This window comes from Sminthopsis crassicaudata, chromosome 6 (assembly GCF_048593235.1).
Source record: "Sminthopsis crassicaudata isolate SCR6 chromosome 6, ASM4859323v1, whole genome shotgun sequence".
Lineage (NCBI taxonomy): Eukaryota > Metazoa > Chordata > Mammalia > Dasyuromorphia > Dasyuridae > Sminthopsis > Sminthopsis crassicaudata.
Window position 1 is genome coordinate 197,142,598 of NC_133622.1, and position 144,179 is coordinate 197,286,776.

The following is a 144,179-nucleotide window of genomic DNA, read 5'->3' on the forward strand; positions in this document are numbered from 1 at the left end:
TTAATTTGGTTATTGATATAGTTGATTATACAAATAGTGTTCCTAATATTGAACCAGCCCTGCATTCCTGGTATAAATCCCACTTGGCCATAGTTTATCATCCTGGGGAGGGTTTTCTGTAGTCTTTTGGATAATATTTTATTTAAGATTTTAGCATCATTAGGGAGATTGGTCTATAATTTTGTTTCTCTGTTTTCAGCCTACCTGGTTTAGGTATCAGTACCATGTCTGTGTCATAAAAGGAATTTGGTAGGACTCCTTCAATCCCTATTTTTTCAAATAGTTTCTATAACATTGGAGTTGTTTTTTAAATTTTTGGTAGAATTCACATGTAAATCCATCTGGTGCTGGGGATTATTTTTTCTTAGGGAGTTGGTTAATAGCTTCTTGTATTGCTTTTTCTGAAATGGGACTATTCAGACTATTTACTTCTTCCTCTGTTAGTCTGGGCAAGCTTATTTTTGAAGGTATTCTTCCACTTCATTTAAGTTATCGAATTTATTGCCGTAAAGTTGGGCAAAGTAGCTCCTAACTATTGTTCTAATTTCCTCTTCATTAGGGGTGAGTTCTCCCTTTTCATTTTTAAGACTAACAATTTTTGTTTCAAATACAGACAACTACAGGCACACAGTAGTAGACAGAGTCTAAAGTCGAGTCCTGACTTCTTTTAATCATCTTTTCTTTCTTAACTTTTTTGGATCATGGACTTTTTTGACTTACTGCTGAATGCCTCTTCTAGGAATAGACGTTTTTAAATGCTTAAAACAAAGGAACAGGATAACGAGGGAATCACTATTACTGAAATACTGTTTTAAAATGTTTTTTTCTCAATAGTATTTTATTTTTTCCAAATACAGGTAAAGACAGTTTTCGACATTCATTATTAAAATTAGTTTTGAAAATAAACGTGATATATCCCAGGTTGAGAACCTGTGCACTAGGAACTTGGAATTTTCCCCCTCTCTCCACTCCTGGAAATGTCTCCATTCTTTATGAGGACACTCTGTTCCAAGCTGAAGTTGCTCTGAATTCCTTGGGAAACTGAAGGAGGAATAGACCTGGCTGAGTCTCCCCAGGCCTACTCCTTGGTTACTTGAACTGTGGTTCTGTGAGGAACCCATACAGAACTATCAGCCTCCACCTTGGAGCTGGTGAAGAACCAGTTCTATTTCTGTGGGCAATGCCAGAGGCACTTGTTGCTTCTCTGTTGCCAATTACTTCTTTAAAAGCCTGGGTGTATTTATTAATACAGACAGAATAATTTCTCATAGATCCACCGAATGCACTCCCTGGGATGTAAGGCACACACAGACAAACAAAGGGAGGCCTTGCATCCCACAGCACCAAGCTCTAATCCCTCTTAGTCTGCAAACTCAAAAATTCCATTACTCAGGACAATCATGAAGCATAGAAGAATGGTCAATAATTGTAGGGAGTCACTCTGGCACCCTTTAAGGAGGGTATCTGCAAACAGCTTAGAGCCCCTTCCTCAACCTGGAAGGCTCTAAATCTTACCCATGCTCACTGATCAGAGAAGGAGCTCCCCGGCTGCCGGGATACTAGCATGGGAAGGCGCTGAGTGCTTTTCCTTCATTGTGCATTGCTTACCAGGAGATGTAGCCGCTCCAGTGTTCATGGCACACTCTTGGGCTTCACGGGGCAGAGACAGGTTACTGAGGGGAGGGGTAAGTTGGAGGTCTGAGCCAGTGAGGCAATGGTAATGTTCTTGGGTTTTAGTCACCAAGCATTCATCAAATGCCCAGTGCAGCAGACAGATCCCAGGCCTGAAGCCAGATGTGGCCTCAGGCTCACTGGCCTTGTCACCAAGGGAGAGGGGGCCCAGCTAGCTCATTTTTGAAAGGGGGAAAAAAAGAATACCTCCACTTCCAGGTTTGAGAGGAGGATCCAATTGGGATACATGCAAAGTTTAGCAGACATCCTGGCCTGTTCCTAGCCTTGGATTTAAATTGGTTGGATTTATTCAGGGAACTCGGCTGCTTGACGATTGGAACACATCGTTTTATTTCATTGAAAAGGGTCTTTACCCTACAATTTCTCAAAGCAAATGCTTCTGTTTAATGTGAGCTTCAATCTCTTCCCCCAGTTGTTGCAACATTAGATTTATTGGTGTATTAAGCAGATGTTGTTCTCAGGGCATGTTGCTCGTGACCTCTTCCAGACTTACTATCCTATGGATCTAACATGATAACCTTGGCCTAAGATTGGATGTGTCTTGTACAGACAACCCTGGCCTAATTAACAAAAGGATCCAAGATCTGCAGTGTTCAAATTGTCCAAGATGAAAGGTACCTGATGAAGAGGTCCGGGGACATAAACTTGGCCCTAGGCTCCATCCCAAGAGCAATATGTGGGCTTAGCTCCCTTTCCCGCTGGCTGCTTCTACTCATGTCCCCAGATTCTGGTCCCTGTGTCTTTTGTGACTGTATCATTCCTTTGGTAGTCCACCTCATCCATCAGGCCTTAGACTACTCAATAAGCAAAGCACAATTAAACAAGGAGCAAACATATATTACATATACTTACTAGGGGTCAGAGATTACACTAGACCCTGGAGACATAAAGATAAAATCAAAATGGTCTTGCCCTCAAAGTTTATATATTATTGCGGAAAATGATGTCAACAAAAAAAAAGTAGGAAGAAAATCTCTGCATAAGCAAGATAATTGCATAAATATTTTTATATACATTGGATTTATCCTATATTTTCACATATATAACATGTAATGACTGGTCATCTAGGGAAGGAGGTGGAAGGAAGGAGGGGGAATGTTGGAACATGAGGTTTCGCAAGGCTCAGTGTTGTAAACTTGCCCCTTCATATGTTTTCTACATAAAGAGGTTTCCTAAAAAATATTGTTAAAAGAAAACTTCCGCATAAAGCCTGAGCACAATCCTCATCAGATGAGCAGTTGACTTGCTTACCTTGGCCATGGAGACCTCATTGTGTCATGCCCATTGTGACACGCCTGAGAACACCCAAGGTTTTCTGACTTAAAGGTGATGTTCTCTCCCCAACCACCCAGTTGGATCCTGACAGCAAAGGGAGTAGTACGTGAATAGAAGAATGGATGAGTGGACTAATAGACTGATAGACTAGATACATAGATTCCTGGTGATGGATGGATGGGATAGAGAAGATAAACAAATAGATTGAATAGATACACTTAATGCATAGTTAAAAAAATAATGATGGATAGATAAGTGAAAAGATAGATTTATAGTAGAAAAGTTTATAGGTAGAAAAGTGATTTATAGGTAGAAAAGAAATTTTTAGATTAAAAAAAGGGATTTAGAAGTAGAAAAGAGATTTATAGGCAGAAGAGAATGAATAGCTGGATTAAAATATACATACACCCCCCCAAAATATTGCAGTTTGTGGATGGTTTTTCCAGTATATCAAATGGACACATATCTTTCACTTATGCTGTAACATTTTACCTTTTCAGGCAACCTATAAGCCAATACTGAAGCGAAGGATATACTGAAGTCAGAGTGACCAGATTCTGGCGATATTGCTACGATCTACTTAAAATGGGATTTAGATTGTTGTTGGGTGGGATTTAGATTGTTGTTGGGGAGTTTTGATCTACACTTTGGAGTTTATTGCACTGGTGGGGGGAAGGGAAGAGATGATGTTTCTGAGTTTGATTGTTGGGGAGTTTTGATATCTATACTTTGGAGTTTATTGTACTGGTGGGCAGAAGGGGAGAGATGATGTTTCTGAGTTTGATGTGGTTTTAAAAATAAAAAATGTTTTTTTTTTATTTCTGTTTCCAAAAGTGTCAAGTTGTCATTCTTTCAGCTCCCACATGATTAGTGATATTTCCCAGTTTCTTCTGTACTATCTGGTGATTACATTTGCCAGCTCGTTAATCCTAAAGAAATACTTGTTGGCAAACTTATTGGGTAAACTACCTTTTTCCCTTATTTCCAGCTAGCCCATACTGCTGATGGGTAAAGCTATGGGCTAAGCTGGCTATCCTATCTGGGTTTGGGAATAAGAGAGGCAGGCAGATTTGTTCTTCTTTGAGATTGTGAAAAAACTGTAAGTAGGACCTTTGCCATCAGAGGCTGGGGACCATCTGAAAGTCTGGGAACAAAGAGGTAGTGGGGGTTAACAAGCAGCAGGGCTGTTGTGTTCTAGCCAGAGAAGTTCCAGAGAAGCTCGGAACTGGCCCTGCTGAAGTCTTTTGGATCTTCCTGGAGGAGCAGAGCAGCCATTCTCCACCAGGAGGGCAATTCAGAATGACAAGGGACTGGCTTAGAGATTTGCATCCAGGTGCTTCCCCTCAGCTCTAGGGGAAGGCTGAGCCAGAAAATAATTGGTGTCCCCACAGGCTTGTGCTAGAGCCCCCCATTCCCCCTTTGAAGTTTCTTCTGCCTGACTTGTGCTCATTATAATCTATATGACTGAAATGTCAAACTTCTGTTTCTGAAAATAACCTTTCTACAGAAGCTGGGAACCTAAATCCCCTGGATGAACAAGAGGGATAGTAAGAGTGCTAGAAAAGCAAATGGGTGCTCTGGAGACAGCAAGATTGGAGATGGGAAAACCCCATCTGATTTGATTCCATAGATAGTGGCAAACGTCAGGTTAGCCACAAAAAATGTTTGCACTGATTGATAAAGCTGGAACAATACCTCTTGGGAATTGATGTACAGGCCCTGGCAAGAAAATGAAACCAAACTAACTCCCAAGCAGGATGCAGCCTTAATTGGCTGAAGGACCCCAGAAGACCCTGGACAAGCCAGTCAAGTCGGCTTCCAGAGCTAGTCCTTAGCTTGGCCTTGGGAATCCTCCCAGGGGGTGGAAGAGGAGGAGGTCTGGATTGCTCTCTGACAGCACCTTCTCATCCTCCATCTTGGGCTTTCCACTTCTGGGCTTGGGCTTGGAGGGTCTCATCTACAGAAAACCACCTTCTTGAGGGCAAGAACTGTTGGAGTTTTTCCTTGGTAGCTCTGCCATTTTTCCACTTCGAATCACTTCCGATTTACCAATATTTATTAAGGAAACAAGCATTTATTAAACTCTTTTGTACTAAGCACTGTGCTAAGCACTTTACACATATTCTCTCCTGAACATCACTGGGAGGTAGGTGCTAACTGAGGTAACAGGTCAGCAAAATAGAGGCGAGATTGAAACAGATCTTGTCTTGTACAGACAACCCTGGCCTAATTAACAAGGGGATTCTAGATCTGCAGCGTTCCATGGGGTGTTTTCCAAATTCTACATGATGAAAGGTACCTGATGAAGCGGTCTGGGGCCTTAACCGTGGCCCTAGCTCCTTCTGCTTTGCAGCCAAACCCTAGGCTCCATCCCAAGAGCAATATGTGGGCTTGGCTCCCTTTCCCGCTGGTGCTTCTACTCATGTCCCCAGTTTCTGGTCCCTGTGTCTTTTGTGACCATATCATTCATCTGGTAGCTCACCTCATCCATCTTCCTTAGACTACTCAATCAGCAAAGCTCAATTAAACAAGGAGCAAACATACATTACATACTTACTAGGGGTCATGTATTTCACTAGACCCTGGAGACATAAAGGTAAAAACAAAATGGTCTTGCCCGCAAAGTTTATATTCTATTGGGGAAAATGATGTCAACAAAAAGAACTAGGAAGAAAATCTATGCATAAGCAAGATAATTGTACAAATATTTTTACATACATTGGATTAAGCATATATTTTCACATATTTAACATGTAATTACCTGTCATCTAGGGGAAGAGGTGGAAGGAAAGAGGGGAAAAGTTGGAAGAGAAGGTTTTGCAAGGGTCAGTGTTAAAAACTTACCCCTTCATATGTTTTGTAAATAAAAAGCTTTCCTCAAATAATTTTTTAAAAGAAAAAACTCCATAATACCATGTAGCGTGTTGTCGTCTCCAGAAGCTGCTGGATCACTCTCTGGGAAGAGATCTGCTGTGTCTACTCACATCTCTCAGACAGATTCTTCTTCCTGTAGTGAACTGTTGTCTCCAGGTAGTTGCTGTTAACTCTTGTCCAGAGAAGTGACTCCCCTTCCTGCAGAGAGCTGCATCAAGCCAGACTTAGTGCAGAGTCTTCTCCTTGAATCCTGGCTCTGAATCTCTTCCAGCTCTTATCCTTCTCCAGGCATACTGACTTTCCAGGCCCACTGTTGCCTCTTTTATCCTCCCAGAGAAAGGGCGTGGCATAATGCAAGGGCTTCTGGGAAGAACCACTTTAGCCAATGAGTTTGCTCCTTCTATCAAAGCATCCTGAGTTCTCACCTTGTAATTGTCTAGACAACCTGAATTCTCACCTTGTCACTGTCCAGACAACGTGAGTTCTCACCTAGTAATCCTAACATCTCCCCCTTTCTTTTGATTTAGAACATAGGACAGTCATGACCTTGAAACCTAAAGCCATCAATATAGGAAGTATTACAGATAATTACATAAATTACATAAGCACATAGTAACATAGTAACATAACACATGCTAGAAGTATATAACATAATCAAATAATCATAAATTGAAAATTTATAAATGTCCATAAATCCATTGTCCATTAGTCTCATCTTGTGTGAGGAAGTCCAATGATTCCTGCTGGTTTTAAACTTCTTTAACAGTCTTTTTATTAGCCATGCTCTTTCGGTGTAAGATGTTTCTTAGATCTTCTCCTTTATTTTGAGGTCTTTCTCTTTTTCTGTCTCTCTCTGATGGACAAGGCGAATATGACTCGTTGGCACCCATCTGATTCCTTCTCCTGCTGAAGAAATACAAGCAAACCCTCTCCCCCAGGCAGTTAACCTACCTGGTCCCTTCCATTCACCACTTTCTGGATCTCTCCACATCACCTGGCGATTATCTAAGGACAGTGGAGCTGCTCGCACTGGACACTGCCCTTCTGGTGGGTTATAAAACCTGTCTGCCGGAGCCAGTGCATCTTTGTCAAAAATTAGAAAATTAATGGTATAGAGAACTAAATTTAGAAGTTCTCTAGGGTTACCTGTGGCTCCCCCTTTCTTTTGTTTTTGGAGGAGTGTCTTAATATCTCTGTTTCTTCTCTCTACTATTGCCTGCCCTTGAGGATTAAAGGGTATGCCCGTGGTATGTAAAATCTTATACTGTGCACAAAAGTGTGTAAAATGTTTGGACGTATATGCAGGTCCATTGTCTGTTTTTATTGCTTGTGGCACACCCATAATTGCAAATGCTTGTATAAGGAATTCAGTGACCACTCGGGCTGTCTCTTTTGCTGCTGGCACTGCAAATGTGAATCCTGAAAAGGTGTCTACCACGACATGGATAAAAGATAGACGACCAAAAGATTTATAATGGGTCACATCCATTTGCCAGATTTCATTGGGTCTCAAACCACGAGGATTCTTCACTGGAGGGAGTGTAGGAGCATGGCAAGGAAGACAAGCTGTACAGCTTTTTACTATGCTCCTAGCTTCCTCTCTTGTGATTCCAAATTGTAAACGTAAAGCTCGAGCAGCCTGATGATATTTAGAATGAGATTCTTGTGCTTCCTGAAATAAAGGACTACTGGCTAACATCGTTAGAAGGCTATCTGCCTTTGAATTTCCAACAAAAATGGGACCTGGAAGTCCACTATGTGAGTGGACATGCAAGATATAAATCTTGCCTGGATGTTTTCTCACTTGCTCTTGAAGTTCCTTAAAGAGCTGATAAATATTAGAGGCTGCAAATTTTATTTGGGCTGTGGCAATTCTTTGTACTACACCTACAGAATAAGCTGAATCAGTAATTATATTTACGTCTCCTGGGTAATAAGTAAGAGCTAGCATGATAGCAAATAATTCATTCTGTTGAGTGGATTGAAAAGGAGTCCTGATTACTCTCTTTATGGTTAAATCATGAGAGTATACAGCACAAATATTTTCTTTGGAGGCGTCTGTAAAGATTGTTGGTCCTTTAAGAGGAACCTTGGAAACCTTTTCTTCAAAGATCCATAGCCAATTATGTAGTAGCCGGGTTATCTTTAATGGAGATCCATGTGCAAAATTTGGAGCGGTGGCCAATAAAATTTGCCATTCTGGGATGGTCTCACAGCATACATTAATTTGTGCGTTAGTATAGAATGTGTATATTTTTTCAGGACTTATTCCAGATAATTGTGTTACTCTCTTAATAGCCTTTAATAAAATCCTAGCCACAAGCACTGGGTAAGGTGTAAGGCTTTGTTCTGGTTGTGCTGGGAGGTTCATCCACTCAATCACTCTGTCTCCTTGATGAAGGACTGCTGTGGGTGCCTCTTTTGTAGCAAAAACTGATATTTCCAAGGGTTTTTGAGTGACTCTTTCAACCACATTTTGTGCTTCTTTTGTAAGCTGGCGTGGTGAATTTAAAGCACTGTCTCCCCTTAAAATGTCACATAGAGGTTGTAGTTGATTGGTAGTTAAGCCTAACACTGGACGCATCCATTGGATATCTCCTATTGATTTTTGAAAGTCATTTAAGGTGTTCAACTTCTCTGTTCTTAAAGAAAGCTTTTGTACTGTGAGTGTCTTAGGATATACTTGATATCCTAAATATTGAAAAGGAGCCTGTCTTTGAATTTTTTCTGTAGCTATATGCAGTTTGTAGTACTTTAATGTTTCCATGGTCCTTTGTAGACATGCTTCTAACATTTGTTCCTCAGGTGCACATCCCAAAATATCATCCATATAATGTAACAATATTACTTTTGGAAAGGCTTTTCTTACTGGAGCAAGAGCAGCAGCAACATACATTTGGCACATAGTAGGGCTGTTTTTCATTCCCTGTGGCAAAACTGTCCATTCATATCTTTTATAAGGCTCGGCCAAATTAACACTAGGCACTGAAAAAGCACATCTTTTCATACCCTCCTTATCTAGAGGGATAGAATAGAAACAATCCTTAATGTCTATAACCCATAGAGGCCATTCTCTTGGCAACTGAGTAGGAGATGGAAGTCCAGGCTGAAGAGTTCCCATAGTTTCCATCTGTTCATTTACTCTTCTTAGATCAGTTAACATCCTCCATTTTCCAGATTTCTTTTTCACCACAAATACTGGGGAATTCCAAGGACTTAGAGAAGGCCGCAAGTGTCCTTGGTCAAGTTGTTCTTGCACTATGTCTAATAAGGCCTGAATTTTATCACTTCTTAAGGGCCACTGTTCTACCCACACTGGTGAATCAGTCTTCCACTGAATAGGAACTGGTGAAAGTGCAGGTAGGCCTTCAACAGCAGCCCTGCCTAAAAAGCTGAAGTGCTTATTTGTAATCCTATCTGCTGTAAAATGTCTCTTCCCCACAGATTGATGGGGATTTTTTCAACCACAAAAGGAGTAAAAGCTCCTGTTTCTCCTTCAAATACCTATCTCAAAGGCCTAGCACTAACTTCTGGGGCTATTGATCCTCCCACCCCAGACATATAGCAGACATGTCTGCTTTAATCTTTGGCCAGTGACCGGGCCAATTGGCACCTCTAATAACTGTACGATCTGCACCCGTGTCTACCGATCCTTCAAATGGTATTCCGTTTATATAAATAGTAAGCATAGGTCGGTCAGCTGTCACAGCTGCTGTCCAATATATTCCTGGATTTTGTTCATTGGAGTCAAAATCTAGGCGACTATCACGAGGTTGCTTATTAGGGGTACGTAACAATATGCCTGATGCTACTACTTCTCCTGGTTGATAAATCACACGTTGTCTGCCTGTGTTAGTGACTGGGATATTAGATACACGTTCTCCAGTCTCCCACATCAGTGTATGGATGGACACTGTTTTGTAGGCACTCTCAGAAGGTGAAATGGTCAAGCCTACTGTGCCTGGAGGCAAAGGATCCATAGGCTCAACAGGAACAGATTTCACTTCTCCAGGGAGTATCTCGGTAGTCTCTACTGCACACAAGTCTATTTTTCCTAATTTCAATCCCTTTCTTCCATCTGATTGCCTTTTGGCTGATTGATCATGTCTTAAAATTCTCTGGATGTAACCTCGGCTGCCATCATGCCCCACTTCGGGGGCTGAAGCTGGGCCCCACCTGTCATTTCCCTGTGTCAATCTACATTCGGAGGCCCAGTGGAGGCCCTTGTGACATTTTGGACATGGAGTTTTAGGTCTTCTCTCACCCTGTCTTCTCACTGTATCTCCATATCTACCCTGAGCTCTTAGATGCCCAATTTTTCCACATTGAAAACATCGCCGAGTTTCTCTAGAAGGCCCTTGCCAGGAGGGACCCTGTCTTTCCACGTTCATCATTGTCCGGGTGTAAAAAGCATTTGTTCCCACTGTAGCACAGCGTCTTATGATCTCCTCTAAAGGAGCATCTTTGTCTAATCCCCATATAATTCTTTTGCAAATCTCATTGGCATTTTCCTTAGCCAGATGTCTGGTCATTATTTCTGTAGCTGAATTTTCTCCAATAGTTCTTTTGACAGCAGTTTGCAAATGTCCCACAAAATCTGCAAAAGGTTCATTGGGACCTTGCTGTATTTTAGTGAAAGCCTCTCCACGATCTTTCTGTCCAGGAAGGACACCCCAAGCTTTTATTGCAGCCTTAGCAATTTGCTCATATATTGTCATGGTATAATTAATCTGTTCTGAATTCTCTCCATACCAACCTTCACCAGCCAAGTGCTCAAAAGTGAATTGTGTGTTAACTCCTATTTCCAAATTGCATCTGTCTTGAATTTTACATAATTCATGAAATTCCACAAGCCATAATAAATTTTCTCCAGGTTCCAGGCATGTCCTTGCTATGGATTTCCAATCATTTGGGGTTAGGACTTCATAAGACAAACCATCTAGTAACATTTTAACATAAGCTGATGTAGCCCCATAAAGGGTACAACCTTTTTTCAAATCCTTAATTTTATTCAAATCTAAAGGTGCATATCTTCTCCTTTTTTTACCTACAGAGTCAATCTCTTCAATCACAGGATATGCATGTATAAAATCACTTATATCCTGTCCTTCTCTCTTAGCTTTAACCAATGCTTTTTCTAATGTTGTCATAGGCTTAGGCTGCTTCACAGGCAATTCTGTTTGTGTTTCTGCCTCTTCCCCTCCTTCTTCCTCCACCTCTGAAGGTGGGGTGGATGTGGGCCTGCCAATAATCTGTTCTCTAGGCAGGGTTGAAGCTTCTTCAAGAGAATCATACCATAATTCCTCATTTAAATCCTCTTGCTCTAGGGCAAGATCTTGATCTTTCCTTTTTTCCTCACACTTCCTCCTCTGTTCCTTTTTAAAACTTTTCCTTCTCCAACAACTTGCTTGATAGTTTAAGGTTAATTGAACTATGTTGTAGATATAAAATACTTCTGCAGAAATTGAACGAGGCCCATTTTTTGCATAAAATTCTTTCATTTCAAATCCCACTAGCTTCCATTTATCTACATCTATCTTTTCTTCCTCTAAGAACCAAGGGGATGTGCATCTTAATGCAGCCAAGAGTTTAGCAATCTGTACCCATGTTACAAGTAAACTCTGCTCCTCAATTATCTTGATTATACTCTCTATAGTACCACTCCTGAATGGGGGTGGAGCTGAGGTTGCTTCTGGGGCTGGGGATGAGTCGGCTGAGGTCCAGGAATTGAATATAGCTAACATCTGCCCCATTTCAGCTATAAGAGATTCCTGGTTTAGCCCTTAACAAGTTAAGTTCCTTATTTATCTATTAGCACGCTCACTTAATCTTTAACAAAGTTTCCTCATTACTCACAGTTCTGGGTCAGAGAGACTGAGATCTGGATGGGAGGCTTTTCCACTGGAATCAGGACCGTGTCTGTCCCTGTTCGGGTGCCAAATTGCGAAGGTCTGGTCTAGCTCCTCTTGTCAGGATAAGCAAAAGTCCTTGCCCCACGTGTGGACGCCAAATGTAGCGTGCTGTCGTCTCCAGAAGCTGCTGGATCGCTCTCTGGGAAGAGATCTGCTGTGTCTACTCAAATCTCTCAGACAGATTCTTCTTCCTGTAGTGAACTGTTGTCTCCAGGGAGTTGCTGTTAACTCTTGTCCAGAGAAGTGACTTCCCTTCCTGCAGAGAGCTGCATCAAGCCAGATGTAGTGCAGAGTCTTCTCCTTGAATCCTGGCTCTGAATCTCCTGCAGCTCTTATCCTTCTCCAGGCAGACTGACTTTCCAGGCCCACTATTGCCTCCTTTATCCTCCCAGATAATGGGCGTGGGATAATGCAAGGGCTTCTGGGAAGAACCACTTCAGCCAATGAGCTTGCTCCTTCTATCAAGTAAACCTGAGTTCTCACCTTGTAATTGTCCAGACAACCTGAATTCTCACCTTGTCACTGTCCAGACAATGTGAGTTCTCACCTAGTAATCCTAACAATACCAGGTGAGCACTATCCTCATCTGATGAGCATTTGCTTTGCTTACCTTCTCCATGGAGACCTCATTGTGTCATGCCCATTGTGACACGCCTGAGAACACCCAAGGTTTTCTGACTTAAAGGTGAGGTTCTCTCCCCAACAACCCAGTTGGATCCTGACAGCCAAGGGAGTAGTATGTGAATAGAAGAATAGATGAGTGGACAAATAGACTAATAGACTAGATACATAGATAAGTGCTGATAGATAGATGGGATAGATAGGGTAAACAAATAGATCCAATAGATACACTCGATGCATAGTTAAATAGATAATGATGGGTAGATAAGTGAAAAGATAGATTTATAGTAGAAAAGTTTATAGGTAGAAAAGATATTTATAGGAAAAAAAATGATTTATAGTTAGAAAAGAGATTTATATGAAAAAAGCGATACATAGGTAGAAAAGAGATATATAGCTAAAAAAGTGATTTAGAAGAAGAAACGAGATTTATGGGTAGAAAAGAGATTTATAGGCAGAAGAGAATGAATAGCTGCCTTAAATTATACATAGATAATGAAGGAGTCAATGGAGGGTTAGGTAAATCAGTAAATAAATTACTGGAGAGAGAGATCCATTTGGGCCCTCATCAGCATGATACCAAGGGCTGCTGTCATAGATTGAGACTGCCTTCACGTCAGTATTTTATTCTTCAATATTATAGAAGCTAAAATGGTTGCTTTCTATCTGGCTTGGGAAATTGTTGACTTCTCTTTCTTCCCCTCTTCCCCCACGCCCCCCCAAAAATTGCATTTTGTGGATGGTTATTCTAGTAGATCAATTGGACACATATCTTTCACTTATGCTGTAACATTTTACCTTTTCAGGCATCCTATAAGCCACTGCTGAAGCAGAGGAGATACTGAACCAGTTGTGACCAGATGCTGGCGATATTGAACGCATCTTAAGCCTCGGGATCGACTTAAAACGGGATTTAACCTGTTCATGAAGGTAAAGCATCTACATAGAGATAATGTACCTGCAGCTTCCCTCCTGCAGTCAGTGTTAATAGGAGATCAAGGTAGGGCCTGGTTGCTGACTAGCCCTATATATAAACTAGAAGTACAAATAATCTGGGAAATAGAGAGCCTACACTTAAAAGCAAACAAACAAACAAAAGCAAATTCTTTTAGTTCGGAAACTATTTTCTTTTTCCTCATCCTATGGCTGGTTCCCAGAAAAAAGATGACTTGCTCATATTAGAGGTTTCATAAATGCTTGTTAAATTCAATTACATATAGATGAAGACTTTTTCTAAAATTATAGGCAGCTGGCTGGTTCAGTGGATAACACTGTTGGACCTCCCTTGAATCAGCAACTGATTTCAAACACCAGCTGTAGGACTCTGGGCAAGTCACTTAATCTGTGTTTGCCTCAATTTCCTCCTCTGTAAATTGGGAATGATACAATCATGTTTGCTCCACAGAGGATAAGCCTCTGAGAACTATTTGTTTTCAAGTAGAGTCACAGCATCGTGGATTTTGAGCTGGCAGCAATATTTCAGGGTTTCTACTTCCATATTTTACAAAGAAAGTCACTGAGACACAAGGAGGTTTAGTATAGTTAATATATTGTTCAAGCGCATACAAGTTGTAAGTGGCAGAGACAAGATTCAAACAGATCCTGTTAATACTATCGTGTTACCTCTAAGTGTTCATTATATATGGGTGTATGGGTGTCCATATATGTGTGTGTATATTTCCATACTCCAATCTTCTAACCTATAACTAAACATATTTACTCTTAAAAAAAAAAAGTGGTGGGATGGGGTAGGGGAAAGACACTGTAATAAAGTAACATTAAACAAGTGGTATTTTGCTCTGCTGTTTATTTCTTACTTTCATGACTTTATATTATCACTTTAAACTCCCTGAGCCTCAGTTTCCTCACATGTTAAATGAGATAGTTGAGCTCCATGACCACTAGGAAACTACATTTCCAGTTCTAAAATTGTGATTCCACAGTGAAAATCTAGCAACATTGTGTCCTAATGTAAGATCTGTATTTGATCATTAATGAGTCATATATTTTCTCTTGGATTTTATATAGTTCATTTGTAGCAACATTAACCTGGCATTCCCTTCTGAGGGCTGACCCCATCCTTGTTGTGGTGACTGTTAGAGGTGGGCCGCCCTCATCCCGGTGACCATCCACTCCAGAGCCTCTTTGTGGTTGGTGGGGTGACAATATCAGAAGCCAAAATGTTGAAAGATCTCGTTTCTTCCCTGAAGCCTGGAACACAGGTACCGAACCCGAAATAACAGGACATGCATCTCCCTGGCCCAAGGATGGGAGAGTCTGGCTGTTCCCACAAGACTTGGTCTGAGCCTTAGGGGTAGCATTTGAGGAGATGATCTATAGAATTCGGGAGATGGTGAAGCACTGTGTAAAGGTCAGATAATTCTCTTACTACTACTATTATTACTTGTACTCTTACCCCTATTATTATTACTACTATTTCTACTATTACTCCTCTTCCTACTCCTATTAGTATTACTCCTACGATTACTACTATTACTCTTCCACCAACTACTACAATTACTGCCACTCTTATTATTGTTATTATTCCTTCTAGATCTCTTCCTCCTGCTACTAGTACTATCATTGCTCCTATTCCTATTAATACTCCTTTTACTACCACTACTACTATTATTTCTACTACCACTTTTACTATTACTATTACTCCTACTGCTACTGCTACTCCTACTCCTACTAGTGTCACTCCTATTCCTATCATTATTACTGTTGCTATTACTACTTCTTCTACTACTATTATTCCTACTCCTATTATTATTAGTACTACTACCAATACTATTACTTTTATCATTACTACTCTTTTTACTACTTCTATCACTACTTTTATTCCTCTTCCTATTACTGTTACTACTCATACTACTCCTACTTCTTCTACGCCTCCACCTCCTACTACTGCCACTACTCCTTTGTCCGGAAGTCCATATGTTTTCTAAATAAAGACGTTTCCTAAAAAATATTGTTAAAAGAAGACTTGCGCATAAAGCCTGAGCACAATCCTCATCAGATGAGCAGTTGACTTGCTTACCTTGGCCATGGAGACCTCATTGTGTGATGCTCATTGTGACATGCCGGAGAACACCCAAAGTTTTCTGACTTCAAGGTGATGTTCTCTTCCCAACAACCCAGTTGGATCCTGACAGGAAAAGGGAGTAGTATGTGAATAGAAGAATGCATGAGTGGACTAATAGACTGATAGACTAGATACATAGATTCCTGGTGATGGATGAATGGGATAGAGAAGATAAACAAATAGATTGAATAGATACACTTAATGCATAGTTAAAAAGATAATGATGGATAGATAAGTGAAAAGATAGATTTATAGTAGAAAAGTTTATAGGTAGAAAAGTGATTTATAGGAAGAAAAGTGATTTATAGGTAGCAAACAGCTCTATAGGAAGAAAAGCCATTTATAGGTAGAAAAGAGATATTTAGATTAAAAAAAGGGATTTAGAAGTAGAAAAGAGATTTATAGGCAGAAGAGAATGAATAGCTGGATTAAAATATACATACAACCCCCACCCAAAATATTGCAGTTTGTGGATGGTTTTTCCAGTATATCAAATAGACACATATCTTTCACTTATGCTTTAACATTTTATCTTTTCAGGCAACCTATAAGCCAGTACTGAAGCAAAGGAGATACTGAAGCCAGAGTGACCAGATTCTGGCGATATTGAAAACATGTCTTTGGAAATCTACTTGAAACGGGATTTAGATTGTTGTTGGGGAGTTTTGATCTATACTTTGGAGTTTATTGCACTGGTGGGGGGAAGGGGAGAGAGGATGTTTCTGAGTTTGATTGTTGGGGAGTTTTGATATCTATACTTTGGAGTTTATTGTACTGGTGGGGGGAAGGGGAGAGATGATGTTTCTGAGTTTGATGTGTTTTTAAAAATAAAAAATGTTTTTTTTCTGTTTCCAAAAGTTTCAAGTTGTCATTTTTTCAGCTCCCACATGATTAGTGATATTTCCCAGTTTCTTCTTTACTATCTGATGATTATATTTGCCAGCTGGTTAATCCTAAAGAAATACTTGTTGGCAAACTTATTGGGTAAACAACATTTTTCCCTTATTTGCAGCTAGCCCATACTGCTGATGGGTAAAGCTGGCTATCCTATCTGGGTTTGGGAATAAGAGAGGGAGGCAGATTTGTTCTTCTTTGAGATTGTGAAAAAACTGTAAGCAGGCCCTTTGCCATCAGAGGCTGGGGACCGTCTGAAAATCTGGGAGCAAAGAGGTAGTGGGGGTTAACAAGCAGCAGGGCTGTTGTGTTCTAGCCAGAGAAGTTCCAGAGAAGCTCGGAACTGGCCCTGCTGAAGTCTTTTGGATCTTCCTGGAGGAGCAGAGCAGCCATTCTACACCAGAAGGGCAATTCAGAATGACAAGGGACTGGCTTAGAGATTTGCATCCAGGTGCTTCCCCTCAGCTCTAGGGGAAGGCTGAGCCAGAAAATAATTGGTGTCCCCACAGGCTTGTGCTAGAGCCCCCCATTCCCCCTTTGAAGTTTCTTCTGCCTGACTTGTGCTCATTATAATCTATATGACTGAAATGTCAAACTTCTGTTTCTGAAAATCTAACCTTTTTTCAGAAGCTGGGAACCTAAATCCCCTGGATGAAGAAGGGGGATAGTAAGAGTGCTAGAAAAGCAAATGGGTGCTCTGGAGACGGCAAGATTGGAGATGGGAAAACCCCGTCTGATTTGATTCCATAGATAGTGGCAAACGTCAGGTTAGCCACAAAAGATGTTTGCACTGATTGATAAAGCTGGAACAATACCTCTTGGGAATTGATGTACAGGCTCTGGCAAGAAAATGAAACCAAACTAACTCCCAAGCAGGATGCAGCCTTAATTGGCTGAAGGGCCCCAGAAGACCCTGGACAAGCCAGTCAAGCCGGCTTCCAGAGCTAGTCCTTAGCTTGGCCTTGGGAATCCTCCCAGGGGGTGGAAGAGGAGGAGGTCTGGATTGCTCTCTGACAGCACCTTCTCATCCTCCATCTTGGGCTTTCCACTTCTGGGCTTGGGCTTGGAGGGTCTCATCTACAGAAAACCACCTTCTTGAGGGCAAGAACTGTTGGAGTTTTTCCTTGGTAGCTCTGCCATTTTTCCACTTCGAATCACTTCCGATTTACCAATATTTATTAAGGAAACAAGCATTTATTAAACTCCTATGTACCAAGCACTGTGCTAAGCACTTTACACATATTCTCTCCTGAACATCACTGGGAGGTAGGTGCTAATATCCACTCTCTCAGTTAAAGAAACTGAGGCAACAGGTCAGCAAAATAGAGGCGAGATTGAAACAGATCTTGTCTTGTACAGACAACCCTGGCCTAATTAACAAGGGGATTCTAGATCTGCAGCGTTCAATGGGGTGTTTTCCAAATTCTACATGATGAAAGGTACCGGATGAAGCGGTCTGGGGTCTTAACCGTGGCCCTAGCTCCTTCTGCTTTGCAGCCAAACCCTAGGCTCCATCCCAAGAGCAATATGTGGGCTTGGCTCCCTTTCCCGCTGGTGCTTCTACTCATGTCCCCAGTTTCTGGTCCCTGTGTCCTTTGTGACCATATCATTCATCTGGTAGCCCACCTCATCCATCTTCCTTAGACTACTCAATCAGCAAAGCTCAATTAAACAAGGAGCAAACATATATTACATACTTACTAGGGGTCGTATATTTCACTAGACCCTGGAGACATAAAGGTAAAAACAAAATGGTCTTGCCCGCAAAGTTTATATTCTATTGGGGAAAATGATGTCAACAAAAAGAACTAGGAAGACAATCTATGCATAAGCAAGATAATTGTATAAATATTTTTACATACATTGGATTAAGCATATATTTTCATATATTTAACATGTGAATCCCCTGTCATCTTCCCTGTCATCTAGGGGAAGAGGTGGAAGGAAGGAGGGGAAAAGTTGGAAGAGAAGGTTTTGCAAGGGTCAGTGTTAAAAACTTACCCCTTCATATGTTTTGTAAATAAAAAGCTTTCCTCAAACAATTTTTAAAAAGAAAAAAAACCCACATACCAGGTGAGCACTACCCTCATCTGATGAGCATTTGCTTTGCTTACCTTCTCCATGGAGACCTCATTGTGTCATGCCCATTGTGACACGCCTGAGAACACCCAAGGTTTTCTGACTTAAAGGGGATGTTCTCTCCCCAACAACCCAGTTGGATCCTGACAGCCAAGGGAGTAGTATGTGAATAGAAGAATAGATGAGTGGACAAATAGACTAATAGACTAGATACATAGATAAGTGCTGATAGATAGATGGGATAGATAGGGTAAACAAATAGATTCAATAGATACACTTGATGCATAGTTAAATAGATAATGATCGGTAGATAAGTGAAAAGATAGATTTATAGTAGAAAAGTTTATAGGTAGAAAAGATATTTATAGGAAAAAAAAAGTGATTTATAGTTAGAAAAGAGATTTATATGAAAAAAGCGATACATAGGTAGAAAAGAGATATATATAGTTAAAAAAGTGATTTAGGAGAAGAAACGAGATTTATAGGTAGAAAAGAGATTTATAGGCAGAAGAGAATGAATAGCTGCCTTAAATTATACATAGATAATGAAGGAGTCAATATAGGGTTAGGTAAATCAGTAAATAAATTACTGGAGAGAGAGATCCATTTGGGCCCTCATCAGCATGATACCAAGGGCTGCTGTCATAGATTGAGACTGCCTTCACGTCAGTATTAAACTATTATATTTTATTCTTCAATATTATAGAAGCTAAAATGGTTGCTTTCTATCTAGCTTGGGAAATTGTTGACTTCTCTTTCTTCCCCTCTTCCCCCACGCCCCCCCCAAAATTGCATTTTGTGGATGGTTATTCTAGTAGATCAATTGGACACATATCTTTCACTTATGCTGTAACATTTTACCTTTTCAGGCATCCTATAAGGCACTGCTGAAGCAGAGGAGATACTGAACCAGTTGTGACCAGATGCTGGCGATATTGAACGCATCTTAAGCCTCGGGATCGACTTAAAACGGGATTTAACCTGTTCATGAAGGTAAAGCATCTACATAGAGATAATGTACCTGCAGCTTCCCTCCTGCAGTCAGTGTTAATAGGAGATCAAGGTAGGGCCTGGTTGCTGACTAGCCCTATATATAAACTAGAAGTACAAATAATCTGGGAAATAGAGAGCCTACACTTAAAAGCAAACAAACAAACAAAAGCAAATTCTTTTAGTTCGGAAACTATTTTCTTTTTCCTCATCCTATGGCTGGTTCCCAGAAAAAAGATGACTTGCTCATATTAGAGGTTTCATAAATGCTTGTTAAATTCAATTACATATAGATGAAGACTTTTTCTAAAATTATAGGCAGCTGGCTGGTTCAGTGGATAACACTGTTGGACCTCCCTTGAATCAGCAACTGATTTCAAACACCAGCTGTAGGACTCTGGGCAAGTCACTTAATCTGTGTTTGCCTCAATTTCCTCCTCTGTAAATTGGGAATGATACAATCATGTTTGCTCCACAGAGGATAAGCCTCTGAGAACTATTTGTTTTCAAGTAGAGTCACAGCATCGTGGATTTTGAGCTGGCAGCAATATTTCAGGGTTTCTACTTCCATATTTTACAGAGAAAGTCACTGAGACACAAGGAGGTTTAGTATAGTTAATATATTGTTCAAGCGCATACAAGTTGTAAGTGGCAGAGACAAGATTCAAACAGATCCTGTTAATACTATCGTGTTACCTCTAAGTGTTCATTATATATGGGTGTATGGGTGTCCATATATGTGTGTGTATATTTCCATACTCCAATCTTCTAACCTATAACTAAACATATTTACTCTTAAAAAAAAAAAGTGGTGGGATGGGGTAGGGGAAAGACACTGTAATAAAGTAACATTAAACAAGTGGTATTTTGCTCTGCTGTTTATTTCTTACTTTCATGACTTTATATTATCACTTTAAACTCCCTGAGCCTCAGTTTCCTCACATGTTAAATGAGATAGTTGAGCTCCATGACCACTAGGAAACTACATTTCCAGTTCTAAAATTGTGATTCCACAGTGAAAATCTAGCAACATTGTGTCCTAATGTAAGATCTGTATTTGATCATTAATGAGTCATATATTTTCTCTTGGATTTTATATAGTTCATTTGTAGCAACATTAACCTGGCATTCCCTTCTGAGGGCTGACCCCATCCTTGTTGTGGTGACTGTTAGAGGTGGGCCGCCCTCATCCCGGTGACCATCCACTCCAGATCCTCTTTGTGGTTGGTGGGGTGACAATATCAGAAGCCAAAATGTTGAAAGATCTCGTTTCTTCCCTGAAGCCTGGAACACAGGTACCGAACCCGAAATAACAGGACATGCATCTCCCTGGCCCAAGGATGGGAGAGTCTGGCTGTTCCCACAAGACTTGGTCTGAGCCTTAGGGGTAGCATTTGAGGAGATGATCTATAGAATTCGGGAGATGGTGAAGCACTGTGTAAAGGTCAGATAATTCTCTTACTACTACTATTATTACTTGTACTCTTACGCCTATTATTATTACTACTATTTCTACTATTACTCCTCTTCCTACTCCTATTAGTATTACTCCTACGATTACTACTATTACTCTTCCACCAACTACTACAATTACTGCCACTCTTATTATTGTTATTATTACTTCTAGATCTCTTCCTCCTGCTACTAGTACTATCATTGCTCCTATTCCTATTAATACTCCTTTTACTACCACTACTACTATTATTTCTACTACCACTTTTACTATTTCTATTACTCCTACTAGTACTGCTACTCCTACTCCTACTCCTACTAGTGTCACTCCTATTCCTATCATTATTACTGTTGCTATTACTACTTCTTCTACTACTATTATTCCTACTCCTATTATTATTAATACTACTTCCATTACTATTACTTTTATCATTACTACTCTTTTTACTACTTCTATCACTACTTTTATTCCTCTTCCTATTACTGTTACTACTCATACTACTCCTACTTCTTCTACGCCTCCACCTCCTACTACTGCCACTACTCCTTTGTCCGGAAGTCCATATGTTTTCTAAATAAAGAGGTTTCCTAAAAAATATTGTTAAAAGAAGACTTGTGCATAAAGCCTGAGCACAATCCTCATCAGATGAGCAGCTGACTTGCTTACCTTGGCCATGGAGACCTCATTGTGTGATGCTCATTGTGACATGCCGGAGAACACCCAAAGTTTTCTGACTTCAAGGTGATGTTCTCTTCCCAACAACCCAGTTGGATCCTGACAGCAAAGGGAGTAGTATGTGAATAGAAGAATGGATGAGTGGACTAATAGACTGATAGACTAGATACATAGATTCCTGGTGATGGATGAATGGGATAGAGAAGATAAACAAATAGATTGAATAGATACACTTAATGCATAGTTAAAAAGATAATGATGGATAGATAAGTGAAAAGATAGATTTATAGTAGAAAAGTTTATAGGTAGAAAAGTGATTTATAGGAAGAAAAGTGATTTATAGGTAGCAAACAGCTCTATAGGAAGAAAAGCCATTTATAGGTAGAAAAGAGATTTTTAGATTAAAAAAAGGGATTTAGAAGTAGAAAAGAGATTTATAGGCAGAAGAGAATGAATAGCTGGATTAAAATATACATACAACCCCCACCCAAAATATTGCAGTTTGTGGATGGTTTTTCCAGTATATCAAATGGACACATATCTTTCACTTATGCTTTAACATTTTATCTTTTCAGGCAACCTATAAGCCAGTACTGAAGCAAAGGAGATACTGAAGCCAGAGTGACCAGATTCTGGCGATATTGAAAACATGTCTTTGGAAATCTACTTGAAACGGGATTTAGATTGTTGTTGGGGAGTTTTGATCTATACTTTGGAGTTTATTGCACTGGTGGGGGGAAGGGGAGAGAGGATGTTTCTGAGTTTGATTGTTGGGGAGTTTTGATATCTATACTTTGGAGTTTATTGTACTGGTGGGGGGAAGGGGAGAGATGATGTTTCTGAGTTTGATGTGTTTTTAAAAATAAAAAATGTTTTTTTTTCTGTTTCCAAAAGTTTCAAGTTGTCATTCTTTCAGCTCCCACATGATTAGTGATATTTCCCAGTTTCTTCTTTACTATCTGATGATTATATTTGCCAGCTGGTTAATCCTAAAGAAATACTTGTTGGCAAACTTATTGGGTAAACAACATTTTTCCCTTATTTGCAGCTAGCCCATACTGCTGATGGGTAAAGCTGGCTATCCTATCTGGGTTTGGGAATAAGAGAGGGAGGCAGATTTGTTCTTCTTTGAGATTGTGAAAAAACTGTAAGCAGGCCCTTTGCCATCAGAGGCTGGGGACCGTCTGAAAATCTGGGAGCAAAGAGGTAGTGGGGGTTAACAAGCAGCAGGGCTGTTGTGTTCTAGCCAGAAAAGTTCCAGAGAAGCTCGGAACTGGCCCTGCTGAAGTCTTTTGGATCTTCCTGGAGGAGCAGAGCAGCCATTCTACACCAGAAGGGCAATTCAGAATGACAAGGGACTGGCTTAGAGATTTGCATCCAGGTGCTTCCCCTCAGCTCTAGGGGAAGGCTGAGCCAGAAAATAATTGGTGTCCCCACAGGCTTGTGCTAGAGCCCCCCATTCCCCCTTTGAAGTTTCTTCTGCCTGACTTGTGCTCATTATAATCTATATGACTGAAATGTCAAACTTCTGTTTCTGAAAATCTAACCTTTCTTCAGAAGCTGGGAACCTAAATCCCCTGGATGAAGAAGGGGGATAGTAAGAGTGCTAGAAAAGCAAATGGGTGCTCTGGAGACGGCAAGATTGGAGATGGGAAAACCCCGTCTGATTTGATTCCATAGATAGTGGCAAACGTCAGGTTAGCCACAAAAGATGTTTGCACTGATTGATAAAGCTGGAACAATACCTCTTGGGAATTGATGTACAGGCTCTGGCAAGAAAATGAAACCAAACTAACTCCCAAGCAGGATGCAGCCTTAATTGGCTGAAGGGCCCCAGAAGACCCTGGACAAGCCAGTCAAGCCGGCTTCCAGAGCTAGTCCTTAGCTTGGCCTTGGGAATCCTCCCAGGGGGTGGAAGAGGAGGAGGTCTGGATTGCTCTCTGACAGCACCTTCTCATCCTCCATCTTGGGCTTTCCACTTCTGGGCTTGGGCTTGGAGGGTCTCATCTACAGAAAACCACCTTCTTGAGGGCAAGAACTGTTGGAGTTTTTCCTTGGTAGCTCTGCCATTTTTCCACTTCGAATCACTTCCGATTTACCAATATGTATTAAGGAAACAAGCATTTATTAAACTCCTATGTACCAAGCACTGTGCTAAGCACTTTACACATATTCTCTCCTGAACATCACTGGGAGGTAGGTGCTAATATCCACTCTCTCAGTTAAAGAAACTGAGGCAACAGGTCAGCAAAATAGAGGCGAGATTGAAACAGATCTTGTCTTGTACAGACAACCCTGGCCTAATTAACAAGGGGATTCTAGATCTGCAGCGTTCAATGGGGTGTTTTCCAAATTCTACATGATGAAAGGTACCGGATGAAGCGGTCTGGGGTCTTAACCGTGGCCCTAGCTCCTTCTGCTTTGCAGCCAAACCCTAGGCTCCATCCCAAGAGCAATATGTGGGCTTGGCTCCCTTTCCCGCTGGTGCTTCTACTCATGTCCCCAGTTTCTGGTCCCTGTGTCCTTTGTGACCATATCATTCATCTGGTAGCCCACCTCATCCATCTTCCTTAGACTACTCAATCAGCAAAGCTCAATTAAACAAGGAGCAAACATATATTACATACTTACTAGGGGTCGTATATTTCACTAGACCCTGGAGACATAAAGGTAAAAACAAAATGGTCTTGCCCGCAAAGTTTATATTCTATTGGGGAAAATGATGTCAACAAAAAGAACTAGGAAGACAATCTATGCATAAGCAAGATAATTGTATAAATATTTTTACATACATTGGATTAAGCATATATTTTCATATATTTAACATGTGAATCCCCTGTCATCTTCCCTGTCATCTAGGGGAAGAGGTGGAAGGAAGGAGGGGAAAAGTTGGAAGAGAAGGTTTTGCAAGGGTCAGTGTTAAAAACTTACCCCTTCATATGTTTTGTAAATAAAAAGCTTTCCTCAAACAATTTTTAAAAAGAAAAAAAACCCACATACCAGGTGAGCACTACCCTCATCTGATGAGCATTTGCTTTGCTTACCTTCTCCATGGAGACCTCATTGTGTCATGCCCATTGTGACACGCCTGAGAACACCCAAGGTTTTCTGACTTAAAGGGGATGTTCTCTCCCCAACAACCCAGTTGGATCCTGACAGCCAAGGGAGTAGTATGTGAATAGAAGAATAGATGAGTGGACAAATAGACTAATAGACTAGATACATAGATAAGTGCTGATAGATAGATGGGATAGATAGGGTAAACAAATAGATTCAATAGATACACTTGATGCATAGTTAAATAGATAATGATCGGTAGATAAGTGAAAAGATAGATTTATAGTAGAAAAGTTTATAGGTAGAAAAGATATTTATAGGAAAAAAAAGTGATTTATAGTTAGAAAAGAGATTTATATGAAAAAAGCGATACATAGGTAGAAAAGAGATATATATAGTTAAAAAAGTGATTTAGGAGAAGAAACGAGATTTATAGGTAGAAAAGAGATTTATAGGCAGAAGAGAATGAATAGCTGCCTTAAATTATACATAGATAATGAAGGAGTCAATGGAGGGTTAGGTAAATCAGTAAATAAATTACTGGAGAGAGAGATCCATTTGGGCCCTCATCAGCATGATACCAAGGGCTACTGTCATAGATTGAGACTGCCTTCACGTCAGTATTAAACTATTATATTTTATTCTTCAATATTATAGAAGCTAAAATGGTTGCTTTCTATCTGGCTTGGGAAATTGTTGACTTCTCTTTCTTCCCCTCTTCCCCCACGCCCCCCCAAAATTGCATTTTGTGGATGGTTATTCTAGTAGATCAATTGGACACATATCTTTCACTTATGCTGTAACATTTTACCTTTTCAGGCATCCTATAAGCCACTGCTGAAGCAGAGGAGATACTGAACCAGTTGTGACCAGATGCTGGCGATATTGAACGCATCTTAAGCCTCGGGATCGACTTAAAACGGGATTTAACCTGTTCATGAAGGTAAAGCATCTACATAGAGATAATGTACCTGCAGCTTCCCTCCTGCAGTCAGTGTTAATAGGAGATCAAGGTAGGGCCTGGTTGCTGACTAGCCCTATATATAAACTAGAAGTACAAATAATCTGGGAAATAGAGAGCCTACACTTAAAAGCAAACAAACAAACAAAAGCAAATTCTTTTAGTTCGGAAACTATTTTCTTTTTCCTCATCCTATGGCTGGTTCCCAGAAAAAAGATGACTTGCTCATATTAGAGGTTTCATAAATGCTTGTTAAATTCAATTACATATAGATGAAGACTTTTTCTAAAATTATAGGCAGCTGGCTGGTTCAGTGGATAACACTGTTGGACCTCCCTTGAATCAGCAAGTGATTTCAAACACCAGCTGTAGGACTCTGGGCAAGTCACTTAATCTGTGTTTGCCTCAATTTCCTCCTCTGTAAATTGGGAATGATACAATCATGTTTGCTCCACAGAGGATAAGCCTCTGAGAACTATTTGTTTTCAAGTAGAGTCACAGCATCGTGGATTTTGAGCTGGCAGCAATATTTCAGGGTTTCTACTTCCATATTTTACAAAGAAAGTCACTGAGACACAAGGAGGTTTAGTATAGTTAATATATTGTTCAAGCGCATACAAGTTGTAAGTGGCAGAGACAAGATTCAAACAGATCCTGTTAATACTATCGTGTTACCTCTAAGTGTTCATTATATATGGGTGTATGGGTGTCCATATATGTGTGTGTATATTTCCATACTCCAATCTTCTAACCTATAACTAAACATATTTACTCTTAAAAAAAAAAAGTGGTGGGATGGGGTAGGGGAAAGACACTGTAATAAAGTAACATTAAACAAGTGGTATTTTGCTCTGCTGTTTATTTCTTACTTTCATGACTTTATATTATCACTTTAAACTCCCTGAGCCTCAGTTTCCTCACATGTTAAATGAGATAGTTGAGCTCCATGACCACTAGGAAACTACATTTCCAGTTCTAAAATTGTGATTCCACAGTGAAAATCTAGCAACATTGTGTCCTAATGTAAGATCTGTATTTGATCATTAATGAGTCACATATTTTCTCTTGGATTTTATATAGTTCATTTGTAGCAACATTAACCTGGCATTCCCTTCTGAGGGCTGACCCCATCCTTGTTGTGGTGACTGTTAGAGGTGGGCCGCCCTCATCCCGGTGACCATCCACTCCAGATCCTCTTTGTGGTTGGTGGGGTGACAATATCAGAAGCCAAAATGTTGAAAGATCTCGTTTCTTCCCTGAAGCCTGGAACACAGGTACCGAACCCGAAATAACAGGACATGCATCTCCCTGGCCCAAGGATGGGAGAGTCTGGCTGTTCCCACAAGACTTGGTCTGAGCCTTAGGGGTAGCATTTGAGGAGATGATCTATAGAATTCGGGAGATGGTGAAGCACTGTGTAAAGGTCAGATAATTCTCTTACTACTACTATTATTACTTGTACTCTTACGCCTATTATTATTACTACTATTTCTACTATTACTCCTCTTCCTACTCCTATTAGTATTACTCCTACGATTACTACTATTACTCTTCCACCACCTACTACAATTACTGCCACTCTTATTATTGTTATTATTCCTTCTAGATCTCTTCCTCCTGCTACTAGTACTATCATTGCTCCTATTCCTATTAATACTCCTTTTACTACCACTACTACTATTATTTCTACTACCACTTTTACTATTACTATTACTCCTACTGCTACTGCTACTCCTACTCCTACTAGTGTCACTCCTATTCCTATCATTATTACTGTTGCTATTACTACTTCTTCTACTACTATTATTCCTACTCCTATTATTATTAGTACTACTACCATTACTATTACTTTTATCATTACTACTCTTTTTACTACTTCTATCACTACTTTTATTCCTCTTCCTATTACTGTTACTACTCATACTACTCCTACTTCTTCTACGCCTCCACCTCCTTCTACTGCCACTACTCCTTTGTCCGGAAGTCCATATGTTTTCTAAATAAAGAGGTTTCCTAAAAAATATTGTTAAAAGAAGACTTGCGCATAAAGCCTGAGCACAATCCTCATCAGATGAGCAGTTGACTTGCTTACCTTGGCCATGGAGACCTCATTGTGTGATGCTCATTGTGACATGCCGGAGAACACCCAAAGTTTTCTGACTTCAAGGTGATGTTCTCTTCCCAACAACCCAGTTGGATCCTGACAGGAAAAGGGAGTAGTATGTGAATAGAAGAATGCATGAGTGGACTAATAGACTGATAGACTAGATACATAGATTCCTGGTGATGGATGAATGGGATAGAGAAGATAAACAAATAGATTGAATAGATACACTTAATGCATAGTTAAAAAGATAATGATGGATAGATAAGTGAAAAGATAGATTTATAGTAGAAAAGTTTATAGGTAGAAAAGTGATTTATAGGAAGAAAAGTGATTTATAGGTAGCAAACAGCTCTATAGGAAGAAAAGCCATTTATAGGTAGAAAAGAGATTTTTAGATTAAAAAAAGGGATTTAGAAGTAGAAAAGAGATTTATAGGCAGAAGAGAATGAATAGCTGGATTAAAATATACATACAACCCCCCCCCCAAAATATTGCAGTTCGTGGATGGTTTTTCCAGTATATCAAATGGACACATATCTTTCACTTATGCTTTCACCTTTTATCTTTTCAGGCAACCTATAAGCCAGTACTGAAGCAAAGGAGATACTGAAGCCAGAGTGACCAGATTCTGGCGATATTGAAAACATGTCTTTGGAAATCTACTTGAAACGGGATTTAGATTGTTGTTGGGGAGTTTTGATCTATACTTTGGAGTTTATTGCACTGGTGGGGGGAAGGGGAGAGAGGATGTTTCTGAGTTTGATTGTTGGGGAGTTTTGATATCTATACTTTGGAGTTTATTGTACTGGTGGGGGGAAGGGGAGAGATGATGTTTCTGAGTTTGATGTGTTTTTAAAAATAAAAAATGTTTTTTTTCTGTTTCCAAAAGTTTCAAGTTGTCATTCTTTCAGCTCCCACATGATTAGTGATATTTCCCAGTTTCTTCTTTACTATCTGATGATTATATTTGCCAGCTGGTTAATCCTAAAGAAATACTTGTTGGCAAACTTATTGGGTAAACAACATTTTTCCCTTATTTGCAGCTAGCCCATACTGCTGATGGGTAAAGCTGGCTATCCTATCTGGGTTTGGGAATAAGAGAGGGAGGCAGATTTGTTCTTCTTTGAGATTGTGAAAAAACTGTAAGCAGGCCCTTTGCCATCAGAGGCTGGGGACAGTCTGAAAATCTGGGAGCAAAGAGGTAGTGGGGGTTAACAAGCAGCAGGGCTGTTGTGTTCTAGCCAGAGAAGTTCCAGAGAAGCTCGGAACTGGCCCTGCTGAAGTCTTTTGGATCTTCCTGGAGGAGCAGAGCAGCCATTCTACACCAGAAGGGCAATTCAGAATGACAAGGGACTGGCTTAGAGATTTGCATCCAGGTGCTTCCCCTCAGCTCTAGGGGAAGGCTGAGCCAGAAAATAATTGGTGTCCCCACAGGCTTGTGCTAGAGCCCCCCATTCCCCCTTTGAAGTTTCTTCTGCCTGACTTGTGCTCATTATAATCTATATGACTGAAATGTCAAACTTCTGTTTCTGAAAATCTAACCTTTCTTCAGAAGCTGGGAACCTAAATCCCCTGGATGAAGAAGGGGGATAGTAAGAGTGCTAGAAAAGCAAATGGGTGCTCTGGAGACGGCAAGATTGGAGATGGGAAAACCCCGTCTGATTTGATTCCATAGATAGTGGCAAAGGTCAGGTTAGCCACAAAAGATGTTTGCACTGATTGATAAAGCTGGAACAATACCTCTTGGGAATTGATGTACAGGCTCTGGCAAGAAAATGAAACCAAACTAACTCCCAAGCAGGATGCAGCCTTAATTGGCTGAAGGGCCCCAGAAGACCCTGGACAAGCCAGTCAAGCCGGCTTCCAGAGCTAGTCCTTAGCTTGGCCTTGGGAATCCTCCCAGGGGGTGGAAGAGGAGGAGGTCTGGATTGCTCTCTGACAGCACCTTCTCATCCTCCATCTTGGGCTTTCCACTTCTGGGCTTGGGCTTGGAGGGTCTCATCTACAGAAAACCACCTTCTTGAGGGCAAGAACTGTTGGAGTTTTTCCTTGGTAGCTCTGCCATTTTTCCACTTCGAATCACTTCCGATTTACCAATATTTATTAAGGAAACAAGCATTTATTAAACTCCTATGTACCAAGCACTGTGCTAAGCACTTTACACATATTCTCTCCTGAACATCACTGGGAGGTAGGTGCTAATATCCACTCTCTCAGTTAAAGAAACTGAGGCAACAGGTCAGCAAAATAGAGGCGAGATTGAAACAGATCTTGTCTTGTACAGACAACCCTGGCCTAATTAACAAGGGGATTCTAGATCTGCAGCGTTCAATGGGGTGTTTTCCAAATTCTACATGATGAAAGGTACCGGATGAAGCGGTCTGGGGTCTTAACCGTGGCCCTAGCTCCTTCTGCTTTGCAGCCAAACCCTAGGCTCCATCCCAAGAGCAATATGTGGGCTTGGCTCCCTTTCCCGCTGGTGCTTCTACTCATGTCCCCAGTTTCTGGTCCCTGTGTCCTTTGTGACCATATCATTCATCTGGTAGCCCACCTCATCCATCTTCCTTAGACTACTCAATCAGCAAAGCTCAATTAAACAAGGAGCAAACATATATTACATACTTACTAGGGGTCGTATATTTCACTAGACCCTGGAGACATAAAGGTAAAAACAAAATGGTCTTGCCCGCAAAGTTTATATTCTATTGGGGAAAATGATGTCAACAAAAAGAACTAGGAAGACAATCTATGCATAAGCAAGATAATTGTATAAATATTTTTACATACATTGGATTAAGCATATATTTTCATATATTTAACATGTGAATCCCCTGTCATCTTCCCTGTCATCTAGGGGAAGAGGTGGAAGGAAGGAGGGGAAAAGTTGGAAGAGAAGGTTTTGCAAGGGTCAGTGTTAAAAACTTACCCCTTCATATGTTTTGTAAATAAAAAGCTTTCCTCAAACAATTTTTAAAAAGAAAAAAAACCCACATACCAGGTGAGCACTATCCTCATCTGATGAGAATTTCCTTTGCTTACCTTCTCCATGGAGACCTCATTGTATCATGCCCATTGTGACACGCCTGAGAACACCCAAGGTTTTCTGACTTAAAGGTGATGTTCTCTCCCCAACAACCCAGTTGGATCCTGACAGCCAAGGGAGTAGTATGTGAATAGAAGAATAGATGAGTGGACAAATAGACTAATAGACTAGATACATAGATAAGTGCTGATAGATAGATGGGATAGATAGGGTAAACAAATAGATTCAATAGATACACTTGATGCATAGTTAAATAGATAATGATCGGTAGATAAGTGAAAAGATAGATTTATAGTAGAAAAGTTTATAGGTAGAAAAGATATTTATAGGAAAAAAAAGTGATTTATAGTTAGAAAAGAGATTTATATGAAAAAAGCGATACATAGGTAGAAAAGAGATATATATATAGTTAAAAAAGTGATTTAGGAGAAGAAACGAGATTTATAGGTAGAAAAGAGATTTATAGGCAGAAGAGAATGAATAGCTGCCTTAAATTATACATAGATAATGAAGGAGTCAATGGAGGGTTAGGTAAATCAGTAAATAAATTACTGGAGAGAGAGATCCATTTGGGCCCTCATCAGCATGATACCAAGGGCTGCTGTCATAGATTGAGACTGCCTTCACGTCAGTATTAAACTATTATATTTTATTCTTCAATATTATAGAAGCTAAAATGGTTGCTTTCTATCTGGCTTGGGAAATTGTTGACTTCTCTTTCTTCCCCTCTTCCCCCACGCCCCCCCAAAATTGCATTTTGTGGGTGGTTATTCTAGTAGATCAATTTGACACATATCTTTCACTTATGCTGTAACATTTTACCTTTTCAGGCATCCTATAAGCCACTGCTGAAGCAGAGGAGATACTGAACCAGTTGTGACCAGATGCTGGCGATATTGAACGCATCTTAAGCCTCGGGATCGACTTAAAACGGGATTTAACCTGTTCATGAAGGTAAAGCATCTACATAGAGATAATGTACCTGCAGCTTCCCTCCTGCAGTCAGTGTTAATAGGAGATCAAGGTAGGGCCTGGTTGCTGACTAGCCCTATATATATATACTAGAAGTACAAATAATCTGGGAAATAGAGAGCCTACACTTAAAAGCAAACAAACAAACAAAAGCAAATTCTTTTAGTTCGGAAACTATTTTCTTTTTCCTCATCCTATGGCTGGTTCCCAGAAAAAAGATGACTTGCTCATATTAGAGGTTTCATAAATGCTTGTTAAATTCAATTACATATAGATGAAGACTTTTTCTAAAATTATAGGCAGCTGGCTGGTTCAGTGGATAACACTGTTGGACCTCCCTTGAATCAGCAAGTGATTTCAAACACCAGCTGTAGGACTCTGGGCAAGTCACTTAATCTGTGTTTGCCTCAATTTCCTCCTCTGTAAATTGGGAATGATACAATCATGTTTGCTCCACAGAGGATAAGCCTCTGAGAACTATTTGTTTTCAAGTAGAGTCACAGCATCGTGGATTTTGAGCTGGCAGCAATATTTCAGGGTTTCTACTTCCATATTTTACAAAGAAAGTCACTGAGACACAAGGAGGTTTAGTATAGTTAATATATTGTTCAAGCGCATACAAGTTGTAAGTGGCAGAGACAAGATTCAAACAGATCCTGTTAATACTATCGTGTTACCTCTAAGTGTTCATTATATATGGGTGTATGGGTGTCCATATATGTGTGTGTATATTTCCATACTCCAATCTTCTAACCTATAACTAAACATATTTACTCTTAAAAAAAAAAAGTGGTGGGATGGGGTAGGGGAAAGACACTGTAATAAAGTAACATTAAACAAGTGGTATTTTGCTCTGCTGTTTATTTCTTACTTTCATGACTTTATATTATCACTTTAAACTCCCTGAGCCTCAGTTTCCTCACATGTTAAATGAGATAGTTGAGCTCCATGACCACTAGGAAACTACATTTCCAGTTCTAAAATTGTGATTCCACAGTGAAAATCTAGCAACATTGTGTCCTAATGTAAGATCTGTATTTGATCATTAATGAGTCACATATTTTCTCTTGGATTTTATATAGTTCATTTGTAGCAACATTAACCTGGCATTCCCTTCTGAGGGCTGACCCCATCCTTGTTGTGGTGACTGTTAGAGGTGGGCCGCCCTCATCCCGGTGACCATCCACTCCAGATCCTCTTTGTGGTTGGTGGGGTGACAATATCAGAAGCCAAAATGTTGAAAGATCTCGTTTCTTCCCTGAAGCCTGGAACACAGGTACCGAACCCGAAATAACAGGACATGCATCTCCCTGGCCCAAGGATGGGAGAGTCTGGCTGTTCCCACAAGACTTGGTCTGAGCCTTAGGGGTAGCATTTGAGGAGATGATCTATAGAATTCGGGAGATGGTGAAGCACTGTGTAAAGGTCAGATAATTCTCTTACTACTACTATTATTACTTGTACTCTTACGCCTATTATTATTACTACTATTTCTACTATTACTCCTCTTCCTACTCCTATTAGTATTACTCCTACGATTACTACTATTACTCTTCCACCACCTACTACAATTACTGCCACTCTTATTATTGTTATTATTCCTTCTAGATCTCTTCCTCCTGCTACTAGTACTATCATTGCTCCTATTCCTATTAATACTCCTTTTACTACCACTACTACTATTATTTCTACTACCACTTTTACTATTACTATTACTCCTACTGCTACTGCTACTCCTACTCCTACTAGTGTCACTCCTATTCCTATCATTATTACTGTTGCTATTACTACTTCTTCTACTACTATTATTCCTACTCCTATTATTATTAGTACTACTACCATTACTATTACTTTTATCATTACTACTCTTTTTACTACTTCTATCACTACTTTTATTCCTCTTCCTATTACTGTTACTACTCATACTACTCCTACTTCTTCTACGCCTCCACCTCCTTCTACTGCCACTACTCCTTTGTCCGGAAGTCCATATGTTTTCTAAATAAAGAGGTTTCCTAAAAAATATTGTTAAAAGAAGACTTGCGCATAAAGCCTGAGCACAATCCTCATCAGATGAGCAGTTGACTTGCTTACCTTGGCCATGGAGACCTCATTGTGTGATGCTCATTGTGACATGCCGGAGAACACCCAAAGTTTTCTGACTTCAAGGTGATGTTCTCTTCCCAACAACCCAGTTGGATCCTGACAGGAAAAGGGAGTAGTATGTGAATAGAAGAATGCATGAGTGGACTAATAGACTGATAGACTAGATACATAGATTCCTGGTGATGGATGAATGGGATAGAGAAGATAAACAAATAGATTGAATAGATACACTTAATGCATAGTTAAAAAGATAATGATGGATAGATAAGTGAAAAGATAGATTTATAGTAGAAAAGTTTATAGGTAGAAAAGTGATTTATAGGAAGAAAAGTGATTTATAGGTAGCAAACAGCTCTATAGGAAGAAAAGCCATTTATAGGTAGAAAAGAGATTTTTAGTTTAAAAAAAGGGATTTAGAAGTAGAAAAGAGATTTATAGGCAGAAGAGAATGAATAGCTGGATTAAAATATACATACAACCCCCCCCCAAAATATTGCAGTTCGTGGATGGTTTTTCCAGTATATCAAATGGACACATATCTTTCACTTATGCTTTCACCTTTTATCTTTTCAGGCAACCTATAAGCCAGTACTGAAGCAAAGGAGATACTGAAGCCAGAGTGACCAGATTCTGGCGATATTGAAAACATGTCTTTGGAAATCTACTTGAAACGGGATTTAGATTGTTGTTGGGGAGTTTTGATCTATACTTTGGAGTTTATTGCACTGGTGGGGGGAAGGGGAGAGAGGATGTTTCTGAGTTTGATTGTTGGGGAGTTTTGATATCTATACTTTGGAGTTTATTGTACTGGTGGGGGGAAGGGGAGAGATGATGTTTCTGAGTTTGATGTGTTTTTAAAAATAAAAAATGTTTTTTTTCTGTTTCCAAAAGTTTCAAGTTGTCATTCTTTCAGCTCCCACATGATTAGTGATATTTCCCAGTTTCTTCTTTACTATCTGATGATTATATTTGCCAGCTGGTTAATCCTAAAGAAATACTTGTTGGCAAACTTATTGGGTAAACAACATTTTTCCCTTATTTGCAGCTAGCCCATACTGCTGATGGGTAAAGCTGGCTATCCTATCTGGGTTTGGGAATAAGAGAGGGGGGCAGATTTGTTCTTCTTTGAGATTGTGAAAAAACTGTAAGCAGGCCCTTTGCCATCAGAGGCTGGGGACCGTCTGAAAATCTGGGAGCAAAGAGGTAGTGGGGGTTAACAAGCAGCAGGGCTGTTGTGTTCTAGCCAGAGAAGTTCCAGAGAAGCTCGGAACTGGCCCTGCTGAAGTCCTTTGGATCTTCCTGGAGGAGCAGAGCAGCCATTCTACACCAGAAGGGCAATTCAGAATGACAAGGGACTGGCTTAGAGATTTGCATCCAGGTGCTTCCCCTCAGCTCTAGGGGAAGGCTGAGCCAGAAAATAATTGGTGTCCCCACAGGCTTGTGCTAGAGCCCCCCATTCCCCCTTTGAAGTTTCTTCTGCCTGACTTGTGCTCATTATAATCTATATGACTGAAATGTCAAACTTCTGTTTCTGAAAATCTAACCTTTCTTCAGAAGCTGGGAACCTAAATCCCCTGGATGAAGAAGGGGGATAGTAAGAGTGCTAGAAAAGCAAATGGGTGCTCTGGAGACGGCAAGATTGGAGATGGGAAAACCCCGTCTGATTTGATTCCATAGATAGTGGCAAAGGTCAGGTTAGCCACAAAAGATGTTTGCACTGATTGATAAAGCTGGAACAATACCTCTTGGGAATTGATGTACAGGCTCTGGCAAGAAAATGAAACCAAACTAACTCCCAAGCAGGATGCAGCCTTAATTGGCTGAAGGGCCCCAGAAGACCCTGGACAAGCCAGTCAAGCCGGCTTCCAGAGCTAGTCCTTAGCTTGGCCTTGGGAATCCTCCCAGGGGGTGGAAGAGGAGGAGGTCTGGATTGCTCTCTGACAGCACCTTCTCATCCTCCATCTTGGGCTTTCCACTTCTGGGCTTGGGCTTGGAGGGTCTCATCTACAGAAAACCACCTTCTTGAGGGCAAGAACTGTTGGAGTTTTTCCTTGGTAGCTCTGCCATTTTTCCACTTCGAATCACTTCCGATTTACCAATATTTATTAAGGAAACAAGCATTTATTAAACTCCTATGTACCAAGCACTGTGCTAAGCACTTTACACATATTCTCTCCTGAACATCACTGGGAGGTAGGTGCTAATATCCACTCTCTCAGTTAAAGAAACTGAGGCAACAGGTCAGCAAAATAGAGGCGAGATTGAAACAGATCTTGTCTTGTACAGACAACCCTGGCCTAATTAACAAGGGGATTCTAGATCTGCAGCGTTCAATGGGGTGTTTTCCAAATTCTACATGATGAAAGGTACCGGATGAAGCGGTCTGGGGTCTTAACCGTGGCCCTAGCTCCTTCTGCTTTGCAGCCAAACCCTAGGCTCCATCCCAAGAGCAATATGTGGGCTTGGCTCCCTTTCCCGCTGGTGCTTCTACTCATGTCCCCAGTTTCTGGTCCCTGTGTCCTTTGTGACCATATCATTCATCTGGTAGCCCACCTCATCCATCTTCCTTAGACTACTCAATCAGCAAAGCTCAATTAAACAAGGAGCAAACATATATTACATACTTACTAGGGGTCGTATATTTCACTAGACCCTGGAGACATAAAGGTAAAAACAAAATGGTCTTGCCCGCAAAGTTTATATTCTATTGGGGAAAATGATGTCAACAAAAAGAACTAGGAAGACAATCTATGCATAAGCAAGATAATTGTATAAATATTTTTACATACATTGGATTAAGCATATATTTTCATATATTTAACATGTGAATCCCCTGTCATCTTCCCTGTCATCTAGGGGAAGAGGTGGAAGGAAGGAGGGGAAAAGTTGGAAGAGAAGGTTTTGCAAGGGTCAGTGTTAAAAACTTACCCCTTCATATGTTTTGTAAATAAAAAGCTTTCCTCAAACAATTTTTAAAAAGAAAAAAAACCCACATACCAGGTGAGCACTATCCTCATCTGATGAGCATTTCCTTTGCTTACCTTCTCCATGGAGACCTCATTGTATCATGCCCATTGTGACACGCCTGAGAACACCCAAGGTTTTCTGACTTAAAGGTGATGTTCTCTCCCCAACAACCCAGTTGGATCCTGACAGCCAAGGGAGTAGTATGTGAATAGAAGAATAGATGAGTGGACAAATAGACTAATAGACTAGATACATAGATAAGTGCTGATAGATAGATGGGATAGATAGGGTAAACAAATAGATTCAATAGATACACTTGATGCATAGTTAAATAGATAATGATCGGTAGATAAGTGAAAAGATAGATTTATAGTAGAAAAGTTTATAGGTAGAAAAGATATTTATAGGAAAAAAAAGTGATTTATAGTTAGAAAAGAGATTTATATGAAAAAAGCGATACATAGGTAGAAAAGAGATATATATAGTTAAAAAAGTGATTTAGGAGAAGAAACGAGATTTATAGGTAGAAAAGAGATTTATAGGCAGAAGAGAATGAATAGCTGCCTTAAATTATACATAGATAATGAAGGAGTCAATGGAGGGTTAGGTAAATCAGTAAATAAATTACTGGAGAGAGAGATCCATTTGGGCCCTCATCAGCATGATACCAAGGGCTGCTGTCATAGATTGAGACTGCCTTCACGTCAGTATTAAACTATTATATTTTATTCTTCAATATTATAGAAGCTAAAATGGTTGCTTTCTATCTGGCTTGGGAAATTGTTGACTTCTCTTTCTTCCCCTCTTCCCCCACGCCCCCCCAAAATTGCATTTTGTGGGTGGTTATTCTAGTAGATCAATTTGACACATATCTTTCACTTATGCTGTAACATTTTACCTTTTCAGGCATCCTATAAGCCACTGCTGAAGCAGAGGAGATACTGAACCAGTTGTGACCAGATGCTGGCGATATTGAACGCATCTTAAGCCTCGGGATCGACTTAAAACGGGATTTAACCTGTTCATGAAGGTAAAGCATCTACATAGAGATAATGTACCTGCAGCTTCCCTCCTGCAGTCAGTGTTAATAGGAGATCAAGGTAGGGCCTGGTTGCTGACTAGCCCTATATATATATACTAGAAGTACAAATAATCTGGGAAATAGAGAGCCTACACTTAAAAGCAAACAAACAAACAAAAGCAAATTCTTTTAGTTCGGAAACTATTTTCTTTTTCCTCATCCTATGGCTGGTTCCCAGAAAAAAGATGACTTGCTCATATTAGAGGTTTCATAAATGCTTGTTAAATTCAATTACATATAGATGAAGACTTTTTCTAAAATTATAGGCAGCTGGCTGGTTCAGTGGATAACACTGTTGGACCTCCCTTGAATCAGCAAGTGATTTCAAACACCAGCTGTAGGACTCTGGGCAAGTCACTTAATCTGTGTTTGCCTCAATTTCCTCCTCTGTAAATTGGGAATGATACAATCATGTTTGCTCCACAGAGGATAAGGCTCTGAGAACTATTTGTTTTCAAGTAGAGTCACAGCATCGTGGATTTTGAGCTGGCAGCAATATTTCAGGGTTTCTACTTCCATATTTTACAAAGAAAGTCACTGAGACACAAGGAGGTTTAGTATAGTTAATATATTGTTCAAGCGCATACAAGTTGTAAGTGGCAGAGACAAGATTCAAACAGATCCTGTTAATACTATCGTGTTACCTCTAAGTGTTCATTATATATGGGTGTATGGGTGTCCATATATGTGTGTGTATATTTCCATACTCCAATCTTCTAACCTATAACTAAACATATTTACTCTTAAAAAAAAAAAGTGGTGGGATGGGGTAGGGGAAAGACACTGTAATAAAGTAACATTAAACAAGTGGTATTTTGCTCTGCTGTTTATTTCTTACTTTCATGACTTTATATTATCACTTTAAACTCCCTGAGCCTCAGTTTCCTCACATGTTAAATGAGATAGTTGAGCTCCATGACCACTAGGAAACTACATTTCCAGTTCTAAAATTGTGATTCCACAGTGAAAATCTAGCAACATTGTGTCCTAATGTAAGATCTGTATTTGATCATTAATGAGTCATATATTTTCTCTTGGATTTTATATAGTTCATTTGTAGCAACATTAACCTGGCATTCCCTTCTGAGGGCTGACCCCATCCTTGTTGTGGTGACTGTTAGAGGTGGGCCGCCCTCATCCCGGTGACCATCCACTCCAGATCCTCTTTGTGGTTGGTGGGGTGACAATATCAGAAGCCAAAATGTTGAAAGATCTCGTTTCTTCCCTGAAGCCTGGAACACAGGTACCGAACCCGAAATAACAGGACATGCATCTCCCTGGCCCAAGGATGGGAGAATCTGGCTGTTCCCACAAGACTTGGTCTGAGCCTTAGGGGTAGCATTTGAGGAGATGATCTATAGAATTCGGGAGATGGTGAAGCACTGTGTAAAGGTCAGATAATTCTCTTACTACTACTATTATTACTTGTACTCTTACGCCTATTATTATTACTACTATTTCTACTATTACTCCTCTTCCTACTCCTATTAGTATTACTCCTACGATTACTACTATTACTCTTCCACCACCTACTACAATTACTGCCACTCTTATTATTGTTATTATTCCTTCTAGATCTCTTCCTCCTGCTACTAGTACTATCATTGCTCCTATTCCTATTAATACTCCTTTTACTACCACTACTACTATTATTTCTACTACCACTTTTACTATTACTATTACTCCTACTGCTACTCCTACTAGTGTCACTCCTATTCCTATCATTATTACTGTTGCTATTACTACTTCTTCTACTACTATTATTCCTACTCCTATTATTATTAGTACTACTACCATTACTATTACTTTTATCATTACTACTCTTTTTACTACTTCTATCACTACTTTTATTCCTCTTCCTATTACTGTTACTACTCATACTACTCCTACTTCTTCTACGCCTCCACCTCCTACTACTGCCACTACTCCTTTGTCCGGAAGTCCATATGTTTTCTAAATAAAGAGGTTTCCTAAAAAATATTGTTAAAAGAAGACTTGCGCATAAAGCCTGAGCACAATCCTCATCAGATGAGCAGTTGACTTGCTTACCTTGGCCATGGAGACCTCATTGTGTGATGCTCATTGTGACATGCCGGAGAACACCCAAAGTTTTCTGACTTCAAGGTGATGTTCTCTTCCCAACAACCCAGTTGGATCCTGACAGGAAAAGGGAGTAGTATGTGAATAGAAGAATGGATGAGTGGACTAATAGACTGATAGACTAGATACATAGATTCCTGGTGATGGATGAATGGGATAGAGAAGATAAACAAATAGATTGAATAGATACACTTAATGCATAGTTAAAAAGATAATGATGGATAGATAAGTGAAAAGATAGATTTATAGTAGAAAAGTTTATAGGTAGAAAAGTGATTTATAGGAAGAAAAGTGATTTATAGGTAGCAAACAGCTCTATAGGAAGAAAAGCCATTTATAGGTAGAAAAGAGATTTTTAGATTAAAAAAAGGGATTTAGAAGTAGAAAAGAGATTTATAGGCAGAAGAGAATGAATAGCTGGATTAAAATATACATACAACCCCCCCCCAAAATATTGCAGTTCGTGGATGGTTTTTCCAGTATATCAAATGGACACATATCTTTCACTTATGCTTTCACCTTTTATCTTTTCAGGCAACCTATAAGCCAGTACTGAAGCAAAGGAGATACTGAAGCCAGAGTGACCAGATTCTGGCGATATTGAAAACATGTCTTTGGAAATCTACTTGAAACGGGATTTAGATTGTTGTTGGGGAGTTTTGATCTATACTTTGGAGTTTATTGCACTGGTGGGGGGAAGGGGAGAGAGGATGTTTCTGAGTTTGATTGTTGGGGAGTTTTGATATCTATACTTTGGAGTTTATTGTACTGGTGGGGGGAAGGGGAGAGATGATGTTTCTGAGTTTGATGTGTTTTTAAAAATAAAAAATGTTTTTTTTCTGTTTCCAAAAGTTTCAAGTTGTCATTCTTTCAGCTCCCACATGATTAGTGATATTTCCCAGTTTCTTCTTTACTATCTGATGATTATATTTGCCAGCTGGTTAATCCTAAAGAAATACTTGTTGGCAAACTTATTGGGTAAACAACATTTTTCCCTTATTTGCAGCTAGCCCATACTGCTGATGGGTAAAGCTGGCTATCCTATCTGGGTTTGGGAATAAGAGAGGGAGGCAGATTTGTTCTTCTTTGAGATTGTGAAAAAACTGTAAGCAGGCCCTTTGCCATCAGAGGCTGGGGACCGTCTGAAAATCTGGGAGCAAAGAGGTAGTGGGGGTTAACAAGCAGCAGGGCTGTTGTGTTCTAGCCAGAGAAGTTCCAGAGAAGCTCGGAACTGGCCCTGCTGAAGTCTTTTGGATCTTCCTGGAGGAGCAGAGCAGCCATTCTACACCAGAAGGGCAATTCAGAATGACAAGGGACTGGCTTAGAGATTTGCATCCAGGTGCTTCCCCTCAGCTCTAGGGGAAGGCTGAGCCAGAAAATAATTGGTGTCCCCACAGGCTTGTGCTAGAGCCCCCCATTCCCCCTTTGAAGTTTCTTCTGCCTGACTTGTGCTCATTATAATCTATATGACTGCAATGTCAAACTTCTGTTTCTGAAAATCTAACCTTTCTTCAGAAGCTGGGAACCTAAATCCCCTGGATGAAGAAGGGGGATAGTAAGAGTGCTAGAAAAGCAAATGGGTGCTCTGGAGACGGCAAGATTGGAGATGGGAAAACCCCGTCTGATTTGATTCCATAGATAGTGGCAAAGGTCAGGTTAGCCACAAAAGATGTTTGCACTGATTGATAAAGCTGGAACAATACCTCTTGGGAATTGATGTACAGGCTCTGGCAAGAAAATGAAACCAAACTAACTCCCAAGCAGGATGCAGCCTTAATTGGCTGAAGGGCCCCAGAAGACCCTGGACAAGCCAGTCAAGCCGGCTTCCAGAGCTAGTCCTTAGCTTGGCCTTGGGAATTCTCCCAGGGGGTGGAAGAGGAGGAGGTCTGGATTGCTCTCTGACAGCACCTTCTCATCCTCCATCTTGGGCTTTCCACTTCTGGGCTTGGGCTTGGAGGGTCTCATCTACAGAAAACCACCTTCTTGAGGGCAAGAACTGTTGGAGTTTTTCCTTGGTAGCTCTGCCATTTTTCCACTTCGAATCACTTCCGATTTACCAATATTTATTAAGGAAACAAGCATTTATTAAACTCCTATGTACCAAGCACTGTGCTAAGCACTTTACACATATTCTCTCCTGAACATCACTGGGAGGTAGGTGCTAATATCCACTCTCTCAGTTAAAGAAACTGAGGCAACAGGTCAGCAAAATAGAGGCGAGATTGAAACAGATCTTGTCTTGTACAGACAACCCTGGCCTAATTAACAAGGGGATTCTAGATCTGCAGCGTTCAATGGGGTGTTTTCCAAATTCTACATGATGAAAGGTACCGGATGAAGCGGTCTGGGGTCTTAACCGTGGCCTTAGCTCCTTCTGCTTTGCAGCCAAACCCTAGGCTCCATCCCAAGAGCAATATGTGGGCTTGGCTCCCTTTCCCTCTGGTGCTTCTACTCATGTCCCCAGTTTCTGGTCCCTGTGTCCTTTGTGACCATATCATTCATCTGGTAGCCCACCTCATCCATCTTCCTTAGACTACTCAATCAGCAAAGCTCAATTAAACAAGGAGCAAACATATATTACATACTTACTAGGGGTCGTATATTTCACTAGACCCTGGAGACATAAAGGTAAAAACAAAATGGTTTTGCCCGCAAAATTTATATTCTATTGGGGAAAATGATGTCAACAAAAATACCTAGGAAGACAATCTATGCATAAGCAAGATAATTGTATAAATATTTTTACATACATTGGATTAAGCATATATTTTCATATATTTAACATGTGAATCCCCTGTCATCTTCCCTGTCATCTAGGGGAAGAGGTGGAAGGAAGGAGGGGAAAAGTTGGAAGAGAAGGTTTTGCAAGGGTCAGTGTTAAAAACTTACCCCTTCATATGTTTTGTAAATAAAAAGCTTTCCTCAAACAATTTTTAAAAAGAAAAAAAACCCACATACCAGGTGAGCACTACCCTCATCTGATGAGCATTTGCTTTGCTTACCTTCTCCATGGAGACCTCATTGTGTCATGCCCATTGTGACACGCCTGAGAACACCCAAGGTTTTCTGACTTAAAGGGGATGTTCTCTCCCCAACAACCCAGTTGGATCCTGACAGCCAAGGGAGTAGTATGTGAATAGAAGAATAGATGAGTGGACAAATAGACTAATAGACTAGATACATAGATAAGTGCTGATAGATAGATGGGATAGATAGGGTAAACAAATAGATTCAATAGATACACTTGATGCATAGTTAAATAGATAATGATCGGTAGATAAGTGAAAAGATAGATTTATAGTAGAAAAGTTTATAGGTAGAAAAGATATTTATAGGAAAAAAAAAGTGATTTATAGTTAGAAAAGAGATTTATATGAAAAAAGCGATACATAGGTAGAAAAGAGATATATATATAGTTAAAAAAGTGATTTAGGAGAAGAAACGAGATTTATAGGTAGAAAAGAGATTTATAGGCAGAAGAGAATGAATAGCTGCCTTAAATTATACATAGATAATGAAGGAGTCAATGGAGGGTTAGGTAAATCAGTAAATAAATTACTGGAGAGAGAGATCCATTTGGGCCCTCATCAGCATGATACCAAGGGCTGCTGTCATAGATTGAGACTGCCTTCACGTCAGTATTAAACTATTATATTTTAGTCTTCAATATTATAGAAGCTAAAATGGTTGCTTTCTATCTGGCTTGGGAAATTGTTGACTTCTCTTTCTTCCCCTCTTCCCCCACGCCCCCCCAAAATTGCATTTTGTGGATGGTTATTCTAGTAGATCAATTGGACACATATCTTTCACTTATGCTGTAACATTTTACCTTTTCAGGCATCCTATAAGCCACTGCTGAAGCAGAGGAGATACTGAACCAGTTGTGACCAGATGCTGGCGATATTGAACGCATCTTAAGCCTCGGGATCGACTTAAAACGGGATTTAACCTGTTCATGAAGGTAAAGCATCTACATAGAGATAATGTACCTGCAGCTTCCCTCCTGCAGTCAGTGTTAATAGGAGATCAAGGTAGGGCCTGGTTGCTGACTAGCCCTATATATATATACTAGAAGTACAAATAATCTGGGAAATAGAGAGCCTACACTTAAAAGCAAACAAACAAACAAAAGCAAATTCTTTTAGTTCGGAAACTATTTTCTTTTTCCTCATCCTATGGCTGGTTCCCAGAAAAAAGATGACTTGCTCATATTAGAGGTTTCATAAATGCTTGTTAAATTCAATTACATATAGATGAAGACTTTTTCTAAAATTATAGGCAGCTGGCTGGTTCAGTGGATAACACTGTTGGACCTCCCTTGAATCAGCAACTGATTTCAAACACCAGCTGTAGGACTCTGGGCAAGTCACTTAATCTGTGTTTGCCTCAATTTCCTCCTCTGTAAATTGGGAATGATACAATCATGTTTGCTCCACAGAGGATAAGCCTCTGAGAACTATTTGTTTTCAAGTAGAGTCACAGCATCGTGGATTTTGAGCTGGCAGCAATATTTCAGGGTTTCTACTTCCATATTTTACAAAGAAAGTCACTGAGACACAAGGAGGTTTAGTATAGTTAATATATTGTTCAAGCGCATACAAGTTGTAAGTGGCAGAGACAAGATTCAAACAGATCCTGTTAATACTATCGTGTTACCTCTAAGTGTTCATTATATATGGGTGTATGGGTGTCCATATATGTGTGTGTATATTTCAATACTCCAATCTTCTAACCTATAACTAAACATATTTACTATTAAAAAAAAAAAAGTGGTGGGATGGGGTAGGGGAAAGACACTGTAATAAAGTAACATTAAACAAGAGGTATTTTGCTCTGCTGTTTATTTCTTACTTTCATGACTTTATATTATCACTTTAAACTCCCTGAGCCTCAGTTTTCTCACATGTTAAATGAGATAGTTGAGCTCCATGACCACTAGGAAACTACATTTCCAGTTCTAAAATTGTGATTCCACAGTGAAAATCTAGCAACATTGTGTCCTAATGTAAGATCTGTATTTGATCATTAATGAGTCATATATTTTCTCTTGGATTTTATATAGTTCATTTGTAGCAACATTAACCTGGCATTCCCTTCTGAGGGCTGACCCCATCCTTGTTGTGGTGACTGTTAGAGGTGAGCCGCCCTCATCCCGGTGACCATCCACTCCAGATCCTCTTTGTGGTTGGTGGGGTGACGATATCAGAAGCCAAAATGTTGAAAGATCTCGTTTCTTCCCTGAAGCCTGGAACACAGGTACCGAACCCGAAATAACAGGACATGCATCTCCCTGGCCCAAGGATGGGAGAGTCTGGCTGTTCCCACAAGACTTGGTCTGAGCCTTAGGGGTAGCATTTGAGGAGATGATCTATAGAATTCGGGAGATGGTGAAGCACTGTGTAAAGGTCAGATAATTCTCTTACTACTACTATTATTACTTGTACTCTTACCCCTATTATTATTACTACTATTTCTACTATTACTCCTCTTCCTACTCCTATTAGTATTACTCCTACGATTACTACTATTACTCTTCCACCAACTACTACAATTACTGCCACTCTTATTATTGTTATTATTCCTTCTAGATCTCTTCCTCCTGCTACTAGTACTATCATTGCTCCTATTCCTATTAATACTCCTTTTACTACCACTACTACTATTATTTCTACTACCACTTTTACTATTACTATTACTCCTACTACTACTCCTCCTCCTACTCCTACTCCTACTATAGTGTAACTCCTATTCCTATCATCATTACTGTTGCTATTACTACTACTTCTACTACTATTATTCCTACTCCTATTCCTGTTACTACTCATACTACTCCTACTTCTTCTACTCCTCCACCTCCTACTACTAAAACTACTCCTTGGTCCCTACTATTACTATAATTACTACTAGCACTACCACTACTACTACTACTACTACTACTACTACTACTACTACTACTACTACTACTACTACTACTACTACTATTGCTACTCTTACTTCTATTACTATTATTACTCCTACTGTGAGTACTGTTAAATTTTTCTAGTGCCATGACCAATTTCTTCTCCTAGAAGGGAGCCGACAACTTAACTATTACAACACCAGAAAGGGTGAAAGTGAGATTGTACAGCTGATAGAGGGCAGGGGCTTCAAGGCAGGAAGACTTAGAGTTCCAATTTTTCTTCCAAAACTTACTATATATTTTGACCTTAAACAAGTCATTTTACATCTGCTCTCAGTTTGCTCAATAGTGAAACGTTGTTTACCATAATCTCTATTGCCTAAGTTGTTGTGAGAGTCAAATGAGATTATAATTATAAAATAGTACAAATTCCAGCAAGTTATCATTATTTTTTATTGATTTTTGATTATAGCACATTTTTTTTGACAGTACACTGGCATATTTTTCTTTACAACATTATCCCTTGTACTCCTTTCTGTTCTGAATTATTCCCGTACTTCCCCACTAGGCCCTCCCATAGACGGCAGGCATTGCCATACATATTTAAATATCTTATAGTATATTCTTGGTACAATATATATGTGCAGAACCAAATTTTATTGTTGTTGTTATTGCAAAGGAAGAATTGTATTCGGAAGGTAAAAATAATCTGTGAAGAAAAATAAAAAGCAAACAAACAAAATGCTCTCACTTTACATATCCCAGTGTTCAGGTTCTGGGTGTAGCTGATTCTCTCCATCATTGATCAAGTGGACTTGTATTAGCTATTGTCTATGTTGAAGATATCCACTTCCATTCGAACACAACCTCATACAGTATCATTGTTGAAGTGTATAATGATCTCCTAGTTCTGCTCGTTTGACTCAGCATCAGTTGATGTAAGTCTCTCCAAGCCTCTCTGTTTTCCTCCTGTTGGTCATTTCTTACAGAACAAGAATATTGCATAACATTCTTATACCATAATTTACCCAACCATTCTCCAATTGATGGACATCCGTTCATTGTCCAGTTTCTAGCCACTACAAAAAGTGCTGCCACAAACATTTTGGCACATACAAGTCATTTTCCCTTCTTTAGGATTTCTTTGGGATATAAGCCCCGTAGTAGCACTGCTAGGTCAACGGATTGGCAGATTTTGATAACTTTTGGGGCATAATTCCAGATTGCTCTGCAGAATGGTTGGATTCTTTCACAACTCCACCAGCAAGGCATCATTTTCCCAATTTTCTCACAGCCCCTCCAACATTCATCATTGTTTTTTCCTGTCATCTTAACGAATGTGACAGGTGTGTAGTGGTATCTCACACTTGTGATTTGGAACTTGTGAGTGGAAATAGTTTTAATTTCATCATCTGAAAATTGTCCATATCCTTTCACCCTTTTTCAATTTGAGAATGGCTTGTTTTCTTATAAATTAGCATCAATTCTCTCTATATCTTGGAAGTGAGGCCTTTCTCAGAACCTTTAACTGTAAAAATGTTTTCCCAATTGGTTACTTCCCTTCTAATCTTCCTGGCATTAGTTTCCCCCCCCTGTGATAACTTTTTAATTTGATGTAACCTAAATTTTCTATTTTGTGATCAATAATGATCTCTAGGTCTCCTTTGGTCACATAATCCTTCCTCCTCCACAAGTCTGAGATGTAAACTATCCTATGTTCCTCTAATTTATTTATGACCTCGTTCTTTATGCCTAAATCATGGACCCATTTTGATCTTAAGTGTGGGTCCATGCCTAGTTTCTCCCATACTAATTTCCAGTTTTTCCAGCAGTTTTTGTCAAATAATGAATTCTTATGCCAAAAGTTGGGATCTCTGGGTTTGTCAAACACTAGATTGCTATTTTTATTCACTATCTTGCCCTGTGAACCTATGCTACTCCACTGAACAACTAGTCTATTTCTTAAGCAATACCAAATGGTTTTGGTGACTGTTGCTTTATAATATAGTTCTATATCAGGTACAGCTAGACAGCTAGACCACCTTCCTTTTTTTTTTCATTACTTACCTTGAAATTCTTGAACTTCTGTTGTTCCATATGAATTCTGTTGTTATTTTTTCTAGGTCTTTAAAAAAGTTCCTTGGGAGTCAGATTGGTATAGCACTGAATAAATAGATTAGTTTAGGGAGTATTGTCATCTTCATTATATTCTCTCGGCCTATCCAAAAGCATTGAACGTCTTTCTAATTATTTAAATCTGACTTCATTTTTCTGGCAAGTGTTTCGTAATTTTGCTCCTGACTTTCCTTTGTTAGATATATTCCCAAATATTTTGTACTATCGACAGTTATTTTGAATGGAATTTCTCTTTGTGTCTCTTGCTGTTGGATTGTGTTGCTAATGTATAAAAATGCTGAGGATTTCTGTGGATTTATTTTGTATCCTGCAATTTTGCTAAAGTTCTGAATTGTTTATAATAGCTTTTTTAGCAGAGTCTTTGGGGTTCTCTAAGTATACCATAATGTCATCTGCAAAGATTGATAGTTTTATTTCCTCATTTCCTACTCTTAATTTTTGAATCTCTTTCTCGGCTCTTTTTGCCGAGGCTAGCGTTTGTAGTACTATATTGAATAGTAATGGTGATAGTGGGAAACCTTGTTTCACTCCTTATCTTACAGGGAAAAGTTCCTAAGATATTTGCTGACGGTTTTAAATATAGGTTCCTTATCATTTTAAGGAATAGTTCATTTATTCCTATACTCTCAAGTCTTTTTTTGTAGGAATGGATGTTGGATTTGATCAAATGCTTTTTCTGCATCTATTGAGAAGATCATATGGTTTTTAGTAATTTGATTATTAATATGGACAATTATACTAATAGTTTTCCCAATATTAAACCAACCCAGCACTGCTGGTATAAATCCTGCTTGATCGTAGTGTATTATCCTGGGGATGATTCTCTGAAGTCTTTTTGCTAATATCTTATTTAAGATTTTAGCATCAATATTCAAGAAGGAAAATGGTCTTTAGTTTTCTTTCTCTGTTTACAATCTACCTGGTTTTAGGTATCAGTACCATGTCTGGGGCATAAAAGGAATTTGGTAGGCCTCCTTCAATTCATTTTTTTTTCAAATAGTTTATATAGTATTAGAGTTAGTTGTTCTTTAAATGTTTGGTAGAATTCATATGTCAATCCATCTCTTCCTGAGGATTTTTTCTTAGGGTGTTGGTTAATAAATTGTTCTATTTCTTTTTCCGAAATGGGACTATTTAGACTTCTTACTTCTTCCTCTGTTAATCTGCGCAAGTTATATTTCCTCCACAAGTCTGAGAGATAAACTATCCTTTGTTCCTCTTATTTATTTATGATCTCATTCTTTATTCCTAACTCATGGACCCATTTTGATCTTTTCTCCCTATTTGCTGTTAAGTGTGGGTCCATGCCTAGTTTCTACCATAATAATTTCCAGTTTTCCCAGCAGTTTCTGTCAAATAATGAATACGTATTCCAAAATCTGGGATCTTTGGGTTTGTCAAAAACTAGATTGCTATTTTTATTCAATATCTTGCCCTGTGAAGCTAACCTATTCCACTGATCAACTAGTCTATTTATTAGCCAACACCCAATGGTTTTGGTGACTGCTGCTTTATAATATACTTTAGATCAGGTACAGCTAGGCTACCTTCATTTGATTATTTTTTTTTCTCATTACTTCCCTTGCAATTCTCAACCTTTTGTTCTTTCCTATGAATGTTGTTGTTATTTTTTCTAGGTCATTAAAATAGTTTCTGATTGGTGTAGCACTAAATAAATAGATTAATTTAGAGAGTATTGTCATCTTGATAATATTCGCTCTGCTTATCCAAGAGCACTGAATGTCTTTCCAATTATTTAAATCTGACTTCATTTTTGTGGCAAGTGTTTTGTAATTTTTCTCATATAATTCCTGACTATTCTTTGGTAGATGGATTCCCAAATACTTTATACTCTCAACATTTGTTTGGAATGGAATTTCTCTTTGTATCTCTTGCTGTTGGATTGTGTTGGTAATATGTAAAAATGCTGAGGATTTAGGTGGATTTATTTTGTATCTTGAAACTTTGCTAAAGTTCTGAATTAATTCTAATAGCTTTTTAGCAGAGTCTTAGGGGTTCTCTAAGTATACCATCATGTCATCTGCAAAGAGTGATAGTTTGATTTCCTCATTAGCTACTCTAATTCCTGGAATCTCTCTGGGCTCTTATTGCCCAGGCTAGCATTTCTAATACAATATGGAATAGTAATGGTGATAGTGAGCAACCGTTGTTTCACTCCTTATCTTACTGGGAAAGGTTCCAGTGTATCACCATTACATATGATGTTTACTGACAGTTTTAAATATATAATCATGATTTTAAGGAATAGTCCATTTATTCCTGTACTCTCAAAGGTTTGTAGTAGGAATGGATGTTGGATTTTATGAAATGCTTTTTCTTCATCTATTGAGATGATCATATGGTTTTTGTTAATTTGGTTATTGATATAGTTGATTATACAAATAGTGTTCCTAATATTGAACCAGCCCTGCATTCCTGGTATAAATCCCACTTGGCCATAGTTTATCATCCTGGGGAGGGTTTTCTGTAGTCTTTTGGATAATATTTTATTTAAGATTTTAGCATCATTAGGGAGATTGGTCTATAATTTTGTTTCTCTGTTTTCAGCCTACCTGGTTTAGGTATCAGTACCATGTCTGTGTCATAAAAGGAATTTGGTAGGACTCCTTCAATCCCTATTTTTTCAAATAGTTTCTATAACATTGGAGTTGTTTTTTAAATTTTTGGTAGAAATCACATGTAAATCCATCTGGTGCTGGGGATTATTTTTTCTTAGGGAGTTGGTTAATAGCTTCTTCTATTGCTTTTTCTGAAATGGGACTATTCAGACTATTTCCTTCTTCCTCTGTTAGTCTGGGCAAGCTTATTTTTGAAGGTATTCTTCCACTTCATTTAAGTTATCGAATTTATTGCCGTAAAGTTGGGCAAAGTAGCTCCTAACTATTGTTCTAATTTCCTCTTCATTAGGGGTGAGTTCTCCCTTTTCATTTTTAAGACTAACAATTTTTGTTTCAAATACAGACAACTACAGGCACACAGTAGTAGACAGAGTCTAAAGTCGAGTCCTGACTTCTTTTAATCATCTTTTCTTTCTTAACTTTTTTGGATCATGGACTTTTTTGACTTACTGCTGAATGCCTCTTCTAGGAATAGACGTTTTTAAATGCTTAAAACAAAGGAACAGGATAACGAGGGAATCACTATTACTGAAATACTGTTTTAAAATGTTTTTTTCTCAATAGTATTTTATTTTTTCCAAATACAGGTAAAGACAGTTTTCGACATTCATTATTAAAATTAGTTTTGAAAATAAACGTGATATATCCCAGGTTGAGAACCTGTGCACTAGGAACTTGGAATTTTCCCCCTCTCTCCACTCCTGGAAATGTCTCCATTCTTTATGAGGACACTCTGTTCCAAGCTGAAGTTGCTCTGAATTCCTTGGGAAACTGAAGGAGGTCTCCCCAGGCCTACTCCTTGGTTACTTGAACTGTGGTTCTGTGAGGAACCCATACAGAACTATCAGCCTCCACCTTGGAGCTGGTGAAGAAACAGTTCTATTTCTGTGGGCAATGCCAGAGGCACTTGTTGCTTCTCTGTTGCCAATTACTTCTTTAAAAGCCTGGGTGTATTTATTAATACAGACAGAATAATTTCTCATAGATCCACCGAATGCACTCCCTGGGATGTAAGGCACAGACAAACAAAGGGAGGCCTTGCATCCCACAGCACCAAGCTCTAATCCCTCTTAGTCTGCAAACTCAAAAATTCCATTACTCAGGACAATCATGAAGCATAGAAGAATGGTCAATAATTGTAGGGAGTCACTCTGGCACCCTTTAAGGAGGGTATCTGCAAACAGCTTAGAGCCCCTTCCTCAACCTGGAAGGCTCTAAATCTTACCCATGCTCACTGATCAGAGAAGGAGCTCCCCGGCTGCCGGGATACTAGCATGGGAAGGCGCTGAGTGCTTTTCCTTCATTGTGCATTGCTTACCAGGAGATGGAGCCGCTCCAGTGTTCATGGCACACTCTTGGGCTTCACGGGGCAGAGACAGGTTACTGAGGGGAGGGGTAAGTTGGAGGTCTGAGCCAGTGAGGCAATGGTAATGTTCTTGGGTTTTAGTCACCAAGCATTCATCAAATGCCCAGTGCAGCAGACAGATCCCAGGCCTGAAGCCAGATGTGGCCTCAGGCTCACTGGCCTTGTCACCAAGGGAGAGGGGGCCCAGCTAGCTCATTTTTGAAAGGGGGAAAAAAAGAATACCTCCACTTCCAGGTTTGAGAGGAGGATCCAATTGGGATACATGCAAAGTTTAGCAGACATCCTGGCCTGTTCCTAGCCTTGGATTTAAATTGGTTGGATTTATTCAGGGAACTCGGCTGCTTGACGATTGGAACACATCGTTTTATTTCATTGAAAAGGGTCTTTACCCTACAATTTCTCAAAGCAAATGCTTCTGTTTAATGTGAGCTTCAATCTCTTCCCCCAGTTGTTGCAACATTAGATTTATTGGTGTATTAAGCAGATGTTGTTCTCAGGGCATGTTGCTCGTGACCTCTTCCAGACTTACTATCCTATGGATCTAACATGATAACCTTGGCCTAAGATTGGATGTGTCTTGTACAGACAACCCTGGCCTAATTAACAAAAGGATCCAAGATCTGCAGTGTTCAAATTGTCCAAGATGAAAGGTACCTGATGAAGAGGTCCGGGGACATAAACTTGGCCCTAGGCTCCATCCCAAGAGCAATATGTGGGCTTAGCTCCCTTTCCCGCTGGCTGCTTCTACTCATGTCCCCAGATTCTGGTCCCTGTGTCTTTTGTGACTGTATCATTCCTTTGGTAGTCCACCTCATCCATCAGGCCTTAGACTACTCAATAAGCAAAGCACAATTAAACAAGGAGCAAACATATATTACATATACTTACTAGGGGTCAGATATTACACTAGACCCTGGAGACATAAAGATAAAAACAAAATGGTCTTGCCCTCAAAGTTTATATTCTATTGGGGAAAATTGTTGGGATTACTAGGTGAGAACTCGGGTTGTCTGGATAGTGACAAGGTGAGAATTCAGGTTGGACAATTACAAGGTGAGAACTCAGGTTGACTTGATGGAAGGAGCAGGCTCATTGGCTGAGGTGGTTCTTCCCAGAAGCCCTTGCATTATCCCACGCCCATTCTCTGGGAGGATAAAAGAGACAGCACTGGGCCCAGAGAGCAGATCGGCCTGGAGAAGGATAAGAGCTGGAGGAGATTCAGAGCCAGGATTCAAGAACAAGACTCTCAATTGCATCAGGCTTGACAGGGCTCTCTGCAGGAAGGGAAGTCACTTCTTTGGACAAGAGTTAACAGCAACTGCCTGGAGACAACGGTTCGTTACAGGAAGAAGAATCTGTCTGAGAGATTTGAGTAGACACAGCAGATCTCTAACAAGAGGGCGATCCAGCAGCTTCTGGAGACGACAGCTCGATACATTTGGCGCCCGAACAGGGACAGGCACGGTCCTGATTCCAGTGGAAAAGCTTCCGATCTAGATCTCAGTCTCTCTGACCCAGAACCGTGAGTAACGAGGAAACTTTGTTAAAGATTAAGTGAGCGTGCTAATAGATAAATAAGGAACTTAACTTGTTAAGGGCTAAACCAGGAATCTCTTATAGCTGAAATGGGGCAGATGTTAGCTATATTCAATCCCTGGACCTCAGCCGACTCATCCCCAGCCCCAGAAGCAACCTCAGCTCCACCCCCATTCAGGAGTGGTACTATAGAGAGTATAATCAACATAATTGAGGAGCAGAGTTTACTTGTAACCTGGGTACAGATTGCTAAACTCTTGGCTGCATTAAGACGCACATCCCCTTGGTTCTTAGAGGAAGAAAAGATAGATGTAGATAAATGGAAGCTAGTGGGATATGAAATGAAAGCATTTCAAGCAAAAAAATGGGCCTCGTTCAATTTCTGCAGAAGTATTTTATATCTACAACATAGTTCAATTAGCCTTAAACTATCAAACAAGTTGTAGGAGAAGGAAAAGTTCTAAAAATAAATAGAGGAGGAAGTGTGAGGAAAAAAGGAAAGATCAAGTTCTTTCCCTAGAGCAAGAGGATTTAAATGAGGAATTATGGTATGATTCTCTTGAAGAAGCTTCAACCCTGCCTAGAGAACAGATTATTGACAGGCCCACATCAACCCCACCTTCAGAGATGGAGGAAGAAAGAGGGGAAGAGGCAGAAACACAAACAGAATTGCCTGTGAAGAAGCCTAAGCCTATGACAAGATTAGAAAAAGCATTGGTTAAAGCTAAGAGAGAAGGACAGCATATAAGTGATTTTATACATGCATATCCTGTGATTGAAGAGATTGACTCTGTAGGTAAAAAAAGGAGAAGATATGCACCTTTAGATTTGAATAAAATTAAGGATTTGAAAAAAGGTTGTACCCTTTATGGGGCTACATCAGCTTATGTCAAAATGTTACTAGATGGTTTGTCTTATGAAGTCCTAACCCCGAATGATTGGAAATCCATAGCAAGGACATGTCTGGAACCTGGAGAAAAGTTATTATGGCTTGCGGAATTTCATGAATTATGTAAAATTCAAGTCAGATGCAATTTGGAAATAGGAGTTAACACACAATTCACTTTTGAGCACTTAGCTGGTGAAGGTTGGTATGGAGAGAATTCGGAACAGATTAATTATACCATGACAATATATGAGCAAATTGCTAAGGCTGCAATAAAAGCTTGGGGTGTCCTTCCTGGACAGAAAGATCGTGGAGAGGCTTTCACTAAAATACAGCAAGGTCCCAATGAACCTTTTGCAGATTTTGTGGGACGTTTGCAAACTGCTGTCAAAAGAACTATTGGAGACAGGAACAAATAATGACAAATGTTGGAGGGGATGTGGGGAAATTGGGACACTAATACATTGCTGGTGGAGTTGTGAAAGAATCCAGCCATTCTGGAGAGCAATCTGGAATTATGCCCAAAAAGTTATCAAACTGTGCATACCCTTTGACCCAGCAGCGCTACTACTGGGATTATATCCCAAAGAAATACTAAAGAGCGGAAAGAGACATATATGTGCCAAAATGTTTGTGGCAGCTCTTTTTGTTGTAGCTAGAAACTGGAAGATGAATGGATGTCCATCAGTTGGAGAATGGTTGGGTAAATTGTGGTATATGAAAGTTATGGAATATTATTGCTCAGTAAGAAATGACCAGCAGGAGGAATACAGAGAGGGTTGGAGAGACTTAAATCAACTGATGCTGAGTGAAATGAGCAGAACCAGAAGATCACTGTATACTTCAACAACGATACTGTATGAGGATGTATTCTGATGGAAGTGGAAATCTCAACATAAAGAAGATCCAACTCACTTCCAGTTGATCAATGATGGACAGAGGTAGATACCCCAGAGAAGAAACACTGGGAGGGGAATGTAAATTGTTAGCACTAATATCTGTCTGCCCAGGTTGCATGTACCTTCGGATTCTAATGTTTATTGTGCCAAGAAAATGATATTCACACACATGTATTGTACTTAGACTATATTGTAACACATGTAAAATGTATGGTATTGCCTGTCGTCGGGGGGAGGGAATAAGGGAGGGGGGGTAATTTGGAAAAATGAATACAAGGGATAATATTATAAAATATATATATATATATAATAAAAAAAATTAAAAAAAAAAAAAAAAAAAAAAAAAAAAGAACTATTGGAGAAAATTCAGCTACAGAAATAATGACCAGACATCTGGCTAAGGAAAATGCCAATGAGATTTGCAAAAGAATTATATGGGGATTAGAGGAGATCAGAAGACGCTGTGCTACAGTGGGAACAAATGCTTTTTACACCCGGACAATGATGAATGTGGAAAGACAGGGTCCCTCCTGGCAAGGGCCTTCTAGAGAAACTCGGCGATGTTTTCAATGTGGAAAAATTGGGCATCTAAGAGCTCAGTGTAGATATGGAGATACAGTGAGAAGACAGGGTGAGAGAAGACCTAAAACTCCATGTCCAAAATGTCACAAGGGCCTCCACTGGGCCTCCAAATGTAGATTGACACAGGGAAATGACAGATGGGGCCCAGATTCAGCCCCCGAAGTGGGGCATGATGGCAGCCGAAGTTACATCCAGAGAATTTTAAGACATGATCAATCAGCCAAAAGGCAATCAGATGGAAGAAAGGGATTGAAATTAGGAAAAATAGAGTTGTGTGCAGTAGAGACTACCGAGATACTCCCTGGAGAAGTGAAATCTGTTCCTGTTGAGCCTATGGATCCTTTGCCTCCAGGCACAGTAGGCTTGACCATTTCACCTTCTGAGAGTGCCTACAAAACAGTGTCCATCCATACACTGATGTGGGAGACTGGAGAACGTGTATCTAATATCCCAGTCACTAACACAGGCAGACAACGTGTGATTTATCAACCAGGAGAAGTAGTAGCATCAGGCTTATTGTTACGGACCCCTAATAAGCAACCTAGTGATAGTCGCCTAGATTTTGACTCCAATGAACAAAATCCAGGAATATATTGGACAGCAGCTGTGACAGCTGACCGACCTATGCTTACTATTTATATAAACGGAATACCATTTGAAGGATTGGTAGACACGGGTGCAGATCGTACAGTTATTAGAGGTGCCAATTGGCCCGGTCACTGGCCAAAGATTAAAGGAGACACCTATATGGCTGGGGTGGGAGGATCAATAGCAGCAGAAGTTAGTGCTAGGCCTTTGAGATGGGTATTTGAAGGAGAAACAGGAGCTTTTACTCCTTTTGTGGTTGAAAAAATCCCCATCAATCTGTGGGGAAGAGACATTTTACAGCAGATAGGATTACAAATAAGCACTTCGGCTTTTTAGGCAGGGCTGCTGTTGAAGGCCTACCTGCACTTTCACCAGTTCCTATTCAGTGGAAGACTGATTCACCAGTGTGGGTAGAACAGTGGCCCTTAAGAAGTGATAAAATTCAGGCCTTATTAGACATAGTGCAAGAACAACTTGACCAAGGACACTTGCGGCCTTCTCTAAGTCCTTGGAATTCCCCAGTATTTGTGGTGAAAAAGAAATCTGGAAAATGGAGGATGATAACTGATCTAAGAAGAGTAAATGAACAGATGGAAACTATGGGAACTCTTCAGCCTGGACTTCCATCTCCTACTCAGTTGCCAAGAGAATGGCCTCTATGGGTTATAGACATTAAGGATTGTTTCTATTCTATCCCTCTAGATAAGGAGGGTATGAAAAGATGTGCTTTTTCAGTGCCTAGTGTTAATTTGGCCGAGCCTTATAAAAGATATGAATGGACAGTTTTGCCACAGGGAATGAAAAACAGCCCTACTATGTGCCAAATGTATGTTGCAGCTGCTCTTGCTCCAGTAAGAAAAGCCTTTCCAAAAGTAATATTGTTACATTATATGGATGATATTTTGGGATGTGCACCTGAGGAACAAATGTTAGAAGCATGTCTACAAAGGACCGTGGAAACATTAAAGTACTACAAACTGCATATAGCTACAGAAAAAATTCAAAGACATGCTCCTTTTCAATATTTAGGATATGAAGTATATCCTAAGACACTCACAGTACAAAAGCTTTCTTTAAGAACAGAGAAGTTGAACACCTTAAATGACTTTCAAAAATTAATAGGAGATATCCAATGGATGGGTCCAGTGTTAGGCTTAACTACCAATCAACTACAACCTCTATATGACATTTTAAGGGGAGACAGTGCTTTAAATTCACCACGCCAGCTTACAAAAGAAGCACAAAAGGCTTTGAGAGAAGTTGAACTGGCTTTATCCAATGTGGTTGAAAGAGTCACTCAAAAGCCCTTGGAAATATCAGTTTTTGCTACAAAAGAGGCACCCACAGCAGTCCTTCATCAAGGAGACAGAGTGATTGAGTGGGTGAACCTCCCAGCACAACCAGAACAAAGCCTTACACCTTACCCAGTGCTTGTGGCTAGGATTTTATTAAAGGCTATTAAGAGAGTAACACAATTATCTGGAATAAGTCCTGAAAAAATATACACATTCTATACTAACGCACAAATTAATGTATGCTGTGAGACCATCCCAGAATGGAAAATTTTATTGGCCACCGCTCCAAATTTTGCACATGGATCTCCATTAAAGATTACCCGGCTACTACATAATTGGCGATGGATTTTTGAAGAAAAGGTTTCTAAGGTTCCTCTTAAAGGACCAACAATCTTTACAGACGCCTCCAAAGAAAATATTTGTGCTATATACTCTCATGATTTAACCATAAAGAGAGTAATCAGGACTCCTTTTCAATCCACTCAACAGAATGAATTATTTGCTATCATGCTAGCTCTTAATTATTACCCAGGAGACGTAAATATATTTACTGATTCAGCCTATTCAGTAGGTGTAGTACAAAGAATTGCCACAGCCCAAATAAAATTTGCAGGCTCTAATATTTATCAGCTCTTTAAGTAACTTCAAGAGCAAGTGAGAAAACATCCAGGCAAGATTTATATCTTGCATGTCCACTCACATAGTGGACTTCCAGGTCCCATTTTTGATGGAAATTCAAAGGCAGATAGCCTTCTAACCATGTTAGCCAGTAGTCCTTTATTTCAGGAAGCACAAGAATCTCATTCTAAATATCATCAGGCTGCTCGAGCTTTACGTTTACAATTTGGAATCACAAGAGAGGAAGCTAGGAGCATAGTAAAAAGCTGTACAGCTTGTCTTCCTTTCCATGCTCCTACACTCCCTCCAGTGAAGAATCCTCATGGTTTGAGACCCAATGAAATCTGGCGAATGGATGTGACCCATTATAAATCTTTTGGTCGTCTATCTTTTATCCATGTCGTGGTAGACACCTTTTCAGGATTCACATTTGCAATGCCAGCAGTAAAAGAGACAGCCCGAGTGGTCACTGAATTCCTTATACAAGCATTTGCAATTATGGGTGTGCCACAAGCAATAAAAACAGACAATGGACCTGCATATACGTCCAAACATTTTACACACTTTTGTGCACAGTATAAGATTTTACATACCACGGGCATACCCTTTAATCCTCAAGGGCAGGCAATAGTAGAGAGAAGAAACAGAGATATTAAGACACTCCTCCAAAAATAAAAGAAAGGGGGAGCCACAGGTAACCCTAGAGAACTTCTAAATTTAGTTCTCTATACCATTAATTTTCTAATTTTTGACAAAGATGCACTGGCTCCGGCAGACAGGTTTTATAACCCACCAGAAGGGCAGTGTCCAGTGCGAGCAGCTCCACTGTCCTTAGATAATCGCCAGGTGATGTGGAGAGATCCAGAAAGTGGTGAATGGAAGGGACCAGATAGGTTAACTGCCTGGGGGAGAGGGTTTGCTTGTATTTCTTCAGCTGGAGAAGGAATCAGATGGGTGCCAACGAGTCATATTCGCCTTGTCCATCAGAGAGAGACAGAAAAAGAGAAAGACCTCAAAATAAAGGAGAAGATCTAAGAAACATCTGACACTGAAAGAGCATGGATAATAAGAAGACTGTTAAAGAACTTTAAAAACCAGCAGGAATCATTGGACTTCCTCACACAAGATGAGACTAATGGACAATGGACTTATGGACATTTAAAAATTTTCAATTTATGATTATTTGATTATGTTATTTGTCATATACTTCTAGCATGTATTATGTTACTATGTTATTATGTGCTTATGTAATTTATGTAATTATGTGTAATACTTCCCATATTGATGGATTTATGTTTCAAGATCATGACTGTCCTATGTTCTAAATCAAAAGAAAGGGGGAGATGTTGGGATTACTAGGTGAGAACTCGGGTTGTCTGGATAGTGACAAGGTGAGAATTCAGGTTGGACAATTACAAGGTGAGAACTCAGGTTGACTTGATGGAAGGAGCAGGCTCATTGGCTGAGGTGGTTCTTCCCAGAAGCCCTTGCATTATCCCACGCCCATTCTCTGGGAGGATAAAAGAGACAGCACTGGGCCCAGAAAGCAGATCGGCCTGGAGAAGGATAAGAGCTGGAGGAGATTCAGAGCCAGGATTCAAGAAGAAGACTCTCAATTGCATCAGGCTTGACAGGGCTCTCTGCAGGAAGGGAAGTCACTTCTTTGGACAAGAGTTAACAGCAACTGCCTGGAGACAACGGTTCGTTACAGGAAGAAGAATCTGTCTGAGAGATTTGAGTAGACACAGCAGATCTCTTCCCAGAGAGCGATCCAGCAGCTTCTGGAGACGACAGCTCGATACAGAAAATGATGTCAACAAAAAGAACTAGGAAGAAAATCTATGCATAAGCAAGATAATTGTATAAATATTTTTACATACATTGGATTAAGCATATATTTTCATATATTTAACATGTGAATCCCCTGTCATCTTCCCTGTCATCTAGGGGAAGAGGTGGAAGGAAGGAGGGGAAAAGTTGGAAGAGAAGGTTTTGCAAGGGTCAGTGTTAAAAACTTACCCCTTCATATGTTTTGTAAATAAAAAGCTTTCCTCAAACAATTTTTAAAAAGAAAAAAAACCCACATACCAGGTGAGCACTACCCTCATCTGATGAGCATTTGCTTTGCTTACCTTCTCCATGGAGACTTCATTGTGTCATGCCCATTGTGACACGCCTGAGAACACTCAAGGTTTTCTGACTTAAAGGTGATGTTCTCTCCCCAACAACCCAGTTGGATCCTGACAGCCAAGGGAGTAGTATGTGAATAGAAGAATAGATGAGTGGACAAATAGACTAATAGACTAGATACATAGATAAGTGCTGATAGATAGATGGGATAGATAGGGTAAACAAATAGATTCAATAGATACACTTGATGCATAGTTAAATAGATAATGATGGGTAGATAAGTGAAAAGATAGATTTATAGTAGAAAAGTTTATAGGTAGAAAAGATATTTATAGGAAAAAAAGTGATTTATAGTTAGAAAAGAGATTTATATGAAAAAAGCGATACATAGGTAGAAAAGAGATATATATAGTTAAAAAAGTGATTTAGGAGAAGAAACGAGATTTATAGGTAGAAAAGAGATTTATAGGCAGAAGAGAATGAATAGCTGCCTTAAATTATACATAGATAATGAAGGAGTCAATGGAGTGTTAGGTAAATCAGTAAATAAATTACTGGAGAGAGAGATCCATTTGGGCCCTCATCAGCATGATACCAAGGGCTGCTGTCATAGATTGAGACTGCCTTCACGTCAGTATTAAACTATTATATTTTATTCTTCAATATTATAGAAGCTAAAATGGTTGCTTTCTATCTGGCTTGGGAAATTGTTGACTTCTCTTTCTTCCCCTCTTCCCCCACGCCCCCCCAAAATTGCATTTTGTGGATGGTTATTCTAGTAGATCAATTGGACACATATCTTTCACTTATGCTGTAACATTTTACCTTTTCAGGCATCCTATAAGCCACTGCTGAAGCAGAGGAGATACTGAACCAGTTGTGACCAGATGCTGGCGATATTGAAAGCATCTTAAGCCTCGGGATCGACTTAAAACGGGATTTAACCTGTTCATGAAGGTAAAGCATCTACATAGAGATAATGTACCTGCAGCTTCCCTCCTGCAGTCAGTGTTAATAGGAGATCAAGGTAGGGCCTGGTTGCTGACTAGCCCTATATATATAACTAGAAGTACAAATAATCTGGGAAATAGAGAGCCTACACTTAAAAGCAAACAAACAAACAAAAGCAAATTCTTTTAGTTCGGAAACTATTTTCTTTTTCCTCATCCTATGGCTGGTTCCCAGAAAAAAGATGACTTGCTCATATTAGAGGTTTCATAAATGCTTGTTAAATTCAATTACATATAGATGAAGACTTTTTCTAAAATTATAGGCAGCTGGCTGGTTCAGTGGATAACACTGTTGGACCTCCCTTGAATCAGCAAGTGATTTCAAACACCAGCTGTAGGACTCTGGGCAAGTCACTTAATCTGTGTTTGCCTCAATTTCCTCCTCTGTAAATTGGGAATGATACAATCATGTTTGCTCCACAGAGGATAAGCCTCTGAGAACTATTTGTTTTCAAGTAGAGTCACAGCATCGTGGATTTTGAGCTGGCAGCAATATTTCAGGGTTTCTACTTCCATATTTTACAAAGAAAGTCACTGAGACACAAGGAGGTTTAGTATAGTTAATATATTGTTCAAGCGCATACAAGTTGTAAGTGGCAGAGACAAGATTCAAACAGATCCTGTTAATACTATCGTGTTACCTCTAAGTGTTCATTATATATGGGTGTATGGGTGTCCATATATGTGTGTGTATATTTCCATACTCCAATCTTCTAACCTATAACTAAACATATTTACTCTTAAAAAAAAAAAGTGGTGGGATGGGGTAGGGGAAAGACACTGTAATAAAGTAACATTAAACAAGTGGTATTTTGCTCTGCTGTTTATTTCTTACTTTCATGACTTTATATTATCACTTTAAACTCCCTGAGCCTCAGTTTCCTCACATGTTAAATGAGATAGTTGAGCTCCATGACCACTAGGAAACTACATTTCCAGTTCTAAAATTGTGATTCCACAGTGAAAATCTAGCAACATTGTGTCCTAATGTAAGATCTGTATTTGATCATTAATGAGTCATATATTTTCTCTTGGATTTTATATAGTTCATTTGTAGCAACATTAACCTGGCATTCCCTTCTGAGGGCTGACCCCATCCTTGTTGTGGTGACTGTTAGAGGTGAGCCGCCCTAATCCCGGTGACCATCCACTCCAGATCCTCTTTGTGGTTGGTGGGGTGACAATATCAGAAGCCAAAATGTTGAAAGATCTCGTTTCTTCCCTGAAGCCTGGAACACAGGTACCGAACCCGAAATAACAGGACATGCATCTCCCTGGCCCAAGGATGGGAGAGTCTGGCTGTTCCCACAAGACTTGGTCTGAGCCTTAGGGGTAGCATTTGAGGAGATGATCTATAGAATTCGGGAGATGGTGAAGCACTGTGTAAAGGTCAGATAATTCTCTTACTACTACTATTATTACTTGTACTCTTACCCCTATTATTATTACTACTATTTCTACTATTACTCCTCTTCCTACTCCTATTAGTATTACTCCTACGATTACTACTATTACTCTTCCACCAACTACTACAATTACTGCCACTCTTATTATTGTTATTATTCCTTCTAGATCTCTTCCTCCTGCTACTAGTACTATCATTGCTCCTATTCCTATTAATACTCCTTTTACTACCACTACTACTATTATTTCTACTACCACTTTTACTATTACTATTACTCCTACTGCTACTGCTACTCCTACTCCTACTAGTGTCACTCCTATTCCTATCATTATTACTGTTGCTATTACTACTTCTTCTACTACTATTATTCCTACTCCTATTATTATTAGTACTACTACCATTACTATTACTTTTATCATTACTACTCTTTTTACTACTTCTATCACTACTTTTATTCCTCTTCCTATTACTGTTACTACTCATACTACTCCTACTTCTTCTACGCCTCCACCTCCTACTACTGCCACTACTCCTTTGTCCGGAAGTCCATATGTTTTCTAAATAAAGAGGTTTCCTAAAAAATATTGTTAAAAGAAGACTTGCGCATAAAGCCTGAGCACAATCCTCATCAGATGAGCAGTTGACTTGCTTACCTTGGCCATGGAGACCTCATTGTGTGATGCTCATTGTGACATGCCGGAGAACACCCAAAGTTTTCTGACTTCAAGGTGATGTTCTCTTCCCAACAACCCAGTTGGATCCTGACAGGAAAAGGGAGTAGTATGTGAATAGAAGAATGCATGAGTGGACTAATAGACTGATAGACTAGATACATAGATTCCTGGTGATGGATGAATGGGATAGAGAAGATAAACAAATAGATTGAATAGATACACTTAATGCATAGTTAAAAAGATAATGATGGATAGATAAGTGAAAAGATAGATTTATAGTAGAAAAGTTTATAGGTAGAAAAGTGATTTATAGGAAGAAAAGTGATTTATAGGTAGCAAACAGCTCTATAGGAAGAAAAGCCATTTATAGGTAGAAAAGAGATTTTTAGATTAAAAAAAGGGATTTAGAAGTAGAAAAGAGATTTATAGGCAGAAGAGAATGAATAGCTGGATTAAAATATACATACAACCCCCCCCAAAAATATTGCAGTTCGTGGATGGTTTTTCCAGTATATCAAATGGACACATATCTTTCACTTATGCTTTAACATTTTATCTTTTCAGGCAACCTATAAGCCAGTACTGAAGCAAAGGAGATACTGAAGCCAGAGTGACCAGATTCTGGCGATATTGAAAACATGTCTTTGGAAATCTACTTGAAACGGGATTTAGATTGTTGTTGGGGAGTTTTGATCTATACTTTGGAGTTTATTGCACTGGTGGGGGGAAGGGGAGAGAGGATGTTTCTGAGTTTGATTGTTGGGGAGTTTTGATATCTATACTTTGGAGTTTATTGTACTGGTGGGGGGAAGGGGAGAGATGATGTTTCTGAGTTTGATGTGTTTTTAAATATAAAAAATGTTTTTTTTCTGTTTCCAAAAGTTTCAAGTTGTCATTCTTTCAGCTCCCACATGATTAGTGATATTTCCCAGTTTCTTCTTTACTATCTGATGATTATATTTGCCAGCTGGTTAATCCTAAAGAAATACTTGTTGGCAAACTTATTGGGTAAACAACATTTTTCCCTTATTTGCAGCTAGCCCATACTGCTGATGGGTAAAGCTGGCTATCCTATCTGGGTTTGGGAATAAGAGAGGGAGGCAGATTTGTTCTTCTTTGAGATTGTGAAAAAACTGTAAGCAGGCCCTTTGCCATCAGAGGCTGGGGACCGTCTGAAAATCTGGGAGCAAAGAGGTAGTGGGGGTTAACAAGCAGCAGGGCTGTTGTGTTCTAGCCAGAGAAGTTCCAGAGAAGCTCGGAACTGGCCCTGCTGAAGTCTTCTGGATCTTCCTGGAGGAGCAGAGCAGCCATTCTACACCAGGAGGGCAATTCAGAATGACAAGGGACTGGCTTAGAGATTTGCATCCAGGTGCTTCCCCTCAGCTCTAGGGGAAGGCTGAGCCAGAAAATAATTGGTGTCCCCACAGGCTTGTGCTAGAGCCCCCCATTTCCCCTTTGAATTTTCTTCTGCCTGACTTGTGCTCATTATAATCTATATGACTGAAATGTCAAACTTCTGTTTCTGAAAATCTAACCTTTCTTCAGAAGCTGGGAACCTAAATCCCCTGGATGAAGAAGGGGGATAGTAAGAGTGCTAGAAAAGCAAATGGGTGCTCTGGAGACGGCAAGATTGGAGATGGGAAAACCCCATCTGATTTGATTCCATAGATAGTGGCAAACGTCAGGTTAGCCACAAAGGATGTTTGCACTGATTGATAAAGCTGGAACAATACCTCTTGGGAATTGATGTACAGGCCCTGGCAAGAAAATGAAACCAAACTAACTCCCAAGCAGGATGCAGCCTTAATTGGCTGAAGGACCCCAGAAGACCCTGGACAAGCCAGTCAAGCCGGCTTCCAGAGCTAGTCCTTAGCTTGGCCTTGGGAATCCTCCCAGGGGGTGGAAGAGGAGGAGGTCTGGATTGCTCTCTGACAGCACCTTCTCATCCTCCATCTTGGGCTTTCCACTTCTGGGCTTGGGCTTGGAGGGTCTCATCTACAGAAAACCACCTTCTTGAGGGCAAGAACTGTTGGAGTTTTTCCTTGGTAGCTCTGCCATTTTTCCACTTCGAATCACTTCCGATTTACCAATATTTATTAAGGAAACAAGCATTTATTAAACTCTTTTGTACTAAGCACTGTGCTAAGCACTTTACACATATTCTCTCCTTAACATCACTGGGAGGTAGGTGCTAACTGAGGCAACAGGTCAGCAAAATAGAGGCGAGATTGAAACAGATCTTGTCTTGTACAGACAACCCTAGCCTAATTAACAAGGGGATTCTAGATCTGCAGCGTTCAATGGGGTGTTTTCCAAATTCTACATGATGAAAGGTACCTGATGAAGCGGTCTGGGGTCTTAACCGTGGCCCAAGCTCCTTCTGCTTTGCAGCCAAGCCCTAGGCTCCATCCCAAGAGCAATATGTGGGCTTGGCTCCCTTTCCCGCTGGCGCTTCTATTCATGTCCCCAGTTTCTGGTCCCTGTGTCTTTTGTGACCATATCATTCATCTGGTAGCTCACCTCATCCATCTTCCTTAGACTACTCAATCAGCAAAGCTCAATTAAACAAGGAGCAAACATACATTACATACTTACTAGGGGTCATATATTTCACTAGACCCTGGAGACATAAAGGTAAAAACAAAATGGTCTTGCCCGCAAAGTTTATATTCTATTGGGGAATATGATGTCAACAAAAAGAACTAGGAAGAAAATCTATGCATAAGCAAGATAATTGTACAAATATTTTTACATACATTGGATTAAGCATATATTTTCACATATTTAACATGTAATTACCTGTCATCTAGGGGAAGAGGTGGAAGGAAAGAGGGGAAAAGTTGGAAGAGAAGGTTTTGCAAGGGTCAGTGTTAAAAACTTACCCCTTCATATGTTTTGTAAATAAAAAGCTTTCCTCAAATAATTTTTTAAAAGAAAAAACTCCATAATACCATGTAGCGTGTTGTCGTCTCCAGAAGCTGCTGGATCACTCTCTGGGAAGAGATCTGCTGTGTCTACTCACATCTCTCAGACAGATTCTTCTTCCTGTAGTGAACTGTTGTCTCCAGGTAGTTGCTGTTAACTCTTGTCCAGAGAAGTGACTCCCCTTCCTGCAGAGAGCTGCATCAAGCCAGACTTAGTGCAGAGTCTTCTCCTTGAATCCTGGCTCTGAATCTCTTCCAGCTCTTATCCTTCTCCAGGCAGACTGACTTTCCAGGCCCACTGTTGCCTCTTTTATCCTCCCAGAGAAAGGGCGTGGCATAATGCAAGGGCTTCTGGGAAGAACCACTTTAGCCAATGAGCTTGCTCCTTCTATCAAGGCATCCTGAGTTCTCACCTTGTAATTGTCTAGACAACCTGAATTCTCACCTTGTCACTGTCCAGACAACGTGAGTTCTCACCTAGTAATCCTAACATCTCCCCCTTTCTTTTGATTTAGAACATAGGACAGTCATGACCTTGAAACCTAAAGCCATCAATATGGGAAGTATTACAGATAATTACATAAATTACATAAGCACATAGTAACATAGTAACATAACACATGCTAGAAGTATATAACATAATCAAATAATCATAAATTGAAAATTTATAAATGTCCATAAATCCATTGTCCATTAGTCTCATCTTGTGTGAGGAAGTCCAATGATTCCTGCTGGTTTTAAACTTCTTTAACAGTCTTTTTATTAGCCATGCTCTTTCGGTGTAAGATGTTTCTTAGATCTTCTCCTTTATTTTGAGGTCTTTCTCTTTTTCTGTCTCTCTCTGATGGACAAGGCGAATATGACTCGTTGGCACCCATCTGATTCCTTCTCCTGCTGAAGAAATACAAGCAAACCCTCTCCCCCAGGCAGTTAACCTACCTGGTCCCTTCCATTCACCACTTTCTGGATCTCTCCACATCACCTGGCGATTATCTAAGGACAGTGGAGCTGCTCGCACTGGACACTGCCCTTCTGGTGGGTTATAAAACCTGTCTGCCGGAGCCAGTGCATCTTTGTCAAAAATTAGAAAATTAATGGTATAGAGAACTAAATTTAGAAGTTCTCTAGGGTTACCTGTGGCTCCCCCTTTCTTTTGTTTTTGGAGGAGTGTCTTAATATCTCTGTTTCTTCTCTCTACTATTGCCTGCCCTTGAGGATTAAAGGGTATGCCCGTGGTATGTAAAATCTTATACTGTGCACAAAAGTGTGTAAAATGTTTGGACGTATATGCAGGTCCATTGTCTGTTTTTATTGCTTGTGGCACACCCATAATTGCAAATGCTTGTATAAGGAATTCAGTGACCACTCGGGCTGTCTCTTTTGCTGCTGGCACTGCAAATGTGAATCCTGAAAAGGTGTCTACTACGACATGGATAAAAGATAGACGACCAAAAGATTTATAATGGGTCACATCCATTTGCCAGATTTCATTGGGTCTCAAACCACGAGGATTCTTCACTGGAGGGAGTGTAGGAGCATGGCAAGGAAGACAAGGTGTACAGCTTTTTACTATGCTCCTAGCTTCCTCTCTTGTGATTCCAAATTGTAAACGTAAAGCTCGAGCAGCCTGATGATATTTAGAATGAGATTCTTGTGCTTCCTGAAATAAAGGACTACTGGCTAACATCGTTAGAAGGCTATCTGCCTTTGAATTTCCAACAAAAATGGGACCTGGAAGTCCACTATGTGAGTGGACATGCAAGATATAAATCTTGCCTGGATGTTTTCTCACTTGCTCTTGAAGTTCCTTAAAGAGCTGATAAATATTAGAGGCTGTAAATTTTATTTGGGCTGTGGCAATTCTTTGTACTACACCTACAGAATAAGCTGAATCAGTAATTATATTTACGTCTCCTGGGTAATAAGTAAGAGCTAGCATGATAGCAAATAATTCATTCTGTTGAGTGGATTGAAAAGGAGTCCTGATTACTCTCTTTATGGTTAAATCATGAGAGTATACAGCACAAATATTTTCTTTGGAGGCGTCTGTAAAGATTGTTGGTCCTTTAAGAGGAACCTTGGAAACCTTTTCTTCAAAGATCCATCGCCAATTATGTAGTAGCCGGGTAATCTTTAATGGAGATCCATGTGCAAAATTTGGAGCGGTGGCCAATAAAATTTGCCATTCTGGGATGGTCTCACAGCATACATTAATTTGTGCGTTAGTATAGAATGTGTATATTTTTTCAGGACTTATTCCAGATAATTGTGTTACTCTCTTAATAGCCTTTAATAAAATCCTAGCCACAAGCACTGGGTAAGGTGTAAGGCTTTGTTCTGGTTGTGCTGGGAGGTTCATCCACTCAATCACTCTGTCTCCTTGATGAAGGACTGCTGTGGGTGCCTCTTTTGTAGCAAAAACTGATATTTCCAAGGGTTTTTGAGTGACTCTTTCAACCACATTTTGTGCTTCTTTTGTAAGCTGGCGTGGTGAATTTAAAGCACTGTCTCCCCTTAAAATGTCATATAGAGGTTGTAGTTGATTGGTAGTTAAGCCTAACACTGGACGCATCCATTGGATATCTCCTATTGATTTTTGAAAGTCATTTAAGGTGTTCAACTTCTCTGTTCTTAAAGAAAGCTTTTGTACTGTGAGTGTCTTAGGATATACTTGATATCCTAAATATTGAAAAGGAGCCTGTCTTTGAATTTTTTCTGTAGCTATATGCAGTTTGTAGTACTTTAATGTTTCCATGGTCCTTTGTAGACATGCTTCTAACATTTGTTCCTCAGGTACACATCCCAAAATATCATCCATATAATGTAACAATATTACTTTTGGAAAGGCTTTTCTTACTGGAGCAAGAGCAGCAGCAACATACATTTGGCACATAGTAGGGCTGTTTTTCATTCCCTGTGGCAAAACTGTCCATTCATATCTTTTATAAGGCTCGGCCAAATTAACACTAGGCACTGAAAAAGCACATCTTTTCATACCCTCCTTATCTAGAGGGATAGAATAGAAACAATCCTTAATGTCTATAACCCATAGAGGCCATTCTCTTGGCAACTGAGTAGGAGATGGAAGTCCAGGCTGAAGAGTTCCCATAGTTTCCATCTGTTCATTTACTCTTCTTAGATCAGTTAACATCCTCCATTTTCCAGATTTCTTTTTCACCACAAATACTGGGGAATTCCAAGGACTTAGAGAAGGCCGCAAGTGTCCTTGGTCAAGTTGTTCTTGCACTATGTCTAATAAGGCCTGAATTTTATCACTTCTTAAGGGCCACTGTTCTACCCACACTGGTGAATCAGTCTTCCACTGAATAGGAACTGGTGAAAGTGCAGGTAGGCCTTCAACAGCAGCCCTGCCTAAAAAGCTGAAGTGCTTATTTGTAATCCTATCTGCTGTAAAATGTCTCTTCCCCACAGATTGATGGGGATTTTTTCAACCACAAAAGGAGTAAAAGCTCCTGTTTCTCCTTCAAATACCTATCTCAAAGGCCTAGCACTAACTTCTGGGGCTATTGATCCTCCCACCCCAGACATATAGCAGACATGTCTGCTTTAATCTTTGGCCAGTGACCGGGCCAATTGGCACCTCTAATAACTGTACGATCTGCACCCGTGTCTACCGATCCTTCAAATGGTATTCCGTTTATATAAATAGTAAGCATAGGTCGGTCAGCTGTCACAGCTGCTGTCCAATATATTCCTGGATTTTGTTCATTGGAGTCAAAATCTAGGCGACTATCACGAGGTTGCTTATTAGGGGTACGTAACAATATGCCTGATGCTACTACTTCTCCTGGTTGATAAATCACACGTTGTCTGCCTGTGTTAGTGACTGGGATATTAGATACACGTTCTCCAGTTTCCCACATCAGTGTATGGATGGACACTGTTTTGTAGGCACTCTCAGAAGGTGAAATGGTCAAGCCTACTGTGCCTGGAGGCAAAGGATCCATAGGCTCAACAGGAACAGATTTCACTTCTCCAGGGAGTATCTCGGTAGTCTCTACTGCACACAACTCTATTTTTCCTAATTTCAATCCCTTTCTTCCATCTGATTGCCTTTTGGCTGATTGATCATGTCTTAAAATTCTCTGGATGTAACCTCGGCTGCCATCATGCCCCACTTCGGGGGCTGAAGCTGGGCCCCACCTGTCATTTCCCTGTGTCAATCTACATTCGGAGGCCCAGTGGAGGCCCTTGTGACATTTTGGACATGGAGTTTTAGGTCTTCTCTCACCCTGTCTTCTCACTGTATCTCCATATCTACACTGAGCTCTTAGATGCCCAATTTTTCCACATTGAAAACATCGCCGAGTTTCTCTAGAAGGCCCTTGCCAGGAGGGACCCTGTCTTTCCACGTTCATCATTGTCCGGGTGTAAAAAGCATTTGTTCCCACTGTAGCACAGCGTCTTATGATCTCCTCTAAAGGAGCATCTTTGTCTAATCCCCATATAATTCTTTTGCAAATCTCATTGGCATTTTCCTTAGCCAGATGTCTGGTCATTATTTCTGTAGCTGAATTTTCTCCAATAGTTCTTTTGACAGCAGTTTGCAAATGTCCCACAAAATCTGCAAAAGGTTCATTGGGACCTTGCTGTATTTTAGTGAAAGCCTCTCCACGATCTTTCTGTCCAGGAAGGACACCCCAAGCTTTTATTGCAGCTTTAACAATTTGCTCATATATTGTCATGGTATAATTAATCTGTTCTGAATTCTCTCCATACCAACCTTCACCAGCCAAGTGCTCAAAAGTGAATTGTGTGTTAACTCCTATTTCCAAATTGCATCTGACTTGAATTTTACATAATTCATGAAATTCCACAAGCCATAATAAATTTTCTCCAGGTTCCAGGCATGTCCTTGCTATGGATTTCCAATCATTTGGGGTTAGGACTTCATAAGACAAACCATCTAGTAACATTTTAACATAAGCTGATGTAGCCCCATAAAGGGTACAACCTTTTTTCAAATCTTTAATTTTATTCAAATCTAAAGGTGCATATCTTCTCCTTTTTTGACCTACAGAGTCAATATTTTCAATCACAGCATATGCATGTATAAAATCACTTATATCCTGTCCTTCTCTCTTAGCTTTAACCAATGCTTTTTCTAATCTTGTCATAGGCTTAGGCTGCTTCACAGGCAATTCTGTTTGTGTTTCTGCCTCTTCCCCTCCTTCTTCCTCCACCTCTGAAGGTGGGGTGGATGTGGGCCTGCCAATAATCTGTTCTCTAGGCAGGGTTGAAGCTTCTTCAAGAGAATCATACCATAATTCCTCATTTAAATCCTCTTGCTCTAGGGCAAGATCTTGATCTTTCCTTTTTTCGTCACACTTCCTCCTCTGTTCATTTTTAAAACTTTTCCTTCTCCAACAACTTGCTTGATAGTTTAAGGTTAATTGAACTATGTTGTAGATATAAAATACTTCTGCAGAAATTGAACGAGGCCCATTTTTTGCATAAAATTCTTTCATTTCAAATCCCACTAGCTTCCATTTATCTACATCTATCTTTTCTTCCTCTAAGAACCAAGGGGATGTGCGTCTTAATGCAGCCAAGAGTTTAGCAATCTGTACCCATGTTACAAGTAAACTCTGCTCCTCAATTATCTTGATTATACTCTCTATAGTACCACTCCTGAATGGGGGTGGAGCTGAGGTTGCTTCTGGGGCTGGGGATGAGTCGGCTGAGGTCCAGGGATTGAATATAGCTAACATCTGCCCCATTTCAGCTATAAGAGATTCCTGGTTTAGCCCTTAACAAGTTAAGTTCCTTATTTATCTATTAGCACGCTCAATTAATCTTTAACAAAGTTTCCTCGTTACTCACAGTTCTGGGTCAGAGAGACTGAGATCTGGATGGGAGGCTTTTCCACTGGAAACAGGACCGTGTCTGTCCCTGTTCGGGCGCCAAATTGCGAAGGTCTGGTCTAGCTCCTCTTGTCAGGATAAGCAAAAGTCCTTGCCCCACGTGTGGACGCCAAATGTAGCGTGCTGTCGTCTCCAGAAGCTGCTGGATCGCTCTCTGGGAAGAGATCTGCTGTGTCTACTCAAATCTCTCAGACAGATTCTTCTTCCTGTAGTGAACTGTTGTCTCCAGGGAGTTTCTGTTAACTCTTGTCCAGAGAAGTGACTTCCCTTCCTGCAGAGAGCTGCATCAAGCCAGATGTAGTGCAGAGTCTTCTCCTTGAATCCTGGCTCTGAATCTCCTGCAGCTCTTATCCTTCTCCAGGCAGACTGACTTTCCAGGCCCACTGTTGCCTCCTTTATCCTCCCAGAGAATGGGCGTGGGATAATGCAAGGGCTTCAGGGAAGAACCACTTCAGCCAATGAGCTTGCTCCTTCTATCAAGTAAACCTGAGTTCTCACCTTGTAATTGTCCAGACAACCTGAATTCTCACCTTGTCACTGTCCAGACAACGTGAGTTCTCACCTAGTAATCCTAACAATACCAAGTGAGCACTATCCTCATCTGATGAGCATTTGCTTTGCTTACCTTCTCCATGGAGACCTCATTGTGTCATGCCCATTGTGACACGCCTGAGAACACACAAGGTTTTCTGACTTAAAGGTGAGGTTCTCTCCCCAAAAACCCAGTTGGATCCTGACAGCCAAGGGAGTAGTATGTGAATAGAAGAATGGATGAGTGGACAAATAGACTAATAGACTAGATACATAGATAAGTGCTGATAGATAGATGGGATAGATAGGGTAAACAAATAGATCCAATAGATACACTTGATGCATAGTTAAATAGATAATGATGGGTAGATAAGTGAAAAGATAGATTTATAGTAGAAAAGTTTATAGGTAGAAAAGATATTTATAGGAAAAAAAAGTGATTTATAGTTAGAAAAGAGATTTATATGAAAAAAGCGATACATAGGTAGAAAAGAGATATATAGCTAAAAAAGTGATTTAGAAGAAGAAACGAGATTTATAGGTAGAAAAGAGATTTATAGGCAGAAGAGAATGAATAGCTGCCTTAAATTATACATAGATAATGAAGGAGTCAATGGAGGGTTAGGTAAATCAGTAAATAAATTACTGGAGAGAGAGATCCATTTGGGCCCTCATCAGCATGATACCACGGGCTGCTGTCATAGATTGAGACTGCCTTCACGTCAGTATTAAACTATTATATTTTAGTCTTCAATATTATAGAAGCTAAAATGGTTGCTTTCTATCTGGCTTGGGAAATTGTTGACTTCTCTTTCTTCCCCTCTTCCCCCACGCCTCCCCCAAAATTGCATTTTGTGGATGGTTATTCTAGTAGATCAATTGGACACATATCTTTCACTTATGCTGTAACATTTTACCTTTTCAGGCATCCTATAAGCCACTGCTGAAGCAGAGGAGATACTGAACCAGTTGTGACCAGATGCTGGCGATATTGAACGCATCTTAAGCCTCGGGATCGACTTAAAACGGGATTTAACCTATTCATGAAGGTAAAGCATCTACATAGAGATAATGTACCTGCAGCTTCCCTCCTGCAGTCAGTGTTAATAGGAGATCAAGGTAGGGCCTGGTTGCTGACTAGCCCTATATATAAACTAGAAGTACAAATAATCTGGGAAATAGAGAGCCTACACTTAAAAGCAAACAAACAAACAAAAGCAAATTCTTTTAGTTCGGAAACTATTTTCTTTTTCCTCATCCTATGGCTGGTTCCCAGAAAAAAGATGACTTGCTCATATTAGAGGTTTCATAAATGCTTGTTAAATTCAATTACATATAGATGAAGACTTTTTCTAAAATTATAGGCAGCTGGCTGGTTCAGTGGATAACACTGTTGGACCTCCCTTGAATCAGCAACTGATTTCAAACACCAGCTGTAGGACTCTGGGCAAGTCACTTAATCTGTGTTTGCCTCAATTTCCTCCTCTGTAAATTGGGAATGATACAATCATGTTTGCTCCACAGAGGATAAGCCTCTGAGAACTATTTGTTTTCAAGTAGAGTCACAGCATCGTGGATTTTGAGCTGGCAGCAATATTTCAGGGTTTCTACTTCCATATTTTACAAAGAAAGTCACTGAGACACAAGGAGGTTTAGTATAGTTAATATATTGTTCAAGCGCATACAAGTTGTAAGTGGCAGAGACAAGATTCAAACAGATCCTGTTAATACTATCGTGTTACCTCTAAGTGTTCATTATATATGGGTGTATGGGTGTCCATATATGTGTGTGTATATTTCCATACTCCAATCTTCTAACCTATAACTAAACATATTTACTCTTAAAAAAAAAAAAAGTGGTGGGATGGGGTAGGGGAAAGACACTGTAATAAAGTAACATTAAACAAGTGGTATTTTGCTCTGCTGTTTATTTCTTACTTTCATGACTTTATATTATCACTTTAAACTCCCTGAGCCTCAGTTTCCTCACATGTTAAATGAGATAGTTGAGCTCCATGACCACTAGGAAACTACATTTCCAGTTCTAAAATTGTGATTCCACAGTGAAAATCTAGCAACATTGTGTCCTAATGTAAGATCTGTATTTGATCATTAATGAGTCATATATTTTCTCTTGGATTTTATATAGTTCATTTGTAGCAACATTAACCTGGCATTCCCTTCTGAGGGCTGACCCCATCCTTGTTGTGGTGACTGTTAGAGGTGGGCCGCCCTCATCCCGGTGACCATCCACTCCAGATCCTCTTTGTGGTTGGTGGGGTGACAATATCAGAAGCCAAAATGTTGAAAGATCTCGTTTCTTCCCTGAAGCCTGGAACACAGGTACCGAACCCGAAATAACAGGACATGCATCTCCCTGGCCCAAGGATGGGAGAGTCTGGCTGTTCCCACAAGACTTGGTCTGAGCCTTAGGGGTAGCATTTGAGGAGATGATCTATAGAATTCGGGAGATGGTGAAGCACTGTGTAAAGGTCAGATAATTCTCTTACTACTACTATTATTACTTGTACTCTTACCCCTATTATTATTACTACTATTTCTACTATTACTCCTCTTCCTACTCCTATTAGTATTACTCCTACGATTACTACTATTACTCTTCCACCAACTACTACAATTACTGCCACTCTTATTATTGTTATTATTCCTTCTAGATCTCTTCCTCCTGCTACTAGTACTATCATTGCTCCTATTACTATTAATACTCCTTTTACTACCACTACTACTATTATTTCTACTACCACTTTTACTATTACTATTACTCCTACTGCTACTGCTACTCCTACTCCTACTAGTGTCACTCCTATTCCTATCATTATTACTGTTGCTATTACTACTTCTACTACTATTATTCCTACTCCTATTATTATTAGTACTACTACCATTACTATTACTTTTATCATTACTACTCTTTTTACTACTTCTATCACTACTTTTATTCCTCTTCCTATTACTGTTACTACTCCTACTACTCCTACTTCTTCTACGCCTCCACCTCCTACTACTGCCACTACTCCTTTGTCCGGAAGTCCATATGTTTTCTAAATAAAGAGGTTTCCTAAAAAATATTGTTAAAAGAAGACTTGCGCATAAAGCCTGAGCACAATCCTCATCAGATGAGCAGTTGACTTGCTTACCTTGGCCATGGAGAACTCATTGTGTGATGCTCATTGTGACATGCCAGAGAACACCCAAAGTTTTCTGACTTCAAGGTGATGTTCTCTTCCCAACAACCCAGTTGGATCCTGACAGGAAAAGGGAGTAGTATGTGAATAGAAGAATGCATGAGTGGACTAATAGACTGATAGACTAGATACATAGATTCCTGGTGATGGATGAATGGGATAGAGAAGATAAACAAATAGATTGAATAGATACACTTAATGCATAGTTAAAAAGATCATGATGGATAGATAAGTGAAAAGATAGATTTATAGTAGAAAAGTTTATAGGTAGAAAAGTGATTTATAGGAAGAAAAGTGATTTATAGGTAGCAAACAGCTCTATAGGAAGAAAAGCCATTTATAGGTAGAAAAGAGATTTTTAGATTAAAAAAAGGGATTTAGAAGTAGAAAAGAGATTTATAGGCAGAAGAGAATGAATAGCTGGATTAAAATATACATACAACCCCCACCCAAAATATTGCAGTTTGTGGATGGTTTTTCCAGTATATCAAATGGACACATATCTTTCACTTATGCTTTCACATTTTATCTTTTCAGGCAACCTATAAGCCAATACTGAAGCAAAGGAGATACTGAAGCCAGAGTGACCAGATTCTGGCGATATTGAAAACATGTCTTTGGAAATCTACTTGAAACGGGATTTAGATTGTTGTTGGGGAGTTTTGATCTATACTTTGGAGTTTATTGCACTGGTGGGGGGAAGGGGAGAGAGGATGTTTCTGAGTTTGATTGTTGGGGAGTTTTGATCTATACTTTGGAGTTTATTGTACTGGTGGGGGGACGGGGAGAGATGATGTTTCTGAGTTTGATGTGTTTTTAAAAATAAAAAATGTTTTTTTTCTGTTTCCAAAAGTTTCAAGTTGTCATTCTTTCAGCTCCCACATGATTAGTGATATTTCCCAGTTTCTTCTTTACTATCTGATGATTATATTTGCCAGCTGGTTAATCCTAAAGAAATACTTGTTGGCAAACTTATTGGGTAAACAACATTTTTCCCTTATTTGCAGCTAGCCCATACTGCTGATGGGTAAAGCTGGCTATCCTATCTGGGTTTGGGAATAAGAGAGGGAGGCAGATTTGTTCTTCTTTGAGATTGTGAAAAAACTGTAAGCAGGCCCTTTGCCATCAGAGGCTGGGGACCGTCTGAAAATCTGGGAGCAAAGAGGTAGTGGGGGTTAACAAGCAGCAGGGCTGTTGTGTTCTAGCCAGAGAAGTTCCAGAGAAGCTCGGAACTGGCCCTGCTGAAGTCTTTTGGATCTTCCTGGAGGAGCAGAGCAGCCATTCTACACCAGAAGGGCAATTCAGAATGACAAGGGACTGGCTTAGAGATTTGCATCCAGGTGCTTCCCCTCAGCTCTAGGGGAAGGCTGAGCCAGAAAATAATTGGTGTCCCCACAGGCTTGTGCTAGAGCCCCCCATTTCCCCTTTGAAGTTTCTTCTGCCTGACTTGTGCTCATTATAATCTATATGACTGAAATGTCAAACTTCTGTTTCTGAAAATCTAACCTTTCTTCAGAAGCTGGGAACCTAAATCCCCTGGATGAAGAAGGGGGATAGTAAGAGTGCTAGAAAAGCAAATGGGTGCTCTGGAGACGGCAAGATTGGAGATGGGAAAACCCCGTCTGATTTGATTCCATAGATAGTGGCAAACGTCAGGTTAGCCACAAAAGATGTTTGCACTGATTGATAAAGCTGGAACAATACCTCTTGGGAATTGATGTACAGGTTCTGGCAAGAAAATGAAACCAAACTAACTCCCAAGCAGGATGCAGCCTTAATTGGCTGAAGGGCCTCAGAAGACCCTGGACAAGACAGTCAAGCCGTCTTCCAGAGCTAGTCCTTAGCTTGGCCTTGGGAATCCTCCCAGGGGGTGGAAGAGGAGGAGGTCTGGATTGCTCTCTGACAGCACCTTCTCATCCTCCATCTTGGGCTTTCCACTTCTGGGCTTGGGCTTGGAGGGTCTCATCTACAGAAAACCACCTTCTTGAGGGCAAGAACTGTTGGAGTTTTTCCTTGGTAGCTCTGCCATTTTTCCACTTCGATTCACTTCCGATTTTCCAATATTTATTAAGGAAACAAGCATTTATTAAACTCCTATGTACCAAGCACTGTGCTAAGCACTTTACACATATTCTCTCCTGAACATCACTGGGAGGTAGGTGCTAATATCCACTCTCTCAGTTAAAGAAACTGAGGCAAAAGGTCAGCAAAATAGAGGCGAGATTGAAACAGATCTTGTCTTGTACAGACAACCCTGGCCTAATTAACAAGGGGATTCTAGATCTGCAGCGTTCAATGGGGTGTTTTCCAAATTCTACATGATGAAAGGTACCGGATGAAGCGGTCTGGGGTCTTAACCGTGGCCCTAGCTCCTTCTGCTTTGCAGCCAAACCCTAGGCTCCATCCCAAGAGCAATATGTGGGCTTGGCTCCCTTTCCCGCTGGTGCTTCTACTCATGTCCCCAGTTTCTGGTCCCTGTGTCCTTTGTGACCATATCATTCATCTGGTAGCCCACCTCATCCATCTTCCTTAGACTACTCAATCAGCAAAGCTCAATTAAACAAGGAGCAAACATATATTACATACTTACTAGGGGTCGTATATTTCACTAGACCCTGGAGACATAAAGGTAAAAACAAAATGGTCTTGCCCGCAAAGTTTATATTCTATTGGGGAAAATGATGTCAACAAAAAGAACTAGGAAGACAATCTATGCATAAGCAAGATAATTGTATAAATATTTTTACATACATTGGATTAAGCATATATTTTCATATATTTAACATGTGAATCCCCTGTCATCTTCCCTGTCATCTAGGGGAAGAGGTGGAAGGAAGGAGGGGAAAAGTTGGAAGAGAAGGTTTTGCAATGGTCAGTGTTAAAAACTTACCCCTTCATATGTTTTGTAAATAAAAAGCTTTCCTCAAACAATTTTTAAAAAGAAAAAAACCCACATACTAGGTGAGCACTACCCTCATCTGATGAGCATTTGCTTTGCTTACCTTCTCCATGGAGACCTCATTGTGTCATGCCCATTGTGACACGCCTGAGAACACCCAAGGTTTTCTGACTTAAAGGTGATGTTCTCTCCCCAACAACCCAGTTGGATCCTGACAGCCAAGGGAGTAGTATGTGAATAGAAGAATAGATGAGTGGACAAATAGACTAATAGACTAGATACATAGATAAGTGCTGATAGATAGATGGGATAGATAGGGTAAACAAATAGATTCAATAGATACACTTGATGCATAGTTAAATAGATAATGATCGGTAGATAAGTGAAAAGATAGATTTATAGTAGAAAAGTTTATAGGTAGAAAAGATATTTATAGGAAAAAAAAGTGATTTATAGTTAGAAAAGAGATTTATATGAAAAAAGCGATACATAGGTAGAAAAGAGATATATATAGTTAAAAAAGTGATTTAGGAGAAGAAACGAGATTTATAGGTAGAAAAGAGATTTATAGGCAGAAGAGAATGAATAGCTGCCTTAAATTATACATAGATAATGAAGGAGTCAATGGAGGGTTAGGTAAATCAGTAAATAAATTACTGGAGAGAGAGATCCATTTGGGCCCTCATCAGCATGATACCAAGGGCTGCTGTCATAGATTGAGACTGCCTTCACGTCAGTATTAAACTATTATATTTTATTCTTCAATATTATAGAAGCTAAAATGGTTGCTTTCTATCTGGCTTGGGAAATTGTTGACTTCTCTTTCTTCCCCTCTTCCCCCACGCCCCCCCAAAATTGCATTTTGTGGATGGTTATTCTAGTAGATCAATTGGACACATATCTTTCACTTATGCTGTAACATTTTACCTTTTGAGGCATCCTATAAGCCACTGCTGAAGCAGAGGAGATACTGAACCAGTTGTGACAAGATGCTGGCGATATTGAACGCATCTTAAGCCTCGGGATCGACTTAAAACGGGATTTAACCTGTTCATGAAGGTAAAGCATCTACATAGAGATAATGTACCTGCAGCTTCCCTCCTGCAGTCAGTGTTAATAGGAGATCAAGGTAGGGCCTGGTTGCTGACTAGCCCTATATATATATACTAGAAGTACAAATAATCTGGGAAATAGAGAGCCTACACTTAAAAGCAAACAAACAAACAAAAGCAAATTCTTTTAGTTCGGAAACTATTTTCTTTTTCCTCATCCTATGGCTGGTTCCCAGAAAAAAGATGACTTGCTCATATTAGAGGTTTCATAAATGCTTGTTAAATTCAATTACATATAGATGAAGACTTTTTCTAAAATTATAGGCAGCTGGCTGGTTCAGTGGATAACACTATTGGACCTCCCTTGAATCAGCAACTGATTTCAAACACCAGCTGTAGGACTCTGGGCAAGTCACTTAATCTGTGTTTGCCTCAATTTCCTCCTCTGTAAATTGGGAATGATACAATCATGTTTGCTCCACAGAGGATAAGCCTCTGAGAACTATTTGTTTTCAAGTAGAGTCACAGCATCGTGGATTTTGAGCTGGCAGCAATATTTCAGGGTTTCTACTTCCATATTTTACAAAGAAAGTCACTGAGACACAAGGAGGTTTAGTATAGTTAATATATTGTTCAAGCGCATACAAGTTGTAAGTGGCAGAGACAAGATTCAAACAGATCCTGTTAATACTATCGTGTTACCTCTAAGTGTTCATTATATATGGGTGTATGGGTGTCCATATATGTGTGTGTATATTTCCATACTCCAATCTTCTAACCTATAACTAAACATATTAACCCTTAAAAAAAAAAAAAGTGGTGGGATGGGGTAGGGGAAAGACACTGTAATAAAGTAACATTAAACAAGTGGTATTTTGCTCTGCTGTTTATTTCTTACTTTCATGACTTTATATTATCACTTTAAACTCCCTGAGCCTCAGTTTCCTCACATGTTAAATGAGATAGTTGAGCTCCATGACCACTAGGAAACTACATTTCCAGTTCTAAAATTGTGATTCCACAGTGAAAATCTAGCAACATTGTGTCCTAATGTAAGATCTGTATTTGATCATTAATGAGTCATATATTTTCTCTTGGATTTTATATAGTTCATTTGTAGCAACATTAACCTGGCATTCCCTTCTGAGGGCTGACCCCATCCTTGTTGTGGTGACTGTTAGAGGTGGGCCGCCCTCATCCCGGTGACCATCCACTCCAGATCCTCTTTGTGGTTGGTGGGGTGACAATATCAGAAGCCAAAATGTTGAAAGATCTCGTTTCTTCCCTGAAGCCTGGAACACAGGTACCGAACCCGAAATAACAGGACATGCATCTCCCTGGCCCAAGGATGGGAGAGTCTGGCTGTTCCCACAAGACTTGGTCTGAGCCTTAGGGGTAGCATTTGAGGAGATGATCTATAGAATTCGGGAGATGGTGAAGCACTGTGTAAAGGTCAGATAATTCTCTTACTACTACTATTATTACTTGTACTCTTACGCCTATTATTATTACTACTATTTCTACTATTACTCCTCTTCCTACTCCTATTAGTATTACTCCTACGATTACTACTATTACTCTTCCACCAACTACTACAATTACTGCCACTCTTATTATTGTTATTATTCCTTCTAGATCTCTTCCTCCTGCTACTAGTACTATCATTGCTCCTATTCCTATTAATATTCCTTTTACTACCACTACTACTATATTTCTACTACCACTTTTACTATTACTATTACTCCTACTGCTACTGCTACTCCTACTCCTACTAGTGTCACTCCTATTCCTATCATTATTACTGTTGCTATTACTACTTCTTCTACTACTATTATTCCTACTCCTATTATTATTAGTACTACTACCATTACTATTACTTTTATCATTACTACTCTTTTTACTACTTCTATCACTACTTTTATTCCTCTTCCTATTACTGTTACTACTCATACTACTCCTACTTCTTCTACGCCTCCACCTCCTACTACTGCCACTACTCCTTTGTCTGGAAGTCCATATGTTTTCTAAATAAAGAGGTTTCCTAAAAAATATTGTTAAAAGAAGACTTGCGCATAAAGCCTGAGCACAATCCTCATCAGATGAGCAGTTGACTTGCTTACCTTGGCCATGGAGAACTCATTGTGTGATGCTCATTGTGACATGCCGGAGAACACCCAAAGTTTTCTGACTTCAAGGTGATGTTCTCTTCCCAACAACCCAGTTGGATCCTGACAGGAAAAGGGAGTAGTATGTGAATAGAAGAATGCATGAGTGGACTAATAGACTGATAGACTAGATACATAGATTCCTGGTGATGGATGAATGGGATAGAGAAGATAAACAAATAGATTGAATAGATACACTTAATGCATAGTTAAAAAGATAATGATGGATAGATAAGTGAAAAGATAGATTTATAGTAGAAAAGTTTATAGGTAGAAAAGTGATTTATAGGAAGAAAAGTGATTTATAGGTAGCAAACAGCTCTATAGGAAGAAAAGCCATTTATAGGTAGAAAAGAGATTTTTAGATTAAAAAAAGGGATTTAGAAGTAGAAAAGAGATTTATAGGCAGAAGAGAATGAATAGCTGGATTAAAATATACATACAACCCCCACCCAAAATATTGCAGTTTGTGGATGGTTTTTCCAGTATATCAAATGGACACATATCTTTCACTTATGCTTTAACATTTTATCTTTTCAGGCAACTTATAAGCCAGTACTGAAGCAAAGGAGATACTGAAGCCAGAGTGACCAGATTCTGGCGATATTGAAAACATGTCTTTGGAAATCTACTTGAAACGGGATTTAGATTGTTGTTGGGGAGTTTTGATCTATACTTTGGAGTTTATTGCACTGGTGGGGGGAAGGGGAGAGAGGATGTTTCTGAGTTTGATTGTTGGGGAGTTTTGATATCTATACTTTGGAGTTTATTGTACTGGTGGGGGGAAGGGGAGAGATGATGTTTCTGAGTTTGATGTGTTTTTAAAAATAAAAAAAATGTTTTTTTTCTGTTTCCAAAAGTTTCAAATTGTCATTCTTTCAGCTCCCACATGATTAGTGATATTTCCCAGTTTCTTCTTTACTATCTGATGATTATATTTGCCAGCTGGTTAATCCTAAAGAAATACTTGTTGGCAAACTTATTGGGTAAACAACATTTTTCCCTTATTTGCAGCTAGCCCATACTGCTGATGGGTAAAGCTGGCTATCCTATCTGGGTTTGGGAATAAGAGAGGGAGGCAGATTTGTTCTTCTTTGAGATTGTGAAAAAACTGTAAGCAGGCCCTTTGCCATCAGAGGCTGGGGACCGTCTGAAAATCTGGGAGCAAAGAGGTAGTGGGGGTTAACAAGCAGCAGGGCTGTTGTGTTCTAGCCAGAGAAGTTCCAGAGAAGCTCGGAACTGGCCCTGCTGAAGTCTTTTGGATCTTCCTGGAGGAGCAGAGCAGCCATTCTACACCAGAAGGGCAATTCAGAATGACAAGGGACTGGCTTAGAGATTTGCATCCAGGTGCTTCCCCTCAGCTCTAGGGGAAGGCTGAGCCAGAAAATAATTGGTGTCCCCACAGGCTTGTGCTAGAGCCCCCCATTCCCCCTTTGAAGTTTCTTCTGCCTGACTTGTGCTCATTATAATCTATATGACTGAAATGTCAAACTTCTGTTTCTGAAAATCTAACCTTTCTTCAGAAGCTGGGAACCTAAATCCCCTGGATGAAGAAGGGGGATAGTAAGAGTGCTAGAAAAGCAAATGGGTGCTCTGGAGACGGCAAGATTGGAGATGGGAAAACCCCGTCTGATTTGATTCCATAGATAGTGGCAAACGTCAGGTTAGCCACAAAAGATATTTGCACTGATTGATAAAGCTGGAACAATACCTCTTGGGAATTGATGTACAGGCTCTGGCAAGAAAATGAAACCAAACTAACTCCCAAGCAGGATGCAGCCTTAATTGGCTGAAGGGCCCCAGAAGACCCTGGACAAGCCAGTCAAGCCGGCTTCCAGAGCTAGTCCTTAGCTTGGCCTTGGGAATCCTCCCAGGGGGTGGAAGAGGAGGAGGTCTGGATTGCTCTCTGACAGCACCTTCTCATCCTCCATCTTGGGCTTTCCACTTCTGGGCTTGGGCTTGGAGGGTCTCATCTACAGAAAACCACCTTCTTGAGGGCAAGAACTGTTGGAGTTTTTCCTTGGTAGCTCTGCCATTTTTCCACTTCGAATCACTTCCGATTTACCAATATTTATTAAGGAAACAAGCATTTATTAAACTCCTATGTACCAAGCACTGTGCTAAGCACTTTACACATATTCTCTCCTGAACATCACTGGGAGGTAGGTGCTAATATCCACTCTCTCAGTTAAAGAAACTGAGGCAACAGGTCAGCAAAATAGAGGCGAGATTGAAACAGATCTTGTCTTGTACAGACAACCCTGGCCTAATTAACAAGGGGATTCTAGATCTGCAGCGTTCAATGGGGTGTTTTCCAAATTCTACATGATGAAAGGTACCGGATGAAGCGGTCTGGGGTCTTAACCGTGGCCCTAGCTCCTTCTGCTTTGCAGCCAAACCCTAGGCTCCATCCCAAGAGCAATATGTGGGCTTGGCTCCCTTTCCCGCTGGTGCTTCTACTCATGTCCCCAGTTTCTGGTCCCTGTGTCCTTTGTGACCATATCATTCATCTGGTAGCCCACCTCATCCATCTTCCTTAGACTACTCAATCAGCAAAGCTCAATTAAACAAGGAGCAAACATATATTACATACTTACTAGGGGTCGTATATTTCACTAGACCCTGGAGACATAAAGGTAAAAACAAAATGGTCTTGCCCGCAAAGTTTATATTCTATTGGGGAAAATGATGTCAACAAAAAGAACTAGGAAGACAATCTATGCATAAGCAAGATAATTGTATAAATATTTTTACATACATTGGATTAAGCATATATTTTCATATATTTAACATGTGAATCCCCTGTCATCTTCCCTGTCATCTAGGGGAAGAGGTGGAAGGAAGGAGGGGAAAAGTTGGAAGAGAAGGTTTTGCAAGGGTCAGTGTTAAAAACTTACCCCTTCATATGTTTTGTAAATAAAAAGCTTTCCTCAAACAATTTTTAAAAAGAAAAAAAACCCACATACCAGGTGAGCACTACCCTCATCTGATGAGCATTTGCTTTGCTTACCTTCTCCATGGAGACCTCATTGTGTCATGCCCATTGTGACACGCCTGAGAACACCCAAGGTTTTCTGACTTAAAGGGGATGTTCTCTCCCCAACAACCCAGTTGGATCCTGACAGCCAAGGGAGTAGTATGTGAATAGAAGAATAGATGAGTGGACAAATAGACTAATAGACTAGATACATAGATAAGTGCTGATAGATAGATGGGATAGATAGGGTAAACAAATAGATTCAATAGATACACTTGATGCATAGTTAAATAGATAATGATGGGTAGATAAGTGAAAAGATAGATTTATAGTAGAAAAGTTTATAGGTAGAAAAGATATTTATAGGAAAAAAAAGTGATTTATAGTTAGAAAAGAGATTTATATGAAAAAAGCGATACATAGGTAGAAAAGAGATATATATATAGTTAAAAAAGTGATTTAGGAGAAGAAACGAGATTTATAGGTAGAAAAGAGATTTATAGGCAGAAGAGAATGAATAGCTGCCTTAAATTATACATAGATAATGAAGGAGTCAATGGAGGGTTAGGTAAATCAGTAAATAAATTACTGGAGAGAGAGATCCATTTGGGCCCTCATCAGCATGATACCAAGGGCTGCTGTCATAGATTGAGACTGCCTTCACGTCAGTATTAAACTATTATATTTTATTCTTCAATATTATAGAAGCTAAAATGGTTGCTTTCTATCTGGCTTGGGAAATTGTTGACTTCTCTTTCTTCCCCTCTTCCCCCACGCCCCCCCAAAATTGCATTTTGTGGATGGTTATTCTAGTAGATCAATTGGACACATATCTTTCACTTATGCTGTAACATTTTACCTTTTCAGGCATCCTATAAGCCACTGCTGAAGCAGAGGAGATACTGAACCAGTTGTGACCAGATGCTGGCGATATTGAACGCATCTTAAGCCTCGGGATCGACTTAAAACGGGATTTAACCTGTTCATGAAGGTAAAGCATCTACATAGAGATAATGTACCTGCAGCTTCCCTCCTGCAGTCAGTGTTAATAGGAGATCAAGGTAGGGCCTGGTTGCTGACTAGCCCTATATATAAACTAGAAGTACAAATAATCTGGGAAATAGAGAGCCTACACTTAAAAGCAAACAAACAAACAAAAGCAAATTCTTTTAGTTCGGAAACTATTTTCTTTTTCCTCATCCTATGGCTGGTTCCCAGAAAAAAGATGACTTGCTCATATTAGAGGTTTCATAAATGCTTGTTAAATTCAATTACATATAGATGAAGACTTTTTCTAAAATTATAGGCAGCTGGCTGGTTCAGTGGATAACACTGTTGGACCTCCCTTGAATCAGCAACTGATTTCAAACACCAGCTGTAGGACTCTGGGCAAGTCACTTAATCTGTGTTTGCCTCAATTTCCTCCTCTGTAAATTGGGAATGATACAATCATGTTTGCTCCACAGAGGATAAGCCTCTGAGAACTATTTGTTTTCAAGTAGAGTCACAGCATCGTGGATTTTGAGCTGGCAGCAATATTTCAGGGTTTCTACTTCCATATTTTACAAAGAAAGTCACTGAGACACAAGGAGGTTTAGTATAGTTAATATATTGTTCAAGCGCATACAAGTTGTAAGTGGCAGAGACAAGATTCAAACAGATCCTGTTAATACTATCGTGTTACCTCTAAGTGTTCATTATATATGGGTGTATGGGTGTCCATATATGTGTGTGTATATTTCCATACTCCAATCTTCTAACCTATAACTAAACATATTTACTCTTAAAAAAAAAAAGTGGTGGGATGGGGTAGGGGAAAGACACTGTAATAAAGTAACATTAAACAAGTGGTATTTTGCTCTGCTGTTTATTTCTTACTTTCATGACTTTATATTATCACTTTAAACTCCCTGAGCCTCAGTTTCCTCACATGTTAAATGAGATAGTTGAGCTCCATGACCACTAGGAAACTACATTTCCAGTTCTAAAATTGTGATTCCACAGTGAAAATCTAGCGACATTGTGTCCGAATGTAAGATCTGTATTTGATCATTAATGAGTCATATATTTTCTCTTGGATTTTATATAGTTCATTTGTAGCAACATTAACCTGGCATTCCCTTCTGAGGGCTGACCCCATCCTTGTTGTGGTGACTGTTAGAGGTGGGCCGCCCTCATCCCGGTGACCATCCACTCCAGATCCTCTTTGTGGTTGGTGGGGTGACAATATCAGAAGCCAAAATGTTGAAAGATCTCGTTTCTTCCCTGAAGCCTGGAACACAGGTACCGAACCCGAAATAACAGGACATGCATCTCCCTGGCCCAAGGATGGGAGAGTCTGGCTGTTCCCACAAGACTTGGTCTGAGCCTTAGGGGTAGCATTTGAGGAGATGATCTATAGAATTCGGGAGATGGTGAAGCACTGTGTAAAGGTCAGATAATTCTCTTACTACTACTATTATTACTTGTACTCTTACCCCTATTATTATTACTACTATTTCTACTATTACTCCTCTTCCTACTCCTATTAGTATTACTCCTACGATTACTACTATTACTCTTCCACCAACTACTACAATTACTGCCACTCTTATTATTGTTATTATTCCTTCTAGATCTCTTCCTCCTGCTACTAGTACTATCATTGCTCCTATTCCTATTAATACTCCTTTTACTACCACTACTACTATTATTTCTACTACCACTTTTATTATTACTATTACTACTACTACTCCTCCTCCTACTCCTACTCCTACTCCTACTATAGTGTAACTCCTATTCCTATCATCATTACTGTTGCTATTACTACTACTTCTACTACTATTATTCCTACTCCTATTCCTGTTACTACTCATACTACTCCTACTTCTTCTACTCCTCCACCTCCTACTACTAAAACTACTCCTTGGTCCCTACTATTACTATAATTACTACTAGCACTACCACTAGTACTACTACTACCACTACTACTACTACTACTACTACTACTACTACTACTACTACTATTGCTACTCTTACTTCTATTACTATTATTACTCCTACTGTGAGTACTGTTAAATTTTTCTAGTGCCATGACCAATTTCTTCTCCTAGAAGGGAGCCGACAACTTAACTATTACAACACCAGAAAGGGTGAAAGTGAGATTGTACAGCTGATAGAGGGCAGGGGCTTCAAGGCAGGAAGACTTAGAGTTCCAATTTTTCTTCCAAAACTTACTATATATTTTGACCTTAAACAAGTCATTTTACATCTGCTCTCAGTTTGCTCAATAGTGAAACGTTGTTTACCATAATCTCTATTGCCTAAGTTGTTGTGAGAGTCAAATGAGATTATAATTATAAAATAGTACAAATGCCAGCAAGTTATCATTATTTTTTATTGATTTTTGATTATAGCACATTTTTTTTGACAGTACACTGGCATATTTTTCTTTACAACATTATCCCTTGTACTCCTTTCTGTTCTGAATTATTCCCGTACTTCCCCACTAGGCCCTCCCATAGACGGCAGGCATTGCCATACATATTTAAATATCTTATAGTATATTCTTGGTACAATATATATGTGCAGAACCAAATTTTATTGTTGTTGTTATTGCAAAGGAAGAATTGTATTCGGAAGGTAAAAATAATCTGTGAAGAAAAATAAAAAGCAAACAAACAAAATGCTCTCACTTTACATATCCCAGTGTTCAGGTTCTGGGTGTAGCTGATTCTCTCCATCATTGATCAAGTGGACTTGTATTAGCTATTGTCTATGTTGAAGATATCCACTTCCATTCGAACACAACCTCATACAGTATCATTGTTGAAGTGTATAATGATCTCCTAGTTCTGCTCGTTTGACTCAGCATCAGTTGATGTAAGTCTCTCCAAGCTTCTCTGTTTTCCTCCTGTTGGTCATTTCTTACAGAACAAGAATATTGCATAACATTCTTATACCATAATTTACCCAACCATTCTCCAATTGATGGACATCCGTTCATTGTCCAGTTTCTAGCCACTACAAAAAGTGCTGCCACAAACATTTTGGCACATACAAGTCATTTTCCCTTCTTTAGGATTTCTTTGGGATATAAGCCCCGTAGTAGCACTGCTAGGTCAACGGATTGGCAGATTTTGATAACTTTTGGGGCATAATTCCAGATTGCTCTGCAGAATGGTTGGATTCTTTCACAACTCCACCAGCAAGGCATCATTTTCCCAATTTTCTCACAGCCCCTCCAACATTCATCATTGTTTTTTCCTGTCATCTTAACGAATGTGACAGGTGTGTAGTGGTATCTCACACTTGTGATTTGGAACTTGTGAGTGGAAATAGTTTTAATTTCATCATCTGAAAATTGTCCATATCCTTTCACCCTTTTTCAATTTGAGAATGGCTTGTTTTCTTATAAATTAGCATCAATTCTCTCTATATCTTGGAAGTGAGGCCTTTCTCAGAACCTTTAACTGTAAAAATGTTTTCCCAATTGGTTACTTCCCTTCTAATCTTCCTGGCATTAGTTTTCCCCCCCTGTGATAACTTTTTAATTTGATGTAACCTAAATTTTCTATTTTGTGATCAATAATGATCTCTAGGTCTCCTTTGGTCACATAATCCTTCCTCCTCCACAAGTCTGAGATGTAAACTATCCTATGTTCCTCTAATTTATTTATGACCTCGTTCTTTATGCCTAAATCATGGACCCATTTTGATCTTAAGTGTGGGTCCATGCCTAGTTTCTCCCATACTAATTTCCAGTTTTTCCAGCAGTTTTTGTCAAATAATGAATTCTTATGCCAAAAGTTGGGATCTCTGGGTTTGTCAAACACTAGATTGCTATTTTTATTCACTATCTTGCCCTGTGAACCTATGCTACTCCACTGAACAACTAGTCTATTTCTTAAGCAATACCAAATGGTTTTGGTGACTGTTGCTTTATAATATAGTTCTATATCAGGTACAGCTAGACAGCTAGACCACCTTCCTTTTTTTTTTCATTACTTACCTTGAAATTCTTGAACTTCTGTTGTTCCATATGAATTCTGTTGTTATTTTTTCTAGGTCTTTAAAAAAGTTCCTTGGGAGTCAGATTGGTATAGCACTGAATAAATAGATTAGTTTAGGGAGTATTGTCATCTTCATTATATTCTCTCGGCCTATCCAAAAGCATTGAACGTCTTTCTAATTATTTAAATCTGACTTCATTTTTCTGGCAAGTGTTTCGTAATTTTGCTCCTGACTTTCCTTTGTTAGATATATTCCCAAATATTTTGTACTATCGACAGTTATTTTGAATGGAATTTCTCTTTGTGTCTCTTGCTGTTGGATTGTGTTGCTAATGTATAAAAATGCTGAGGATTTCTGTGGATTTATTTTGTATCCTGCAATTTTGCTAAAGTTCTGAATTGTTTATAATAGCTTTTTTAGCAGAGTCTTTGGGGTTCTCTAAGTATACCATAATGTCATCTGCAAAGATTGATAGTTTTATTTCCTCATTTCCTACTCTTAATTTTTGAATCTCTTTCTCGGCTCTTTTTGCCGAGGCTAGCGTTTGTAGTACTATATTGAATAGTAATGGTGATAGTGGGAAACCTTGTTTCACTCCTTATCTTACAGGGAAAAGTTCCTAAGATATTTGCTGACGGTTTTAAATATAGGTTCCTTATCATTTTAAGGAATAGTTCATTTATTCCTATACTCTCAAGTCTTTTTTTGTAGGAATGGATGTTGGATTTGATCAAATGCTTTTTCTGCATCTATTGAGAAGATCATATGGTTTTTAGTAATTTGATTATTAATATGGACAATTATACTAATAGTTTTCCCAATATTAAACCAACCCAGCACTGCTGGTATAAATCCTGCTTGATCGTAGTGTATTATCCTGGGGATGATTCTCTGAAGTCTTTTTGCTAATATCTTATTTAAGATTTTAGCATCAATATTCAAGAAGGAAAATGGTCTTTAGTTTTCTTTCTCTGTTTACAATCTACCTGGTTTTAGGTATCAGTACCATGTCTGGGGCATAAAAGGAATTTGGTAGGCCTCCTTCAATTCATTTTTTTTTTCAAATAGTTTATATAGTATTAGAGTTAGTTGTTCTTTAAATGTTTGGTAGAATTCATATGTCAATCCATCTCTTCCTGAGGATTTTTTCTTAGGGTGTTGGTTAATAAATTGTTCTATTTCTTTTTCCGAAATGGGACTATTTAGACTTCTTACTTCTTCCTCTGTTAATCTGCGCAAGTTATATTTCCTCCACAAGTCTGAGAGATAAACTATCCTTTGTTCCTCTAATTTATTTATGATCTCATTCTTTATTCCTAACTCATGGACCCATTTTGATCTTTTCTCCCTATTTGCTGTTAAGTGTGGGTCCATGCCTAGTTTCTACCATAATAATTTCCAGTTTTCCCAGCAGTTTCTGTCAAATAATGAATACGTATTCCAAAATCTGGGATCTTTGGGTTTGTCAAAAACTAGATTGCTATTTTTATTCAATATCTTGCCCTGTGAAGCTAACCTATTCCACTGATCAACTAGTCTATTTATTAGCCAACACCCAATGGTTTTGGTGACTGCTGCTTTATAATATACTTTAGATCAGGTACAGCTAGGCTACCTTCATTTGATTATTTTTTTTTCTCATTACTTCCCTTGCAATTCTCAACCTTTTGTTCTTTCCTATGAATGTTGTTGTTATTTTTTCTAGGTCATTAAAATAGTTTCTGATTGGTGTAGCACTAAATAAATAGATTAATTTAGAGAGTATTGTCATCTTGATAATATTTGCTCTGCTTATCCAAGAGCACTGAATGTCTTTCCAATTATTTAAATCTGACTTCATTTTTGTGGCAAGTGTTTTGTAATTTTTCTCATATAATTCCTGACTATTCTTTGGTAGATGGATTCCCAAATACTTTATACTCTCAACATTTGTTTGGAATGGAATTTCTCTTTGTATCTCTTGCTGTTGGATTGTGTTGGTAATATGTAAAAATGCTGAGGATTTAGGTGGATTTATTTTGTATCTTGAAACTTTGCTAAAGTTCTGAATTAATTCTAATAGCTTTTTAGCAGAGTCTTAGGGGTTCTCTAAGTATACCATCATGTCATCTGCAAAGAGTGATAGTTTGATTTCCTCATTAGCTACTCTAATTCCTGGAATCTCTCTGGGCTCTTATTGCCCAGGCTAGCATTTCTAATACAATATGGAATAGTAATGGTGATAGTGAGCAACCGTTGTTTCACTCCTTATCTTACTGGGAAAGGTTCCAGTGTATCACCATTACATATGATGTTTACTGACAGTTTTAAATATATAATCATGATTTTAAGGAATAGTCCATTTATTCCTGTACTCTCAAAGGTTTGTAGTAGGAATGGATGTTGGATTTTATGAAATGCTTTTTCTTCATCTATTGAGATGATCATATGGTTTTTGTTAATTTGGTTATTGATATAGTTGATTATACAAATAGTGTTCCTAATATTGAACCAGCCCTGCATTCCTGGTATAAATCCCACTTGGCCATAGTTTATCATCCTGGGGAGGGTTTTCTGTAGTCTTTTGGATAATATTTTATTTAAGATTTTAGCATCATTAGGGAGATTGGTCTATAATTTTGTTTCTCTGTTTTCAGCCTACCTGGTTTAGGTATCAGTACCATGTCTGTGTCATAAAAGGAATTTGGTAGGACTCCTTCAATCCCTATTTTTTCAAATAGTTTCTATAACATTGGAGTTGTTTTTTAAATTTTTGGTAGAATTCCCATGTAAATCCATCTGGTGCTGGGGATTATTTTTTCTTAGGGAGTTGGTTAATAGCTTCTTCTATTGCTTTTTCTGAAATGGGACTATTCAGACTATTTCCTTCTTCCTCTGTTAGTCTGGGCAAGCTTATTTTTGAAGGTATTCTTCCACTTCATTTAAGTTATCGAATTTATTGCCGTAAAGTTGGGCAAAGTAGCTCCTAACTATTGTTCTAATTTCCTCTTCATTAGGGGTGAGTTCTCCCTTTTCATTTTTAAGACTAACAATTTTTGTTTCAAATACAGACAACTACAGGCACACAGTAGTAGACAGAGTCTAAAGTCGAGTCCTGACTTCTTTTAATCATCTTTTCTTTCTTAACTTTTTTGGATCATGGACTTTTTTGACTTACTGCTGAATGCCTCTTCTAGGAATAGACGTTTTTAAATGCTTAAAACAAAGGAACAGGATAACGAGGGAATCACTATTACTGAAATGCTGTTTTAAAATGTTTTTTTCTCAATAGTATTTTATTTTTTCCAAATACAGGTAAAGACAGTTTTCGACATTCATTATTAAAATTAGTTTTGAAAATAAACGTGATATATCCCAGGTTGAGAACCTGTGCACTAGGAAGTTGGAATTTTCCCCCTCTCTCCACTCCTGGAAATGTCTCCATTCTTTATGAGGACACTCTGTTCCAAGCTGAAGTTGCTCTGAATTCCTTGGGAAACTGAAGGAGGAATAGACCTGGCTGAGTCTCCCCAGGCCTACTCCTTGGTTACTTGAACTGTGGTTCTGTGAGGAACCCATACAGAACTATCAGCCTCCACCTTGGAGCTGGTGAAGAACCAGTTCTATTTCTGTGGGCAATGCCAGAGGCACTTGTTGCTTCTCTGTTGCCAATTACTTCTTTAAAAGCCTGGGTGTATTTATTAATACAGACAGAATAATTTCTCATAGATCCACCGAATGCACTCCCTGGGATGTAAGGCACACACAGACAAACAAAGGGAGGCCTTGCATCCCACAGCACCAAGCTCTAATCCCTCTTAGTCTGCAAACTCAAAAATTCCATTACTCAGGACAATCATGAAGCATAGAAGAATGGTCAATAATTGTAGGGAGTCACTCTGGCACCCTTTAAGGAGGGTATCTGCAAACAGCTTAGAGCCCCTTCCTCAACCTGGAAGGCTCTAAATCTTACCCATGCTCACTGATCAGAGAAGGAGCTCCCCGGCTGCCGGGATACTAGCATGGGAAGGCGCTGAGTGCTTTTCCTTCATTGTGCATTGCTTACCAGGAGATGTAGCCGCTCCAGTGTTCATGGCACACTCTTGGGCTTCACGGGGCAGAGACAGGTTACTGAGGGGAGGGGTAAGTTGGAGGTCTGAGCCAGTGAGGCAATGGTAATGTTCTTGGGTTTTAGTCACCAAGCATTCATCAAATGCCCAGTGCAGCAGACAGATCCCAGGCCTGAAGCCAGATGTGGCCTCAGGCTCACTGGCCTTGTCACCAAGGGAGAGGGGGCCCAGCTAGCTCATTTTTGAAAGGGGGAAAAAAAGAATACCTCCACTTCCAGGTTTGAGAGGAGGATCCAATTGGGATACATGCAAAGTTTAGCAGACATCCTGGCCTGTTCCTAGCCTTGGATTTAAATTGGTTGGATTTATTCAGGGAACTCGGCTGCTTGACGATTGGAACACATCGTTTTATTTCATTGAAAAGGGTCTTTACCCTACAATTTCTCAAAGCAAATGCTTCTGTTTAATGTGAGCTTCAATCTCTTCCCCCAGTTGTTGCAACATTAGATTTATTGGTGTATTAAGCAGATGTTGTTCTCAGGGCATGTTGCTCGTGACCTCTTCCAGACTTACTATCCTATGGATCTAACATGATAACCTTGGCCTAAGATTGGATGTGTCTTGTACAGACAACCCTGGCCTAATTAACAAAAGGATCCAAGATCTGCAGTGTTCAAATTGTCCAAGATGAAAGGTACCTGATGAAGAGGTCCGGGGACATAAACTTGGCCCTAGGCTCCATCCCAAGAGCAATATGTGGGCTTAGCTCCCTTTCCCGCTGGCTGCTTCTACTCATGTCCTATGTCCCCAGGCTCCATCCCAAGAGCAATATGTGGGCTTAGCTCCCTTTCCCGCTGGCTGCTTCTACTCATGTCCCCAGATTCTGGTCCCTGTGTCTTTTGTGACTGTATCATTCCTTTGGTAGTCCACCTCATCCATCAGGCCTTAGACTACTCAATAAGCAAAGCACAATTAAACAAGGAGCAAACATATATTACATATACTTACTAGGGGTCAGATATTACACTAGACCCTGGAGACATAAAGATAAAAACAAAATGGTCTTGCCCTCGAAGTTTATATATTATTGCGGAAAATGATGTCAACAAAAAAAAAGTAGGAAGAAAATCTCTGCATAAGCAAGATAATTGCATAAATATTTTTATATACATTGGATTTATCCTATATTTTCACATATATAACATGTAATGACTGGTCATCTAGGGAAGGAGGTGGAAGGAAGGAGGGGGAATGTTGGAACATGAGGTTTCGCAAGGCTCAGTGTTGTAAACTTGCCCCTTCATATGTTTTCTACATAAAGAGGTTTCCTAAAAAATATTGTTAAAAGAAAACTTCCGCATAAAGCCTGAGCACAATCCTCATCAGATGAGCAGTTGACTTGCTTACCTTGGCCATGGAGACCTCATTGTGTCATGCCCATTGTGACACGCCTGAGAACACCCAAGGTTTTCTGACTTAAAGGTGATGTTCTCTCCCCAACCACCCAGTTGGATCCTGTCAGCAAAGGGAGTAGTACGTGAATAAAAGAATGGATGAGTGGACTAATAGACTGATAGACTAGATACATAGATTATTGGTGATGGATGGATGGGATAGAGAAGATAAACAAATAGATTGAATAGATACACTTAATGCATAGTTAAAAAGATAATGATGGATAGATAAGTGAAAAGATAGATTTATAGTAGAAAAGTTTATAGGTAGAAAAGTGATTTATATGTAGAAAAGAAATTTTTAGATTAAAAAAAGGGATTTAGAAGTAGAAAAGAGATTTATAGGCAGAAGAGAATGAATAGCTGGATTAAAATATACATACACCCCCCCCCAAAATATTGCAGTTTTTGGATGGTTTTTCCAGTATATGAAATGGACACATATCTTTCACTTATGCTGTAACATTTTACCTTTTCAGGCAACCTATAAGCCAATACTGAAGCAAAGGATATACTGAAGTCAGAGTGACCAGATTCTGGCGATATTGCTACGATCTACTTAAAATGGGATTTAGATTGTTGTTGGGGAGTTTTGATCTACACTTTGGAGTTTATTGCACTGGTGGGGGGAAGGGAAGAGATGATGTTTCTGAGTTTGATTGTTGGGGAGTTTTGATATCTATACTTTGGAGTTTATTGTACTGGTGGGCAGAAGGGGAGAGATGATGTTTCTGAGTTTGATGTGGTTTTAAAAATAAAAAATGTTTTTTTTTTTTCTGTTTCCAAAAGTGTCAAGTTGTCATTCTTTCAGCTCCCACATGATTAGTGATATTTCCCAGTTTCTTCTGTACTATCTGGTGATTACATTTGCCAGCTCGTTAATCCTAAAGAAATACTTCTTGGCAAACTTATTGGGTAAACTACCTTTTTCCCTTATTTCCAGCTAGCCCATACTGCTGATGGGTAAAGCTATGGGCTAAGCTGGCTATCCTATCTGGGTTTGGGAATAAGAGAGGCAGGCAGATTTGTTCTTCTTTGAGATTGTGAAAAAACTGTAAGTAGGACCTTTGCCATCAGAGGCTGGGGACCATCTGAAAGTCTGGGAACAAAGAGGTAGTGGGGGTTAACAAGCAGCAGGGCTGTTGTGTTCTAGCCAGAGAAGTTCCAGAGAAGCTCGGAACTGGCCCTGCTGAAGTCTTTTGGATCTTCCTGGAGGAGCAGAGCAGCCATTCTCCACCAGGAGGGCAATTCAGAATGACAAGGGACTGGCTTAGAGATTTGCATCCAGGTGCTTCCCCTCAGCTCTAGGGGAAGGCTGAGCCAGAAAATAATTGGTGTCCCCACAGGCTTGTGCTAGAGCCCCCCATTCCCCCTTTGAAGTTTCTTCTGCCTGACTTGTGCTCATTATAATCTATATGACTGAAATGTCAAACTTCTGTTTCTGAAAATAACCTTTCTACAGAAGCTGGGAACCTAAATCCCCTGGATGAAGAAGAGGGATAGGAAGAGTGCTAGAAAAGCAAATGGGTGCTCTGGAGACGGCAAGATTGGAGATGGGAAAACCCCGTCTGATTTGATTCCATAGATAGTGGCAAACGTCAGGTTAGCCACAAAAGATGTTTGCACTGATTGATAAAGCTGGAACAATACCTCTTGGGAATTGATGTACAGGCTCTGGCAAGAAAATGAAACCAAACTAACTCCCAAGCAGGATGCAGCCTTAATTGGCTGAAGGGCCCCAGAAGACCCTGGACAAGCCAGTCAAGCCGGCTTCCAGAGCTAGTCCTTAGCTTGGCCTTGGGAATCCTCCCAGGGGGTGGAAGAGGAGGAGGTCTGGATTGCTCTCTGACAGCACCTTCTCATCCTCCATCTTGGGCTTTCCACTTCTGGGCTTGGGCTTGGAGGGTCTCATCTACAGAAAACCACCTTCTTGAGGGCAAGAACTGTTGGAGTTTTTCCTTGGTAGCTCTGCCATTTTTCCACTTCGAATCACTTCCGATTTACCAATATTTATTAAGGAAACAAGCATTTATTAAACTTTATTAAACTCTTTGTACTAAGCACTGTGCTAAGCACTTTACACATATTCTCTCCTTAACATCACTGGGAGGTAGGTGCTAACTGAGGCAACAGGTCAGCAAAATAGAGGCGAGATTGAAACAGATCTTGTCTTGTACAGACAACCCTGGCCTAATTAACAAGGGGATTCTAGATCTGCAGCGTTCAATGGGGTGTTTTCCAAATTCTACATGATGAAAGGTACCGGATGAAGCGGTCTGGGGTCTTAACCGTGGCCCTAGCTCCTTCTGCTTTGCAGCCAAACCCTAGGCTCCATCCCAAGAGCAATATGTGGGCTTGGCTCCCTTTCCCGCTGGTGCTTCTACTCATGTCCCCAGTTTCTGGTCCCTGTGTCTTTTGTGACCATATCATTCATCTGGTAGCTCACCTCATCCATCTTCCTTAGACTACTCAATCAGCAAAGCTCAATTAAACAAGGAGCAAACATACATTACATACTTACTAGGGGTCATATATTTCACTAGACCCTGGAGACATAAAGGTAAAAACAAAATGGTCTTGCCCGCAAAGTTTATATTCTATTGGGGAAAATGATGTCAACAAAAAGAACTAGGAAGAAAATCTATGCATAAGCAAGATAATTGTACAAATATTTTTACATACATTGGATTAAGCATATATTTTCACATATTTAACATGTAATTACCTGTCATCTAGGGGAAGAGGTGGAAGGAAGGAGGGGAAAAGTTGGAAGAGAAGGTTTTGCAAGGGTCAGTGTTAAAAACTTACCCCTTCATATGTTTTGTAAATAAAAAGCTTTCCTCAAATAATTTTTTAAAAGAAAAAACTCCATAATACCATGTAGCGTGTTGTCGTCTCCAGAAGCTGCTGGATCACTCTCTGGGAAGAGATCTGCTGTGTTTACTCACATCTCTCAGACAGATTCTTCTTCCTGTAGTGAACTGTTGTCTCCAGGTAGTTGCTGTTAACTCTTGTCCAGAGAAGTGACTCCCCTTCCTGCAGAGAGCTGCATCAAGCCAGACTTAGTGCAGAGTCTTCTCCTTGAATCCTGGCTCTGAATCTCTTCCAGCTCTTATCCTTCTCCAGGCAGACTGACTTTCCAGGCCCACTGTTGCCTCTTTTATCCTCCCAGAGAAAGGGCGTGGCATAATGCAAGGGCTTCTGGGAAGAACCACTTTAGCCAATGAGCTTGCTCCTTCTATCAAGGCATCCTGAGTTCTCACCTTGTAATTGTCTAGACAACCTGAATTCTCACCTTGTCACTGTCCAGACAACGTGAGTTCTCACCTAGTAATCCTAACATCTCCCCCTTTCTTTTGATTTAGAACATAGGACAGTCATGACCTTGAAACCTAAAGCCGTCAATATGGGAAGTATTACAGATAATTACATAAATTACATAAGCACATAGTAACATAGTAACATAACACATGCTAGAAGTATATAACATAATCAAATAATCATAAATTGAAAATTTATAAATGTCCATAAATCCATTGTCCATTAGTCTCATCTTGTGTGAGGAAGTCCAATGATTCCTGCTGGTTTTAAACTTCTTTAACAGTCTTTTTATTAGCCATGCTCTTTCGGTGTAAGATGTTTCTTAGATCTTCTCCTTTATTTTGAGGTCTTTCTCTTTTTCTGTCTCTCTCTGATGGACAAGGCGAATATGACTCGTTGGCACCCATCTGATTCCTTCTCCTGCTGAAGAAATACAAGCAAACCCTCTCCCCCAGGCAGTTAACCTACCTGGTCCCTTCCATTCACCACTTTCTGGATCTCTCCACATCACCTGGCGATTATCTAAGGACAGTGGAGCTGCTCGCACTGGACACTGCCCTTCTGGTGGGTTATAAAACCTGTCTGCCGGAGCCAGTGCATCTTTGTCAAAAATTAGAAAATTAATGGTATAGAGAACTAAATTTAGAAGTTCTCTAGGGTTACCTGTGGCTCTCCCTTTCTTTTGTTTTTGGAGGAGTGTCTTAATATCTCTGTTTCTTCTCTCTACTATTGCCTGCCCTTGAGGATTAAAGGGTATGCCCGTGGTATGTAAAATCTTATACTGTGCACAAAAGTGTGTAAAATGTTTGGACGTATATGCAGGTCCATTGTCTGTTTTTATTGCTTGTGGCACACCCATAATTGCAAATGCTTGTATAAGGAATTCAGTGACCACTCGGGCTGTCTCTTTTGCTGCTGGCACTGCAAATGTGAATCCTGAAAAGGTGTCTACCACGACATGGATAAAAGATAGACGACCAAAAGATTTATAATGGGTCACATCCATTTGCCAGATTTCATTGGGTCTCAAACCACGAGGATTCTTCACTGGAGGGAGTGTAGGAGCATGGCAAGGAAGACAAGCTGTACAGCTTTTTACTATGCTCCTAGCTTCCTCTCTTGTGATTCCAAATTGTAAACGTAAAGCTCGAGCAGCCTGATGATATTTAGAATGAGATTCTTGTGCTTCCTGAAATAAAGGACTACTGGCTAACATCGTTAGAAGGCTATCTGCCTTTGAATTTCCAACAAAAATGGGACCTGGAAGTCCACTATGTGAGTGGACATGCGAGATATAAATCTTGCCTAGATGTTTTCTCACTTGCTCTTGAAGTTCCTTAAAGAGCTGATAAATATTAGAGGCTGCAAATTTTATTTGGGCTGTGGCAATTCTTTGTACTACACCTACAGAATAAGCTGAATCAGTAATTATATTTACGTCTCCTGGGTAATAAGTAAGAGCTAGCATGATAGCAAATAATTCATTCTGTTGAGTGGATTGAAAAGGAGTCCTGATTACTCTCTTTATGGTTAAATCATGAGAGTATACAGCACAAATATTTTCTTTGGAGGCGTCTGTAAAGATTGTTGGTCCTTTAAGAGGAACCTTGGAAACCTTTTCTTCAAAGATCCATCGCCAATTATGTAGTAGCCGGGTTATCTTTAATGGAGATCCAGGTGCAAAATTTGGAGCGGTGGCCAATAAAATTTGCCATTCTGGGATGGTCTCACAGCATACATTAATTTGTGCGTTAGTATAGAATGTGTATATTTTTTCAGGACTTATTCCAGATAATTGTGTTACTCTCTTAATAGCCTTTAATAAAATCCTAGCCACAAGCACTGGGTAAGGTGTAAGGCTTTGTTCTGGTTGTGCTGGGAGGTTCATCCACTCAATCACTCTGTCTCCTTGATGAAGGACTGCTGTGGGTGCCTCTTTTGTAGCAAAAACTGATATTTCCAAGGGTTTTTGAGTGACTCTTTCAACCACATTTTGTGCTTCTTTTGTAAGCTGGCGTGGTGAATTTAAAGCACTGTCTCCCCTTAAAATGTCATATAGAGGTTGTAGTTGATTGGTAGTTAAGCCTAACACTGGACGCATCCATTGGATATCTCCTATTGATTTTTGAAAGTCATTTAAGGTGTTCAACTTCTCTGTTCTTAAAGAAAGCTTTTGTACTGTGAGTGTCTTAGGATATACTTGATATCCCAAATATTGAAAAGGAGCCTGTCTTTGAATTTTTTCTGTAGCTATATGCAGTTTGTAGTACTTTAATGTTTCCATGGTCCTTTGTAGACATGCTTCTAACATTTGTTCCTCAGGTACACGTCCCAAAATATCATCCATATAATGTAACAATATTACTTTTGGAAAGGCTTTTCTTACTGGAGCAAGAGCAGCAGCAACATACATTTGGCACATAGTAGGGCTGTTTTTCATTCCCTGTGGCAAAACTGTCCATTCATATCTTTTATAAGGCTCAGCCAAATTAACACTAGGCACTGAAAAAGCACATCTTTTCATACCCTCCTTATCTAGAGGGATAGAATAGAAACAATCCTTAATGTCTATAACCCATAGAGGCCATTCTCTTGGCAACTGAGTAGGAGATGGAAGTCCAGGCTGAAGAGTTCCCATAGTTTCCATCTGTTCATTTACTCTTCTTAGATCAGTTAACATCCTCCATTTTCCAGATTTCTTTTTCACCACAAATACTGGGGAATTCCAAGGACTTAGAGAAGGCCGCAAGTGTCCTTGGTCAAGTTGTTCTTGCACTATGTCTAATAAGGCCTGAATTTTATCACTTCTTAAGGGCCACTGTTCTACCCACACTGGTGAATCAGTCTTCCACTGAATAGGAACTGGTGAAAGTGCAGGTAGGCCTTCAACAGCAGCCCTGCCTAAAAAGCTGAAGTGCTTATTTGTAATCCTATCTGCTGTAAAATGTCTCTTCCCCACAGATTGATGGGGATTTTTTCAACCACAAAAGGAGTAAAAGCTCCTGTTTCTCCTTCAAATACCTATCTCAAAGGCCTAGCACTAACTTCTGGGGCTATTGATCCTCCCACCCCAGACATATAGCAGACATGTCTGCTTTAATCTTTGGCCAGTGACCGGGCCAATTGGCACCTCTAATAACTGTACGATCTGCACCCGTGTCTACCGATCCTTCAAATGGTATTCCGTTTATATAAATAGTAAGCATAGGTCGGTCAGCTGTCACAGCTGCTGTCCAATATATTCCTGGATTTTGTTCATTGGAGTCAAAATCTAGGCGACTATCACGAGGTTGCTTATTAGGGGTACGTAACAATATGCCTGATGCTACTACTTCTCCTGGTTGATAAATCACACGTTGTCTGCCTGTGTTAGTGACTGGGATATTAGATACACGTTCTCCAGTTTCCCACATCAGTGTATGGATGGACACTGTTTTGTAGGCACTCTCAGAAGGTGAAATGGTCAAGCCTACTGTGCCTGGAGGCAAAGGATCCATAGGCTCAACAGGAACAGATTTCACTTCTCCAGGGAGTATCTCGGTAGTCTCTACTGCACACAACTCTATTTTTCCTAATTTCAATCCCTTTCTTCCATCTGATTGCCTTTTGGCTGATTGATCATGTCTTAAAATTCTCTGGATGTAACCTCGGCTGCCATCATGCCCCACTTCGGGGGCTGAAGCTGGGCCCCACCTGTCATTTCCCTGTGTCAATCTACATTCGGAGGCCCAGTGGAGGCCCTTGTGACATTTTGGACATGGAGTTTTAGGTCTTCTCTCACCCTGTCTTCTCACTGTATCTCCATATCTACACTGAGCTCTTAGATGCCCAATTTTTCCACATTGAAAACATCGCCGAGTTTCTCTAGAAGGCCCTTGCCAGGAGGGACCCTGTCTTTCCACGTTCATCATTGTCCGGGTGTAAAAAGCATTTGTTCCCACTGTAGCACAGCGTCTTATGATCTCCTCTAAAGGAGCATCTTTGACTAATCCCCATATAATTCTTTTGCAAATCTCATTGGCATTTTCCTTAGCCAGATGTCTGGTCATTATTTCTGTAGCTGAATTTTCTCCAATAGTTCTTTTGACAGCAGTTTGCAAATGTCCCACAAAATCTGCAAAAGGTTCATTGGGACCTTGCTGTATTTTAGTGAAAGCCTCTCCACGATCTTTCTGTCCAGGAAGGACACCCCAAGCTTTTATTGCAGCCTTAGCAATTTGCTCATATATTGTCATGGTATAATTAATCTGTTCTGAATTCTCTCCATACCAACCTTCACCAGCCAAGTGCTCAAAAGTGAATTGTGTGTTAACTCCTATTTCCAAATTGCATCTGTCTTGAATTTTACATAATTCATGAAATTCCACAAGCCATAATAAATTTTCTCCAGGTTCCAGGCATGTCCTTGCTATGGATTTCCAATCATTCGGGGTTAGGACTTCATAAGACAAACCATCTAGTAACATTTTAACATAAGCTGATGTAGCCCCATAAAGGGTACAACCTTTTTTCAAATCTTTAATTTTATTCAAATCTAAAGGTGCATATCTTCTCCTTTTTTGACCTACAGAGTCAATATTTTCAATCACAGGATATGCATGTATAAAATCACTTATATCCTGTCCTTCTCTCTTAGCTTTAACCAATGCTTTTTCTAATCTTGTCATAGGCTTAGGCTGCTTCACAGGCAATTCTGTTTGTGTTTCTGCCTCTTCCCCTCCTTCTTCCTCCACCTCTGAAGGTGGGGTGGATGTGGGCCTGCCAATAATCTTTTCTCTAGGCAGGGTTGAAGCTTCTTCAAGAGAATCATACCATAATTCCTCATTTAAATCCTCTTGCTCTAGGGCAAGATCTTGATCTTTCCTTTTTTCCTCACACTTCCTCCTCTGTTCCTTTTTAAAACTTTTCCTTCTCCAACAACTTGCTTGATAGTTTAAGGTTAATTGAACTATGTTGTAGATATAAAATACTTCTGCAGAAATTGAACGAGGCCCATTTTTTGCATAAAATTCTTTCATTTCAAATCCCACTAGCTTCCATTTATCTACATCTATCTTTTCTTCCTCTAAGAACCAAGGGGATGTGCGTCTTAATGCAGCCAAGAGTTTAGCAATCTGTACCCATGTTACAAGTAAACTCTGCTCCTCAATTATCTTGATTATACTCTCTATAGTACCACTCCTGAATGGGGGTGGAGCTGAGGTTGCTTCTGGGGCTGGGGATGAGTCGGCTGAGGTCCAGGGATTGAATATAGCTAACATCTGCCCCATTTCAGCTATAAGAGATTCCTGGTTTAGCCCTTAACAAGTTAAGTTCCTTATTTATCTATTAGCACGCTCACTTAATCTTTAACAAAGTTTCCTCGTTACTCACAGTTCTGGGTCAGAGAGACTGAGATCTGGATGGGAGGCTTTTCCACTGGAATCAGGACCGTGTCTGTCCCTGTTCGGGTGCCAAATTGCGAAGGTCTGGTCTAGCTCCTCTTGTCAGGATAAGCAAAAGTCCTTGCCCCACGTGTGGACGCCAAATGTAGCGTGCTGTCGTCTCCAGAAGCTGCTGGATCGCTCTCTGGGAAGAGATCTGCTGTGTCTACTCAAATCTCTCAGACAGATTCTTCTTCCTGTAGTGAACTGTTGTCTCCAGGGAGTTGCTGTTAACTCTTGTCCAGAGAAGTGACTTCCCTTCCTGCAGAGAGCTGCATCAAGCCAGATGTAGTGCAGAGTCTTCTCCTTGAATCCTGGCTCTGAATCTCCTGCAGCTCTTATCCTTCTCCAGGCAGACTGACTTTCCAGGCCCACTATTGCCTCCTTTATCCTCCCAGATAATGGGCGTGGGATAATGCAAGGGCTTCTGGGAAGAACCACTTCAGCCAATGAGCTTGCTCCTTCTATCAAGTAAACCTGAGTTCTCACCTTGTAATTGTCCAGACAACCTGAATTCTCACCTTGTCACTGTCCAGACAATGTGAGTTCTCACCTAGTAATCCTAACAATACCAGGTGAGCACTATCCTCATCTGATGAGCATTTGCTTTGCTTACCTTCTCCATGGAGACCTCATTGTGTCATGCCCGTTGTGACACGCCTGAGAACACCCAAGGTTTTCTGACTTAAAGGTGAGGTTCTCTCCCCAACAACCCAGTTGGATCCTGACAGCCAAGGGAGTAGTATGTGAATAGAAGAATAGATGAGTGGACAAATAGACTAATAGACTAGATACATAGATAAGTGCTGATAGATAGATGGGATAGATAGGGTAAACAAATAGATCCAATAGATACACTCGATGCATAGTTAAATAGATAATGATGGGTAGATAAGTGAAAAGATAGATTTATAGTAGAAAAGTTTATAGGTAGAAAAGATATTTATAGGAAAAAAAATGATTTATAGTTAGAAAAGAGATTTATATGAAAAAAGCGATACATAGGTAGAAAAGAGATATATAGCTAAAAAAGTGATTTAGAAGAAGAAACGAGATTTATAGGTAGAAAAGAGATTTATAGGCAGAAGAGAATGAATAGCTGCCTTAAATTATACATAGATAATGAAGGAGTCAATGGAGGGTTAGGTAAATCAGTAAATAAATTACTGGAGAGAGAGATCCATTTGGGCCCTCATCAGCATGATACCAAGGGCTGCTGTCATAGATTGAGACTGCCTTCACGTCAGTATTTTATTCTTCAATATTATAGAAGCTAAAATGGTTGCTTTCTATCTGGCTTGGGAAATTGTTGACTTCTCTTTCTTCGCCTCTTCCCCCACGCCCCCCCAAAAATTGCATTTTGTGGATGGTTATTCTAGTAGATCAATTGGACACATATCTTTCACTTATGCTGTAACATTTTACCTTTTCAGGCATCCTATAAGCCACTGCTGAAGCAGAGGTGATACTGAACCAGTTGTGACCAGATGCTGGCGATATTGAACGCATCTTAAGCCTCGGGATCGACTTAAAACGGGATTTAACCTGTTCATGAAGGTAAAGCATCTACATAGAGATAATGTACCTGCAGCTTCCCTCCTGCAGTCAGTGTTAATAGGAGATGAAGGTAGGGCCTGGTTGCTGACTAGCCCTATATATATACTAGAAGTACAAATAATCTGGGAAATAGAGAGCCTACACTTAAAAGCAAACAAACAAACAAAAGCAAATTCTTTTAGTTCGGAAACTATTTTCTTTTTCCTCATCCTATGGCTGGTTCCCAGAAAAAAGATGACTTGCTCATATTAGAGGTTTCATAAATGCTTGTTAAATTCAATTACATATAGATGAAGACTTTTTCTAAAATTATAGGCAGCTGGCTGGTTCAGTGGATAACACTGTTGGACCTCCCTTGAATCAGCAACTGATTTCAAACACCAGCTGTAGGACTCTGGGCAAGTCACTTAATCTGTGTTTGCCTCAATTTCCTCCTCTGTAAATTGGGAATGATACAATCATGTTTGCTCCACAGAGGATAAGCCTCTGAGAACTATTTGTTTTCAAGTAGAGTCACAGCATCGTGGATTTTGAGCTGGCAGCAATATTTCAGGGTTTCTACTTCCATATTTTACAAAGAAAGTCACTGAGACACAAGGAGGTTTAGTATAGTTAATATATTGTTCAAGCGCATACAAGTTGTAAGTGGCAGAGACAAGATTCAAACAGATCCTGTTAATACTATCGTGTTACCTCTAAGTGTTCATTATATATGGGTGTATGGGTGTCCATATATGTGTGTGTATATTTCCATACTCCAATCTTCTAACCTATAACTAAACATATTTACTCTTAAAAAAAAAAAAGTGGTGGGATGGGGTAGGGGAAAGACACTGTAATAAAGTAACATTAAACAAGTGGTATTTTGCTCTGCTGTTTATTTCTTACTTTCATGACTTTATATTATCACTTTAAACTCCCTGAGCCTCAGTTTCCTCACATGTTAAATGAGATAGTTGAGCTCCATGACCACTAGGAAACTACATTTCCAGTTCTAAAATTGTGATTCCACAGTGAAAATCTAGCAACATTGTGTCCTCATGTAAGATCTGTATTTGATCATTAATGAGTCATATATTTTCTCTTGGATTTTATATAGTTCATTTGTAGCAACATTAACCTGGCATTCCTTTCTGAGGGCTGACCCCATCCTTGTTGTGGTGACTGTTAGAGGTGGGCCGCCCTCATCCCGGTGACCATCCACTCCAGATCCTCTTTGTGGTTGGTGGGGTGACAATATCAGAAGCCAAAATGTTGAAAGATCTCGTTTCTTCCCTGAAGCCTGGAACACAGGTAACGAACCCGAAATAACAGGACATGCATCTCCCTGGCCCAAGGATGGGAGAGTCTGGCTGTTCCCACAAGACTTGGTCTGAGCCTTAGGGGTAGCATTTGAGGAGATGATCTATAGAATTCGGGAGATGGTGAAGCACTGTGTAAAGGTCAGATAATTCTCTTACTACTACTATTATTACTTGTACTCTTACCCCTATTATTATTACTACTATTTCTACTATTACTCCTCTTCCTACTCCTATTAGTATTACTCCTACGATTACTACTATTACTCTTCCACCAACTACTACAATTACTGCCACTCTTATTATTGTTATTATTCCTTCTAGATCTCTTCCTCCTGCTACTAGTACTATCATTGCTCCTATTCCTATTAATACTCCTTTTACTACCACTACTACTATTATTTCTACTACCACTTTTACTATTACTATTACTCCTACTGCTACTGCTACTCCTACTCCTACTAGTGTCACTCCTATTCCTATCATTATTACTGTTGCTATTACTACTTCTTCTACTACTATTATTCCTACTCCTATTATTATTAGTACTACTACCATTACTATTACTTTTATCATTACTACTCTTTTTACTACTTCTATCACTACTTTTATTCCTCTTCCTATTACTGTTACTACTCATACTACTCCTACTTCTTCTACGCCTCCACCTCCTACTACTGCCACTACTCCTTTGTCCGGAAGTCCATATGTTTTCTAAATAAAGAGGTTTCCTAAAAAATATTGTTAAAAGAAGACTTGCGCATAAAGCCTGAGCACAATCCTCATCAGATGAGCAGTTGACTTGCTTACCTTGGCCATGGAGACCTCATTGTGTGATGCTCATTGTGACATGCCGGAGAACACCCAAAGTTTTCTGACTTCAAGGTGATGTTCTCTTCCCAACAACCCAGTTGGATCCTGACAGGAAAAGGGAGTAGTATGTGAATAGAAGAATGCATGAGTGGACTAATAGACTGATAGACTAGATACATAGATTCCTGGTGATGGATGAATGGGATAGAGAAGATAAACAAATAGATTGAATAGATACACTTAATGCATAGTTAAAAAGATAATGATGGATAGATAAGTGAAAAGATAGATTTATAGTAGAAAAGTTTATAGGTAGAAAAGTGATTTATAGGAAGAAAAGTGATTTATAGGTAGCAAACAGCTCTATAGGAAGAAAAGCCATTTATAGGTAGAAAAGAGATTTTTAGATTAAAAAAAGGGATTTAGAAGTAGAAAAGAGATTTATAGGCAGAAGAGAATGAATAGCTGGATTAAAATATACATACAACCCCCCCCCAAAATATTGCAGTTTGTGGATGGTTTTTCCAGTATATCAAATGGACACATATCTTTCACTTATGCTTTAACATTTTATCTTTTCAGGCAACCTATAAGCCAGTACTGAAGCAAAGGAGATACTGAAGCCAGAGTGACCAGATTCTGGCGATATTGAAAACATGTCTTTGGAAATCTACTTGAAACGGGATTTAGATTGTTGTTGGGGAGTTTTGATCTATACTTTGGAGTTTATTGCACTGGTGGGGGGAAGGGGAGAGAGGATGTTTCTGAGTTTGATTGTTGGGGAGTTTTGATATCTATACTTTGGAGTTTATTGTACTGGTGGGGGGAAGGGGAGAGATGATGTTTCTGAGTTTGATGTGGTTTTAAAAATAAAAAATGTTTTTTTTTCTGTTTCCAAAAGTTTCAAGTTGTCATTCTTTCAGCTCCCACATGATTAGTGATATTTCCCAGTTTCTTCTTTACTATCTGATGATTATATTTGCCAGCTGGTTAATCCTAAAGAAATACTTGTTGGCAAACTTATTGGGTAAACAACATTTTTCCCTTATTTGCAGCTAGCCCATACTGCTGATGGGTAAAGCTGGCTATCCTATCTGGGTTTGGGAATAAGAGAGGGAGGCAGATTTGTTCTTCTTTGAGATTGTGAAAAAACTGTAAGCAGGCCCTTTGCCATCAGAGGCTGGGGACCGTCTGAAAATCTGGGAGCAAAGAGGTAGTGGGGGTTAACAAGCAGCAGGGCTGTTGTGTTCTAGCCAGAGAAGTTCCAGAGAAGCTCGGAACTGGCCCTGCTGAAGTCTTTTGGATCTTCCTGGAGGAGCAGAGCAGCCATTCTACACCAGAAGGGCAATTCAGAATGACAAGGGACTGGCTTAGAGATTTGCATCCAGGTGCTTCCCCTCAGCTCTAGGGGAAGGCTGAGCCAGAAAATAATTGGTGTCCCCACAGGCTTGTGCTAGAGCCCCCCATTCCCCCTTTGAAGTTTCTTCTGCCTGACTTGTGCTCATTATAATCTATATGACTGAAATGTCAAACTTCTGTTTCTGAAAATCTAACCTTCTTCAGAAGCTGGGAACCTAAATCCCCTGGATGAAGAAGGGGGATAGTAAGAGTGCTAGAAAAGCAAATGGGTGCTCTGGAGACGGCAAGATTGGAGATGGGAAAACCCCGTCTGATTTGATTCCATAGATAGTGGCAAACGTCAGGTTAGCCACAAAAGATGTTTGCACTGATTGATAAAGCTGGAACAATACCTCTTGGGAATTGATGTACAGGCTCTGGCAAGAAAATGAAACCAAACTAACTCCCAAGCAGGATGCAGCCTTAATTGGCTGAAGGGCCCCAGAAGACCCTGGACAAGCCAGTCAAGCCGGCTTCCAGAGCTAGTCCTTAGCTTGGCCTTGGGAATCCTCCCAGGGGGTGGAAGAGGAGGAGGTCTGGATTGCTCTCTGACAGCACCTTCTCATCCTCCATCTTGGGCTTTCCACTTCTGGGCTTGGGCTTGGAGGGTCTCATCTACAGAAAACCACCTTCTTGAGGGCAAGAACTGTTGGAGTTTTTCCTTGGTAGCTCTGCCATTTTTCCACTTCGAATCACTTCCGATTTACCAATATTTATTAAGGAAACAAGCATTTATTAAACTCCTATGTACCAAGCACTGTGCTAAGCACTTTACACATATTCTCTCCTGAACATCACTGGGAGGTAGGTGCTAATATCCACTCTCTCAGTTAAAGAAACTGAGGCAACAGGTCAGCAAAATAGAGGCGAGATTGAAACAGATCTTGTCTTGTACAGACAACCCTGGCCTAATTAACAAGGGGATTCTAGATCTGCAGCGTTCAATGGGGTGTTTTCCAAATTCTACATGATGAAAGGTACCGGATGAAGCGGTCTGGGGTCTTAACCGTGGCCCTAGCTCCTTCTGCTTTGCAGCCAAACCCTAGGCTCCATCCCAAGAGCAATATGTGGGCTTGGCTCCCTTTCCCGCTGGTGCTTCTACTCATGTCCCCAGTTTCTGGTCCCTGTGTCCTTTGTGACCATATCATTCATCTGGTAGCCCACCTCATCCATCTTCCTTAGACTACTCAATCAGCAAAGCTCAATTAAACAAGGAGCAAACATATATTACATACTTACTAGGGGTCGTATATTTCACTAGACCCTGGAGACATAAAGGTAAAAACAAAATGGTCTTGCCCGCAAAGTTTATATTCTATTGGGGAAAATGATGTCAACAAAAAGAACTAGGAAGACAATCTATGCATAAGCAAGATAATTGTATAAATATTTTTACATACATTGGATTAAGCATATATTTTCATATATTTAACATGTGAATCCCCTGTCATCTTCCCTGTCATCTAGGGGAAGAGGTGGAAGGAAGGAGGGGAAAAGTTGGAAGAGAAGGTTTTGCAAGGGTCAGTGTTAAAAACTTACCCCTTCATATGTTTTGTAAATAAAAAGCTTTCCTCAAACAATTTTTAAAAAGAAAAAAAAACCCACATACCAGGTGAGCACTACCCTCATCTGATGAGCATTTGCTTTGCTTACCTTCTCCATGGAGACCTCATTGTGTCATGCCCATTGTGACACGCCTGAGAACACCCAAGGTTTTCTGACTTAAAGGGGATGTTCTCTCCCCAACAACCCAGTTGGATCCTGACAGCCAAGGGGGTAGTATGTGAATAGAAGAATAGATGAGTGGACAAATAGACTAATAGACTAGATACATAGATAAGTGCTGATAGATAGATGGGATAGATAGGGTAAACAAATAGATTCAATAGATACACTTGATGCATAATTAAATAGATAATGATGGGTAGATAAGTGAACAGATAGATTTATAGTAGAAAAGTTTATAGGTAGAAAAGATATTTATAGGAAAAAAAAGTGATTTATAGTTAGAAAAGAGATTTATATGAAAAAAGCGATACATAGGTAGAAAAGAGATATATATAGTTAAAAAAGTGATTTAGGAGAAGAAACGAGATTTATAGGTAGAAAAGATATTTATAGGCAGAAGAGAATGAATAGCTGCCTTAAATTATACATAGATAATGAAGGAGTCAATGGAGGGTTAGGTAAATCAGTAAATAAATTACTGGAGAGAGAGATCCATTTGGGCCCTCATCAGCATGATACCAAGGGCTGCTGTCATAGATTGAGACTGCCTTCACGTCAGTATTAAACTATTATATTTTATTCTTCAATATTATAGAAGCTAAAATGGTTGCTTTCTATCTGGCTTGGGAAATTGTTGACTTCTCTTTCTTCCCCTCTTCCCCCACGCCCCCCCAAAATTGCATTTTGTGGATGGTTATTCTAGTAGATCAATTGGACACATATCTTTCACTTATGCTGTAACATTTTACCTTTTCAGGCATCCTATAAGCCACTGCTGAAGCAGAGGAGATACTGAACCAGTTGTGACCAGATGCTGGCGATATTGAACGCATCTTAAGCCTCGGGATCGACTTAAAACGGGATTTAACCTGTTCATGAAGGTAAAGCATCTACATAGAGATAATGTACCTGCAGCTTCCCTCCTGCAGTCAGTGTTAATAGGAGATCAAGGTAGGGCCTGGTTGCTGACTAGCCCTATATATAAACTAGAAGTACAAATAATCTGGGAAATAGAGAGCCTACACTTAAAAGCAAACAAACAAACAAAAGCAAATTCTTTTAGTTCGGAAACTATTTTCTTTTTCCTCATCCTATGGCTGGTTCCCAGAAAAAAGATGACTTGCTCATATTAGAGGTTTCATAAATGCTTGTTAAATTCAATTACATATAGATGAAGACTTTTTCTAAAATTATAGGCAGCTGGCTGGTTCAGTGGATAACACTGTTGGACCTCCCTTGAATCAGCAACTGATTTCAAACACCAGCTGTAGGACTCTGGGCAAGTCACTTAATCTGTGTTTGCCTCAATTTCCTCCTCTGTAAATTGGGAATGATACAATCATGTTTGCTCCACAGAGGATAAGCCTCTGAGAACTATTTGTTTTCAAGTAGAGTCACAGCATCGTGGATTTTGAGCTGGCAGCAATATTTCAGGGTTTCTACTTCCATATTTTACAAAGAAAGTCACTGAGACACAAGGAGGTTTAGTATAGTTAATATATTGTTCAAGCGCATACAAGTTGTAAGTGGCAGAGACAAGATTCAAACAGATCCTGTTAATACTATCGTGTTACCTCTAAGTTTTCATTATATATGGGTGTATGGGTGTCCATATATGTGTGTGTATATTTCCATACTCCAATCTTCTAACCTATAACTAAACATATTTACTCTTAAAAAAAAAAAAGTGGTGGGATGGGGTAGGGGAAAGACACTGTAATAAAGTAACATTAAACAAGTGGTATTTTGCTCTGCTGTTTATTTCTTACTTTCATGACTTTATATTATCACTTTAAACTCCCTGAGCCTCAGTTTCCTCACATGTTAAATGAGATAGTTGAGCTCCATGACCACTAGGAAACTACATTTCCAGTTCTAAAATTGTGATTCCACAGTGAAAATCTAGCAACATTGTGTCCTAATGTAAGATCTGTATTTGATCATTAATGAGTCATATATTTTCTCTTGGATTTTATATAGTTCATTTGTAGCAACATTAACCTGGCATTCCCTTCTGAGGGCTGACCCCATCCTTGTTGTGGTGACTGTTAGAGGTGGGCCGCCCTCATCCCGGTGACCATCCACTCCAGATCCTCTTTGTGGTTGGTGGGGTGACAATATCAGAAGCCAAAATGTTGAAAGATCTCGTTTCTTCCCTGAAGCCTGGAACACAGGTACCGAACCCGAAATAACAGGACATGCATCTCCCTGGCCCAAGGATGGGAGAGTCTGGCTGTTCCCACAAGACTTGGTCTGAGCCTTAGGGGTAGCATTTGAGGAGATGATCTATAGAATTCGGGAGATGGTGAAGCACTGTGTAAAGGTCAGATAATTCTCTTACTACTACTATTATTACTTGTACTCTTACCCCTATTATTATTACTACTATTTCTACTATTACTCCTCTTCCTACTCCTATTAGTATTACTCCTACGATTACTACTATTACTCTTCCACCAACTACTACAATTACTGCCACTCTTATTATTGTTATTATTCCTTCTAGATCTCTTCCTCCTGCTACTAGTACTATCATTGCTCCTATTCCTATTAATACTCCTTTTACTACCACTACTACTATTATTTCTACTACCACTTTTACTATTACTATTACTCCTACTGCTACTGCTACTCCTACTCCTACTAGTGTCACTCCTATTCCTATCATTATTACTGTTGCTATTACTACTTCTTCTACTACTATTATTCCTACTCCTATTATTATTAGTACTACTACCATTACTATTACTTTTATCATTACTACTCTTTTTACTACTTCTATCACTACTTTTATTCCTCTTCCTATTACTGTTACTACTCATACTACTCCTACTTCTTCTACGCCTCCACCTCCTACTACTGCCACTACTCCTTTGTCCGGAAGTCCATATGTTTTCTAAATAAAGAGGTTTCCTAAAAAATATTGTTAAAAGAAGACTTGCGCATAAAGCCTGAGCACAATCCTCATCAGATGAGCAGTTGACTTGCTTACCTTGGCCATGGAGACCTCATTGTGTGATGCTCATTGTGACATGCCGGAGAACACCCAAAGTTTTCTGACTTCAAGGTGATGTTCTCTTCCCAACAACCCAGTTGGATCCTGACAGGAAAAGGGAGTAGTATGTGAATAGAAGAATGCATGAGTGGACTAATAGACTGATAGACTAGATACATAGATTCCTGGTGATGGATGAATGGGATAGAGAAGATAAACAAATAGATTGAATAGATACACTTAATGCATAGTTAAAAAGATAATGATGGATAGATAAGTGAAAAGATAGATTTATAGTAGAAAAGTTTATAGGTAGAAAAGTGATTTATAGGAAGAAAAGTGATTTATAGGTAGCAAACAGCTCTATAGGAAGAAAAGCCATTTATAGGTAGAAAAGAGATTTTTAGATTAAAAAAAGGGATTTAGAAGTAGAAAAGAGATTTATAGGCAGAAGAGAATGAATAGCTGGATTAAAATATACATACAACCCCCCCCCAAAATATTGCAGTTCGTGGATGGTTTTTCCAGTATATCAAATGGACACATATCTTTCACTTATGCTTTAACATTTTATCTTTTCAGGCAACCTATAAGCCAGTACTGAAGCAAAGGAGATACTGAAGCCAGAGTGACCAGATTCTGGCGATATTGAAAACATGTCTTTGGAAATCTACTTGAAACGGGATTTAGATTGTTGTTGGGGAGTTTTGATCTATACTTTGGAGTTTATTGCACTGGTGGGGGGAAGGGGAGAGAGGATGTTTCTGAGTTTGATTGTTGGGGAGTTTTGATATCTATACTTTGGAGTTTATTGTACTGGTGGGGGGAAGGGGAGAGATGATGTTTCTGAGTTTGATGTGTTTTTAAAAATAAAAAATGTTTTTTTTCTGTTTCCAAAAGTTTCAAGTTGTCATTCTTTCAGCTCCCACATGATTAGTGATATTTCCCAGTTTCTTCTTTACTATCTGATGATTATATTTGCCAGCTGGTTAATCCTAAAGAAATACTTGTTGGCAAACTTATTGGGTAAACAACATTTTTCCCTTATTTGCAGCTAGCCCATACTGCTGATGGGTAAAGCTGGCTATCCTATCTGGGTTTGGGAATAAGAGAGGGAGGCAGATTTGTTCTTCTTTGAGATTGTGAAAAAACTGTAAGCAGGCCCTTTGCCATCAGAGGCTGGGGACCGTCTGAAAATCTGGGAGCAAAGAGGTAGTGGGGGTTAACAAGCAGCAGGGCTGTTGTGTTCTAGCCAGAGAAGTTCCAGAGAAGCTCGGAACTGGCCCTGCTGAAGTCTTTTGGATCTTCCTGGAGGAGCAGAGCAGCCATTCTACACCAGAAGGGCAATTCAGAATGACAAGGGACTGGCTTAGAGATTTGCATCCAGGTGCTTCCCCTCAGCTCTAGGGGAAGGCTGAGCCAGAAAATAATTGGTGTCCCCACAGGCTTGTGCTAGAGCCCCCCATTCCCCCTTTGAAGTTTCTTCTGCCTGACTTGTGCTCATTATAATCTATATGACTGAAATGTCAAACTTCTGTTTCTGAAAATCTAACCTTTCTTCAGAAGCTGGGAACCTAAATCCCCTGGATGAAGAAGGGGGATAGTAAGAGTGCTAGAAAAGCAAATGGGTGCTCTGGAGACGGCAAGATTGGAGATGGGAAAACCCCGTCTGATTTGATTCCATAGATAGTGGCAAAGGTCAGGTTAGCCACAAAAGATGTTTGCACTGATTGATAAAGCTGGAACAATACCTCTTGGGAATTGATGTACAGGCTCTGGCAAGAAAATGAAACCAAACTAACTCCCAAGCAGGATGCAGCCTTAATTGGCTGAAGGGCCCCAGAAGACCCTGGACAAGCCAGTCAAGCCGGCTTCCAGAGCTAGTCCTTAGCTTGGCCTTGGGAATCCTCCCAGGGGGTGGAAGAGGAGGAGGTCTGGATTGCTCTCTGACAGCACCTTCTCATCCTCCATCTTGGGCTTTCCACTTCTGGGCTTGGGCTTGGAGGGTCTCATCTACAGAAAACCACCTTCTTGAGGGCAAGAACTGTTGGAGTTTTTCCTTGGTAGCTCTGCCATTTTTCCACTTCGAATCACTTCCGATTTACCAATATTTATTAAGGAAACAAGCATTTATTAAACTCCTATGTACCAAGCACTGTGCTAAGCACTTTACACATATTCTCTCCTGAACATCACTGGGAGGTAGGTGCTAATATCCACTCTCTCAGTTAAAGAAACTGAGGCAACAGGTCAGCAAAATAGAGGCGAGATTGAAACAGATCTTGTCTTGTACAGACAACCCTGGCCTAATTAACAAGGGGATTCTAGATCTGCAGCGTTCAATGGGGTGTTTTCCAAATTCTACATGATGAAAGGTACCGGATGAAGCGGTCTGGGGTCTTAACCGTGGCCCTAGCTCCTTCTGCTTTGCAGCCAAACCCTAGGCTCCATCCCAAGAGCAATATGTGGGCTTGGCTCCCTTTCCCGCTGGTGCTTCTACTCATGTCCCCAGTTTCTGGTCCCTGTGTCCTTTGTGACCATATCATTCATCTGGTAGCCCACCTCATCCATCTTCCTTAGACTACTCAATCAGCAAAGCTCAATTAAACAAGGAGCAAACATATATTACATACTTACTAGGGGTCGTATATTTCACTAGACCCTGGAGACATAAAGGTAAAAACAAAATGGTCTTGCCCGCAAAGTTTATATTCTATTGGGGAAAATGATGTCAACAAAAAGAACTAGGAAGACAATCTATGCATAAGCAAGATAATTGTATAAATATTTTTACATACATTGGATTAAGCATATATTTTCATATATTTAACATGTGAATCCCCTGTCATCTTCCCTGTCATCTAGGGGAAGAGGTGGAAGGAAGGAGGGGAAAAGTTGGAAGAGAAGGTTTTGCAAGGGTCAGTGTTAAAAACTTACCCCTTCATATGTTTTGTAAATAAAAAGCTTTCCTCAAACAATTTTTAAAAAGAAAAAAAACCCACATACCAGGTGAGCACTACCCTCATCTGATGAGCATTTGCTTTGCTTACCTTCTCCATGGAGACCTCATTGTGTCATGCCCATTGTGACACGCCTGAGAACACCCAAGGTTTTCTGACTTAAAGGGGATGTTCTCTCCCCAACAACCCAGTTGGATCCTGACAGCCAAGGGAGTAGTATGTGAATAGAAGAATAGATGAGTGGACAAGTAGACTAATAGACTAGATACATAGATAAGTGCTGATAGATAGATGGGATAGATAGGGTAAACAAATAGATTCAATAGATACACTTGATGCATAGTTAAATAGATAATGATGGGTAGATAAGTGAACAGATAGATTTATAGTAGAAAAGTTTATAGGTAGAAAAGATATTTATAGGAAAAAAAGTGATTTATAGTTAGAAAAGGGATTTATATGAAAAAAGCGATACATAGGTAGAAAAGAGATATATATATAGTTAAAAAAGTGATTTAGGAGAAGAAACGAGATTTATAGGTAGAAAAGAGATGTATAGGCAGAAGAGAATGAATAGCTGCCTTAAATTATACATAGATAATGAAGGAGTCAATGGAGGGTTAGGTAAATCACTAAATAAATTACTGGAGAGAGAGATCCATTTGGGCCCTCATCAGCATGATACCAAGGGCTGCTGTCATAGATTGAGACTGCCTTCACGTCAGTATTAAACTATTATATTTTATTCTTCAATATTATAGAAGCTAAAATGGTTGCTTTCTATCTGGCTTGGGAAATTGTTGACTTCTCTTTCTTCCCCTCTTCCCCCACGCCCCCCCAAAATTGCATTTTGTGGATGGTTATTCTAGTAGATCAATTGGACACATATCTTTCACTTATGCTGTAACATTTTACCTTTTCAGGCATCCTATAAGCCACTGCTGAAGCAGAGGAGATACTGAACCAGTTGTGACCAGATGCTGGCGATATTGAACGCATCTTAAGCCTCGGGATCGACTTAAAACGGGATTTAACCTGTTCATGAAGGTAAAGCATCTACATAGAGATAATGTACCTGCAGCTTCCCTCCTGCAGTCAGTGTTAATAGGAGATCAAGGTAGGGCCTGGTTGCTGACTAGCCCTATATATATATACTAGAAGTACAAATAATCTGGGAAATAGAGAGCCTACACTTAAAAGCAAACAAACAAACAAAAGCAAATTCTTTTAGTTCGGAAACTATTTTCTTTTTCCTCATTCTATGGCTGGTTCCCAGAAAAAAGATGACTTGCTCATATTAGAGGTTTCATAAATGCTTGTTAAATTCAATTACATATAGATGAAGACTTTTTCTAAAATTATAGGCAGCTGGCTGGTTCAGTGGATAACACTGTTGGACCTCCCTTGAATCAGCAACTGATTTCAAACACCAGCTGTAGGACTCTGGGCAAGTCACTTAATCTGTGTTTGCCTCAATTTCCTCCTCTGTAAATTGGGAATGATACAATCATGTTTGCTCCACAGAGGATAAGCCTCTGAGAACTATTTGTTTTCAAGTAGAGTCACAGCATCGTGGATTTTGAGCTGGCAGCAATATTTCAGGGTTTCTACTTCCATATTTTACAAAGAAAGTCACTGAGACACAAGGAGGTTTAGTATAGTTAATATATTGTTCAAGCGCATACAAGTTGTAAGTGGCAGAGACAAGATTCAAACAGATCCTGTTAATACTATCGTGTTACCTCTAAGTTTTCATTATATATGGGTGTATGGGTGTCCATATATGTGTGTGTATATTTCCATACTCCAATCTTCTAACCTATAACTAAACATATTTACTCTTAAAAAAAAAAAAGTGGTGGGATGGGGTAGGGGAAAGACACTGTAATAAAGTAACATTAAACAAGTGGTATTTTGCTCTGCTGTTTATTTCTTACTTTCATGACTTTATATTATCACTTTAAACTCCCTGAGCCTCAGTTTCCTCACATGTTAAATGAGATAGTTGAGCTCCATGACCACTAGGAAACTACATTTCCAGTTCTAAAATTGTGATTCCACAGTGAAAATCTAGCAACATTGTGTCCTAATGTAAGATCTGTATTTGATCATTAATGAGTCATATATTTTCTCTTGGATTTTATATAGTTCATTTGTAGCAACATTAACCTGGCATTCCCTTCTGAGGGCTGACCCCATCCTTGTTGTGGTGACTGTTAGAGGTGGGCCGCCCTCATCCCGGTGACCATCCACTCCAGATCCTCTTTGTGGTTGGTGGGGTGACAATATCAGAAGCCAAAATGTTGAAAGATCTCGTTTCTTCCCTGAAGCCTGGAACACAGGTACCGAACCCGAAATAACAGGACATGCATCTCCCTGGCCCAAGGATGGGAGAGTCTGGCTGTTCCCACAAGACTTGGTCTGAGCCTTAGGGGTAGCATTTGAGGAGATGATCTATAGAATTCGGGAGATGGTGAAGCACTGTGTAAAGGTCAGATAATTCTCTTACTACTACTATTATTACTTGTACTCTTACCCCTATTATTATTACTACTATTTCTACTATTACTCCTCTTCCTACTCCTATTAGTATTACTCCTACGATTACTACTATTACTCTTCCACCAACTACTACAATTACTGCCACTCTTATTATTGTTATTATTCCTTCTAGATCTCTTCCTCCTGCTACTAGTACTATCATTGCTCCTATTCCTATTAATACTCCTTTTACTACCACTACTCCTATTATTTCTACTACCACTTTTACTATTACTATTACTCCTACTGCTACTGCTACTCCTACTCCTACTAGTGTCACTCCTATTCCTATCATTATTACTGTTGCTATTACTACTTCTTCTACTACTATTATTCCTACTCCTATTATTATTAGTACTACTACCATTACTATTACTTTTATCATTACTACTCTTTTTACTACTTCTATCACTACTTTTATTCCTCTTCCTATTACTGTTACTACTCATACTACTCCTACTTCTTCTACGCCTCCACCTCCTACTACTGCCACTACTCCTTTGTCCGGAAGTCCATATGTTTTCTAAATAAAGAGGTTTCCTAAAAAATATTGTTAAAAGAAGACTTGCGCATAAAGCCTGAGCACAATCCTCATCAGATGAGCAGTTGACTTGCTTACCTTGGCCATGGAGACCTCATTGTGTGATGCTCATTGTGACATGCCGGAGAACACCCAAAGTTTTCTGACTTCAAGGTGATGTTCTCTTCCCAACAACCCAGTTGGATCCTGACAGGAAAAGGGAGTAGTATGTGAATAGAAGAATGCATGAGTGGACTAATAGACTGATAGACTAGATACATAGATTCCTGGTGATGGATGAATGGGATAGAGAAGATAAACAAATAGATTGAATACACTTAATGCATAGTTAAAAAGATAATGATGGATAGATAAGTGAAAAGATAGATTTATAGTAGAAAAGTTTATAGGTAGAAAAGTGATTTATAGGAAGAAAAGTGATTTATAGGTAGCAAACAGCTCTATAGGAAGAAAAGCCATTTATAGGTAGAAAAGAGATTTTTAGATTAAAAAAAGGGATTTAGAAGTAGAAAAGAGATTTATAGGCAGAAGAGAATGAATAGCTGGATTAAAATATACATACAACCCCCACCCAAAATATTGCAGTTCGTGGATGGTTTTTCCAGTATATCAAATGGACACATATCTTTCACTTATGCTTTAACATTTTATCTTTTCAGGCAACCTATAAGCCAGTACTGAAGCAAAGGAGATACTGAAGCCAGAGTGACCAGATTCTGGCGATATTGAAAACATGTCTTTGGAAATCTACTTGAAACGGGATTTAGATTGTTGTTGGGGAGTTTTGATCTATACTTTGGAGTTTATTGCACTGGTGGGGGGAAGGGGAGAGAGGATGTTTCTGAGTTTGATTGTTGGGGAGTTTTGATATCTATACTTTGGAGTTTATTGTACTGGTGGGGGGAAGGGGAGAGATGATGTTTCTGAGTTTGATGTGTTTTTAAAAATAAAAAATGTTTTTTTTCTGTTTCCAAAAGTTTCAAGTTGTCATTCTTTCAGCTCCCACATGATTAGTGATATTTCCCAGTTTCTTCTTTACTATCTGATGATTATATTTGCCAGCTGGTTAATCCTAAAGAAATACTTGTTGGCAAACTTATTGGGTAAACAACATTTTTCCCTTATTTGCAGCTAGCCCATACTGCTGATGGGTAAAGCTGGCTATCCTATCTGGGTTTGGGAATAAGAGAGGGAGGCAGATTTGTTCTTCTTTGAGATTGTGAAAAAACTGTAAGCAGGCCCTTTGCCATCAGAGGCTGGGGACCATCTGAAAGTCTGGGAGCAAAGAGGTAGTGGGGGTTAACAAGCAGCAGGGCTGTTGTGTTCTAGCCAGAGAAGTTCCAGAGAAGCTCGGAACTGGCCCTGCTGAAGTCTTTTGGATCTTCCTGGAGGAGCAGAGCAGCCATTCTACACCAGAAGGGCAATTCAGAATGACAAGGGACTGGCTTAGAGATTTGCATCCAGGTGCTTCCCCTCAGCTCTAGGGGAAGGCTGAGCCAGAAAATAATTGGTGTCCCCACAGGCTTGTGCTAGAGCCCCCCATTCCCCCTTTGAAGTTTCTTCTGCCTGACTTGTGCTCATTATAATCTATATGACTGAAATGTCAAACTTCTGTTTCTGAAAATCTAACCTTTCTTCAGAAGCTGGGAACCTAAATCCCCTGGATGAAGAAGGGGGATAGTAAGAGTGCTAGAAAAGCAAATGGGTGCTCTGGAGACGGCAAGATTGGAGATGGGAAAACCCCGTCTGATTTGATTCCATAGATAGTGGCAAACGTCAGGTTAGCCACAAAAGATGTTTGCACTGATTGATAAAGCTGGAACAATACCTCTTGGGAATTGATGTACAGGCTCTGGCAAGAAAATGAAACCAAACTAACTCCCAAGAAGGATGCAGCCTTAATTGGCTGAAGGGCCCCAGAAGACCCTGGACAAGCCAGTCAAGCCGGCTTCCAGAGCTAGTCCTTAGCTTGGCCTTGGGAATCCTCCCAGGGGGTGGAAGAGGAGGAGGTCTGGATTGCTCTCTGACAGCACCTTCTCATCCTCCATCTTGGGCTTTCCACTTCTGGGCTTGGGCTTGGAGGGTCTCATCTACAGAAAACCACCTTCTTGAGGGCAAGAACTGTTGGAGTTTTTCCTTGGTAGCTCTGCCATTTTTCCACTTCGAATCACTTCCGATTTACCAATATTTATTAAGGAAACAAGCATTTATTAAACTCCTATGTACCAAGCACTGTGCTAAGCACTTTACACATATTCTCTCCTGAACATCACTGGGAGGTAGGTGCTAATATCCACTCTCTCAGTTAAAGAAACTGAGGCAACAGGTCAGCAAAATAGAGGCGAGATTGAAACAGATCTTGTCTTGTACAGACAACCCTGGCCTAATTAACAAGGGGATTCTAGATCTGCAGCGTTCAATGGGGTGTTTTCCAAATTCTACATGATGAAAGGTACCGGATGAAGCGGTCTGGGGTCTTAACCGTGGCCCTAGCTCCTTCTGCTTTGCAGCCAAACCCTAGGCTCCATCCCAAGAGCAATATGTGGGCTTGGCTCCCTTTCCCGCTGGTGCTTCTACTCATGTCCCCAGTTTCTGGTCCCTGTGTCCTTTGTGACCATATCATTCATCTGGTAGCCCACCTCATCCATCTTCCTTAGACTACTCAATCAGCAAAGCTCAATTAAACAAGGAGCAAACATATATTACATACTTACTAGGGGTCGTATATTTCACTAGACCCTGGAGACATAAAGGTAAAAACAAAATGGTCTTGCCCGCAAAGTTTATATTCTATTGGGGAAAATGATGTCAACAAAAAGAACTAGGAAGACAATCTATGCATAAGCAAGATAATTGTATAAATATTTTTACATACATTGGATTAAGCATATATTTTCATATATTTAACATGTGAATCCCCTGTCATCTTCCCTGTCATCTAGGGGAAGAGGTGGAAGGAAGGAGGGGAAAAGTTGGAAGAGAAGGTTTTGCAAGGGTCAGTGTTAAAAACTTACCCCTTCATATGTTTTGTAAATAAAAAGCTTTCCTCAAACAATTTTTAAAAAGAAAAAAAACCCACATACCAGGTGAGCACTACCCTCATCTGATGAGCATTTGCTTTGCTTACCTTCTCCTTGGAGACCTCATTGTGTCATGCCCATTGTGACACGCCTGAGAACACCCAAGGTTTTCTGACTTAAAGGGGATGTTCTCTCCCCAACAACCCAGTTGGATCCTGACAGCCAAGGGAGTAGTATGTGAATAGAAGAATAGATGAGTGGACAAATAGACTAATAGACTAGATACATAGATAAGTGCTGATAGATAGATGGGATAGATAGGGTAAACAAATAGATTCAATAGATACACTTGATGCATAGTTAAATAGATAATGATGGGTAGATAAGTGAACAGATAGATTTATAGTAGAAAAGTTTATAGGTAGAAAAGATATTTATAGGAAAAAAAAGTGATTTATAGTTAGAAAAGAGATTTATATGAAAAAAGCGATACATAGGTAGAAAAGAGATATATATAGTTAAAAAAGTGATTTAGGAGAAGAAACGAGATTTATAGGTAGAAAAGAGATGTATAGGCAGAAGAGAATGAATAGCTGCCTTAAATTATACATAGATAATGAAGGAGTCAATGGAGGGTTAGGTAAATCAGTAAATAAATTACTGGAGAGAGAGATCCATTTGGGCCCTCATCAGCATGATACCAAGGGCTGCTGTCATAGATTGAGACTGCCTTCACGTCAGTATTAAACTATTATATTTTATTCTTCAATATTATAGAAGCTAAAATGGTTGCTTTCTATCTGGCTTGGGAAATTGTTGACTTCTCTTTCTTCCCCTCTTCCCCCACGCCCCCCCAAAATTGCATTTTGTGGATGGTTATTCTAGTAGATCAATTGGACACATATCTTTCACTTATGCTGTAACATTTTACCTTTTCAGGCATCCTATAAGCCACTGCTGAAGCAGAGGAGATACTGAACCAGTTGTGACCAGATGCTGGCGATATTGAACGCATCTTAAGCCTCGGGATCGACTTAAAACGGGATTTAACCTGTTCATGAAGGTAAAGCATCTACATAGAGATAATGTACCTGCAGCTTCCCTCCTGCAGTCAGTGTTAATAGGAGATCAAGGTAGGGCCTGGTTGCTGACTAGCCCTATATATAAACTAGAAGTACAAATAATCTGGGAAATAGAGAGCCTACACTTAAAAGCAAACAAACAAACAAAAGCAAATTCTTTTAGTTCGGAAACTATTTTCTTTTTCCTCATTCTATGGCTGGTTCCCAGAAAAAAGATGACTTGCTCATATTAGAGGTTTCATAAATGCTTGTTAAATTCAATTACATATAGATGAAGACTTTTTCTAAAATTATAGGCAGCTGGCTGGTTCAGTGGATAACACTGTTGGACCTCCCTTGAATCAGCAACTGATTTCAAACACCAGCTGTAGGACTCTGGGCAAGTCACTTAATCTGTGTTTGCCTCAATTTCCTCCTCTGTAAATTGGGAATGATACAATCATGTTTGCTCCACAGAGGATAAGCCTCTGAGAACTATTTGTTTTCAAGTAGAGTCACAGCATCGTGGATTTTGAGCTGGCAGCAATATTTCAGGGTTTCTACTTCCATATTTTACAAAGAAAGTCACTGAGACACAAGGAGGTTTAGTATAGTTAATATATTGTTCAAGCGCATACAAGTTGTAAGTGGCAGAGACAAGATTCAAACAGATCCTGTTAATACTATCGTGTTACCTCTAAGTTTTCATTATATATGGGTGTATGGGTGTCCATATATGTGTGTGTATATTTCCATACTCCAATCTTCTAACCTATAACTAAACATATTTACTCTTAAAAAAAAAAAAGTGGTGGGATGGGGTAGGGGAAAGACACTGTAATAAAGTAACATTAAACAAGTGGTATTTTGCTCTGCTGTTTATTTCTTACTTTCATGACTTTATATTATCACTTTAAACTCCCTGAGCCTCAGTTTCCTCACATGTTAAATGAGATAGTTGAGCTCCATGACCACTAGGAAACTACATTTCCAGTTCTAAAATTGTGATTCCACAGTGAAAATCTAGCAACATTGTGTCCTAATGTAAGATCTGTATTTGATCATTAATGAGTCATATATTTTCTCTTGGATTTTATATAGTTCATTTGTAGCAACATTAACCTGGCATTCCCTTCTGAGGGCTGACCCCATCCTTGTTGTGGTGACTGTTAGAGGTGGGCCGCCCTCATCCCGGTGACCATCCACTCCAGATCCTCTTTGTGGTTGGTGGGGTGACAATATCAGAAGCCAAAATGTTGAAAGATCTCGTTTCTTCCCTGAAGCCTGGAACACAGGTACCGAACCCGAAATAACAGGACATGCATCTCCCTGGCCCAAGGATGGGAGAGTCTGGCTGTTCCCACAAGACTTGGTCTGAGCCTTAGGGGTAGCATTTGAGGAGATGATCTATAGAATTCGGGAGATGGTGAAGCACTGTGTAAAGGTCAGATAATTCTCTTACTACTACTATTATTACTTGTACTCTTACCCCTATTATTATTACTACTATTTCTACTATTACTCCTCTTCCTACTCCTATTAGTATTACTCCTACGATTACTACTATTACTCTTCCACCAACTACTACAATTACTGCCACTCTTATTATTGTTATTATTCCTTCTAGATCTCTTCCTCCTGCTACTAGTACTATCATTGCTCCTATTCCTATTAATACTCCTTTTACTACCACTACTCCTATTATTTCTACTACCACTTTTACTATTACTATTACTCCTACTGCTACTGCTACTCCTACTCCTACTAGTGTCACTCCTATTCCTATCATTATTACTGTTGCTATTACTACTTCTTCTACTACTATTATTCCTACTCCTATTATTATTAGTACTACTACCATTACTATTACTTTTATCATTACTACTCTTTTTACTACTTCTATCACTACTTTTATTCCTCTTCCTATTACTGTTACTACTCATACTACTCCTACTTCTTCTACGCCTCCACCTCCTACTACTGCCACTACTCCTTTGTCCGGAAGTCCATATGTTTTCTAAATAAAGAGGTTTCCTAAAAAATATTGTTAAAAGAAGACTTGCGCATAAAGCCTGAGCACAATCCTCATCAGATGAGCAGTTGACTTGCTTACCTTGGCCATGGAGACCTCATTGTGTGATGCTCATTGTGACATGCCGGAGAACACCCAAAGTTTTCTGACTTCAAGGTGATGTTCTCTTCCCAACAACCCAGTTGGATCCTGACAGGAAAAGGGAGTAGTATGTGAATAGAAGAATGCATGAGTGGACTAATAGACTGATAGACTAGATACATAGATTCCTGGTGATGGATGAATGGGATAGAGAAGATAAACAAATAGATTGAATACACTTAATGCATAGTTAAAAAGATAATGATGGATAGATAAGTGAAAAGATAGATTTATAGTAGAAAAGTTTATAGGTAGAAAAGTGATTTATAGGAAGAAAAGTGATTTATAGGTAGCAAACAGCTCTATAGGAAGAAAAGCCATTTATAGGTAGAAAAGAGATTTTTAGATTAAAAAAAGGGATTTAGAAGTAGAAAAGAGATTTATAGGCAGAAGAGAATGAATAGCTGGATTAAAATATACATACAACCCCCACCCAAAATATTGCAGTTCGTGGATGGTTTTTCCAGTATATCAAATGGACACATATCTTTCACTTATGCTTTAACATTTTATCTTTTCAGGCAACCTATAAGCCAGTACTGAAGCAAAGGAGATACTGAAGCCAGAGTGACCAGATTCTGGCGATATTGAAAACATGTCTTTGGAAATCTACTTGAAACGGGATTTAGATTGTTGTTGGGGAGTTTTGATCTATACTTTGGAGTTTATTGCACTGGTGGGGGGAAGGGGAGAGAGGATGTTTCTGAGTTTGATTGTTGGGGAGTTTTGATATCTATACTTTGGAGTTTATTGTACTGGTGGGGGGAAGGGGAGAGATGATGTTTCTGAGTTTGATGTGTTTTTAAAAATAAAAAATGTTTTTTTTCTGTTTCCAAAAGTTTCAAGTTGTCATTCTTTCAGCTCCCACATGATTAGTGATATTTCCCAGTTTCTTCTTTACTATCTGATGATTATATTTGCCAGCTGGTTAATCCTAAAGAAATACTTGTTGGCAAACTTATTGGGTAAACAACATTTTTCCCTTATTTGCAGCTAGCCCATACTGCTGATGGGTAAAGCTGGCTATCCTATCTGGGTTTGGGAATAAGAGAGGGAGGCAGATTTGTTCTTCTTTGAGATTGTGAAAAAACTGTAAGCAGGCCCTTTGCCATCAGAGGCTGGGGACCATCTGAAAGTCTGGGAGCAAAGAGGTAGTGGGGGTTAACAAGCAGCAGGGCTGTTGTGTTCTAGCCAGAGAAGTTCCAGAGAAGCTCGGAACTGGCCCTGCTGAAGTCTTTTGGATCTTCCTGGAGGAGCAGAGCAGCCATTCTACACCAGAAGGGCAATTCAGAATGACAAGGGACTGGCTTAGAGATTTGCATCCAGGTGCTTCCCCTCAGCTCTAGGGGAAGGCTGAGCCAGAAAATAATTGGTGTCCCCACAGGCTTGTGCTAGAGCCCCCCATTCCCCCTTTGAAGTTTCTTCTGCCTGACTTGTGCTCATTATAATCTATATGACTGAAATGTCAAACTTCTGTTTCTGAAAATCTAACCTTTCTTCAGAAGCTGGGAACCTAAATCCCCTGGATGAAGAAGGGGGATAGTAAGAGTGCTAGAAAAGCAAATGGGTGCTCTGGAGACGGCAAGATTGGAGATGGGAAAACCCCGTCTGATTTGATTCCATAGATAGTGGCAAACGTCAGGTTAGCCACAAAAGATGTTTGCACTGATTGATAAAGCTGGAACAATACCTCTTGGGAATTGATGTACAGGCTCTGGCAAGAAAATGAAACCAAACTAACTCCCAAGAAGGATGCAGCCTTAATTGGCTGAAGGGCCCCAGAAGACCCTGGACAAGCCAGTCAAGCCGGCTTCCAGAGCTAGTCCTTAGCTTGGCCTTGGGAATCCTCCCAGGGGGTGGAAGAGGAGGAGGTCTGGATTGCTCTCTGACAGCACCTTCTCATCCTCCATCTTGGGCTTTCCACTTCTGGGCTTGGGCTTGGAGGGTCTCATCTACAGAAAACCACCTTCTTGAGGGCAAGAACTGTTGGAGTTTTTCCTTGGTAGCTCTGCCATTTTTCCACTTCGAATCACTTCCGATTTACCAATATTTATTAAGGAAACAAGCATTTATTAAACTCCTATGTACCAAGCACTGTGCTAAGCACTTTACACATATTCTCTCCTGAACATCACTGGGAGGTAGGTGCTAATATCCACTCTCTCAGTTAAAGAAACTGAGGCAACAGGTCAGCAAAATAGAGGCGAGATTGAAACAGATCTTGTCTTGTACAGACAACCCTGGCCTAATTAACAAGGGGATTCTAGATCTGCAGCGTTCAATGGGGTGTTTTCCAAATTCTACATGATGAAAGGTACCGGATGAAGCGGTCTGGGGTCTTAACCGTGGCCCTAGCTCCTTCTGCTTTGCAGCCAAACCCTAGGCTCCATCCCAAGAGCAATATGTGGGCTTGGCTCCCTTTCCCGCTGGTGCTTCTACTCATGTCCCCAGTTTCTGGTCCCTGTGTCCTTTGTGACCATATCATTCATCTGGTAGCCCACCTCATCCATCTTCCTTAGACTACTCAATCAGCAAAGCTCAATTAAACAAGGAGCAAACATATATTACATACTTACTAGGGGTCGTATATTTCACTAGACCCTGGAGACATAAAGGTAAAAACAAAATGGTCTTGCCCGCAAAGTTTATATTCTATTGGGGAAAATGATGTCAACAAAAAGAACTAGGAAGACAATCTATGCATAAGCAAGATAATTGTATAAATATTTTTACATACATTGGATTAAGCATATATTTTCATATATTTAACATGTGAATCCCCTGTCATCTTCCCTGTCATCTAGGGGAAGAGGTGGAAGGAAGGAGGGGAAAAGTTGGAAGAGAAGGTTTTGCAAGGGTCAGTGTTAAAAACTTACCCCTTCATATGTTTTGTAAATAAAAAGCTTTCCTCAAACAATTTTTAAAAAGAAAAAAAACCCACATACCAGGTGAGCACTACCCTCATCTGATGAGCATTTGCTTTGCTTACCTTCTCCTTGGAGACCTCATTGTGTCATGCCCATTGTGACACGCCTGAGAACACCCAAGGTTTTCTGACTTAAAGGGGATGTTCTCTCCCCAACAACCCAGTTGGATCCTGACAGCCAAGGGAGTAGTATGTGAATAGAAGAATAGATGAGTGGACAAATAGACTAATAGACTAGATACATAGATAAGTGCTGATAGATAGATGGGATAGATAGGGTAAACAAATAGATTCAATAGATACACTTGATGCATAGTTAAATAGATAATGATGGGTAGATAAGTGAACAGATAGATTTATAGTAGAAAAGTTTATAGGTAGAAAAGATATTTATAGGAAAAAAAAGTGATTTATAGTTAGAAAAGAGATTTATATGAAAAAAGCGATACATAGGTAGAAAAGAGATATATATAGTTAAAAAAGTGATTTAGGAGAAGAAACGAGATTTATAGGTAGAAAAGAGATGTATAGGCAGAAGAGAATGAATAGCTGCCTTAAATTATACATAGATAATGAAGGAGTCAATGGAGGGTTAGGTAAATCAGTAAATAAATTACTGGAGAGAGAGATCCATTTGGGCCCTCATCAGCATGATACCAAGGGCTGCTGTCATAGATTGAGACTGCCTTCACGTCAGTATTAAACTATTATATTTTATTCTTCAATATTATAGAAGCTAAAATGGTTGCTTTCTATCTGGCTTGGGAAATTGTTGACTTCTCTTTCTTCCCCTCTTCCCCCACGCCCCCCCAAAATTGCATTTTGTGGATGGTTATTCTAGTAGATCAATTGGACACATATCTTTCACTTATGCTGTAACATTTTACCTTTTCAGGCATCCTATAAGCCACTGCTGAAGCAGAGGAGATACTGAACCAGTTGTGACCAGATGCTGGCGATATTGAACGCATCTTAAGCCTCGGGATCGACTTAAAACGGGATTTAACCTGTTCATGAAGGTAAAGCATCTACATAGAGATAATGTACCTGCAGCTTCCCTCCTGCAGTCAGTGTTAATAGGAGATCAAGGTAGGGCCTGGTTGCTGACTAGCCCTATATATAAACTAGAAGTACAAATAATCTGGGAAATAGAGAGCCTACACTTAAAAGCAAACAAACAAACAAAAGCAAATTCTTTTAGTTCGGAAACTATTTTCTTTTTCCTCATTCTATGGCGAGTTCCCAGAAAAAAGATGACTTGCTCATATTAGAGGTTTCATAAATGCTTGTTAAATTCAATTACATATAGATGAAGACTTTTTCTAAAATTATAGGCAGCTGGCTGGTTCAGTGGATAACACTGTTGGACCTCCCTTGAATCAGCAACTGATTTCAAACACCAGCTGTAGGACTCTGGGCAAGTCACTTAATCTGTGTTTGCCTCAATTTCCTCCTCTGTAAATTGGGAATGATACAATCATGTTTGCTCCACAGAGGATAAGGCTCTGAGAACTATTTGTTTTCAAGTAGAGTCACAGCATCGTGGATTTTGAGCTGGCAGCAATATTTCAGGGTTTCTACTTCCATATTTTACAAAGAAAGTCACTGAGACACAAGGAGGTTTAGTATAGTTAATATATTGTTCAAGCGCATACAAGTTGTAAGTGGCAGAGACAAGATTCAAACAGATCCTGTTAATACTATCGTGTTACCTCTAAGTGTTCATTATATATGGGTGTATGGGTGTCCATATATGTGTGTGTATATTTCCATACTCCAATCTTCTAACCTATAACTAAACATATTTACTCTTAAAAAAAAAAAGTGGTGGGATGGGGTAGGGGAAAGACACTGTAATAAAGTAACATTAAACAAGTGGTATTTTGCTCTGCTGTTTATTTCTTACTTTCATGACTTTATATTATCACTTTAAACTCCCTGAGCCTCAGTTTCCTCACATGTTAAATGAGATAGTTGAGCTCCATGACCACTAGGAAACTACATTTCCAGTTCTAAAATTGTGATTCCACAGTGAAAATCTAGCAACATTGTGTCCTAATGTAAGATCTGTATTTGATCATTAATGAGTCATATATTTTCTCTTGGATTTTATATAGTTCATTTGTAGCAACATTAACCTGGCATTCCCTTCTGAGGGCTGACCCCATCCTTGTTGTGGTGACTGTTAGAGGTGAGCCGCCCTCATCCCGGTGACCATCCACTCCAGATCCTCTTTGTGGTTGGTGGGGTGACAATATCAGAAGCCAAAATGTTGAAAGATCTCGTTTCTTCCCTGAAGCCTGGAACACAGGTACCGAACCCGAAATAACAGGACATGCATCTCCCTGGCCCAAGGATGGGAGAGTCTGGCTGTTCCCACAAGACTTGGTCTGAGCCTTAGGGATAGCATTTGAGGAGATGATCTATAGAATTCGGGAGATGGTGAAGCACTGTGTAAAGGTCAGATAATTCTCTTACTACTACTATTATTACTTGTACTCTTACCCCTATTATTATTACTACTATTTCTACTATTACTCCTCTTCCTACTCCTATTAGTATTACTCCTACGATTACTACTATTACTCTTCCACCAACTACTACAATTACTGCCACTCTTATTATTGTTATTATTCCTTCTAGATCTCTTCCTCCTGCTACTAGTACTATCATTGCTCCTATTCCTATTAATACTCCTTTTACTACCACTACTCCTATTATTTCTACTACCACTTTTACTATTACTATTACTCCTACTGCTACTGCTACTCCTACTCCTACTAGTGTCACTCCTATTCCTATCATTATTACTGTTGCTATTACTACTTCTTCTACTACTATTATTCCTACTCCTATTATTATTAGTACTACTACCATTACTATTACTTTTATCATTACTACTCTTTTTACTACTTCTATCACTACTTTTATTCCTCTTCCTATTACTGTTACTACTCATACTACTCCTACTTCTTCTACGCCTCCACCTCCTACTACTGCCACTACTCCTTTGTCCGGAAGTCCATATGTTTTCTAAATAAAGAGGTTTCCTAAAAAATATTGTTAAAAGAAGACTTGCGCATAAAGCCTGAGCACAATCCTCATCAGATGAGCAGTTGACTTGCTTACCTTGGCCATGGAGACCTCATTGTGTGATGCTCATTGTGACATGCCGGAGAACACCCAAAGTTTTCTGACTTCAAGGTGATGTTCTCTTCCCAACAACCCAGTTGGATCCTGACAGGAAAAGGGAGTAGTATGTGAATAGAAGAATGCATGAGTGGACTAATAGACTGATAGACTAGATACATAGATTCCTGGTGATGGATGAATGGGATAGAGAAGATAAACAAATAGATTGAATAGATACACTTAATGCATAGTTAAAAAGATAATGATGGATAGATAAGTGAAAAGATAGATTTATAGTAGAAAAGTTTATAGGTAGAAAAGTGATTTATAGGAAGAAAAGTGATTTATAGGTAGCAAACAGCTCTATAGGAAGAAAAGCCATTTATAGGTAGAAAAGAGATTTTTAGATTAAAAAAAGGGATTTAGAAGTAGAAAAGAGATTTATAGGCAGAAGAGAATGAATAGCTGGATTAAAATATACATACAACCCCCCCCCAAAATATTGCAGTTCGTGGATGGTTTTTCCAGTATATCAAATGGACACATATCTTTCACTTATGCTTTCACCTTTTATCTTTTCAGGCAACCTATAAGCCAGTACTGAAGCAAAGGAGATACTGAAGCCAGAGTGACCAGATTCTGGCGATATTGAAAACATGTCTTTGGAAATCTACTTGAAACGGGATTTAGATTGTTGTTGGGGAGTTTTGATCTATACTTTGGAGTTTATTGCACTGGTGGGGGGAAGGGGAGAGAGGATGTTTCTGAGTTTGATTGTTGGGGAGTTTTGATATCTATACTTTGGAGTTTATTGTACTGGTGGGGGGAAGGGGAGAGATGATGTTTCTGAGTTTGATGTGTTTTTAAAAATAAAAAATGTTTTTTTTCTGTTTCCAAAAGTTTCAAGTTGTCATTCTTTCAGCTCCCACATGATTAGTGATATTTCCCAGTTTCTTCTTTACTATCTGATGATTATATTTGCCAGCTGGTTAATCCTAAAGAAATACTTGTTGGCAAACTTATTGGGTAAACAACATTTTTCCCTTATTTGCAGCTAGCCCATACTGCTGATGGGTAAAGCTGGCTATCCTATCTGGGTTTGGGAATAAGAGAGGGAGGCAGATTTGTTCTTCTTTGAGATTGTGAAAAAACTGTAAGCAGGCCCTTTGCCATCAGAGGCTGGGGACCGTCTGAAAGTCTGGGAGCAAAGAGGTAGTGGGGGTTAACAAGCAGCAGGGCTGTTGTGTTCTAGCCAGAGAAGTTCCAGAGAAGCTCGGAACTGGCCCTGCTGAAGTCTTTTGGATCTTCCTGGAGGAGCAGAGCAGCCATTCTACACCAGAAGGGCAATTCAGAATGACAAGGGACTGGCTTAGAGATTTGCATCCAGGTGCTTCCCCTCAGCTCTAGGGGAAGGCTGAGCCAGAAAATAATTGGTGTCCCCACAGGCTTGTGCTAGAGCCCCCCATTCCCCCTTTGAAGTTTCTTCTGCCTGACTTGTGCTCATTATAATCTATATGAGTGAAATGTCAAACTTCTGTTTCTGAAAATCTAACCTTTCTTCAGAAGCTGGGAACCTAAATCCCCTGGATGAAGAAGGGGGATAGTAAGAGTGCTAGAAAAGCAAATGGGTGCTCTGGAGACGGCAAGATTGGAGATGGGAAAACCCCGTCTGATTTGATTCCATAGATAGTGGCAAACGTCAGGTTAGCCACAAAAGATGTTTGCACTGATTGATAAAGCTGGAACAATACCTCTTGGGAATTGATGTACAGGCTCTGGCAAGAAAATGAAACCAAACTAACTCCCAAGCAGGATGCAGCCTTAATTGGCTGAAGGGCCCCAGAAGACCCTGGACAAGCCAGTCAAGCCGGCTTCCAGAGCTAGTCCTTAGCTTGGCCTTGGGAATCCTCCCAGGGGGTGGAAGAGGAGGAGGTCTGGATTGCTCTCTGACAGCACCTTCTCATCCTCCATCTTGGGCTTTCCACTTCTGGGCTTGGGCTTGGAGGGTCTCATCTACAGAAAACCACCTTCTTGAGGGCAAGAACTGTTGGAGTTTTTCCTTGGTAGCTCTGCCATTTTTCCACTTCGAATCACTTCCGATTTACCAATATTTATTAAGGAAACAAGCATTTATTAAACTCCTATGTACCAAGCACTGTGCTAAGCACTTTACACATATTCTCTCCTGAACATCACTGGGAGGTAGGTGCTAATATCCACTCTCTCAGTTAAAGAAACTGAGGCAACAGGTCAGCAAAATAGAGGCGAGATTGAAACAGATCTTGTCTTGTACAGACAACCCTGGCCTAATTAACAAGGGGATTCTAGATCTGCAGCGTTCAATGGGGTGTTTTCCAAATTCTACATGATGAAAGGTACCGGATGAAGCGGTCTGGGGTCTTAACCGTGGCCCTAGCTCCTTCTGCTTTGCAGCCAAACCCTAGGCTCCATCCCAAGAGCAATATGTGGGCTTGGCTCCCTTTCCCGCTGGTGCTTCTACTCATGTCCCCAGTTTCTGGTCCCTGTGTCCTTTGTGACCATATCATTCATCTGGTAGCCCACCTCATCCATCTTCCTTAGACTACTCAATCAGCAAAGCTCAATTAAACAAGGAGCAAACATATATTACATACTTACTAGGGGTCGTATATTTCACTAGACCCTGGAGACATAAAGGTAAAAACAAAATGGTCTTGCCCGCAAAGTTTATATTCTATTGGGGAAAATGATGTCAACAAAAAGAACTAGGAAGACAATCTATGCATAAGCAAGATAATTGTATAAATATTTTTACATACATTGGATTAAGCATATATTTTCATATATTTAACATGTGAATCCCCTGTCATCTTCCCTGTCATCTAGGGGAAGAGGTGGAAGGAAGGAGGGGAAAAGTTGGAAGAGAAGGTTTTGCAAGGGTCAGTGTTAAAAACTTACCCCTTCATATGTTTTGTAAATAAAAAGCTTTCCTCAAACAATTTTTAAAAAGAAAAAAAACCCACATACCAGGTGAGCACTACCCTCATCTGATGAGCATTTGCTTTGCTTACCTTCTCCATGGAGACCTCATTGTGTCATGCCCATTGTGACACGCCTGAGAACACCCAAGGTTTTCTGACTTAAAGGGGATGTTCTCTCCCCAACAACCCAGTTGGATCCTGACAGCCAAGGGAGTAGTATGTGAATAGAAGAATAGATGAGTGGACAAATAGACTAATAGACTAGATACATAGATAAGTGCTGATAGATAGATGGGATAGATAGGGTAAACAAATAGATTCAATAGATACACTTGATGCATAGTTAAATAGATAATGATCGGTAGATAAGTGAAAAGATAGATTTATAGTAGAAAAGTTTATAGGTAGAAAAGATATTTATAGGAAAAAAAAGTGATTTATAGTTAGAAAAGAGATTTATATGAAAAAAGCGATACATAGGTAGAAAAGAGATATATATAGTTAAAAAAGTGATTTAGGAGAAGAAACGAGATTTATAGGTAGAAAAGAGATTTATAGGCAGAAGAGAATGAATAGCTGCCTTAAATTATACATAGATAATGAAGGAGTCAATGGAGGGTTAGGTAAATCAGTAAATAAATTACTGGAGAGAGAGATCCATTTGGGCCCTCATCAGCATGATACCAAGGGCTGCTGTCATAGATTGAGACTGCCTTCACGTCAGTATTAAACTATTATATTTTATTCTTCAATATTATAGAAGCTAAAATGGTTGCTTTCTATCTGGCTTGGGAAATTGTTGACTTCTCTTTCTTCCCCTCTTCCCCCACGCCCCCCCAAAATTGCATTTTGTGGATGGTTATTCTAGTAGATCAATTGGACACATATCTTTCACTTATGCTGTAACATTTTACCTTTTCAGGCATCCTATAAGCCACTGCTGAAGCAGAGGAGATACTGAACCAGTTGTGACCAGATGCTGGCGATATTGAACGCATCTTAAGCCTCGGGATCGACTTAAAACGGGATTTAACCTGTTCATGAAGGTAAAGCATCTACATAGAGATAATGTACCTGCAGCTTCCCTCCTGCAGTCAGTGTTAATAGGAGATCAAGGTAGGGCCTGGTTGCTGACTAGCCCTATATATAAACTAGAAGTACAAATAATCTGGGAAATAGAGAGCCTACACTTAAAAGCAAACAAACAAACAAAAGCAAATTTTTTTAGTTCGGAAACTATTTTCTTTTTCCTCATCCTATGGCTGGTTCCCAGAAAAAAGATGACTTGCTCATATTAGAGGTTTCATAAATGCTTGTTAAATTCAATTACATATAGATGAAGACTTTTTCTAAAATTATAGGCAGCTGGCTGGTTCAGTGGATAACACTGTTGGACCTCCCTTGAATCAGCAACTGATTTCAAACACCAGCTGTAGGACTCTGGGCAAGTCACTTAATCTGTGTTTGCCTCAATTTCCTCCTCTGTAAATTGGGAATGATACAATCATGTTTGCTCCACAGAGGATAAGCCTCTGAGAACTATTTGTTTTCAAGTAGAGTCACAGCATCGTGGATTTTGAGCTGGCAGCAATATTTCAGGGTTTCTACTTCCATATTTTACAAAGAAAGTCACTGAGACACAAGGAGGTTTAGTATAGTTAATATATTGTTCAAGCGCATACAAGTTGTAAGTGGCAGAGACAAGATTCAAACAGATCCTGTTAATACTATCGTGTTACCTCTAAGTGTTCATTATATATGGGTGTATGGGTGTCCATATATGTGTGTGTATATTTCCATACTCCAATCTTCTAACCTATAACTAAACATATTAACCCTTAAAAAAAAAAAAAGTGGTGGGATGGGGTAGGGGAAAGACACTGTAATAAAGTAACATTAAACAAGTGGTATTTTGCTCTGCTGTTTATTTCTTACTTTCATGACTTTATATTATCACTTTAAACTCCCTGAGCCTCAGTTTCCTCACATGTTAAATGAGATAGTTGAGCTCCATGACCACTAGGAAACTACATTTCCAGTTCTAAAATTGTGATTCCACAGTGAAAATCTAGCAACATTGTGTCCTAATGTAAGATCTGTATTTGATCATTAATGAGTCATATATTTTCTCTTGGATTTTATATAGTTCATTTGTAGCAACATTAACCTGGCATTCCCTTCTGAGGGCTGACCCCATCCTTGTTGTGGTGACTGTTAGAGGTGGGCCGCCCTCATCCCGGTGACCATCCACTCCAGATCCTCTTTGTGGTTGGTGGGGTGACAATATCAGAAGCCAAAATGTTGAAAGATCTCGTTTCTTCCCTGAAGCCTGGAACACAGGTACCGAACCCGAAATAACAGGACATGCATCTCCCTGGCCCAAGGATGGGAGAGTCTGGCTGTTCCCACAAGACTTGGTCTGAGCCTTAGGGGTAGCATTTGAGGAGATGATCTATAGAATTCGGGAGATGGTGAAGCACTGTGTAAAGGTCAGATAATTCTCTTACTACTACTATTATTACTTGTACTCTTACCCCTATTATTATTACTACTATTTCTACTATTACTCCTCTTCCTACTCCTATTAGTATTACTCCTACGATTACTACTATTACTCTTCCACCAACTACTACAATTACTGCCACTCTTATTATTGTTATTATTCCTTCTAGATCTCTTCCTCCTGCTACTAGTACTATCATTGCTCCTATTCCTATTAATACTCCTTTTACTACCACTACTACTATTATTTCTACTACCACTTTTACTATTACTATTACTCCTACTGCTACTGCTACTCCTACTCCTACTAGTGTCACTCCTATTCCTATCATTATTACTGTTGCTATTACTACTTCTTCTACTACTATTATTCCTACTGCTATTATTATTAGTACTACTACCATTACTATTACTTTTATCATTACTACTCTTTTTACTACTTCTATCACTACTTTTATTCCTCTTCCTATTACTGTTACTACTCATACTACTCCTACTTCTTCTACGCCTCCACCTCCTACTACTGCCACTACTCCTTTGTCCGGAAGTCCATATGTTTTCTAAATAAAGAGGTTTCCTAAAAAATATTGTTAAAAGAAGACTTGCGCATAAAGCCTGAGCACAATCCTCATCAGATGAGCAGTTGACTTGCTTACCTTGGCCATGGAGACCTCATTGTGTGATGCTCATTGTGACATGCCGGAGAACACCCAAAGTTTTCTGACTTCAAGGTGATGTTCTCTTCCCAACAACCCAGTTGGATCCTGACAGGAAAAGGGAGTAGTATGTGAATAGAAGAATGCATGAGTGGACTAATAGACTGATAGACTAGATACATAGATTCCTGGTGATGGATGAATGGGATAGAGAAGATAAACAAATAGATTGAATAGATACACTTAATGCATAGTTAAAAAGATAATGATGGATAGATAAGTGAAAAGATAGATTTATAGTAGAAAAGTTTATAGGTAGAAAAGTGATTTATAGGAAGAAAAGTGATTTATAGGTAGCAAACAGCTCTATAGGAAGAAAAGCCATTTATAGGTAGAAAAGAGATTTTTAGATTAAAAAAAGGGATTTAGAAGTAGAAAAGAGATTTATAGGCAGAAGAGAATGAATAGCTGGATTAAAATATACATACAACCCCCACCCAAAATATTGCAGTTCAGCTATAAGAGATTCCTGGTTTAGCCCTTAACAAGTTAAGTTCCTTATTTATCTATTAGCACGCTCACTTAATCTTTAACAAAGTTTCCTCGTTACTAACAGTTCTGGGTCAGAGAGACTGAGATCTGGATGGGAGGCTTTTCCACTGGAATCAGGACCGTGTCTGTCCCTGTTCGGGCGCCAAATTGCGAAGGTCTGGTCTAGCTCCTCTTGTCAGGATAAGCAAAAGTCCTTGCCCCACGTGTGGACGCCAAATGTAGCGTGCTGTCGTCTCCAGAAGCTGCTGGATCGCTCTCTGGGAAGAGATCTGCTGTGTCTACTCAAATCTCTCAGACAGATTCTTCTTCCTGTAGTGAACTGTTGTCTCCAGGGAGTTGCTGTTAACTCTTGTCCAGAGAAGTGACTTCCCTTCCTGCAGAGAGCTGCATCAAGCCAGATGTAGTGCAGAGTCTTCTCCTTGAATCCTGGCTCTGAATCTCCTGCAGCTCTTATCCTTCTCCAGGCAGACTGACTTTCCAGGCCCACTGTTGCCTCCTTTATCCTCCCAGAGAATGGGCGTGGGATAATGCAAGGGCTTCTGGGAAGAACCACTTCATCCAATGAGCTTGCTCCTTCTATAAAGTAAACCTGAGTTCTCACCTTGTAATTGTCCAGACAACCTGAATTCTCACCTTGTCACTGTCCAGACAACGTGAGTTCTCACCTAGTAATCCTAACAATACCAGGTGAGCACTATCCTCATCTGATAAGCATTTGCTTTGCTTACCTTCTCCATGGAGACCTCATTGTGTCATGCCCATTGTGACACGCCTGAGAACACCCAAGGTTTTCTGAGTTAAAGGTGAGGTTCTCTCCCAAACAACCCAGTTGGATCCTGACAGCCAAGGGAGTAGTATGTGAATAGAAGAATGGATGAGTGGACAAATAGACTAATAGACTAGATACATAGATAAGTGCTGATAGATAGATGGGATAGATAGGGTAAACAAATAGATCCAATAGATACAGTCGATGCATAGTTAAATAGATAATGATGGGTAGATAAGTGAAAAGATAGATTTATAGTAGAAAAGTTTATAGGTAGAAAAGATATTTATAGGAAAAAAAAGTGATTTATAGTTAGAAAAGAGATTTATATGAAAAAAGCGATACATAGTTAGAAAAGAGATATATATAGTTAAAAAAGTGATTTAGGAGAAGAAACAAGATTTATAGGTAGAAAAGAGATTTATAGGCAGAAGAGAATGAATAGCTCCCTTAAATTATACATAGATAATGAAGGAGTCAATGGAGGGTTAGGTAAATCAGTAAATAAATTACTGGAGAGAGAGATCCATTTGGGCCCTCATCAGCATGATACCAAGGGCTGCTGTCATAGATTGAGACTGCCTTCACGTCAGTATTTTATTCTTCAATATTATAGAAGCTAAAATGGTTGCTTTCTATCTGGCTTGGGAAATTGTTGACTTCTCTTTCTTCCCCTCTTCCCCCACGCCCCCCCAAAATTGCATTTTGTGGATGGTTATTCTAGTAGATCAATTGGACACATATCTTTCACTTATGCTGTAACATTTTACCTTTTCAGGCATCCTATAAGCCACTGCTGAAGCAGAGGAGATACTGAACCAGTTGTGACCAGATGCTGGCGATATTGAACGCATCTTAAGCCTCGGGATCGACTTAAAACGGGATTTAACCTGTTCATGAAGGTAAAGCATCTACATAGAGATAATGTACCTGCAGCTTCCCTCCTGCAGTCAGTGTTAATAGGAGATCAAGGTAGGGCCTGGTTGCTGACTAGCCCTATATATATACTAGAAGTACAAATAATCTGGGAAATAGAGAGCCTACACTTGAAAGCAAACAAACAAACAAAAGCAAATTCTTTTAGTTCGGAAACTATTTTCTTTTTCCTCATCCTATGGCTGGTTCCCAGAAAAAAGATGACTTGCTCATATTAGAGGTTTCATAAATGCTTGTTAAATTCAATTACATATAGATGAAGACTTTTTCTAAAATTATAGGCAGCTGGCTGGTTCAGTGGATAACACTGTTGGACCTCCCTTGAATCAGCAACTGATTTCAAACACCAGCTGTAGGACTCTGGGCAAGTCACTTAATCTGTGTTTGCCTCAATTTCCTCCTCTTTAAAATGGGAATGATACAATCATGTTTGCTCCACAGAGGATAAGCCTCTGAGAACTATTTGCTTTCAAGTAGAGTCACAACATCGTGGATTTTGAGCCGTGAGGAATATTTCAGGGTTTCTACTTCCATATTTTACAGAGAAAGGCACTGAGACTCAAGGAGGTTTAGTATAGTTAATATATTGTTCAAGCACATACAAGTTTTAAATGGCAGAGACAAGATTCAAACAGATCCTGTTAATACTATCGTGTTACCTCTAAGTGTTCATTATATATGGGTGTATGGGTGTGCATATATGTTTGTGTGTATTTCCATACTCCAATCTTCTAACCTATAACTAAACATATTAACTCTTAAAAAAAAAAAGTGGTGGGATGGGGGAGGGGAAAGACACTGTAATAAAGTAACATTAAACAAGTGGTATTTTGCTCTGCTGTTTATTTCTTACTTTCATGACTTTATATTATCACTTTAAACTCCCTGAGCCTCCTTTTCCTCACATGTTAAATGAGAGAGTTGAGCTCCATGACCACTAGGAAACTCCATTTCCAGTTGTAAAATTGTGATTCCACAGCTGAAAATCTAGCAACATTGTGTCCTAATGTAAGATCTGTACTTTATCATTAATGAGTCATACATTTTCTCTTGGATTTTATATAGTTCATTTGTAGCAACATTAACCTGGCATTCCCTTCTGAGGGCTGACCCCATCCTTGTTGTGGTGACTGTTAGAGGTGGACCGCCCTCATCCCGGTGACCATCCACTCCAGATCCTCTTTGTGGTTGGTGGGGTGACGATATCAGAAGCCAAAATGTTGAAAGTTCTCATTTCTTCCCTGAAGCCTGGAACACAGGTACCGAACCCGAAATAACAGGACATGCATCTCCCTGGCCCAAGGATGGGAGAGTCTGGCTGTTCCCACAAGACTTGGTCTGAGCCTTAGGGGTAGCATTTGAGGAGATGATCTATAGAATTCGGGAGATGGTGAAGCACTGTGTAAAGGTCAGATAATTCTCTTACTACTACTATTATTACTTGTACTCTTACCCCTATTATTATTACTACTATTTCTACTATTACTCCTCTTCCTACTCCTATTAGTATTACTCCTATGATTACTACTATTACTCTTCCACCAACTACTACAATTACTGCCACTCTTATTACTGTTATTATTCCTTGTAGATCTCTTCCTCCTGCTACTAGTACTATCATTGCTCCTATTCCTATTCATACTCCTTTTACTACCACTACTACTATTATTTCTACTACCACTTTTATTATTACTATTACTACTACTACTACTACTCCTACTCCTACTCCTACTCCTACTATAGTGTAACTCCTATTCCTATCATCATTACTGTTGCTATTACTACTACTTCTACTACTATTATTCCTACTCCTATTCCTGTTACTACTCATACTACTCCTACTTCTTCTACTCCTCCACCTCCTACTACTAAAACTACTCCTTGGTCCCTACTATTACTATAATTACTACTAGCACTACCACTAGTACTACTACTACCACCACTACTACTACTACTACTACTACTACTACTACTACTACTACTACTACTACTACTACTATTGCTACTCTTACTTCTATTACTATTATTACTCCTACTGTGAGTACTGTTAAATTTTTCTAGTGCCATGACCAATTTCTTCTCCTAGAAGGGAGCCGACAACTTAACTATTACAACACCAGAAAGGGTGAAAGTGAGATTGTACAGCTGATAGAGGGCAGGGGCTTCAAGGCAGGAAGACTTAGAGTTCCAATTTTTCTTCCAAAACTTACTATATATTTTGACCTTAAACAAGTCACTTTACATCTGCTCTCAGTTTGCTCAATAGTGAAACGTTGTTTACAATAATCTCTATTGCCTAAGTTGTTGTGAGAGTCAAATGAGATTATAATTATAAAATAGTACAAATGCCAGCAAGTTATCATTATTTTTTATTGATTTTTGATTATAGCACATTTTTTTTGAGAGTACACTGGCATATTTTTCTTTACAACATTATCCCTTGTACTCCTTTCTGTTCTGAATTATTCCCGTACTTCCCCACTAGGCCCTCCCATAGACGACAGGCATTGCCATACATATTTAAATATCTTATAGTATATTCTTGGTACAATATATATGTGCAGAACCAAATTTTATTGTTGTTGTTATTGCAAAGGAAGAATTGTATTCGGAAGGTAAAAATAATCTGTGAAGAAAAATAAAAAGCAAACAAACAAAATGCTCTCACTTTACATATCCCAGTGTTCAGGTTCTGGGTGTAGCTGATTCTCTCCATCATTGATCAAGTGGACTTGTATTAGCTATTGTCTATGTTGAAGATATCCACTTCCATTCGAACACAACCTCATACAGTATCATTGTTGAAGTGTATAATGATCTCCTAGTTCTGCTCGTTTGACTCAGCATCAGTTGATGTAAGTCTCTCCAAGCCTCTCTGTTTTCCTCCTGTTGGTCATTTCTTACAGAACAAGAATATTGCATAACATTCTTATACCACAATTTACCCAACCATTCTCCAATTGATGGACATCCGTTCATTGTCCAGTTTCTAGCCACTACAAAAAGTGCTGCCACAAACATTTTGGCACATACAGGTCCTTTTCCCTTCTTTAGGATTTACTTGGGATATAAGCCCCGTAGTAGCACTGCTGGGTCAACGGATTGGCAGATTTTGATAACTTTTGGGGCATAATTCCAGATTGCTCTCCAGAATGGTTGGATTCTTTCACAAC

At 39.6% G+C, this 144,179-nt stretch overlaps 19 long non-coding RNA genes across 21 annotated transcripts; 7 read left to right on the forward strand and 12 right to left on the reverse strand.

Annotated features, from left to right (window-relative positions):
* Positions 1 to 14,166: 14,166 nt before the first annotated feature.
* LOC141546659 (uncharacterized) lies at positions 14,167 to 18,493 on the reverse strand. The gene is made up of 3 exons (XR_012483362.1): positions 18,468 to 18,493; positions 15,415 to 15,522; positions 14,167 to 14,735 (listed from the first exon to the last, which is right to left on the reverse strand). It is a non-coding gene; the product is annotated as an uncharacterized LOC141546659 (long non-coding RNA).
* Positions 18,494 to 18,561: 68 nt separating this feature from the next.
* LOC141546664 (uncharacterized) lies at positions 18,562 to 22,443 on the forward strand. Its single transcript, XR_012483369.1, has 4 exons — positions 18,562 to 19,097; positions 19,302 to 19,425; positions 20,706 to 20,866; positions 22,126 to 22,443. It is a non-coding gene; the product is annotated as an uncharacterized LOC141546664 (long non-coding RNA).
* Positions 20,288 to 24,620, reverse strand: LOC141546646 (uncharacterized). The gene is made up of 3 exons (XR_012483349.1): positions 24,595 to 24,620; positions 21,542 to 21,649; positions 20,288 to 20,856 (listed from the first exon to the last, which is right to left on the reverse strand). It is a non-coding gene; the product is annotated as an uncharacterized LOC141546646 (long non-coding RNA).
* A 73-nt stretch (positions 24,621 to 24,693) lies between these two features.
* Positions 24,694 to 28,563, forward strand: LOC141546656 (uncharacterized). The gene is made up of 4 exons (XR_012483358.1): positions 24,694 to 25,223; positions 25,427 to 25,550; positions 26,831 to 26,991; positions 28,247 to 28,563. It is a non-coding gene; the product is annotated as an uncharacterized LOC141546656 (long non-coding RNA).
* LOC141546661 (uncharacterized) lies at positions 26,413 to 30,737 on the reverse strand. The gene is made up of 3 exons (XR_012483364.1): positions 30,715 to 30,737; positions 27,661 to 27,768; positions 26,413 to 26,981 (listed from the first exon to the last, which is right to left on the reverse strand). It is a non-coding gene; the product is annotated as an uncharacterized LOC141546661 (long non-coding RNA).
* A 35-nt stretch (positions 30,738 to 30,772) lies between these two features.
* LOC141546644 (uncharacterized) lies at positions 30,773 to 34,686 on the forward strand. Its single transcript, XR_012483347.1, has 4 exons — positions 30,773 to 31,345; positions 31,549 to 31,672; positions 32,955 to 33,115; positions 34,370 to 34,686. It is a non-coding gene; the product is annotated as an uncharacterized LOC141546644 (long non-coding RNA).
* On the reverse strand, positions 32,537 to 36,860 carry LOC141546660 (uncharacterized). The gene is made up of 3 exons (XR_012483363.1): positions 36,838 to 36,860; positions 33,785 to 33,892; positions 32,537 to 33,105 (listed from the first exon to the last, which is right to left on the reverse strand). It is a non-coding gene; the product is annotated as an uncharacterized LOC141546660 (long non-coding RNA).
* Positions 36,861 to 38,657: 1,797 nt separating this feature from the next.
* Positions 38,658 to 42,970, reverse strand: LOC141546658 (uncharacterized). The gene is made up of 3 exons (XR_012483361.1): positions 42,947 to 42,970; positions 39,894 to 40,001; positions 38,658 to 39,226 (listed from the first exon to the last, which is right to left on the reverse strand). It is a non-coding gene; the product is annotated as an uncharacterized LOC141546658 (long non-coding RNA).
* Positions 42,971 to 74,598: 31,628 nt separating this feature from the next.
* LOC141546666 (uncharacterized) lies at positions 74,599 to 79,181 on the reverse strand. 2 transcript variants are annotated; one of them, XR_012483372.1, is made up of 3 exons: positions 79,156 to 79,181; positions 76,106 to 76,213; positions 74,599 to 75,402 (listed from the first exon to the last, which is right to left on the reverse strand). It is a non-coding gene; the product is annotated as an uncharacterized LOC141546666 (long non-coding RNA). The 2 variants fall into 2 exon arrangements; XR_012483371.1 differs by having other exon boundaries at positions 74,599 to 75,429; positions 79,156 to 79,178.
* Positions 79,182 to 79,256: 75 nt separating this feature from the next.
* Positions 79,257 to 83,128, forward strand: LOC141546663 (uncharacterized). The gene is made up of 4 exons (XR_012483368.1): positions 79,257 to 79,784; positions 79,988 to 80,111; positions 81,396 to 81,556; positions 82,810 to 83,128. It is a non-coding gene; the product is annotated as an uncharacterized LOC141546663 (long non-coding RNA).
* On the reverse strand, positions 80,978 to 85,302 carry LOC141546652 (uncharacterized). The gene is made up of 3 exons (XR_012483354.1): positions 85,280 to 85,302; positions 82,225 to 82,332; positions 80,978 to 81,546 (listed from the first exon to the last, which is right to left on the reverse strand). It is a non-coding gene; the product is annotated as an uncharacterized LOC141546652 (long non-coding RNA).
* A 19,898-nt stretch (positions 85,303 to 105,200) lies between these two features.
* LOC141546651 (uncharacterized) lies at positions 105,201 to 115,176 on the forward strand. Its single transcript, XR_012483353.1, has 4 exons — positions 105,201 to 105,727; positions 112,040 to 112,163; positions 113,445 to 113,605; positions 114,860 to 115,176. It is a non-coding gene; the product is annotated as an uncharacterized LOC141546651 (long non-coding RNA).
* On the reverse strand, positions 106,906 to 111,233 carry LOC141546667 (uncharacterized). The gene is made up of 3 exons (XR_012483373.1): positions 111,208 to 111,233; positions 108,154 to 108,261; positions 106,906 to 107,474 (listed from the first exon to the last, which is right to left on the reverse strand). It is a non-coding gene; the product is annotated as an uncharacterized LOC141546667 (long non-coding RNA).
* Positions 113,027 to 117,353, reverse strand: LOC141546648 (uncharacterized). Its single transcript, XR_012483351.1, has 3 exons — positions 117,328 to 117,353; positions 114,275 to 114,382; positions 113,027 to 113,595 (listed from the first exon to the last, which is right to left on the reverse strand). It is a non-coding gene; the product is annotated as an uncharacterized LOC141546648 (long non-coding RNA).
* A 1,796-nt stretch (positions 117,354 to 119,149) lies between these two features.
* On the reverse strand, positions 119,150 to 123,444 carry LOC141546650 (uncharacterized). The gene is made up of 3 exons (XR_012483352.1): positions 123,403 to 123,444; positions 120,398 to 120,505; positions 119,150 to 119,691 (listed from the first exon to the last, which is right to left on the reverse strand). It is a non-coding gene; the product is annotated as an uncharacterized LOC141546650 (long non-coding RNA).
* Positions 123,445 to 123,545: 101 nt separating this feature from the next.
* LOC141546673 (uncharacterized) lies at positions 123,546 to 127,405 on the forward strand. Its single transcript, XR_012483380.1, has 4 exons — positions 123,546 to 124,075; positions 124,279 to 124,402; positions 125,684 to 125,844; positions 127,095 to 127,405. It is a non-coding gene; the product is annotated as an uncharacterized LOC141546673 (long non-coding RNA).
* LOC141546674 (uncharacterized) lies at positions 125,266 to 132,651 on the reverse strand. Of its 2 annotated transcripts, none has more exons than XR_012483381.1 (3): positions 132,629 to 132,651; positions 126,514 to 126,621; positions 125,266 to 125,834 (listed from the first exon to the last, which is right to left on the reverse strand). It is a non-coding gene; the product is annotated as an uncharacterized LOC141546674 (long non-coding RNA). The 2 variants fall into 2 exon arrangements; XR_012483382.1 differs by lacking the exon at positions 132,629 to 132,651 and adding an exon at positions 129,519 to 129,560 and having other exon boundaries at positions 125,266 to 125,807.
* Positions 129,662 to 133,524, forward strand: LOC141546679 (uncharacterized). The gene is made up of 4 exons (XR_012483386.1): positions 129,662 to 130,191; positions 130,395 to 130,518; positions 131,799 to 131,959; positions 133,214 to 133,524. It is a non-coding gene; the product is annotated as an uncharacterized LOC141546679 (long non-coding RNA).
* Positions 133,525 to 137,501: 3,977 nt separating this feature from the next.
* LOC141546669 (uncharacterized) lies at positions 137,502 to 140,055 on the reverse strand. Its single transcript, XR_012483376.1, has 3 exons — positions 140,030 to 140,055; positions 138,750 to 138,857; positions 137,502 to 138,070 (listed from the first exon to the last, which is right to left on the reverse strand). It is a non-coding gene; the product is annotated as an uncharacterized LOC141546669 (long non-coding RNA).
* Positions 140,056 to 144,179: the final 4,124 nt, after the last annotated feature.